At 41.2% G+C, this 144,179-nt stretch overlaps 3 protein-coding genes across 12 annotated transcripts; all 3 read right to left on the reverse strand.

Annotated features, from left to right (window-relative positions):
- Positions 1-18,863: 18,863 nt before the first annotated feature.
- LOC118592119 (THO complex subunit 2-like) lies at positions 18,864-56,314 on the reverse strand. 8 transcript variants are annotated; one of them, XM_036200828.1, is made up of 11 exons: positions 56,111-56,314; positions 39,550-44,885; positions 38,159-38,298; positions 38,002-38,042; positions 35,017-35,155; positions 34,357-34,582; positions 31,048-31,068; positions 26,940-27,097; positions 23,649-23,775; positions 20,895-21,111; positions 18,864-19,209 (listed from the first exon to the last, which is right to left on the reverse strand). In XM_036200828.1, exon 2 carries the CDS (start codon positions 44,653-44,655, stop codon positions 39,889-39,891), a length of 4,767 nt encoding a protein of 1,588 aa, XP_036056721.1. In that variant the 5' UTR covers positions 44,656-44,885; positions 56,111-56,314; the 3' UTR covers positions 18,864-19,209; positions 20,895-21,111; positions 23,649-23,775; positions 26,940-27,097; positions 31,048-31,068; positions 34,357-34,582; positions 35,017-35,155; positions 38,002-38,042; positions 38,159-38,298; positions 39,550-39,888. The 8 variants fall into 8 exon arrangements, with proteins under 8 accessions (XP_036056721.1, XP_036056724.1, XP_036056722.1 ...); XM_036200831.1 differs by having other exon boundaries at positions 37,866-38,042; XM_036200829.1 differs by lacking the exon at positions 31,048-31,068.
- Positions 56,315-62,214: 5,900 nt separating this feature from the next.
- On the reverse strand, positions 62,215-105,569 carry Pkd2 (polycystin 2, transient receptor potential cation channel). Its single transcript, XM_036200515.1, has 15 exons — positions 104,874-105,569; positions 96,097-96,210; positions 85,863-85,996; positions 84,148-84,398; positions 82,913-83,137; positions 80,705-80,933; positions 77,003-77,170; positions 74,712-74,893; positions 73,365-73,485; positions 68,860-68,958; positions 65,849-65,970; positions 65,500-65,617; positions 65,063-65,226; positions 63,241-63,388; positions 62,215-62,720 (listed from the first exon to the last, which is right to left on the reverse strand). Exons 1-15 carry the CDS (start codon positions 105,532-105,534, stop codon positions 62,484-62,486), a joined length of 2,973 nt encoding a protein of 990 aa, XP_036056408.1. The 5' UTR covers positions 105,535-105,569; the 3' UTR covers positions 62,215-62,483.
- An 18,640-nt stretch (positions 105,570-124,209) lies between these two features.
- Spp1 (secreted phosphoprotein 1) lies at positions 124,210-131,460 on the reverse strand. Of its 3 annotated transcripts, none has more exons than XM_036200175.1 (7): positions 131,341-131,460; positions 130,199-130,263; positions 130,065-130,103; positions 127,566-127,646; positions 127,026-127,067; positions 125,720-126,013; positions 124,210-125,033 (listed from the first exon to the last, which is right to left on the reverse strand). In XM_036200175.1, exons 2-7 carry the CDS (start codon positions 130,250-130,252, stop codon positions 124,644-124,646), a joined length of 900 nt encoding a protein of 299 aa, XP_036056068.1. In that variant the 5' UTR covers positions 130,253-130,263; positions 131,341-131,460; the 3' UTR covers positions 124,210-124,643. The 3 variants fall into 3 exon arrangements, with proteins under 3 accessions (XP_036056068.1, XP_036056069.1, XP_036056070.1); XM_036200176.1 differs by having other exon boundaries at positions 131,295-131,342; XM_036200177.1 differs by lacking the exon at positions 127,566-127,646.
- Positions 131,461-144,179: the final 12,719 nt, after the last annotated feature.

Genomic DNA, 144,179 nt, shown 5'->3' on the forward strand with positions numbered 1-144,179 from the left:
CTAGACACTCTCCAAGGCACAGAGACATTGAAAGAATTTTGAATCTTAAAATACATTTTTCTGTCCTGTGTGAAACTTTAGACCATAAAAAAGGAAACTTGCAGCTCTTTGTGGGGCTATGAAGTCAGATTATTCTCTGTAGTCCTGGCCAATTGGAAAATCTTACCCTGAGGTGTAGCTGAACAAAAGCTCATTGTCCCTGTTCCTCTGTATAAATTGCTCTCTGTCACCTGCTTAATCCCAGGACTCAACATAAAAACAGTTAGCTGACTGAACTTCGAGTCTTCAAGTTTTATACCCGTATCAATAAACTGAGATTAGGAGTTTGTGCAGAGAGTCATTCCCTGTCCTAGGTTACCAGCCAGATCTAGCAAGAGAAACTTGCATAGCAATTTGTTGCTTTGCACCTTTAACCTTGGTTCCACACATCAGACAGCTGGCTATCATGTTCTTGTGAACTGGACTGCTTTTCCTCGGAATAGTTTAATCTTGAAAACTATTAGCAAGGCACCTGGTCTAATCTAAAGCTACTCTGAAACTTTGTATTACCTAATAGCATACAACTGTCTTGGCAGCTAGGGAAATTCAACAATTTTCCTATGTCAACCTGAGCTGTGATATAAAACTACAATACAGGCAGTGGGGGATTCCCCATAGCTGCCAGTGAAAATTACGTTAGCACAATTTTCATTTCAGACAGAAGCAAATGATGTTCCCGAGTCTTTAGCCTCATGGCCTTGCCTAAAATGAGGTTTCAGATTAGAGAGTTTGTTTGTTTTTTCCCTTGAAGGCTGACACCTGAACAACAATTGCCATCTGCTGTTCTCATGTCATGGCTCTTGGCAGCTCATTTTATTGGCTGTGTATTTTAGTAAAGCAATGTCTCTAACAGTTCCTGTGGGGCTGGAGAGATGGCTCACTATTAAGAGCACTGCTTGTTCTTCTAGGGGTCCTGAGTTCAATTCCCAGCAATCCCATGATGGCTCACAACCATCTATAATGAGATACAATTCCATCTTCTGGAATGCAGACAGGTACTCATAGATATAAAATACAAGAATAAATAAATAGCTTAAAAACACTTTTTAAAAAAGAGTTTCCGTGAAAACATTTCCCTGAAATAATAGATGTCTCTAATTAGTATGTTACAAAGTATGAGTTTTTCAGAAAACAGTGGCTTTCCTTATTTGTGCACAAATGCAATGTTTATAAAGTTAGAAAGCATCAGAAAGGTTTTACCTAGGGTCACTATGCTAAATTCCTGAGGATCCCAAAGCTCTGATGTCAGAAATAAGATGTCTGAGCTGAATGTCTATGAGCCCATTTGATGATTTGATGGTTTAGCTTAAACCTGAGCCTCCTCCCCAGATTAAAAAAAAAAAATGCAGCCAGTCTCTTATCTTCTACCACTATTACAAAGTAAATAGCTCTTCCCCACAATAAGACATTTCCCTAGACTGGAGAGAGGTCAAGGATACCCTATGTGTAGGACTAATTTGGAAGTCATGTGTCCTTAGAATCAAGCTGCAAATTTGGCTCATGATAGAAGATAGTCATTCTACCACAGCATTCATTGGACACTACTAAAAATTTATCTCAATCAGCACTTGCTTCAGACCCTTCTTTTAAGAGATTCTCCCTTTACAGAACCACTCTTAAAAATGTTTGTCATCTTGTCAACCCTATCTGTACAGCATGTTTTCATTCCCTTTGTTTAAAGGTCCACACTCTAGTTTTTAAAGATTTTTTTGTATGAATGTTTTGCCTGCATGTATGTAGTGCACCATGTGTGTGCAGTAACCACTGAAGTCAGAAGAGGGGGGTCAGATTTCCCCTGGAGCAGAAAGTACAGACAGCTGTGAGCCACCATGCCTATATCATGATAAGAGCTGCTCTCAGGGTGGACACTACAGGACAGACTGAGCATGGCCTCCATCTCCTGTTGTTTAAATTTTACATGACCATTAGAACAGCAAACCAGCCCTTGCTGTGCACTTGAGGGAGAAGCTGGCACAGGTGTCTAGCTCATGAAAAAGTCTGGACAAGGACTCAAGGAGCTTCTATGGGAAGCATTGCTATGAGTGAGGCATCTGAAGAAAAAGTCAAGGCTCCAGTCTCAGTGAATAAATACACTTCCTACCTGTTTCACAAAGAAAACTGAGAAAGAGAGTAGGATCAGGTAGAGTGTGGAGGGGCAGAAGCCAAAGAGACAAGTTTCTAGAATACTAAATGCAATAGAACCAAGGTTCAGAGAGCTGAGAAACCTTGAGAATTTGGCAAAGAAACAATGGCCTTTTAGGAAGCAGGTAGGTGCTGTGGGATAATGCCCTTGTATACGGGTTTAATAAAACACTGATTAGCCAGTAGCCAAGCAAGAAGTATAGGAAAGGCCAGCAGAAGAGAATTCTTGGAAGAGGAAGGCTGAGTCAAGAGATGCCAGCCCACAGTCCAGGGAGCAGCATGTAATGACACACAGGTAAAGGCACAAAATATGTGGCAACATATAGATTAATAGAAATGGGCTGAGTTTAAGAGCTAGTCAGTAGTGAGCCTGAGCTAGTGGCCAAGCAGTTTTATTAACACAAGCCTCTGTGTGTTTCCTTGAGTCTGCGTGCCTGCGGACCGGGTGGGACACAGGAAAACTTTCAGCAGCAAATGGCGCCAAAAGTGTGGGACCTAAAACCGGAGAAAGCTTTAAAAAGAATCTAAAACGGAGCTAAAAATAGCTTCCTAGTTGTGTCTCTCAGGCAAGCCATGAGCTACAATATGGCGGGCCTGCAGTGGTATGTGGCCTTGAGTGCATCATGGCAGATTCCCACCACAGTACACAGAGGCATCTGTAAGCCGTGCAGCATGGTGTGTGGTGGATATAGCTTTTGCAAGTACAGAAAGAAAAAAAAAACATGAAAAAGAAAAGGTTTTCAGGCTACATGCTGCTGGATGGTAGCATAGACCAACAGCTTCCCAGAGTCAGCAATGAGCATGGTTCTCCCAGAGCTGGTGGTAAACGTAGTTCCACCATGTTGGAAAGCTGAGGTGGGTGGAGCCAGCAGCCAAAGCTGCCATTTCAGTCCTAGTCATGCTGCAGTTTAAAGTGATAGATTCACAATAAGGCAGATTCAGATAGAATAAGACTTTAAATGATTTACAATGTGTAAAAAAAATGTATGTAGGCTTGAAAGAGGAAAAGGAATATAGACAGTTATATAAAGAAATAGAAAGCTTTAAAAAATAAAATCTTTAAAGAGACAGTAAAGGTAGTATAAAAAATAAGCCACATAAAGATGGATATTATACAGAAAATCTGGATTGTGTTGTCTTTGAGATTTTTAACTGCAGAGAGACATTTGATTGTAAAAGCTGCTGAATTTATATATATATATAAATTATATATATATATATTTAAAAGATATCTTGAGTTCAAAATTTATGTATAAGGATATGTTGCTTTGGAAAAGGTTCTGCTTTTGTTTCCACAGATGATGAGAACCTGTGGATTGCTTCCAGGCTAATATGGTTTGACCAGCCAAGACCCACTGAAAGGTCTCCAATGACACCATGGCCTAGATCATCCAACATCCAAAATCAACTTCAAGGCTCAGAGAATATAGCCTCACAGACTACTCCAGTCAGGACTTAACCATAATTCTTAATTTTCTCAATATCCCCATTAGATTCAGAGTGCCCTCAACTAGCAGGCAGTAGTATGAGAAGCAATGCCCAAATTCCCAAAATATTGTTTATGAATGTTTATTTTTATTTAAAGCAGGTTGATTATAAATGCAATCTCTTTCTAAAGAAGACAAGGGGAAAGTATAGATATGATAGGATGAAAGAGTAGATTATTGAACCTACTTTCAAAGAACAACAACTTGTTTAAAAATGTTTTACATTGGTATAGATTTGAGTTTATTGATATAAATTAAAGTTAATTTTGTTATACTGTATGTATGCTTCTACTCTTGTTTAAGGTATTATGTTTATGGAACTCATTTAAATTGTAATGGATAATTAAGAAATACAGATTAATAATTAGTTTTCAATGATAGTCAAACTTACAGTCATATTAAGTTTTCTAGATAAACATAGATATATTTCAATTAGGTAGGTAATCTTCAAACACATCAAAGATTTACATAATATAGCATATAAAATGTTTTAAAAACTTAGACTTTACTGAACATTGAAACACATATTTTCCTGACAGCAACAATTGCTTGAAGGAGAATGATGGGCATTGAATAAACTCATTATGGAGTTTGCTTTCTTTGTGGCAAAAGTTAGCCACTGGGCAAAATAGTGCCCTTGTGTCAACTGATTGACAGTATGTTATATAAACTGGACATGCAGGACCCATAGGAAGGTGACCACTGAATTTTGTAAGGTGAGATGGTCCTTCAGGTTCCTGCTTCACAGAAGAAACTGCCAGACATTCTACAGGACACAGAGAGAAGTGACTGAGAAGCTCCAGGCCTTATAGGCAGAAGATGGATGCCCCAACATTGCAGAGGAACTTTGGATGACTGTTCAGTCAGGCAGCTGTCTCTGTCATTTCTAGAATTTTGGAAGTTGCTTACAATGCTCTTCATGTTTACTTAGGTAATATTATATCTTTCTGAGGTCTTTGATGTAATTGAAGACTAAATAGTTATAATTTTCCTTAGTTATGATAAAAGATAAGTTAGATATGAAAACTTAGACTCACAAATATAGAATAAATAGAATATTTTCTTTGAATTTGCCAAATATAGACTAGATATTGTAACTGTAATTCTTGCTTGATAACTGTTTTGTTATATATAATTTCACTATGTTAAAGTTAAAATTTTCCTTTTTAGTTGAATAGAAAAGGTGAAATGCTGTGGGATAATGCTTTTATATACTGGTTTAATAAAATACTGATTGGCCAGTAGCCAGGCAGAAAGTATAGGCAAGGCCAGGAGAAGAGGAGAATTCTGGGAAGAGGAAGGCTGAGTCAGGAGATGCCAGCCCACCATCCAGGGAGCAGCATGTAAAGGCACACAGGTAAAGCCATGGAAAAATGTGGCAACATATAGATTAACAAAAATGGGCTGAGTTTAAGTGTAAGAGCTAGTCAGTGGTAGGCCTGAGCTAAAGGCTAAGCAGTCTTAATTAATATAAGTCTCTGTGTGTTTACTTGGATCTGAGTGGCTGTGGACCAGGCAGGACACAGAAAAACTTGAGCTACAAGAGAGTGATAAGAAATTTGTAGATAGAAAGATAGTGACAAGAAGAAAGACAGAAACACAGGAAAGCTTCAGAAGGACCTGGGTCAATACCCAATGGCCCAGAATTTTATTCAATGTTGTAGCAGAATTTTTAGAAGTTCTTATTAATAAAATAAACTCAAAGCCAAGTATTGGGGTAATGCTGGGAGATCAGAGACACAGAACAATCCACAGCTTCCTCTGGTCTTGTTTCCTCAGACTTCAGGCTTCTGAGTCCTCACCCAAATGAATCTCAGCTGAACTGTGCTGCTCAAAGCCTAAAAACTTAACCAGCCAAATGCTGCTAGTTTCTTATCTTCACACCTTATATGTCTTTCTCTTTCTGCTGTCACTCCCTGGGATTAAAGGCTTGCTTTCTGGGATTAAAGGCATGTGTCTCCATGCTGGCTATATCCTTGAATACACAGAGATCTGCCTAGCTCTGCCTCCCAAGTGCTGGGATTAAAGGTGTGCACCACCACTGCCCAGCTTCTGCTATGGCTTGCTCTGACCCATTTTCTAGCCACCATTTTTGGCTCTGGATCTAGTGGCTGTCTGTTCTCTGACCCCAGATAAATTTATTAGGGTGCACAATATTTGGGGGAACACAATTCCACCACACAATGGGGCTTTTTATAACAATGCCATGGGGTGAGGCAAAAGGCCTCCCTTCCCCTTGCTATATACAGCCAAGTGTAGACCCTTCCAAACACCTAATACCCAGGCCTGTGTTCCAATCATCCTCTTATGCAGTCCTGTTGGGTAAAGCAAGCTCAGATCTTACTAGGCTCTATGGGTTACCACACTTGATACTATACAAGCCTTGTTCTCCAAATGAGCTAAAGTAAGTCTAGTTACTGGATGGATTAAACTTAGTCAGCAGGGCACTTACCACAGGTGCAGAGAGATTACTGCACTCTTAAAATCTTAAAATACACTGGTATTTTTAAGGGATTGGCCAGCCTGTTTGTTGTTACTCTCAGGACATGAAATTTGTGCACATTGTGATTTGCTAGAGTCAATAGCATCCCTGTGGTTGTCATCTGAATAGCTAACTTCTCAAAATGAGCTTACCAGCTTTACCATAATGCCTACTTCAGATACTGTTATAAAATGTTTGACCAGAACAGCAAATCAGAACCCAAAAAGGTAGATTATAAATTTTATCAGTTAAGGCATATCTATAATATTGCTTTATTTTCTTGCTTAATCATGGAAATGGAAAGGCTCATTTCTTTTTCGAAAAACATACAGAGTCATAATAGCAGTTGTCCATGGGACTCTGTGCATTAAATCCAAGGGAATATACTCCCTCTCCTCCCCCGCCATGTGTCAGACCCTCTGTCACTGCTCTCTGAGGCCTGGATTAGCAGACAGCCAAGCCCACCCACCATTTCCTGAGCTCTGGGGCTCTCAGCTCCTGCCCTGGTGGCTACTCTAGCAGAGCCATTCCCCAGTACTTGAAATACACCTTTTTTTGTAGTAACATGGGATAAGATATACATGCAAAATCTGTTTCTGCATTTATCATTATTAAACTCTGAAGACAGAATAAATATGGCAAATTGCCAAAAGAAACAATCTAGAGTGGAAAACTATCATGAGAAGGCTCATTAAAATAGACATGATGGACTGAGGATCTCCTGAATTTAGTGAAGTTGCATCCTGGGTGTCTTAATAAAAAACAATGATCTGTCATGTGGTCAGGGGCAGTAAAAGGGGGGGAAATGTGTTGGTTTTTCAGGCTTTGCTGGCATTTACTATTGATGGAAATGGGTCTTGTGTGTATGTGTGATATAGAACACATAAGGAGACTGAGAAACATCCATGATACAGCATACCTAGTGCTTCCAACTGTGCACATAGTAGCCAAGGTTCTTCTTGAAAGCATTTACTGATGTATTTATTATCTACCATCTGTCTACCTACTATCTGTCTGTCTATCTATCTATCTATCTATCTATCTATCTATCTATCTATCTATCAACCAATCATCTGTCTGTCTGTCTATCTATGTGCATGTGCTTGTGGAGTCCAGTCAAAGGCATTGTATCTCCTGGAATTGCAGAGAAAGACAGTTGTGAGCTGTCAGACTGGATGCTGGGACTTGAACTTAAGTCTCTGGAAGAGCCTTGAGCATCTCTCCAGCCCTAGTGCACACACTCTATGTGTGCTTTCCTAAGAGGGCTTGTCATTGTAATTTCCCTGGCCCTAAAGATTGCTGGGCTCACTGGACATTAAGACCTTGTGTTTCCACATGTTGTTTCCATGTTGGGACTTATTTGCGTAAACCTACTATTTAAGGTTCCTTTCTATTGCTGTGATAAAAAGCATCTTAGTGGAGTCTAGGTGTACTTTAGCTTTCAACTCCAGGTCATATTTGATCATTGAGGGAAGTCAAGGCAGAAACAAGGCAGGCCTGTTTGTATTCCACACAGCATTCCTTCTGAACAAAGAATTCTTCACAGCCAAGGGAATGCTCTGAGAATCCTAGAGAATGCTGCTTAGTGGTTGGCTCACTCACTCTTGTTTAACTAGCTTTACATCTCAGGGTCACCTGCCACAGGATAGTCCTGCCCATGGTGTCCAGGTTCTCCTACATCAATCAACAGACAAGATGGTCCTGCACAGATAGCAATATGATCTATGTGGTTTCTCAGTTGAGGCTATGTCAGATGACTGCAGGCTATGTAAGTTGACAGTTAAAGCTAATCAGGACACCTACACATTGCAGAAGAATAGGTAGGCTGTATGGTTTTAAAACATTGTGAATTTCTAAAAGGTCTTGTTATAAAAAAAACCAGAACCAGATATTGGGGTAAATGCTGAAAGATCAGAGAGACAAAGGAACAAGCCACTGCCATGTCTTACCTCTAAGACTCCTCAGCCTGAAAAGCTCAGCCAATATGTCTCTAGCCAAATGAGCTTCCTTAGCTGAAAAGGCTTCTAGTTCCTGTCTCCTCATGCCTTATATACCTTTCTCCTCCCAGTCATTAAAGGCATGTGTGCTTCCCAAGTACTGGGATTAAAGGTGTGTGCCACCACTTCCTAGCTCTGTTTGTCTCCTAGATTGAGTCAATCTCATGTAGTCCAGGGTAGCTTTGAACTCACAGAGATCCAGACAGCTCTCTGCCTCCCGAATGCTAGGCTTAAAGGTGTGTGCCACCACTACCTGGTTTAACTAGTGGCTTTTTCTGTTCTCTGATCTTTAGGCATATTAGGGTACACAATATATCACCACAAACCTTTTTATTTTGCATATGTGAATATGGTGCCTGTGTAGAGACCAGATGCAAATTCAAGTGTCATTTTTTAGGATATGTAACTGTTCATTTGTTCCTCCCTTCCCCCAAGTGTGTGCTCCATGCACGGGTACCCTTGGAAAAAGATGAGGGTGTCATATCCCCGAGGATTGAAGTTACAGGTGGTTGTGAGCCACCTTATGTGGGTGCCAGGATCTAAACTATGACCTCTGCAAAGGTAATGTCTTGGCTTTTCTTGCTGTGAAGGGCACTATGAGCATGGCAACTATATTTAATTGAATATATTTAATTGGAGTGGCTTACAGTTTCAGAGGTTCAGCCAATTATCATCATGATGTGTAGCTAGAGATTTTTTGGTCCTGCCTGACCCACAGTCAGAGACAAATCTCTCTCACCTGCCAGTCCCAAAGCCGCTCAAACCCAACCAAGTAAACACACAGAGATTTATATTGCTTATAAACTGTATGGCCATAGCAGGCTTCTTGCTATCTGTTCTTATATCTTAAATTAACCCATTTCTATAAATCTATACCTTGCCACATGGCTCGTGGCCTACCAGTATCTTACAAATTGGTACTCTCCCTGTCTCCACCTTCCACTTCCCAGAATTCTCTTCTCTGCTTGTCCTGCCTATACTTCCTGCCTGGTACTGGCCAATCAGCATTTTACTTATACAGAGTGATATACACAACAATGATGGGGAGCATGGTGTCATGCAGGTAGACATGGTGCTAGAGAATCCTACATCTTACAGGCAACAGGAAATGATCGGTGCCAGTGGGAGTAGTTTGAGCATAGAACGTAAAGCCTACTCCCACAGCTACATACTTCTTACAACAAGACCATACACACCACCCCAATAAAGCCACACCTAATAGTGCCACACCCTATGAGATTATGGGGCCAATTACATTCAAACTACTATAGATATCAAGCACTCTTATACCTTGAGCCATCTCTACAGTCCTGTGTGTGTGTGTGTGTATGTGTGTGTGTGTGTGTGTGTGTGTGTGTATGTGTGTGTGTGTGTGTGTGTGTGTACATGAAAGAGACTGACTCTTATTGGGACTTGATCTCACTGGTTAGGCTGGCTAACTGGCCAGTGTGCTCTTTTTACCCAAATCTGTGATCACAAAGGCAATCCACTCTCTGGATTTTATATGGGTCCTAAGGACCCAATTCAGGGCCTTGTTCTAGATGAGCACATACTTTTCGGACAGAGCTGTCTCCTCAATGGTCTAGATAAGTTTTCTCTACATCTTTGTTTTTCTACGCTAGAGTAAAACTGTTAGCCCCTGTCAGTACTGGGTAAAATCCTTTCCCTGTATCTCTTGGGTTACTTTCTTTATCTAGTGGATACAAATCATTCCATTTTGACTCAGAAAATCTTCTCCATTTAAATGATTTCTTCTAAAGGCACCATTGTAGCTCAAATTTTAATTGGTCTTAACAATAAAAACACAGAGTCATTTATTGAGGTAAATGCTGAAAGATCAGAAAGAAAAAGGAGCAAGCCACAGCCACCACTTACCTCTCCAATTCCTCAGCCTGAAAGGGGCTGAGTTCCTGTCTCCTCCTGCCTTATATTCCTCTCTCCACCCAGACATATCACTTCATGTCTCCACCTCCCTAGTGCTGGGATTAAAGGCTTGTGCCTCCCAAGTACTGGGATCAAAACCATGAGATCCCAAGTGCTGAGATCAAAAGCCTGAGTATCCACTACCTGGGTGTTTCTCCTTTAGACTGGATCAATCTTGTGTAGCCCAAGGTGGCCTTGAACTCCTGATCTTCCTGCTTCCCAAGTGCTGGGATTAAAGATGTGTGCCACCACTGCCTGACCTCTATGGTTAACTAGTGGATAGCTCTTCCCTCTGATCTTCAGGCAAGCTTTATTTGTTAGACCACAAACAAAATATCAAAATATACCACTAATTATCATGTTGGTTGGTTTTTATTGTCTCTTGTTTCTAGCTTAAAGTTGTTTGGTGTCATCTGGTCCCAAAAGTGAAAGTGGTAGATACCTAGAAGTTAACATCAGTAAACCCTTTTGATCAATCCCAGTAACTAAGAGGTTTAAGTTTCTATTTGTGGATGTATGTATGCATGCAGGTGTGCATGTGACATAGCCTGTGTGTGGAGCTCAGTGAGCACCTTGCAGAGGTTGGTTCTCTCCTTCAACTTTGTTGAGACAGAGTTTCTCATTTCTATTGCTGCACAGCAACATACTGTAGACAAGCTAGTGTGCACATTCTGGCTAATTCTCTTGTCTCCACTCCCTATCTCACAGTAGGACCATTAAGAGGTTTAGGAAGATGGGGTCTTAGGCATTGCTTACCTGGACTCTACCTTTAAATCAAACCTATCCATCCAGTAGGTGATATCCTAGCATTTCAAAACACAGGGCCAGATTAATTTTTGTAGTTATACTTATGCATTATATTACCAGACAACAGTTGCAAGGTTTTACATATAAGAAAACTGTGAAACCAAACTAGCAAGAGAAAAATTATATAACTGGTCCGTGTGATGATTCTTCACCTAGAAGCAGTGTTATGTTGTCGTTGTGTTGGTATTTCCTGTTTTGATCAAAGATAGTTAAAGAAGAAAACAGTTTGTTTGAAAAATCTAGTTTTGTCAGAAAGAGCATGCTGAGTACTTTTTAGAATCCATTTTTTAAACTTTTAAAAAAGGTTTATTATATTATTCTGGTTATAGGGGGCACCTATACATACATATAGTTACCACACAGACCAGAGCTGCAGTTTCAGGCAGTTGTGAGCTGCCTGACTTGGCTTCAGGGAATCAAACCAGCCCTCTGCTAGAGTAGCACAGGCTCTTGACCGCAGAGTCGGGCCTCCTGCTCTTCTCACAGATCTGAGTCAATGCTTTGGACAAGAACCAAAACTATGGCTGATAAAGATCTGGAAGAGGTGGGGCCATGTTGATCTACATTTAAGGATAATGATTTTGACTAATAAAAATTATATAAAGTGCATCTGGCTCTTTGTACTTCTCAATAATTGATTTAAGTTTCCATTCTAATGTAAAGAGTAACAGCTTTAATCTATGCCTCATCAATAATAGGCTACTTTTATCAAATTAATTATAAAATATTAAATGATATAAATCCCTATGTAGCATTAATTTTTAGAATAAATTACCTGTCTTAAAAGAATATACTTGTCTAATGGTGTCTTCTGTGGTGACTGATGTTTCGTCTAAATCACTGGAATGCTTCTGTTGGAATGCAGAGGCACTTAAGATATCCTGTGATCTTTACTCAAGGATGATAATCATGATAGTAAGTAGTAGGAACACACAAACCTGAAGAAGACTATTATGCTGTTAGAAGTACATGTTTCTAACATGGAGTGGCAAGATAGCACATAAACATCCCAATGCTACAAGAGAAGGGTGGTGGGACAGAAAGGAAGGACCAAAGCAACAGTGAAATATAGCAGGGAAAATGCTAAAAACCTCAAACTTCATGTAGCATCATGGTGACATATTGAGAGCTCCTAGAGGCTCGTGCAGACCTGCCCTGCCACTATTTACAGTGACAGTCATGAGCTGGCTCTGCTCATGCATTCTTTCACTGGCAAACACTCTTTATGTTCTCCGCATCTTTGCTTTCCTGGGGTACAGTTTAGAGGAGAGAGCCTCCACCTCCAAAGCCTGGATGGCTGCCTGAGTGCTTGATGCAGTGCATGGAACAGAGGAATGTCAGCTCCCCAGAGGAGCTGGAGTGAGAACGGCTGAGCCAGTGTTCTTGATGCACTCATAATCCATCTTGCAGTCTGGGAAAGCAGGAGACTAAGGGGGTCCTCCAGACTGCTGAGAAGAAGTTTGGGACAAAGGTTTTGTCACTATTTGGTACTCAAGGACTGAAACTGTAAAAGCTGGAATCAAACCAATCCCGAAGCCACACTGATTCTGGTTACTAGGAGCAAACCAATGCATGGCTCCTTTAAGAGATGGGTTCCTCATTCCTACTAGCTGAGCAGCAAGCTTTTCTAAGAGTTACAGCAAGCAGTATGGTAACTCCATCTTCACTCTAGGGCTCCTCTCCTAGGGAAAGCTAACTGAAAGTGCCTCTGTGGCTGAGAGTGAAGCTTCAGAGACACTTGTTTGAACTAAGTTGGTTGTTGCATCAAGGGGAGCTGCAACAAATTTTGGACTGCTCATATTTGGAACTGTTTGTCTAAAAGTCATTACAACTTGGACTGCTCAAATGGACTTCAGGACAGCTGATGAGCCAGGCCCTGCTCTTGGGCTGTCAGAACTTTAAGATGGTTACTAGAACTGACTTTTTTGAGCTTTTTGCAAACCTCATAAATGAAACAGTTTTGAGTTCACCTGCAATTTTAACTGTGGTGACTCTTGATCCATGTACTCTCTGTCTTGTTGGTGGTTTTGTTTAAAAAAGAAAAAAAAATAATAAGCTGAGAGTCATTCGGATGAGGACACAGAGGCTTCCAGCCCATGTACTCTGCCTTGTTGGAGGTTTTGTTTAAAAAAGACACACACACACACACACACACACACACACACACACACACACACAAAGCTAAGACTCATTTGGATGAGGACACAGAGGCTTCCAACCTGAGGAAACAGGATCAGCTGAGGAACTGGCGAGGTGAGGAAGCTGAAGCTGTGGCTTGTTCTGCTTCTCTGATCTTCCAGCATTCACCCCAATAACTGGCCTCAGGTTTGATTTTATTAATTAGACCTTTTAAGATTCCTGCTACATCTGGCGCCCAATGTTTGTGGTATGAATTCACGAAAAAGCCTCTTGCCTGTGGCCTTGCGGGCCCCAGCTCAGACCTGATCTAACCTCGGCTGGTGTGGAGGAGCATGGTGGTTGGATTTACTGAAGGAGGCAGAGGCAGGAGTTTGAGGCCAGCCTAGGAGACTTGCTAAAGAGAAGCCTCAGCTGGGATCAAGTCACAAACGGTAGTGGTGGAACCATGGAGGCAGCAGCTGCTGCTCGGAGTTGCTGGCTGCTTCTCATCGTGTTGGTGACTGCGGTGATGCTGCTACCTGGGACGAAGGGTTTACTGCTGCTTGTTCAGAGAAGAATTGCCAGGACCATCATGTTACAAGAAAGCATCGGCAAGTTTGAAAGGTCAGGTTGAAAAAGTTTGGCAAGACAAATGATGGGGAGAAATTGCTGTGAAGATTTTCTCTTCAAGGGAAGAATATTCGTGTTTCCGAGAGACAGACATTTATTAGACTGTGATTGCTCCAAACCACAGAGGAGGCACAAACAAAACAAAACACCAAATCTGCAGGGAACCTTGACCACGCCTAACAGCAACTTTGAAATATTCAAAAGGAAGATGGGACCCCACAAAGATGATTCCACATAGACTATGGTAACACCAATAAGCTGATTAACACCACCGGATGATCAACTTTGGACTACAGACTGTTGAGGACAATTTCAAGATGGCTAGCTGAGATGATCCAGACAGACAGACTACTTGAACAAGGACTTGAAACAAGCCCTGCATTTTCTCATTATGCAGCGACTCCACAAATGATACAGGACTTGACGATTAACCCAAAAATTTTCTTTTCAGGATCCCCTAAAAATGTCTTCACCCCCAGAAAGCAGGAAGTAATTTTAAGAAAATGACACCCACATTCCCAAGAGGTGGTATGGGAGGTTTTTGGTCGTTTAATGAGTTTTGGATAGTGTCTTTGTTTACAATGGTTGGTTACAAGTTGTTAATTGTTAATGGTCAGGAAAAAAGCTGAACATGGAGATCACATTCAGAGGTTTTGTTTAAAAAAAAAAAAAAAGAAAAAGAAAGAAGATAACATAGATATGAGATAGATCATTGTCTTTACTCTAAGAAAAAAGATAAAGAAAAAATAGGATAAATGGTAGATCACTGAACCTTTTCTAAAAAGAAAAGGGGGAAGATATAAAAATGACAAAAGGTCGATTGCTATCTATTATGAAAAGGAAAAAAAGAATATGGATAGAAGGTTTAAAAAAAGGAGACTATTGAATCTACTTGTAAAATGGAACTACTTGTTTTACATAGGATAAGTAATGAAAATTTTTTGTCTGAGTTTATCAAATGTTACTGGACTGGGCATTGTTAACACACACACACACACACACACACACACACACACACACACATATAAAATGGAGTTTTTTGTCTGAATCTGTCAAATGTTAGTGGACTAGACATTGATAATGTAACTCTTGACTGTAAATATTGTATATATTTATTGGATAGTTTTTCTTGTATTAGTTATAAGCTTTTTTAAACTTTTAGACAAAAAAAAGGGGAAATGTTGTAGTATTGTGTTCCCCAAAATATTGTGCATGCTAATAAACTTATCTGGGGTCAAAGAATAGAACAGCCACAATATTAATCATAGAGGTTAGGCAGTGGTAGCACACGCCTTTAATCCCAGCACTCGGGAGGCAGTGCCAGGAGGATCTCTGAGTTCAAGGCCACATTGGAAACAGCCAGGCATGGTAACTCATACCTTTAATCCCAGAAAGTGAAACTTTAATCCCAGGTAGTGATGGCAGAACGCAGAAAATTATATAAGACCTGAGGACCAGAAACTAAGCATTTGGCTGGTTAAGCTTTTAGGCTTCTGAGCAACAGTTCAGCCAAGAGTCATTCAGATGAGGACCCAGAGGCTTCCAACCTGAGGAAACAGGATCAGCTGAGGAACTGGCGAAGTGAGGTAGCTGTGGCTTATTCTGCTTCTCTGATCTTCCAGCATTCACCCCAATAACTGGCCTCAGGTTTGATTTTATTAATAAGAACTTTGAAGATTCATGCTACATCAGTTCTGTTAAGAGATCACTTTTGAATGCTTGCTAAAGTTTGCGAAGTGTAAATAGTCCTATAGTTTGTTTTTGAATGTAAGTTTTTAAGAATTGTAAATATGTATAGTAATATTCATGCTATAATTATGTTAATATGTTGATATTAATGAACCATAGTTTGTTGAAGCTAAGGGAGTCTTGTAAGTTTGATGTAGCTGCATCAAGAGTTTATTGATTTGATGCATTTGCATCAAGAGTTTTTTTTTTTTGATTTAAAAAAGGGCTTGGTGCAGCTAAAGCTGTTATAGACATCTTAGACCCATTCAAAAAGGACATTCCATCTTGGTCATCCTCTACTCCTCTACTAGGGGGTGTGGCAGCTATAAGGATTGCTGTGGTTGTTCCAGCTACTTGCAAGCTCTTAGTAGAGACCTGAGTCAGAGTTGAGTTAAACTCTGTACTTTCCCCTGCCAGAGGCTGGTAGTCAGAGACCAGTAAGTCCTTCTTGCTAGCTGCCAACCTAAGACAGAGTATGCTTGATGGAAAGTGTATCTCCATGACGGTTAAGGCTGATTAGTGAAGATGACCTAAGGCAGGCACAGTCTATCTGAAGGGTCTGAGGAGCCCTTTAATTTATTAATAAGGGGAGCTGTAGAGACCCACAGAGGTTTCCTAGTGAGAACTTACTCAGGGTCCAATAATCTGAGCTTGCTTTAACCAGCAGGGCTGCATAGGGAAGTGATTAGATCACAGGCAGGGTTACCAAGTGTTTGGAAGGGTCTACACTTGTCTGTGGAGTGTGCTTTGATCTAGCAAGGGGGAGGTCTTTTGCCCCATTGTGGTGGTATTGTGTTCCCCGAAATATTGTGCACTCTAGTAAACTTATCCGGGGTCAAAGACAGAACAGCCACAATATTAAACATAGAGGATAGGCTGTGGTAGCACACGCCTTTAATTCTAGCATTCCAGGGGCAGAACTCCCTCTGGATATCTATGAGTTCAAGGCCACATTGGAAACAGCCAGGCATGGTGACACTCACTTTTAATCCCAAGAAGTGAGCCTTTAATCCCAGGGAGTGATGACAGAAAGCATCTTTTGGCTGGTTAAGCTTTTAGGCTTCAAGCAGCAGTTCAGCTGAGATCCATTTGGATGAGAACTCAGAAGCTTCTAGTCTGAGGTAACAAGATCAGCTGGAAAACTGGCAAGGTGAGGAAGCTGTGGCTTGTTCTGCTTCTTTGATCTTCCAGCATTCACCCCAATAACTAGCTCCAGGTTTATTTTTATTAATAAGAACCATTTAAGATTCCTGCTAGACCCCACTCCTTGGCATTGTTATAAAAAACACTGTTGAAGAGGCAGAAAGGACTGTTGGGTTTTGATCCAGGTACTCCTGAAGCTATCCTCTTTCTTTCTCCTCTTCGCTATCTTTCTATCTAAAAGTTTCTTATCCTTCTCTCCTCCTAAAAAAAAAAATCTTTAAAAGGTGGGAGCTGGCCTCCCTCAAGCCACACTATTATTACTCTCCCAAAAGAACTACCTACCCTTCAACTGTCTCAGGTATAGCTCTAAGGGATCAGGAGAGTAAAATACCCATATGACAGCCACATGTAGTGCTAACTGGTTACAGCACTAGCTGTCATGAGCAGGCTTGTTTCATTGTGTGTCACCCCCATATACAGACATTTTCACAGTCTAGGCTATTACTAACACTTGATAATAAAAGGAAAACTTACTCAATTACTTTTAGTTAGGAAATAGACAATTTTTCTGTTCATATAATCTAGTCTTTATTAAGTCAAGTGACTAGTATCACATACTCTGAAACTCTTAATTGTGAAGATTTTAACAATTCACTTCCTAATTATACCAATCCCAAGGGCAAGGTACAGTAAAGGGACTAAACTTTATTCTTGACTCAAGAAAAAACACAAACAAACCAAAAAAACAAACAGATGGGGCTCATGGGTAACACGAAAGAATGTTGTATAATCTTATAAGTATAATAAAAACAGTACATAATATGTATCATAAATAACTCTCTAGGGATTGAAATGGATATGTGATGGACAGTCAGTATACACGGATACCGCATAACGGCTGCACTTCAAGTTGAAACTTGTTTTCATTTAACAACAGGGTACACATAATAAATATATAAACTCAATATGCCTGGAACACAAACTTTACCACCTAGGAAGAAAGAACTTGTTCAGCATACTCAAAAAAAGATAGAGATGAAATCATATGAAAAACCTGTTTAAAAATTAGTATATTTTGTTTATTAACTGACTCTGAAAGACTTGTTGGCCCCTGTTTTCATTGGAGACAGCACTGACATACTCTAGTAATGAAGTGAACACAAGAATGTAAGACACAGCACTAAAAACAGGGTTTCTGTACTGGTTCTACAGCTGAGGGTAAACCACCAGCCCCGAACTATACCTTTCGTATCCCTTCAGATCTCAGAGAACCACACTGTGTCATATGTTTGGAAAACAAAACCCTCTTATTGAGAATAGACTTGTTACAAACTAAGATAGTGAAAGCCTCCCTCTTCTAATGAAAACAACTACTACTAATGTTAACTCTACCTGATGCTTTCTGACAATAGATGGGACTTGCAGCAAAAACAAAAACAAAAACAAAAAAAACCCTTTTAATTAAAGCAAATTTTATTTGTATTACAAATTCTATTCTGACATACTGGACCAAGAATATTTGAGACCCTGTCTCTGAAATACTATGAAATGACTTTTGCTTTATGATTCATAATGAATTTCAAAACAGTCAAAGTATTTTTTTTAAACATTTGCTTAACTGAATATTTCACTGCACACTAAAGTAACATTTTAATAAGTTGGTCCTACTAGATAGCTTTTAATACTGAGTTTCAAATAAATTGAGACATGAAAAAGAGATGAAAATATTCACACTAAACAAATTGTTGAATTAGTGTGAATTTAAGGAACCATACAATTCTCCTTGTAGTTAGAGACACTATTTGGAGATTTTCTGGGGCCATTTTATAGAGTTAAAACAATATGAAAACCAAGTAATACAGTTAGTCCCACAAACATTAGCTATGAGAAAGTAGACAAAACAAAAAACAAAGAAACAAACAAACAAAAAACAGTGCAGTAAACATCTTAACTATTCATACAAACTCCAGCACAATGGGGACATGGCCACACTATGGTTTATCAGTATAGTTTAAAGTTTACCAGTAGAGGGCACCTGAAATGAACAACCACATAGTTCCATCAGCATGGGAAGAAATATCCTCCTTTCCTTCTACACGCTGGCTAAAAATGGCAGTGCTGACTTGTGGCTGGAAGTATACTCAGGAGTCCGTTATAGTTCAAGCTTTAACAAGCTACTTCATTGTCACCTGAAAAGAATTAGGCAGGGCAGCAATTGGGCGTACTTCTCAACATACTTTCCAGTTTTGTCTTTTTTTTTCTTGGTTCAATATTTCAAAGTCTAGATCTGTCATATGAGGAAAAGTAGGGGTTTTTTTTTTGTCTTTTTTTTTTTTTTTTTTTTTTAAATCTTCTTTCATCCACAGGTAAAGTTTATGGAAAATAAAATCAAGTGCAGAAGATTAATAATTAGTTATAAAGACCAGCATCATATGATTATCAGGCGTAAATAATATCCTTGTACTTGTTATGGCAAATCCACTCAGGACCACACAGTGGATTACCAGATCTTTATTTCTGCCTCCAACTTCTGGGTCCACTGTAGATTGGAAGGAGGTGAAGGACTTCTGGGGCAAAGTTGACTGCTGAGTCTCACTGTCATCTGAAGATGCTGGCCTGACTGGGACACTGTATCATCAGTTCCAACACTCCAACCGATTGTGCACTGTACCAGCAGTTCATCTGTTCCTGTGACCTCACTGTCACCACCAGTCTGCCATTATTAAAAAAAGAAGAAAAACAAGAACATGTTACCAACCAGGTGATGCATACTCTCCTGTACAGATGTTGCCTTAGGAAATTTGGGACAAATAATGTGTATGGTTAGAAAAGACTGGAGAGGAACAGCAACTCATAGCAGTCCTTGGAGTCACAGGGTGACAAAGTGTGGGGGTGTGAAGAGCCATGCTCTCACATTATCATGTGGTCTGTAGTCAGTAAAGGTTACAGAATGTAATTACAGGGATGTTTTGTAGAATTAAGGTTATCTGTTTCAGGGATGAAAAAATTGTGACAATGCAAATGAATGAAAACAACATTGCAACTGTCTGTAAAAGCATTTTAAAGCTATTTTTCTTTTATTGAAAACAGATTTTTTATACAATATATTCTGATTACTATCCCCCCACTCCCATCTGAATCCACACCCTTTCTGTCTCTCCTTAGAAAAGAAGTGTCTAAAGGATAGTAATAAAAAATAAAGACAAGCAAACTGGAACAGGACAAAATAAGCAGAAGAAAAAAAAAGCCAAAGAAAAAGCACAAGAAACACAAAGACACACGCATTCGTACAAACAGGACTCTCATAAAAATATACAAATGGAAGGCTAATATATTTGCAAAGAACTTGTAAGAAAACAATAAATGGCCATCTACTGTTGTGAGGTATCTACCAGAAAAGACTGCTCAGGCACAAGTTCAAGCCAATAGGTCTTTATTAGCCTGTTAGAGACTGCACTGGGTGTTCAGGACCAGTGTGCAGTCCTGGGTAGTTGGAGTGATCTCCAGTCCCACTCAGACCTGCAGCCACTCAGACCCAAATAAACACACAGAGGCTTATATACAATTCAAACTGTTTGGCCTAATGGCTTAGGCTTCTTGTTATCTAGTTCTTATATCTTAAATTTAACGCATTTCTATTAATCTATAAGTTGCCATGTGGCTTGTGGCTTACTGGTACATCTTGCTTTTCATGGCAGTGTCTCCTCATTCACCCTTCCACTTTGCTCTGTATAAATAAAATGCTGATTGGCCGGTAGCCAGGCAGGAAGTATAGGCTGGACAAGCAAAGAAGTGAATTGTGGGAACAGGAAGGCTGAGAAGGGAATGTTGGCCCGCCGTCCAGGGAGCAACATGTAACAGGCACACAGGTAAAACCACGGAACATGGTGGCAACATATAGATGAACAAAAATGGGCTGAGGTTTTAAGTGTAAGAGCTAGTTAGTGGTAGGTCTGAGCTAACGGCCAAGCAGTTTTAAGTAATATTAGTCTGTGTGTGTTTATTTGGGTCTGAGCAGCTGCAGGGGCTGGATGGACACAGAAAACCTTCAGCTACATTCCTGAGCCTTTCTAAGGGTGAGCTTTTAAGCACAAAACCACGTCCTGAGTTGGCACACCCCAATTAGCCAGAAGCCAAGAAGCACAGTACATCTAGAAATTTTCCCAGCACTATGGACTTAGAGGGACTAAGTCTTTGTTCTCCTTCTGGCAGGTTTTGCTGCCTACGTGCTGGTGCCAAGGTCTTAATGGTATTTCCAACATGGCATCAGTTGTGCTAAGGTCTGGGGTAAGTAACATTACTGATGGGAATGGGGCCTGCCCATCAGTTACTTTTCTTCAGTATTACCAAAGAAAACTGTCACTAGCAAACAGACATGTAACAAAACACTTTCCTTACCAACAGGCAATTTTTAAGGGTATGGCCACAGCGTCTAGCACTCTTTCATGCCTCATGTCTCTTCAGTCTGGCCAGCTCCACAATCTCTAGCTGTATGATCGATCAACACCTATGCTGCCAGTGGAATGCTCCATGTGTCTGTTTGTGTTCTCACCAGGTTGCAGGAAAAGAAAACTCAGAGGACCACACCACTCAGGGTTTGCTGCTATACTACTGTCTTTTGAAACAAACAAAGAAACAAAACCCAGTAATGTTTTTCTGTTTAACAGTATAATCTGAAACACTTTCTAAGTGGCTTCAGCATTGAGATAAAAATTCATGGTCTGGTGGGTGAGAACTAAGGGCTAAATCCCTGCCAGTGAACATGGTATCTGAAGTCTTCAAATGTCCGTACAGTCAGACACTACATTTAAAAAAAAATTTCAAATCAAACTTTTTATGCATCAAGTTTTTGTGGCTACAAAGATTTTCATCTGGAGTGCTAATTTTTAAAGAATAGTGACATTAAAAAATCAACACATATGAAATTGCTTAAATATATTGCTTATCTACACAAATAGAATTCTAAGGTTATACCAGAAATATACTGTAAGAAAATATTTAAGGAAACAGAATCATGTTCACAAGGAATTTAAGTAAACAAAGCAGTGTAACATGAATCTTAAAAGGTCTTATTAATTAAAAAAATCCAGAGGCGGGTATGGGGGTGAATGCTGAAAAGAACAGAGAAACAGAACCAGCTACAGCTAACCTCACCTCACCAATTCCTCAGCTGATCTTATTTTCTCAAACTAGAAGCCTGAGTCCTCATCTGAATGGATCTCAGCTGAACTGCCACTCAAAAGCCTAAAAGCTTAACCAGCTCTAGTTCCTGATCCTTATGCCTTATATACCTTTCTGCTTCCTGCCATCACTTCCTGGGATTAAAGGCATGTGTTACCACAGCTGGCTGTTTCCAGTGTAGCTTTGAACTCACAGAGATATGGATGGATCTCTGCTTCCAAAATGCTAGAATTAAAGGTATGTGTGTGCCACCATTTTCTGGCCTGTACATCTAGCAGCTGTTCTGTTCTCTGACCCCAGATAAGTATTCACAATATATTAGGGAACACAATATCACCACAAAGCAGTATGAAAATAATGTTCTATCTGATTACTTTGTATAAAAATATTACATAAATGCCTTAAAAACATGAAGACTTCTTGACTAGAGCATGAGATGTCTGTTGTCTTCCCATTGAAACAACTACAACTGCCCAAAGTTTTATTTTTTTAAAAAGTTGTGTGTGCTGTGTACATCCATGTGTGTAAATATGTCAGGTGTGACTGACTGCCTGTGCACATGCATTCAGAAGCCACGGGTCACTGTGAAGCACTGTCCTCTACTGCTGTCTGTCTTCTTCCCTGAGAAAAGGTCTCTCACTAACCCTGAATTTGTTATCTGGCTAGATGGGGCTGCCAGTGAGCCCTGGCTTTTGCCCACTGCATCAGGCTGCCTGTACTGGGTTACAGTGCATGCACCACATCCCTGGCTTTTATTTTGTTTCTGGGAATCTGAACTCAGGTTCTTATGCCTGTCTATGCAGGAAGCACTGTACTTACCAAGTCAAGTCTGCAACCGTTAAAGGTGTTCTTTTTTAAATAAAATAAAATAAAATTTATTTATATTTTATATACATTGGTGTTTTGCCTGCATGTGTCTGTGTGAGGGTGCCAGATCCTCTGGAAAAGGAGCTACAGACAATTGTGAGCTGCCATGTGCATTCTGGGAACTGAACCCAGGTCCTTTGGAAGAGCAGCCAGTGGTCTTAACTACCCAGCCATCTCTCAAGCCCCATCTAGTTCTTAAGAACCCATTTTTATAAAATTTTATGAAAACAAAAATTTCAATGCCTTAAAAGTTTTAAGGTCATATAGCAAAACCAAACCAACAAAACCAGGCAAACCCAGCTTAACTCTCTCCTAGCATGTAAGACCTTAGCCTTCCTTCTAGGTCATCTCCATTCCTGTGTGTCAGCTGCCTATCCCTAGAAAAACTTTAACAGGGACCCTCAGTAGCTACACTGGGCTGGGACTCAGGAGATTCTCACTATCCTTCCTGTCCTCCATTAAAGTCTCTCCTGACTTAACTTAGTCCTGGATCAGCCTGCTTTCAGGACCCCTCCTCCTACTCCAACACTACTCACTGGGACCACTTCTTGGTGTGGACCCAGGGCTCCCCTAGCCCTTTATCCCTGTCTTTGTCCTGCTGCAGCCTGATTGCAGAAGCCCACCATCCAACCAAAGCTCCACTCCCTGGGGATTCAGCCTTTTGGTGCAGACCTCATGCCCCAGCTTTAGCCCTAAGCCACTCTCAGCCTTTCCTCCTAGCCCATCTCCATTCCCTTTTGCCACCCACTGACCTGCAGAAGCTCTCTATACTAGGGACAACACAACCACCCAGCCTAGGATTCAGAGAGACAAATGTAATCACCACCAACTAAAAAAGACAAAACCAGTTATCGACACCAAGAAAAACTTCAAACATCATTAACTCCAGAAGTGCAAAGAAACACAAACACGAACAGTCAAGGCAATACACCTCCACCAGAAGCCAGTACTTATATTACAGCAGGCCCTGAGAATTACAATATAGCTGAAGCACTAGGCAAAAAACCCTACTATAACTGAAGTACTGACAATACAAACACTGCAAGCAAAAGGCAGTTTCCTCTGAGGAGCTGAGACAGGAATAGAGGATGGGAAGTGGACTACCAATCATGGTGGGTGTGACATCCGAACGGGCCCTCCGCACTAGACTCCAACTTCATTTTGCTGAAGATCATGCTCAATATCTGGTGTCGAGCCTGGCCATGCTCTGTGATGACTGCCAAGGTCCTTCCTAGAGATGATTAAGACACAGACCAGCTCATTAGTATACCTGATTTAAACCAAACAGTGATGTCCCATGCAAGGGCAAAGGAGAGCAGATGAATACAGGCCAGCTCTCCCCTCACAGCATGTTTCAGAAAGATATCCAACTCCAAACAGAAGTGTCCTAAGAGCACCCAGGTCAGCAACACCCTTGTCACCAAGACTCTATCTTTAGAACTGAGCACTTTCTGGAGCAGAAGGGAGGCCCAGGTTGATAATAGCACTGAAAAGAAGAAAATCGAAAGACTTTACATGGCAGGACTGTACCAGGGACCTTAAAGGACACAATTTGGAAGCATGAACTAAGTAATGATGGCGGGTAAGTTCTTTTTTAAGAAGATACCAGAGACAGTTATGATAACAACTACTCATTACATGCATGCAGCAAATGCTGCTTCCTGTCAGTCCTACTAAGGAGTCTCTAGAGCTTAGTGAATACAACCAATACACCAGGGATACAACTTTGATGACCTAACAATAAACTACTAAAAATACCACTCAATGCTTTGCAAAGGACCTTTCCAAATTTACTGACTGTGGAAACAATGCTGGTACTCTTGAAGGATGACTTCTCACATAAATTAAGTCTCAAATGGGAGATTACACATACACATACACACAAATACTGCCTAAATTAAGCTAAATAGCTTAATAAAAAATCTTACTTAATGTAAAATAGTTAAGTATTAGGATGGGGCTTGGAGTGGTGGCACACGCCTTTAATCCCATCAATTGGGAGGCAGGGGCATGCAGATCTCCACGAGTTTGAGACAAACCTGGTCTATGTAGCAAGTTTCAGGCCAATCAGAAGTATATAGTGAGACTGTCTCAATCATGATGCCACCAAAAAAAAAAAAATGTTAAGTTGGAACAGACCAAGAGAATCAAAGTTTTTTTAATGACTTTGAAAATAATTTCCAGCCAGGCGGTGGTGGCGCACGCCTGTAATCCCAGCACTGGGGAGGCAGAGGCAGGCGGATCTTTTTGAGTTCGGGGCCAGCCTGCTCTACCGAGCGAGATCCAGGAAAGGCGCAAAGCTACACAGAGAAACCCTGTCTCGAAAAACAAAAACAAAAACAAAAAAACCAAACAAAAATTCCATTTATTATGAGATTTAAAGTAGTCATGTATATTCTTTGTAACTTTCACTACACATGTGAAATATGAACTGAATAAGTTAAAATAAAGTACCTTCCTCTTGACAAGCAAATAATCACTACTCCTGATACCCTAGCTCTAGTTTGCCTTGTCACTTCAGAAGCATCAGATACGGCAGGAGAGGGAGAGGAGAATGAAGTCATGCTAGCAAGTGACAACGGCAGCACGAGCAGCACGGCTGCTGCTGGGCCAGCCCCACTGCAGGCTCCTTCACAAATGCACCCGCAGCTCTCTTCTAAAAAGCTCTGAATAAACATAGAATAACTTGGATAAATGAAAAACCTTGGGAGAAGCACAGCATTAAGGCTCAAAATTGTGACTCAATGAAAAATAAATTAGCTCTACATTTTCTGAAATAAACACGTTTCTCCCTACTTTCTTGATTTCTATTTGAAAGATGGAATATGTGCATCAGATAGCGAAGACAGTGATTTATAAGCATGAACTTTAATTGTCTCATAAACAGAAGTGTACCTTCCAAATACAGAAAAATAATGTAGTCCTAAAACTCGATCAACTTCCTTAACGATTACAAAGCTCAGTTCCCAAAAAGATGTGGAACTATACAGAAAATGAAGTGTAAACAAGGTAGCAAGGTAATATTTCTTAAGGATGACTTCCCCACTGTACAAAGCAGCAAGACAGAAGGAAATTATTGACCTTTGAAATTTTCTTGCTGTTTGTATCAATCAATGCCTTCTGGAACAATAAAATGTTTCCAGATTACATTTCATTTTCACCTGGTATAAACAACACACAAAATGTTATTTAAGTGGTTCATGTAGTGATTAGGACTAAGAATCAAATATATACTCTGGATAAAACAGAGTAAACAGATCTTCACAAGGTCTCCTTAGGTTTGAAGTTAAAAATTTCTTAAAAATGAAAGATTTCTGAAGGATGACCAGAATTTTACATATTCAAAGGTGTAATATTCTCATATTCACTCAAAGTGAAGCATAGGAAACAAGGTATTGCCAAAGCTGGGTCTTATGAAATCACTTTCATTCCTAACTTCTATCTAACACAATACTGCTTCTGTATCACAGTAAAGATTCTGTCCCCCTTCTGCCAAGGTCCTACTAACCTAAAGCCATGCAATCTTTCTTAACTGCTAATTCTTTGTAAACGGCACAGAATGTCTCATAGCAGTGTTGCTGTTGGTTTTTGTTTTTTGTATAAGTGGAAACACTGGAAAAAGACTAAAAAATCCCTATACCATTCTATCTTAAAATACTGTAACTTTTTTCTCATTAACTTATCTGAAATTGAAACTTTATTGAAATAACAGTCAACAGGTATAAAAATATAAACTAATGGTCTTCGGCTGTGAAAGGATGAGTCAGGGCCAAGTATTAAACAAACCTCACACCTGCAGTGAAGCAGACAACCCAGGGAGTCAAGGACTTGCTGCCAGTATTGACAACCTGAGCTCTGTGACCAGAACCCACATGGTGCAAGGAGAAAACTGACTCCTGCAAGTTTGTTTTCTGACCTCCATGTTTCTGTACATGTTTGTATGTACACACCCCCAATATATAAAGTAATAAAATAAATAATAAAAATAAAAGTTCTCACCTGCACTGAATGCTAAAAAGATGTTGGCCACTTCAACAGTGCTGGTTTTCTGTATCTATTTCTTTACATCTCACTATTAAGAGTTGCTTCCTGTGTGTGAGAGACAAGTTCCCATGTTTTCAAGGCTGACCTTGAATTTGCTATGTAGAGGAAGGAAGCAACCTTAAACTTCTAATTCTCCTGTCTGCACTTGTTAGTACTGATATTACAGGCATGCTCCATCATGCCTGGTTCATCAGGATTACTTTCCAAGCATCATTATTTCACATTTTCTTCATTTATTTTTATTATAAATAATTGTTTTTAACAGAAGGTGGCCAAATAATAAACACAAACAGTTTTTATTGGGAATGTAATAACACTTAAATTTTTCCATGTGATTTGATAAATACTTACATGTATTCTTGGAAGGCACTTAAGTTATCCAGCTGAGTGCCAATGATGAGCTATGCCAACTGGAGTATGCCAAGGAAAACAGTGAAGAACATAATGGCACATCATGACATGGTTGTCAGAGCTGGCTCATGGTCTTGTAAGAACATGAATTTCAAGAGCTGCAAAAGAGAAGGACAATATTAGCAGATGAGTGGACAATACAATGTCGTCTAAGCACACATCTGAATATAACTCCATCATTAACAGGAACAGATGTGACTTTAATGTATGGTTCTAGATAATGCACTTAGATTTACTCAACTCACAGGAAAGAAGAGTGCAGAGACTGGCACAAGGAGAGGATGAGAAGCTGTGGCTAGCATATATGATTTCACGTTAGTTTTATGGGAAGGTATGGTAATGCACTGGTGATTGTTGACCACCACGATGAACATACTTAACATCACTGAATGGTTTAAAATATGGACAGTGTAAGTTTTGCTATGCATATTTACTATAATAAGAGAAGAGGTACAACATGCTTGTTTCCCTTATTCAACATACCAGCACCTATCCTCTTGCTCAAACAGTATTTTTTGAGTGGCTACCTTGTACGAGGAACTGTTGCCACTTGAATTTCCCTCTGGCCTCTTCCCAGAAAGAAGGATCCTTCCCCTACATTTCCAGGTACAGAACCTATTCCTTTCTTCAACTTCACATTTTCTTTCTCTTTCTCTACATCCTTTTTCCTCACTTGCTTACTTTACTATGAAGTAAAATTCAGATGGTTCCCAGTGTTAGTCTAAGGCTCCAGGTTCAGAGAACATACTAATGGCCTCTTATTGCATGTGTTAAACAAAATGTGTAGGGTTTTATCTAACAAGAATCCAAATAACACAAGTTGCCTCATTCATAGAGAGAGGAATGGTCACAGCATACCTGATGTAAAATATGGAGCAGCTTTGCACTGCCACCTTCTGAGTAACTTAAAAAGAAAAAAATATTGAAGCGTGGATCATATATGTTACCTCAACCCAGAAAAAAAAAATACAGTGGTAGGAACTATATTATATAAGTGCACTCTCAGTATGCCAGACGCACAAAGATGGGTAAAGAACTTCAATTATCCTGAAAAGAAAAAAAAATCCCTCCATCCTCAATGTCTGGTATGTGTGTATATATATATATATATATATATATATATATATATATATATATATATATATATATATATATATATATATATATATATATATATAAAATCACATAGTTACTACTGTAAGTAGAGAATAAAAACATGAACTTTATTGCAATATAAAAGTAGTAGGACTCATTTTTCCCCTCCAATGTATGAACTCTATAGTTGACCATGATACTTATCCAATAGCATTTATGAGAGTTAGTCATTCAAAAGGGAAGTACTAAGCAGTCAGGAAAACAAATCTGCTGGATGTACACAAGGCTGTTTGCATGCATTTGTGCATGTATGCATGTGTGCCTGCATTCACATGCAAGGGAGGTGATTCTATAACAAGTTCAAATGGGAAAGCATGCTGTCTTTGTCACCTTCATGCAGATCAATTTCTACTTATTTCCTTTCTTTTTAAAGATTAGCTTTAGTTTTATGTGTATGAGTGTTTTGTCTGCACATATGTCTGTGTGCAACATGCATTACAGTAGCCAGAGGTCAGCAGAGGCAGAAGAAGAACTGGAGTTACAAATGGTTTTAAGGTGCCATGTCGTACTGGGAATTGAACCTGGTCCTCTGGAAGAGCAGCCAGTGCTCTTAATCTCTGAACCATCTCTCAAGCCCCTTCTATTTGCTAAATATCATCTTCATTTCTGGTTGATTTTCTTTTTTTAAATTCTTATTTTTCTTTATTTTCTGACTTTCACACATCAGTTCTTCTCTTTCTTCGCCAAATAAAGAGACAGTTATGTGTACAACCTAACACAATTTGCTTCTGAAGAGTAAGCTATTAGGATGATTATTGCTGCTAATGCTGACACAATGCAAGACATTTCCACAAAGTTCTATTTCACAGCCTACATGTTCATTTTCTCCCAGGTGAACAGTACATCGTATTTTTAATTATGTGTATGGATAGGCCACAGCATGCGAGGCAGTAAGAGGACAACTTGTGGGAGTCCTTTCTGTCCTTCATCATGTGGGTCTTGAGGACTAGAGACTCAGGCTGTGAAGCTTGGCAGAAAAAGCATCTACCCACTGAGACACCTCACCAACCTCATATTATCCGTGTAAAAAAGATTCAATGGAAAATTATTCACAATCTATTTACAAGGTCACATGAATTTTAGAAAGTGGGCAAAGGCAAGAATCATTTTCAAGAGGACAGCAAATAGAAGAAAAGAATGTCAACAGAGTAATGCAGAATTTTCCCACAATTTCGAGGGGTCCATTTTTAGGATAGGGAGCATGGACACAAAACAATACGTGGCAAGATACACCAACCAAACATTTAAGCAGGTAACAATCAGGCACACTTATACACCCAAATGTATAACATGGTATAACAAAAGGTCTGAAATTATCAAAGAAAAGTTTATAAAAATTAGTCTTTCCACAAGACCTCTGGAGGCAAGTGAGTTAGGACGATGCTTAGTTAAGTGACTTAGCTGAGGGGAAAATAAGATGAACATCTAGCTGAAGCCGGAGATACAACATCTGGAAGATGTCTTTTTCTCCATCATTCTCCCTTATGCTTTCTTGCTTCTCATACAGAAATCCTTGATGGATATAACACTTTTTGTTCCCTGTGACATTCTACACTATGTCTCCTACAAAATTATTCCATGCTGTTTCTTCTTGCTCTAATTTTACACTTTTACATTCAAATATTAATTTTTATTATCAGTTGAAGAAAATTAGCACAAAAATTAATTCTGTCTCATATGTTAAGATAAATATGAGCTCATGAGTTACTCTCATGATCAGTTTGGTTGAGAGGGTACTGTAAACACTATGCATGTCATACTCAGAAAGGTTTCTTACAAAAATGAGAGTACTCACAGAACTTGAAATAACTGAAATTTTAAATGTAAACACTCACAATGATGAACCAGAGACTGTAATAAACATGCTTTTATAATACAGTACAGTTTGAGTAGTGTTCTCCAACCTATCATGATGATCAAAATATCCAGGCAATTACATATATTCCTGATAGTATAGTTTGAGAATCCAAATTTTCAGTATGTCTTCCACCACATAGTGAAGGATAAAGAAACAGAAGAAAATCTCATAGGCTGCCAAGAAGAAATCAAAAGCTGTGATGTAGCAGATCACTTACACCATGCTGCCTGGCAATTCAACCAATAATCTACATTACAATTAAACCATATAACAATGCATAGGCAGAATCAGGAATGCCAGTCCATCTAGTCCTTCCACTACAAGAGAAAATAGATGAGATCTCCATAAGTAAAATAGGTGTGAGGGATGGGCAATGGAGGGTAGGGCATGGGGGATGAAAATATAAGAGAATGGGATGGTCGAGCTGGAACAGGGATGGAGTGGGAAAGCAATGAGAAAGATACCATGATGGAGGGAGATGTCATGGGGATAGAGAGAAACCTGGTGCTAGAGAAGTTGCCAGGAATCCTCAAGGAAGACCCCAGCTTAGACTACTAGCAATAGTGAAGAAGGTGCCTGAACTGAACTGGCTTGCCCCAGTAATCAGATCGGTGAATACCCTGTCATCACAGAGCTTTTCTCCAATGACTGATGGAGGCAGATGCAGAGATCCACAGCCAAACACCAGGCAGAGCTCCAGGAGTCCAGTTGGAGAGAAAAGAGGGATTTTTATGAGCAAGTGCATCAGGATCATGATGAAGAAACCTGCAGAGATGATCAAACCAAACTAGTGGGAACTTATCAAAGTTGATCAATGGCTGTGGAGCCTGCATGGTATGGTGGTATTGTGTTCCCCAAAATATTGTGCACACTAACAAACTTATCTGGGGTCAGAAAACAGGACGGCCACAATATTAAACATAGAGGTTAGGCAGTGGTGGTGCACACCTTTAACCCCAACACTTGGGAGGCAGAGCCAGGAGGATCTCTGAGTTCAAGGTCATATTGGAAATAGCCAGGCATGGTGACTCATACCTTTAATCCCAGAAAGCGAGCCTTTAATCCCAGGGAGCGATGGCAGAAACCAGAAAGATATATAAGGCGTGAAGACCAGAAACTAGCAGCATTTGGCTGGTTAAGCTTTCAGGCTTCTAGCAGCAGTTCAGCTGAGACCCATTCGGATAAGGACACAGAGGCTTCCTGTCTGAGGAAACAGGATCTGCTGAGAAGTTGGCCAGGTCAGGTAGATGTGGCCTGTTCTGTCTCTCTGATCTTCCAGCATTCACCCCAATAACTGGCCTTGGGTTTGTTCTTATTAATAAGACCTGTTAAGATTCCTGCTACAGCATCAGACTGGACTAGGCCTTCTGCATGGTGAGACAATTGTGTAGTTTGATTTGCTTGGGGGGGTCCCCTGGCGGTAGAATCAGAATTCATCCCTGGTGCATGAGCGAGCTTTTTGGAGCCCACTAGCTATGATGGGACATCTCCTGCAGCCTTGAGGCAGGGAGAAGGGCTTGGACTTGCCTCTACTGGATGTGCCTCCCCTTGGGAAGCCTTGCCTCTTGTGAGGGGGAATGTGTGGGTCGGCTGGGGGGAAGGGTGGAGGAGCGGGAGGAAGGAAGAAGGGGGATCTCTGATTGTTGTGTAAAATGAAAACAAAATTTTCTTAACACACACAAAAAAGGGAAAAAAGCAATAACAAAAACCTGCTACCATAAGTTACATCAACCTGTTAGAAAATAATGTTGATCATCATCACTACTAGCTCCATGTAGGAGCATGGGCTATGAAAGAAGTTAAGACTTCATAAGACCATCTACCCCAAAGTATTATTTCCTTCTTAGGATATGCATAGAACCTAAGATATACACATACACACACACGTAAACATATGTATATATCTTAGGTCATAAAATACATGTGTATATATATTTAATATAATTCTCTGACTACTGTATAATTTTTAAATTAAAAAAATCATCAACAAATAAGCCTTCCTAAGAGCTGGATGGCATTCTACACCATGGTCTGAAATACTGTTTACAGCCATACTGATGACACTGATCTTGTGTATTTATTGTAACTGGAAGACTTTTCTTGACAAGTTCCCGATGGAGGGATATTACTGAGAAAGTGAAATGATACACTTAATGGCATCATCTTATTAGCAAAATAAAATGCCAGCTGCATAATTTGAAAGTTTCTAAATTTAACAGTCAATATTACCATTGCCTCCATTTCGGGACAAGTGGCCACACCTGGAGGCTGGCCTTCCAGAATTCATGTAAGCTCTAACATCAGCAATCAAGACAAGAACTGTGGTAAATGAGAATTCCTCTCCTTTGTCAAATCTTCCATTCTTTACTAGTTAACTTTTGAAGTGTATTTTCAACACAGCAATACTGAAAAACCATTACCTTGTGACAGCCTCAGAGTGAACTCAAGAGAAGAAAGTGATCTACGCATCTTAGGTTGTGGCTCTGAATCTGCCTATCACATCCAGAAACAAAGAAAACTGTAAAGTCATGGAGGGACTGCCTTGATTATGTTCAACCTTAAAATCTTGGGAGTGAAAGATATACTTAAGACGTTCTATTGACTTTTAATTGTCACTTACCTGCCTATCATTCTCCTGTCCTGATTTTCACAGGAATCATTAGAAAAAGCGTGGCAGTCATTACAATGCACGCTGATTCATCTTAGTTAAGCTGAGTTTAATGTGAAATTGAAACAGAACTGAGTTTAATGTGAAAAATTATGACAAAGTATACATATATATTATGAGACTATATTGAATGGTAATATATGTGTAATCCATGTGACTGATCTTCCAGTGTTGCAACATGATACTCAGTGTGTACTGTGAATCTTCCTTGCTCTGCTTGACATTTTGTTCTTTGGTAGAAGTACTGTTTATCTAAAGTACCACACAGTTTATTTTGTTTACTGTTCACCATCCATCTCATTCTTGCTTAAAGCAAGCTATGTAGCTAAGGGTCCGTGTTTCCCACTAATATGTCCCAAGAGCCAAGAACAGTACCTGTACAAATATTTTGTCTGAGAAATACAGGATCAATGCATCAGCAAATAAGAGTTCCCAGAGAAGCTAGTGAAGTGTGTCTATTTCCTGTCTCCCAGAGTGGTCATGGTAGCATCATCAAAGTTTATGAAAGAACTTTGTGTCTTGGGAGATTCTTTTTTTTTTTCTTTTTCCTGAGACAGGGTTTCTCTGTGTAGCTTTGCACCTTTCCTGGAACTCACTTGGTAGCCCAAGCTGGCCCCGAATTCACAGAGATTCGCCTGGCTCTGCTTCCCGAGTGCTGGGATTAAAGGCAAGCATCACCACTCCCTGTCTGTCTTGGGAGATTCTTAAGCATGGGCAAGCAACTGGGAATCTACCAGGCCCCTGAATTCTCTGACTGACCTGAAAGTGTGACTGTCAACTGTGAATGGAAAGAGGAGGGAATGAACATACTGATTACCCCAGTAATGGCTAAAGGCAGTTGCAGGGGGTGGGGTGGGGAGGCTTTTTCTAGAAAGCTTACAGAATTGGGATGAATTTAGACTGGATTAAGGTTCTTTTGAGCATCTGTATGTTCATGTGTGTGGGTGCATGCAGAAGTCAGAGGTTACCTGGGATGTCACTCTTCAGTAGAACCTGAAGCTGGCTAAAAAGGCTAAAGTGGCTGGCCAGTAAGCTTCAGAGTTCCTCCTGTGTCTGGCTGCCCTCCCCACCCCCACCCCAGTGCTAGGATTACAAGTGTGTGCTACTATGCCTACCTGTGGGTTCTGAGGCTTGAACTTGGGTCAACATGCTTCCTCAGTAAGCACTTTACCAGCTGAACTAGCTCTCCTCTATTTAAAATGTTGTTTTATTTTGTTTTGATTCATTGACTGGGACTGTTTCATGTAGACTCGGCTGGCCTTAGATATGCTGAGTAGCTGAGGACTGAGGATTATGCTGAACTTCTAACAGGAGATTAGAACTCTTGCCTTCACTTCCCAAGGACAGCATCATAGGCACAGACCACCATAACCCATTTAAGTGGTCCTGGGGAATCAAGCCAGGTTTTGTGCATGCTAGGCAAGCACTCTATCAACTGAGCTACATCTCCAGCACCCTGGAATTAAAGTCCTCTATAAATCATAATATTCTATCCGTTTGCCATATACTCTTATCCCATAAATCCTGCAGCTTCAACTCTTGCTGTCAGCCTGGACCCTTAGTATCCTTTGTCTATGTAGTGGCAGGAAGGGTATTTTTCCCTAGTCCATATTCAGAAAAGGACATGTCTAGACAACTGGTTAGAAATAGGAAGGCCATAAGCCTGTAGTACACACCTGACCCACAGAACAGGTTGATGTTGGTGTTGTACAATGAAGTCATTAAAAGTTGACTAGGTTTCTTGATCCAGCCAGATGTTTTCCAAAGCCAGCAATGTGGGCAGCTGTTTGCTCCCTGCTCCTTGACAAATTCAGGTAACAGCCTGCTCCAGTGCAACTATTCTCCAGTGGTAATTCTGGTCCTCTTCGTCCACTCTACACAACTCCACTTGTGTAGATCCAACTAATGTAAAAGGACAAATAACAAACACAACCCCCAACAAAAACAGCAATAGAAACAGTAAAATCATCAGAACACCTTGTCTTGGTCTTGTGTTAATTACAGGCATTAGTTGCCTGGTAAAATAAGGTATTAAACATAAATTTTTTTCACTCTGGGTAAACACACATGGTGATTCTTACTGAATCCTCAGTTACTTCAGAAATGAAGGTCCTGAGATTTAGTAATGTCAATTTAGTCCCTAAAAGTGTGAAGAACTCACACCAGGGACGTCTGTTCACAGAGCCTGTACCATTGACTCAGTTCCAAGGCTGCCTTCCCTGGTGTGTGACTCCGGGACTAGATGATACAATGTCCCCAGTAGAAATTATAGAGAACAGGGAAAGGAGTTTCGTTTTCAGCCTCTGTACTTTCATTTGAAATATAATGGTGCTTACCTTAGAGGCATTGACTCTTATCTTTGAACAGGGTCTGGCACATAGTAGGAGCTGTACAAATTCCTCTTATCAATGTGAGATGAAGTAGCACATTGGAAAAGGCTCCGCAGATTGAGGACATGTTTATGCTCCGTAGGAACTAGGAAAAGAGTGTTAGAAGAGTCAATACCATCGTTAACATGGAAACAACAGTTTCTGAGATCATTTAGTACCTTTTCTCTAAAACTAACTTAGGCTAAATTTCTGTATAAACAACACTAAGTAGAGTGTATACTGGGTAGTTGACACAATCTGGTCATCAAAAATATTTATACTGTAATGTAATTCAGATAGTTTCCATAAAATAATCTAGATAACCTCACGGAATCAAGACACATGGCTAAAAAGAGGACTTTGGCCACAATAATTGCTTAGGGCCGATATAGCAAGAGGATACCAGGAAGCCCACTCTGAAACAGCCTGAGTATTCAAAATTTCTTTGGATTGTCTTCAATAATTGTAAGAATACATACCTTCATCTAATGCACAAGGTGTTTAAAGCATTGGTATCAAAATGGACAAGCTCCTGAAGATATGCCCATGTACAAATATAAACTCATTATCATTAGCATAAACAAGAGAAGCACAGCTTTGATATCAGACAAGTCCTCACTAGCTCACACTTTAAGTGATTTTAACAGAAACACGTTAGAGAGGGTGGCAGATGAGAGCTACCCAGTGCGGGCCTTCAGACAAAGACTGACAGAAGGAGGCTGGCTACAGAGACAGGAGGGCAGTGCAGAAAGCAAGGGTAGTACACAGTTAAGACAGAACTTGGTAGTGAGAGACACTTTGTATTTGTAAAAGAAAAAAATCCTATTTTGACACCTGGGGACAGGGTAGGTGGGGAAGAAGAATCTTCCTCAATGGAATATTAGGCAAAAAAAGAAAAAAAGAGAGAAAACCCTGACAACACAGCCAGACACAGAATCTGGGGCTGCAAAAACAGTTTATGAGAAGTGTGATCTCCACAGAGAGCAAACACCAAGAAGGCGTTCCCTGTACTTTCTAACTTGTGAGCCAAGGTGGGGAACCACATCCAGAGGATGTTTACCTCATCACATCAAACTCTATGGCTGGAGCAGGGGGAATCAGTGGTCCACCTATTTTTCAATCCTAAGCCCCAAGCCAACTGGGTAAGTGACCACACTGAGAATCATAGGCCCAGGAACCTGGTTGTGATTTGAACTGGGCACAGGTCCATGGGACAGATATAGTGGTATGAATGAAAATGTGGATCAAACTGAGAAACACTGCCAGACCTTTAAGAAGAGGAACATATCTAGCCACGTGTGGATAAGGCTCAGTGTGCATGGAGTACAAATTGCTTTGGGTGATCACCTCACCCACTCTTAGTGCTCAGAGTAATCTGATGGAAACAGAGCACTCTTCAGCCGTTCTCATCCTCACATGTGTAAAGGGAGAGCACCTCTAGCGAGAGGGACACTACTCCAACTGTCTAAGAATTCGGTTGCCTGGAGCAGCTTGGAGGCCACTCCTGCAATCAGTGCATTGTGGATCTGCTGGGGATCAATGCCATACATTCAGCCCATGTTTTGACTCAGGCACTCTAAGTAGGTAAGGCAAGGCTGGACTCAGCCTTCATATAGTTTTGTCTGGGCCTGAGATATAAAATGACCCAGGTCCCTCATTACATTTATTAAAATTTCAAAATGAGAAGACTATGAGGGGAACATCCTAGCTTTTATCTAGGTTTTAAAGGAAACCTTGGAAGAATAGATGATCAGGGTTGGAATCCCTGCAAGCAGCCCCTGAAGAGAGTGGCATGGCACATAAAGCTGCAAGAGTGTAGCTGAGGCTTCAACTGAAGGTCAGAACTTGGACACGCCACAGGTGAGGCCACAAGGGCTAAAGGCCAGGACTATGAAGAAGGCATGCTATGACCTCCTCCACAATCTCACTACCAGTGTACACCATACTCCAGATGGGTTCTGCTCTTACTCTGGTCCAGTCATCTCTGCTATTCTTCCACTATTCTCTTTTGTAATGGGATGCTTACTCTGTGCCATTTTATCAGGGAAGAACGTAACACTTTTTTGAGTTTCACAGAGGTAAGCCTTTGCTTTGAGTCTGAGGCTTTGGACTTTTGAACAGTACTTCAACTGGCACACTGGGAGTTATTTTTGCATTATAAGATTGACATGAGTGTTCTGAGGGCCAGAGGTGGAATGCTGCAATTGGGCTATCAATGGTCTCCCCAAAGGACTTATACAGTTAAGACTTGGTCACACACCTTATGCAGTGTTCAGAGGAGCTTTGGGACTGTGACCCAGTCAAGTGGTCTCTTTGCCTTTATCAATATATTAATCTATTAGATGAAAAAACATAGTCTAAGTACCCCACGTAGCGAAACCTAATATTTGAAAGAGCAGACTTCAAGCCGAAATTATTCAGATGAGATTAAGGTTGGTAAACATGAATAGAGGTATCAATCCTTTCAAGATCTGGTGTACTATGTTAGGTACTTTAATAACTAGGAAAAGGACTGAGTTGAATTTACAACTGAAGATTCTAAAAGCTCTGCCAGGCACTGTTTTGGGAACTGGTGGTACATGCTATAATCGTATGCAAAAATATAGTAATGAACTAACAGAACAATCTGTCATGTTTATATCTTACATAGTAGGAGAGTTTCAGTCAACACTTGCTAAATCATTACATAGAGTGAATAATAAAATAGAATACAGGAGAATGGCCGCCACAAACACACACAAACCCCCTTCTCTCATTCCTATAGTTAAGCACCCTGTATCCACATTGCCTCACTTATAAACAGCATTGGGGCTCACCTTCTAAGTTCGCTATGGAGATCAAATAGCCAGTGAGTCTCTGAAGGACCTAAATAGCTGCAAGGCACCTGCCAGACTTTTTACAGTTGGGACTCCAGCACCCTCTGAAGGTAGAGCAGTAATGTCCACAACTTACCATAGCCCATTTCTTATATACTGGTAAATGCACAGCAGGTCCTAAAGAAACATAGAAATGATACCTAAATTATTCTTAATCTTGTGCACTGAATTTAACACACCAAGTGAACAATTTTCAGGGATAAATGAGTACTTTCAAAGTCATTTTCCAGTACCTCCCAGAAGTCCTCCAGTCTAGAAAAGATGATTTTTTTCCCCCACCAAATAAACAATTTTCAGGGGAAATTGAGTGCTTTCAAAATCATTTTCAAATATCTTCCAGAAGTCCTCCATTGAAGAAAAGAGGATTTTCCCCCTATGAAGATATAATTTTAAGTGGTATTAAAATGCAATATTTGCTGTATTATAAAAATTATTATAAAACATATTGACTCAATTATACTCTATACTTCTTATATGAATGGTGACATAAATTCAATACATAATCATTAATGTATGGTACACAATTTCAATTTGTTTAATGTTCTCATTCAAATTTCAAATTAATATTTAAGGTAGTTAACTTTTATTGATGAAAATACTATACTCACATATTTCTTAAAACCAGAGCTAAATGGCCCTTAGAAAAAAACTCACATTCACATGAAATACTGTGTAATAATTTATGTACCATTTCTACACAGCAGTCATACTACATATAATCTTGGTGTCACCCATTGTAACTATGGCTACACTACTGTTTAAATTACAATTTTCATACTTAAAAATTACTATTTCTGTCCATCAATGAATGGATAAGCAAAGCATACAACCATAAAAAGGAATGGATTATTAGTACACATTAGACATGGAGGTATAAAAGAACCCATACACAAAAGCCATGCTATTTCATGATTCCATTTATGTTATGCCCCAAATTGGCAAACCCACAGGCAGAAAGCAGTTCCTAGAGGCTAAGGAAGAGTCATTTAAAAGTGGACACCAACACACCTGGGGCTTCTTCAGCAGATGAGAGAAATCTGAGACTAGACAGTGATTTCAGAATGTGATGAACATGCTAAAGATCACTGAACTCTGTACTCTAAAAGGGTGAATTAATCTCAATTTCCAATTAAAAAATAATGTTCCACTAAAGATCAGTGTCCATGACTGTGATTAGGAGCATAAGAAGCAAGTTCTCTAAGATGAAGAGGTCATAGCAGGAGAATTTCTGGGTTAAGTGAAATGAAAACATGTTAATTATATTTATTAATTTAGGGTGTGTGTAGGTCAGAGAACAATCTGTGTGAACCAGAGTTTTCTCCCTCCATAATGGGGGTACCAAAGATCCAATTCAGTCTTTGGGCTTAGTGGCAAGTACCTTAACCCACTAAGCCATCATGCAGGCTTGCTGAGGGAAAATGTAATGGCATATTTAAGAGCACATTGAAGGAAAACATTGCTGTTGTGGTTTACATATGTAAGAAAGATCTTTCCCACAAACTGAAATTAAAATTTTTGCAAGAAGCCAAAATTGTCAAGTAACAATCATTCCAATGTTGTATTTTACATACAAATGCAGCCTTCCCTATACTAAAGCATCCAACCTAGGAAACAACCAACTTACCTTTATAAGGGTGATCTAAGACTCAGCTGGTGAAAATTTCATAGATGCTGTTTCTGGGTAGTGTTGTTTCAATAAAAAAATGTACGCACAGGGATCTTGCTGCAAGAAACTGCCCGGAGGTGAAAATAATGGTCTGAAAACCAGTGACTTTGCAATGTCTCAAGAGGATGGTGATGCATATTCATCTTCTGACTTAAAGCAGATTCTCATAAGATGGACAGCACCAAGAGCTCTTAATTAAAGAAGATACTGTTTTGAGAGTGACACAGAGCTCTGGCATCCTCTGCAGGGAAACCTTCATCTCAGAGGCCTGCCCACACTCTTGGCTGAAAGTCTTCATTATCTGTGCTTGTCTGAGGACTTATGATGTTTCTTCTCTTCCTTATCTCCAGAACTGTCCCATTTCTCTTTCTTTTCTACCTTTTCTTTATCATGTCCAGACTCCTTTTTCCCACTGGATATTTTATCCATCTTTTCAGGTTTAAATGAATCACCTTTTTCTTTGCCTGAGGACTTTGACTTATTTTTTTCCTTGTCTTTCTCATTTGGATAAGCAGACTCACAGGGACCTTCACTTTTGTGTTTTGAAAGCGCCAGTACTCCATTCTCATCCTTTCGCCTTTTGATGGAGTCTAGGGGCACTTCCCGGTCACTGTTTGAGTAATCCCTTTTCCGCTCTTTCCTGTCCTTTTCGTCTTTCTTCTCTCTTTCTCTGGATCTTTCCCTTGACCTGTCCAAATCTTTCTTGTCCGTTTCTCTCTCCTTATTCTTGCACAATGGCGGTAGAGTGTGGTTGATGTAGAGCTTTGCTGAAGACTCCTTGAGTTTGACCAGACTGTCCTTTATTGTGGAAGAATGGGATGGAGAAGGGTGGGAATCAAGCTTTCGACGTTTTTCTCTTTCGGGCTCTGCATTATCTGCTCGGGAAACAGGGGATTTCAAGGACCCAGAAACTGGTGTTTTCTCCCCGCCTTTAACAGTCTCTTTTGATTTCATTTCCTTTGCTAAATCTCTTTCTCTTGATGGTTCTTTCTCTTTTTCTCTTTCTTGAGTGGATTTTGATTCTACATTGGGGACAATGATCCTGAACTTCTCATCTTTAGCTTTTTCCTCCTTCTTTAATTTTTCCTTATCTTTGTCAGATTTAGGCATTCTTTCCTTGGTATCTCTTTTCTCATCTTTATTTGGCTGCTCTTCCTTGGGTTTTTCTTTATTGTCTTTACTAAGTACCCTAACCTCTGGAATAACAGCTGGGGTCTTCTCTTTTTTTTCTTTTTCTTTCTCTTTCCCTTTTTCTTTGTCATTTTCCTTAACAGCTTTGGTGTTAGAGCCACTAATCCCATTGTTTGAATTCCCTTTTGGTATGGCACTAGAAGCTTTATTAGCAGCTTTCACACCACACTGAGACCTTTCCCGTGACTTGTCAGCCTCTTCAGTACTGCTCTCATCTGACTTAGATGTACTTCCTATGGACGATGGCAGCCCACTACAAGGCCCATTTTGTACACTTGCTGCAGCATTTCTCGGAGGAGGATCTTTGTGATGAAATTCATTTTCAGGTATCATGTATGACTTTCTGCTTTTCAATTGCCCAGAGTAGACCATTGCTAGTACATATAGGTCTGGCTTCTTTTCTTTCTCTTCTTGGCAGATCTTATGCACTCTTCTTTCCAAAGCCTGACCCAGATTTAAAACTTTGGGGTACCATGGCAGTATTTTTGTTAGCACAATCAAGATATTCCTGATATGAGTATATTCACCTGTCTCAAGGCAATGTACTGATGCCTTGGTTAGTTTATAATGCCATTTATGTACAACATGTCGAAAATTCTCATAATCTAACTGATCAGCTTTATTTCCACCATCAAATCCAGTTGCTCGTAATATAGTAAGGAATCCTGGATAGTTTCCACATTCCTTCTCATAGGTGGATCTGTCACTATGCCAGCGAGTCACAGTCTCTAACATGCAGCAAAGAAATCTCCCATATCGACTAGCTTCATTTTCAGTAAAGCTAGCAACCATGTAAATTATGTCAGAGAAAACTCGGTCATAGCAGAGAAGTGTGGAGAAATTTGGAGTCTTTTGTTGATGGACCAACTCAACAAAATGAGCACAGTAAACAGAATCAATTGCTGAAAAAATACATCGAGGAAATATACACAACTGGAGAAACTTTGTGATGGTCTCATTTTTAGTGGATTTTGCTAAGAGCCAGTTGTCCTTTTCCAATTTCAGTCTCTGTAGCACTCGCTGTACATGTTCCATCTGTTTCTTTTCTTCTTCAAGAAGCTTGTCCTGGAGGGCAGTACAGCGCTCTTTCTCTTTTTTCTTTTTATTCAGAGGCATTTCTTGATTGTCGTCAATTGCTTTCATCTGAATCTTGAGTTTATTGACTTCTCGTTCATAGCTGGTATGTGGAACTGCAAGGTCATACATTGTGAGAGACCAGAACGTGGTATAGAACTGAGGGCTGATGTCTTCCCAGACTTTGGAAATGTGTAAGGAGACCACGGCTTCATGGACAGGAGCCATCACCATCTCACATGATGTAATGTACTTATGAACTTTATGTTGCTGTTTGCTTCCCTTTTCTGATTTCTTAAGTTCATCATACTTTGATGAAATATGGTGTGCATACATTGGCCGAGACAGAAAAAATGCTGCATCGTGGGGTGTATGAAATTCATTACAAAGCACATCAATTGGAGGTACTCTCTTTATGTAGTCATCTGTGCTTAAATTTGATGCTAAAAATCCACCAAACTGTACCAAAGTATCATGACACTGGTCATACAGCTTTCCTACAAGTTTCAAATGTTTCTCTCCGCCTTCCTGAAAGATCACCCCATTCCTCTGCTGAGCCATAAGCAAACAAAGAGGAAGGGCAAGATCATGGTCCAGTAATGCATCCTTCAATCTCTGAGAGGATTTTTTAGTGTTTCTTATCTGGCCAAAATATCCACCCTCAGCTTTCAGCTGCTCCCCACCAGTCATAGCCTCTAGCTGCTCCATTGTCATTTCTTCTGTAACTTCTATCCCAGCCATTTTTTGTACCACTTCTTTCAATATAAGCAGGTCAAAACTTTTGCCTGCCTTTAACTGATTGGCTACATACTGAAGAAGACCAGCAAGATCAATTGGGTATTTACGAAAAACTGCACCACAGAAACTAGCCAGACTCTGAAGCCAGTTTGAAATGGTTGTGTCATCATGTTTCATTCTTTCTTTTTCTGGATTAGCTAATGCCTCGATGATACAGTAGGCCAAAACATCATAATTCAACGCAGTGAGATACTTCAATGAGTCTACCACAGGTGTTATTAAGTTATCATACTTCTGTATTTGTGACAAGACATAATCAAACAAAATGGTTGGATTGCTGTGGCTCAGTTTCCCAATCTGTCTTCCTGAAGGCTTCACGTTTTCCTTGGTCAGACGTTTCATGATGTACTTGGCTCTGTCTACTGTATGGGCCTTAACTTTCACTAAAAGTGGGTGACTGTGGTAAGTCTCATTCTTCCACTGGCCATATAAGCGGTATCTATACTGATAAGGAAATGTTTTAAACATTCCCCATAGTTCCTCTGACATACACGCATTGCAATCCATCAAAGAAAGAGACGGAAGCAGTACCTGATCAGTAACGCTAAGCAAACAACTAAAGATAACTTCCATTTTCTCTTTATTTTCTTGTTTCCCATCAGACTGAAATTCCTTCATAAATGACTTGCCTATGCGCACCACCTTTGCAAATAAGATGGGATCATGGGAAAGGTGAGGACCAAGATAACAGAACATACTGAATACGTCTCTCCTTAAGTCCTCAAAGCTCTCTGCCTGCTTCGGTGACTTCTTGCTTTGTAAAGCATTGACGGGTGAGCCTTTAGCACCTTTAGGAACACCCACTCTTCGGTAAAGAGGCTCAATGGTTACGTGTATAAGATTGCAAATAGCAAGGGCTATTACTTTATGTGATGCTGCATAGTACGGAGGCATCCGGTCCATAATACTCTGTGCATGCTGCCAATCACCAATAGTTAACAAGGCTTCCAACAAACCAAGTTTTTGATTGTCTGGTGCCTTCTCTACTTTATCATCTTTTTTCTTTTCTTTCTCTCGTTCATCACTTTTGTCAGAAGGCAATACAACCATAGTAAGTTTTCTAACAATGTGCTTAGCTTCCACAATTTCTCGTTTGTATTCATTCATAATGCAACTATCAGCTGGAAGAAGATGTACATAAAGATCATCCAAATCAATAAGATTAAACTGCAGAAGTACTGCTGCAACTGTATACAAAGATGATGGAGTCTCACCATTTGGATCCTGGTAAAACTTGAATTTGAATCCAAGAATATGACACAGTGTTTGTGGTTCACACATATTCATGTAGGCTTCTAATAAAGATATAAAGAAATCATGGTGTTCTGGCCTACACTCAAACACTTCTAAAATGATATCCAAAACTCGATTGGGATCCAGATTAAAGCATCCTATTAAAGATTTGAGAATTTCTAAGATTAAATCACTAGTAATATTTCCAGATAAATCTTGCCCCAGTTCAACAATAAGCTTGGCATAACCTTCATTTTCTTCTCTTAACAAATTGAACTTCTGCTGTTTATAAAAGAGTTTTGTCTTGATTTTAACTGACTTTTGATTGAACTGCTGTGATTGCTTAATAAGGCCTAACGATTCCAAGGTTTCTGGATCCAAGCGTTCCTTTAGAACTGTGTCTGAAACTAAATATAAACATGCTAATACCAATTGTGTAAAGTGATCTCTCTTGCTTTTTTCTTCTAAACAATTCGTCTCAATGTCTAATATGCAGAATATATCGGCAAGAATAAGCGGGATATCTTCACGAAATTCACTGATGTCACTAAGAACATTTGATGCCTGTTCAGGCTTTAAAGTTCCTTTAATGACATGGTATGACAATTCATAGAGAGCTTGTTGGAAATCTCTACAAGCCAAAGTGTCGCAGCTTTTACTTTCACTGAGAATCCGGCATAAACGCAAAAACTCGCCTCTCCCAGATTTCTCCCAGTTCTTGATCCACTCAGCAGGAACCACCACAGTTGCCGAGGCCATTGCCATCATCTCTTCCCTAGTAACAGAGCCCCGGATGTGCAGTCCGCACTCACACTTGCTGGAGGTCAAAGGAGAGCCCCGCCCACAGCGAATGCTGGAAGCTGAGCGTTCTGAAGAAAGGGTTTTAGAGTTGAGTTACTTGATTCAGGAACTGGAAGCTGGGAGTGCTGGATGCGCAGTGTCACAGTCTGCTGTCCAGGTGAGTTTGTGCCCACTGGCACACACACACTTGTAGGTCACTGCAACAAAGAAAGAGCCAAATAAACTTCCAAAGGCACGGCTCATAAGTTCCCTGTGCCAAATACCTCCATCCAGGAGCTGTCGTTAGTGAAGGACTGAGTACCCACCCAGGTTTTCTCTCAGCCTTACCTTCTTTCTGCATCATTTTTCTAGGTATCACAATCTCATTGGCTTATTCATAGTCTTATGTGAAACAGCTGACTTCGACAGACTAGTCAGCAGACCCTGTGACTGTCTTCAGAATCCTACCTAAGCCTTGGTATCTCCTCATGCTGAACCTGTGCTTGATCTGCTTACTTGAACTGACCCTTCTCAGTTCCCCCAGGTGGTCTCCGTTCCTCTTGGTTCTGCTCTTTGAGAAATGACCCTTTGGTGACTACCACTTGAGATCCTTTGATTTCTGTGGGTTAGAGGAGGTTGAGGTTGAGTTTTCCCCCTTCTACAGTTTGTTCAACCAATGCTTCAAGTGTTGGCCATGGCTGCTGGAAAATCTTTTCCCTGCATCCCACCATGCTATTCGTTCTGGTCCCCCTAAACGTGGAGGAGGTGACTTCCCCAAGTGCCTCTCCTTCCCTACTGGTTCCCTTAACTCTACCACATCTCTACATAAACTCTACCATATCTCTACATAAAGTGTCTTTCTTCAACTTTCTCTAATTACCACTCTGGTTCATCATCATTTCCCTTTTGGAAGCTGACAAATACCCATTTGCCTCCTGTCTGCTAATCAAATCCTGGGTGGAAATCTCTAACCTAAGCTACAAACACTCAGTTCATACTGAGTGAACCAAGGAGGAAGCAGGAAGATACATAGATAATCTAGAGTTAATCTGTCCCTCCAGAAGAGCTCCTAGTAGATCCAGGTATCTTGCCCATCCAGCTCGCATAAAGGAATGGACACTGTGTCCTCTGTAGAAGCCTTTTATAGATGTAGAGTAGTAGTTACCAATCTGTGGGCCACATAGTAGGTAACCCAACAGGTATATCAGATATTTACATTATGATTTATAACAGTAACAAAATTACAGTTATGAAGTAGCAACAAAATAATTTTATTGTTGGGGGTCAGCACAACATGAGGAGCTGTATTAAAGGGTCACAGTATTGAGAAGGTTGAAAACCACTGCTCTTGAAGGAGTAAGACCCAATGAATCCTCAATGACAACTAAATGATTAAGATTACTTCCAATTAATGTAAAATGATACTGGGGTTTCCAGTGAGTTTATTGCTAAAAATTGTTTTAAAAATAACATTTTTTACTTCTAAATTTGATAGGTGTATGCAAATACACAAGTATATGCATTTTTGTGCAGTGATTTTAAAATGTTTTATTTTCTTATCAACTTAGATTGGCATCTGTTGCTGAAATTCTCAGGCTCATAGGGCCTTTCATGGCTTTCAGAGGGAAGGACAAATCTGCTTGGTGTGCAACACCCTCTGCTGCACAGCCAGAGAAGCCTCTAGCTTTGAAGGATGACTATTTAACAGACCTATGATCACCCTAAGTGACCTTAGACCCTGTCTTGAGCCAGTTTCTGGCAAGTTCCAGATATCTGACTGACAGTTCTACACAAGTCAGAAACAGCTAGACCACAAGTCTACAGTAGACAACAGTTCTATGAGTGCTAGATTGGCATCAAACAATTTCTACACCAGCTGTGCTCCATCTTGAATATCTATCTGTCTCTGGGCTAGTAACTCAATGTGTTGGAACCTTGGGGTCTTTAACAGCTATTATAACTCCTGAGGTTAACTTTTGTTATCTAGAACGTGAGAATAAGATCAAGAGCTTTTATGAAGCCTAAACACAGAAATGCATGTGAATTTATTTGTATAGTGTCAATTGCAATGGAAAAGTATCAGTTCACTTCTTTCATTCTGAATGGAAAAAAAATCCCACCCACTCTAAACAAAATGTATTGTGAAGAACAAAGTGAGAGAGCATGGAATAACTTTAAATGAGGACCAAAAAGAACAATATTAAAATAAAATGTCAGGTAACAGACATAAACATCACATACAACATTACTTTTTTCTTTATTTAACTCTTGTTTTAACAGTTGAATTTTCTTCTTTCCACAACAAAATCCAAAATAAGACACACCAAAGCACAGGTCATTACAACCAGCATGGAAACTAATGGAAGCTACTTTCAAACACAGTCAATCACTTCAAAAGAGCTAGTGTAGACGATCTTGTTACTATTACTGAGAGAATATATGTGCAAATATTTAACAATATACAAGATAGTATAAAATTATATCTACTATAAAAATGGCAAATGATAATAAGAGATTAGTGATTATAATGCATGGAATATGAATGGATTAAATGCTTGTAAGATGACCAAGTTGCAACAACTGGTTAAAAATGTAAAAGGCATCTGTAGAATTTTTGTAACATCATTTAAAATGGACATTAATATAAAAAATAAAGCAATCTTTAAAAAACAGAAAGGACAAAAATTTTTTTAAACAAGTTAACTGATATATTCATCAGACTAAGAAAATGACCTACATTATGAAGAAAATAACCTACTTAATAAAGTATTAAGTTTGATAAAAATTATTTGATATTGGGGCTGGAGAGATGGTTCAGTAGTTAAGAATGCTGGCTGTTACTGAAGAGAACCTGAGTCAGGTCCCATATCCATACCTATATCACAACTACATGTAACTCAAGGTCTTGAGGATCTGACATGCTCTTCTGGCCTCCTCCACACATACACCACATACAGAGACTCAGATCCATGTAAAAAGTAATAAGACATATATATATATAAATTATTTTGTTATATAACAGTAATTTGACTATCATAAATTCTTAATATATTGAACAAAGCATCAAGACATATTTTAAAAAAAAATCAAACTTCATACACGCTGAGGATCCCTAACCCCAAAGTTAGAGATGTGAATTTGATAAAAGTCTGAAAAGTTTTGTCTGATCAATGGACACCACAGATGAAAAAAATTACATAACACAAAACTGTTTCATTCACAAAAACATTACAACATTGCTAAAATGTTATTATATGTTATATTATATACCATATATAAAGGCATATACAAACAGGTCCAATCTGTAAGATATATCAAATATATGCAAATATATCAAAATCTGGGGAAACTCCACAAATATCCAATACATCTGGTTCTAAGTATTACGGATGAGGGATATTCATTCTGTACCATATCAAAAAAGATCACCCATATCTTTCTTCTAGTATTTGTGGAAGATTTACAAAGACTGGTCATATGTTAGGTCACAATGGGAACACCAGAAAATCCCTAAATTGAAAATCAACAGGGTAGACACTTTTATAAGAGATAGTTCTAAGAAACAGAAGGAAAACAGAAGACTAGAAAGATGAAGCTACACAAGGACACCAAGGATTGACCCAATACCAGATACTAGGAAGAGACCAGAGAAGATTCCCCTCTAACCTTAGTAGGTAGCATAGCCCTGCTGGCACCTTAATTTGGACATCTAGGCCCCAGAACTCACACACAATAAATTCCTGATAAGCCAAAACACAAAGCAAATGAACTTCTCAAATACAAACAAAACAATGGAAGAAAATATGCATATGCTGTATGTTCTCGAAAGGATAATCAAGCACATATGTATGTTTTCATAATTATCCATGGTCCAAAGAACACTTCAAATGCCATAAAAATCTGCAAAAACAATAGCTCCAATATAACTTCATCTCAGAGTGTAGATCTCATTTCAAGAAATGAAGAAATTTCTTTAGCAGCTTCGTGTTGTACCATATTCCACAGAAATGTGGGAGAGATACAATAAGGACACATATTTGAAGGCACTCTATATAGCATATATGATCAGTAAGTTCATGCATTAAGTCAAGTAACTGCTAGGCTCAGTAGATTTAGATGTCATCAGCTTTCACTAGATCTGTGTATGAGCAGGTAATAACACTGCTGAGCAGGCAGGGAGAACGGAAATAGGCAATGGTGGCCACAGTAAGTGAGCAGCTCTATAAACCACGGTTGTGACATATGTTGTCATCCCCTTCCCTTCCTGTGAGGATGACAGATAAATGGAGCCACTTGGCAATGCTGTGTTGAGGGCATCTGTATGAGTGGGTGGAGAACAGCAGCACAGCTGAAGGGCTGCTTCAGTCCCTGATCTGACTCCAGCGTGGATCCTGATGGATAAGTATGATGATTTTTGTCTGGCCAGGAGTTAGACACCAAACTTTTTCCTCCTAGGCCACATGTAACCTTCCTTTTAAAATTCAGCTTCAGCAAAGAACTGTATGAATCAGTTTAATAAGAAAGAACCCTGGAACCCATCCTTCGTATTTGATCACAACCACAGTAAGGGCAGATTCCTTATCTTCCACTATTCCCCAAGTGATGTCTAACTACTCTTAGATGTTTTCAGTAAGGATTTTTAGAAGTCAGTTTAGACAGAATCTCCCTTAGGCATTTTCTATTCACTGACCCCCAACTCTAATTCTTAGCTATAAATCCCCTCTTGCCCACCCCAAACTTGGAGTTGAGCCTACTCACTCTACCCTCTCTTCACTGCAGACCCTACTGATATGGCTCCTATGCAATGGTCTTTTAAAAAAAAGTCTACAGTGCTTTCAGCAGATACTGTTTCAACACTGAAGTGGAGAGAACATTTTATCCAGAAGCCTTTTGAGAATTATGAGACTGATGAGGTTGAAGTGTGTGGTAGTATGACACTCTTGTCTCCATCATATAATTTAGTTTTCTGTTTGACCAGTATGTCTAATTTCATTTTTTTCTTGTGAACACCTCAAAGATATTAAACTACAATTAGTAGGGTTATCATATAAAAGGAGCTTTTATTTTTCTTCTGCTGACTCTGGTTATTAAGATAACTTTGTTATTTAAGGTCAACTGGAGTTTGCTATTTCAGGTAGATCTAAGTAGAATGTAAATACTGAACTTGAGAACAAGGGAAAAAAGAAGAGGGTTGGAGGGATAAAACAGGCCATTTAAAAATCACGATGCTAAAAGAACTGCTTTACCTGAAAAAAAAAAAAAGTGATAGAGATAAATTATCTTAGTCAGCTCTAAGTTGAAATACTCAAATATCAATGGCTAAATACATATTCAAGTATTCTTGGTTCCTTAATTTCTATGAAAGGAAAATAATTTTTATTAATAAATGGGCTTTCATAAATTATTGGTATGAGGATAATGTTTTAAATAGCTTTTTTCACAGGTCCTCACTAAAAAGTGAGTTAAAGACTCTAATTAACATTCAATTTAATGGCAAGGACTATACAAAGAAAGTAGCTGCACTTCAATGAGAATTCTAGCAAAAGACATAAAGTGAATTATTTTGGTGACAAAAAAATGTAATTGTGCCTAAATGAACAAAATGTTGGAAGCATTGCTTCAAAATGTAAATTTAATGACATAACTGTTCAGTTGGAACCTCCTTCTTGCTCCTGAACTGTCTGAGAAGCCCCGTTCCTGTCTCTCCAAACCCTGCCCACTCAGAGAATCTCCAAAGGAAAGGCACCAAAAAGCCCAGTTCCACATTCTTGGTGGCTAAGGCTGATTCCTCCCCTGAAACTGCCAGCTGCCCAAGTCCCCACCTAAAGCATTCAGCTTTTACCAAACTTGGGCACAAAACCAGCTTGTGGTGGACATGTCATCACCCCTGGCCTACAACCTATATAATCTCCCTGCTTTAGTTCAGGCATGCAGCTTCTCCAACCAACCTCAATCTCTGGGACTGGAGAACCCGCCCAGGAGTTGCTTTGCTCAAACCTATTGTTATTCCTTTTCAATTAGGATTTCTTACTGTGTCCTCAGAGAAACCTATTTGGGGGGATCTGGGGGGCAGAAAACCTATAAAGAACTAAGAACAAAGGCAGAAAGAAAAATACTCATAAAGAGAATCTACTTTAAAAAAATAAAAGACAAGTTGAACATACAACAGAAGGATTACACAAAATGTTTAAAAGTTTACATATGAATGTTTATTTTATATTTGAGTGGTTTGTCTGCATTCTACGCACAAGAAGCCTACGATAGATGACTGTAAGCCACCAAGTGGTTATTGAAAATTGAACTTAGCACCTCTAGAAGAGCAGAGCAGCCAGTGCTCTTAACCACTAAACCATCTCTTTAGTCCTCACCAAATGTTTTACAGAAGGAAATATATGTATAATTTAGTTGGCTATAATTGTTTTTCTAAAGAGATAAAATTTTGATGTACTAATATACAAGCAGAATTTGATTCTCTATGCTGAAAACTAGCTTTCTTAAAATGGATCTGCTCTTAATAATATTTGCAAGAAATGACATAGGAAACAATGATTTTATGTTGTGTTTTTTGTTGACTTAAGGTTTTGATTGGTTAGAGAAAACTGCACTTTAAAAGAATTAAGATTTTTAAACATTTATTTTTAAAGTCTTTTAAGTGATTATCGCTGTTAAATCTGGTTTATAACTGGTTAAGTAAATGGTTTGATATTATGTTAATGTAAACACTAAAAAATATATAAAATTTACTTTTAAAGTATTATTATTATTTTATGTGCATAGGTTTTGCCTTAATGTATGTCTGGGTACCATTTGTGTGCCTGGTACCTGAGGAGGCCAGAACAGGGTGTCAGATCCTGCAAAAATTGGAGTTACAGGTAGGTGTGATCCTACCACATGGGTGCTGAGGAGAGGACCCCAGGTCCTCTGCAAAATCAACAAGTGCTCTTAACTGTTGAGTCATCTCTCCAGCCCCGTGGTCATATAAAATTTATGAAAACCTCCTGGTGATGGTAACACTGTCAGCCAAGATTGTTATCTTAAAACTCTATATACAATGAAAATATTAAACTGTCTTAACTACTGAACTCATTACAATTCTAACCATGGATATTCTAAGCCTTCTTATCTAGTTTTGTTTCTTCTCTAAAATATGAACAATTAGGTTAATAACAAACAGGTTAACAACTATGTTTAAATGAAATTTTCTAATAAAACTTGTTTACAAATTAATTTTTCTTGCACTGTTTTTGTGTAAGTTAGTATGACAGTAAAAATAATTGATTTGCAGTTCAAACTGAGTATACAAACCAAATTTGTTTGGCACTTGTTGGTTTATTTTATATATACAATAGGTACCTAACAAATTAATGTTGACCCAGTCTGAGATAATATCCATCCCCTAGAGCAGTGGTTCTCAACCTTCCCAATGCTGTGACCCTTCAATACAGTCCCTCATGTCATGGGGACTCCTAATCATAAAATCATTTTCATTACTTGCTACTGTTATGAATCATAATGTAAATAACTGTGTTTTCTGACAGTCTTAGGCGACCCCTGTGAAAGGGTTGTTTAACTCCAAAGGGGTCACAACACACAGATTAAGAACCCCTGCCCTAGAGGCAGATAACACTGAATGCAACAATAGACTCCAGATAAATCCCATTTGAGAACAGTTCCTTCTATACCACATTGGTCTGTACAAAAATGAAAAGTAAAATAATATATAACAAAATACTGTCTCAAAAGAAAAAAGCACAAATATAACAAAGCCTCCTCTTTGTGGCTCAAATATACTATAAGAATTTGGATACTGTCAAGCATTCTTCCTCCAAGGTGGAAATAGATCAGGCTAGTAACAAGGACAGATTTTTTAACTTTACTATAGTTGATTAATACTATTTTCAGAAAAACATATGAATAGCCAAAATGGGGAAACATAAAGGAAACATCAAAGTTGTTGGAGCAAAAGGAAACTGCTATGCTAATTCTATGTAAAAGTCAACAGATCCAACGATCTTCACACAACTGGCAAGAAGAAGCATCACAGAATGGTCTGCCTAGGCTTGAGCAGAACTCTCAGAAGAAACCTTACATTGTGCCATCTGGGCGGAAGGGAAGCTGAGGAGGAAAAATGAAGCGGTGCTTATGCATGGTAAACTTTGTACTGAGTTGAAAACTCCAGACTTGAGACAGTACCTACTGAAAGAACATAACTGGTAAGATAATCAAACTCTATTGCCAACCTTTCTTAAACATAACCCTACCCACCTTCTTAGTCTATACAACAGCCCAATTTTACCAGTGCATAAGCAAGCACAGGAGAATCACTTTATTAAAAATGATTTGGGGCAGGACTTGTTAGCAGTTAAGAGCACTTGTTGCTCTTGCAGAGAGTCTGGCTTGGATTCTCAACATGGAGACTCACAGCCACCTGTAACTCCAGTTCCAGGGAATCTGACTGCTACGCAAATTTCTAAACGGTCTTATTAATTAAAAACCCGGATCCCAGTACTAGGATGAATGCTGAAAGATCAGAGAAGCAGAACAAGCTACAGCTACCTCACCTTAACAACTCCTCATCTGATCCTGTTTCCACGAATCTTCAGACTGAAAGCTTCTGAGTCCTCACACAAATGGATCTCAGCAGTTGCTGCTAAAAGCCTAAAAGCTTAAGTCTCTAGTTCCTGGTCCTCATGCCTTATATATCTTTCTGTTTCCTGCCACCAATTCCTGCCACCTAAAGGTATGTGTCACCATGCCTGGCTGTTTCCAGTCTGTCCTTGAACTCTCAGAGATCTGCATGGATCTCTGTCTCTGGGATGCTAGGATTAAAGACGTGTGTGCCGCCATTTTCTGGCCTCTATGTCTAATCTAGTGGCTGTTCTGTTCTCTGGTCCTCAGATAAGTTTTATTAGGGTACACCATATATCACCACATCTGACACCCTCTTCTAGCCTCTGAGGGCACATGGCATGTATGTGGTGCCCATACATAAATGTAAGCAAATACTCAAACACATAAACTTAAAAAAAAAAAAAAAAATCTTAAGAGCAATTAGCTGGATTGTATAAAACAGTCACCTTGTGGTAACCAACCCTGGTATGTTTCTAATAACTTCATTGTCCAAGAAATGACTAGAATGCTTAATAATTATGTCTTATGGTATCAAATTAGATGTTCTTCAAAACAGCCACCAGGTTCTAGGATGAGTAACTATACAAACTACGAGATGAGACATCAGTGATCTTCTGTGAGAATGTATCCAGAAACTCGGGTTGAAAAAAGGAGCTACTTTTCCAATTTGTGGGTGAAACACTGAAGCACTGAAAGTAAAAGCTGGGCTTTCAAAAATAATTACTTTTGGACCTGGGAGACAGTTCAGTGGATGCTTGCTGCTCAGGCATGAGGTCCTGAGTTTGGATCCCAGAACCCACATAAAAACAGGGAGCTGTGTAACCTCACAGCTGGAGGATGGAGATGGTACAAAACAGGCACACCCAGGAAGTTCACCAGCCGGCCAGCCAGCCTAGCCTAAACTTATTAAGAGACATCCTCTCAAAAATAAAAAACAAACAAAAAGGTGGAAAAGTGATAGACACCTAATGTTGACCTCTGGCTTTGGCAAGGAACATGTGGGTGAGCACACTTACAAATACATGCATTCACATATCACACACTCACCAAATAATGCTAGGGGACCTAATGCCCTCTTTTGATTTCCATGGGCACCAGGCACACATGTGGTGTACATACACACAAGCAGAACACTCATACAATAAAATACACCAATTTTTAAAAAACAGCTTTCAATACGAGAAATTATTAATTTAAAATGATTAGTCTCTTTGACATGCAGTGTATTTATGAAATACGGGCTCTTTCTGAATTTGTCCAATAAAAGGTGACAGTATTATGATGAACTTGAAAAGTATTTGGGTAACATAAGGAATTAATTCAGGAAATAAACTAATCTCTCAATATGAAAAATGACAAACTAAAATGTCTTAAAATTTTGAGCAACAATAAGGCAAAAACTTCTTTGCTATGGTTTGGTCTACTGGTTTTACACCTACTTTGAGTGAGAGGAAAGAAAAGGAAGAAGGGAAACCCTTATACTATTAGCCAATTAACATTTTCCTTATTTCCATCCAGCTGGTTCTGATATATAGGTATTTGGTATGTTTTACACACACACCTCTCTATATTAGCAATAGTGTGAATTTAAATCAGCCTACATGTTTTTTTTTTTCATAATGCCAGAATCTTTCATTCAGCTCACTGCCCTAGTCTGTTTTGCTATGTGCTTTCTTTTCATTAATTTCTTCTGTTTTTTTTTTTTTTGTTTTTTTTTTTAACCTCTCCATCAGTGGTTCTCAACCTTCCTACTGCTGAAACCCTCGGTGTGGTGACCCTCAACTATAAAATTATTTTCGTTGCTACTAAAACTGTAATTCTGCCTACTGTTATCAATCGCAACGTAAACATCTGTGTTTCCTGACAGTCTTAGGTGACTCCTGTCAAAGGGTGGTTTGCTCTCTATGTCCTCTCTTGGAACTACGGAGCTTGTTGGTATCAAAATAATTGTTAAGAGTAGATGAAGCATGTGTGTAATTGTATGAGTTTTTTAAGATTAAGACGTCTTTTAAAAGACACCCAAAAGAATAACTTCTGCCAAATGTTTGAGCACATCATGGAGACATACCTAACGTTTGTTAAAAGCATATAGTGTAGTATTTTCAGCACTCTAAACAATCGGTTCTTGTCTGAACATCTTGGCTATGTTTATTGCACTGAGTGAAGAATTAACAATAACTCCCAGTGTTAATGTAACAGAGCTGATATTCTGATTTTATTTATAAATGTGCTAAATTTCTGAGGGTCAATCCCAGGTAAACCCAGAGACAGCAATACACATTCCTAAACGCCTGGTACCCCGTCCTTTTCTTGAACCTAAACTAATCTAATCGCCCCCACCCCACCCCCGCGCGCGCCACCTCCATTCCCAGCATTTCTACAACCTCAGAATATTACAGAAAAGTACTCCTAACAACAGTGAGAAAAATACTGAAACCGTTCCCGGGAATACTCTCAATCTCTTCACCCCTTTTACTCCCGTTCCTGATTTTACTGCACCTGGGACAGACACAGTTTAACTCTCCGAAGCTCACTGTCCAGACACCACCTATTGCCCGTCAGGTGGGCATTTTGTGTACTGAGTGATGCCAACAGGAGCCGCCAAAAGCCCAGGCTTAGGAAGCGCCTGAGGACACCGAAGTGATGGCCTCCGTCTCATCCGAGAAAGCCCGGGAAAGACTCGGAGTCCGGCTTTTCCCGGGGTGATGCCGGACGGCTGGGCGTCCAGTCGCGGCCCAGCGGGATGGAGGCCGCTGCCCACGCCCGCCCGCCCGCCCGCCCGCCCGCTCGCCCGCTCGCCCTCCGAACTCACCTCCTCGCGCCCGGCCCACGTCGCCGTCCGCGGCCGTGTCGGACCCGCGCCTTCCGGCCCCGGCCGCCGGGAACCGCCTCGAGGCCGCGGCTCGGGAAGGGGCTTCGCCGTTCAGCGTCCACCAGACCCAGCTCGACAGAGACCCAACCAGACCCAGCCGGCCCGACAGAGCGACCCTCGTGGAGAACCGGGCAGGAGCTTCCCGGCACCTGGCTGACGTCACTGCCGAGCGACAGCGGTTCCCCCCGGCGTGCTCTCTGCGCATGCGCGGCTGGACCGCGGTTAAGCGGGGACAGAACTGGGGTAACCGAGGGCGCCCGGCCCTGAGTGCTTTCCTGCTAGAAAACACCTCGCTGATGCTGACTGTGTGGTCGCTCGCAGATTCCTTTGAAAGGGAATGCTACATTTAAACGATTCCGTGAATTTTCGGGAAAACGATGCGGTGATTTAACTGATGGAAGATCTGGAAGTGTGTTAAAGGGAGAATTCGGTTTATTTGTGCAAGTATGCTAATGAGTCTCCAAACTACAAAACAGGCCACAAGCTAGGGAAGCATGACTAAAATTGTTCAGTGCAGACACTGCTGTAAAGATTTGTTCCCAACCAAACTCTTAAAGCTATTTATATATATATATATATATATATATATATATATATATATATATATATATATATATTTTTTTTTTTTTTTTTTTTTTTTTTTTTTTTCCGTTTTTCTCTGTGTAGTTTTGGTGCCTGTTCTGGATCTCGCTCAGTAGACCAGGCTGGCCTCAGACTCACAGAGATCCGCCTGGCTAAGCCTCCCGAGTGCTGGGATTAAAGGTGTGCACCACTAAAACTTTTTTTTTTTTTTTTTTTAATCTGAAGGACACATGCATCTTTACAGAAACATGGAAATATTTTATAAAGCTATTGGAGATTATACTGGAGTTATTGGGATATTGACCAGTTGTGGTTTTCTGTCATGGTCTCCATCAGCTATGAAAAGCAGAAGCTTTGATGAAGAGTGAGGGTTACACCTTTTTTTTTCTTTAGATTAAAATTATTTTTAAGGCTGGGTGGTGGTGATACACAGGAGGCAGAGCCAGGCAGATATCTGTGAGTTCAAGGCCAGCCTGGTCTACGGAGCAAGATCCAAGACAGGCACCAAAACTACACAGAGAAACCCTGTCTCTTAAAAAAAAAATCTTTCTAATGTAAAAAGACATTAGGTTTTAAAGACACATTAAGATTTGAACTCATTTTGAAATTATCTCTGAAAATTACCATTTCTATTCCAATCTGTTAAGTCTGTCACATATATGTATAAAATCATGTCATAAAACAACAGGCAATAATATATAAAATCAAGTAAGATACGCATCTTTTTTCCTGACACTCAGTGTAGTTAGAAGTCTTCCTGTGTCCTGCCTGTCCCGCAGCTGCTAGGACCCCAGTAAACACATAGAGACTTACATTACTTACAGACTGCTTGGCCTTCTCCCTAGCTAGCTCTTACAACTTTACTCAGCCCATTTCTATTAATCTGTGCATTGCCACGTGGATCACTGGTACTTTCACATCTTGCTTCTTTTAGCAGCGGCTTCCAGCATCTGCCCCTCCCCTTCCTTCTCCTCTTTCTCCAGTTAAAATGTCCCACCTAACCTTATTCTGCCTCACCATTGGCCTAACAGCTTTATTTATCAACCAATCAGAGCAACACATATTCACAACCTACAGAAAGACATCCCACTGTGGTGGTATTGTGTTCCCCAAAATATTGTGCAGGCTAAATTAACCTATATGGGGTCAGAGAACAGGACAGCCACAATATTAAACATGAGGATAGGCAGTGTAGCACACGCCTTTAATCCTAGCATTCCAGAGACAGAAATCCATCTGTTCAAGGATACAGACAAGTATGGTGACTCACACCTTTAATCCCAGGGAGTGATGATAGAAAACAGAAAAATCTATAAAGCATGAGGACCAGAAACTAGAAGCATTTGGCTGGTTAAGCTTTTAGGCTTTGGAGCAGCACAGTTCAGATGAGATCCATTCTGGATGAGGACTCAGAGGCTTCCAGTCTGAGGAAATAGGATCAGCTGAGAAACTGGCAAGGCGAGGTAGCTGTGGCTTGTTCTGTCTCTCTGATCTTCCAGCATTCACCCCAATAACTGGCCTTAGGTTTTTGTTGTTGTTGTTGTTTTGGTTTTTTTGTTTTGTTTTGTTTTTGTTTTTTGGGGTTTTTTTTTTTGTTTTTGTTTGTTTGTTTGTTTTGTTTTGTTTTTTTGGTTTTTCGAGACAGGGTTTCTCTGTGTAGCTTTGCACCTTTCCTGGATCTTGCTCCATAGACCAGGCTGGCCTTGAACTCACAGATATCTGCCTGGCTCTGCCTCCCGAGTGCTGGGATTCAAGGCGTGCGCTACCACCGCCCGGCATTATGTCTCTCTTTTGTGTGGCCCACCTGCATTTAATTAAATCTCCCACCATGGGTGGGATATTATTTACTTCTGTTCTTCCAGCAAACATTTAATGCCTACAGCTTGGTGAGAGCTATACTTATCTGCAAACTTCATTGCTGTGGATACCACTCTGTATAAATAAAATGCTGATTGGCCAGTAGCCAGGCAGGAAGTATAGGTGGGACAAACAGAGAAGAGAATTGTGGGAAGGAGAAGGCTGGAGGAGACACTGCCAGCCACTGCCTTGAGAAACAACATGTAAGATACTGGTAAGCCACGAGGCATGTGGCAAATTATAGATTAATAGAATTGGGTTAATTTAAGATAGAAGAAGTAGATAACAAGAAGCCTGCCACAGCCATACAGTTTGTAAACAATGTAAGTTTCTGTGTGTTTATTTGGTTGGGTCTGAGCGTCTACGGGCCTGGCGGGTGTGAGAGATTTGTCCTGACTGTGAGCCAGGCAGGAAAACTCCAACTACACTTCATGATGGTATTTTTCCTTGAAGCTGAATATTATTCCATTGTATATATGTGCCACATCTGTATTATTCATCTATCAGTTGAAGGGTATTTAGGTTGTTTCCATTTATTAGCTATTGTGACTAGAGCAGCAATGGACATTGCTGAGCAAGCATCTGTGCAGAATGATGTCAAGTCCTCTGGCCATACGCAGAGGAGTGGAGCTAGGTCATATGGTAGCTTCTTGAGCAATACTGGCCGTGCTTGGTTTCTTGCATATGGTCCCCAGTTGGTAGAACTATTTGGCAAGGATTAGGAAGTCTTACTTATGTAACTGAGGGGCAAGGAGGGAATTTCAGTAGCACACACGATCACACCATTCCCAGTTAGCTTTCTCTGCATCATGTTTATTAACCAGATGTAAGCTCTGAATTACTCCTCCAGTTCCATGCTTACCCGGCCTGCTGCCATACTCCCTTTGCACCCTGATGGTCAAGGACTCACCCTCTGTAAGCCCCAATAAACTCTTTTCTCTGTAAGTTGCCTTGGTCAAGACATCTATCCTAACACAATAATAGAAAGTAACTAAGGTAAGTGTTATTTTCTCCTCCACTGTATGAGTGATGGATAAAAGCCATGTAAAACAACTCCACTCATTGTCTGCATTGTATTTTAGGGGAATAAAAACCTGTGGAACTGAACCGTGCATGATTATGCCTAGGATGCCATGCAGGCAAATCCTTTGTGGCATATCCCTGTAGAATGTGCCCACTAAGTACTAGCTATCGGGTCTACAAGTTTGTCCTTATCCAGAACTCAAGAAGGGTTGCTTTGTTTACCATTAGTACAAGAGAATCACTACCATTATTGGTGGGTGGAGCTGTGAATTGCCCATGGCACACTATTTCTCAGTGTTCCAGCAGCCAATAATGTTACCAGTGTACCAACATACCCTTTCTGACATTTTCCTCTTCTGTCTTTCTCCCTCAGCCACTCCTGTTACCTTTATGTCCCAAATGTCTACCTGTCCTAGATTATACTTCTGTGAGGAAAAGGAAAAAAGACTGTGCATGATGAGTTTACTGAGAGTCTAAAAATGTATGTTGAGTATAAAAAGCATATAAATGTGTTACTTGTATCCTTACTGGACACAGAAAGGAAGGTACTTTTCCAGGGTTTATGCCATGATAAAAGGCAACTCTTTCTTACCATGTCAAGTCTTTATTAAGTAATATACACATTATTACAGTTAGGAGATTCTTGATTGTCAGAGAACCCTGGATATATAATATCTTAAATTATGCCCATTACAGAGATGAGAATAATAGAAAAGAGATTAGGATTGGCCTTCCCAGGACCAAAGTAGAAAAATATATGAACGTATATGTGAAAAGGAAAAAAAGAAAATTACTTCTGTAAAATTTTACAAGTTAAATGGAAAACAGTATAATAATAAGCATCATAAAAAGATGTTCTAGTGACCATAATAGATATATGGCACATGGTCGATACACATGGATACCACATAATGAATGCACTTCAAATTGAAGCTTGTTTACTTGTAACAACATGGTACACATACATAAATACATACACACAATAACCCTGGAATGCAAACTTCAATACCTAGGAAGAAAAAAATTAGTGTAGCATATCTGAAAGAGAAAAGGATAGACATGGAGCCATTGGTGTTAAGGGAACACAACATGCTTCGTGACTGTAGAAGTTGCTAGAAAGCCTTGTCTGCTCAGCAGTTTGTTGGAGGTTTGATGTAAATAAATGCTTGAGAATTTAAAGAACAACACTAACGCCCAGGACTCTCTTCTACCTGTTCTCTACCTGCTGGCTCTCAAAAGGCCAGGTTATTCAACACTTCCTTTTTTTTTAAGTTTTAAAATTACATTTTATTTATTTTGTGAGCATATTTGTGGGATGGGGGCACATGATGCCAGAGTGCACATCCTTCTACCATGTGGGTTCTGGGGACAAAACTCAGGTTGTCAGGCCTGGTAGAAAGTGCCTTCACCCACTGAGCCACTAGCCCATAGGCCTACAGACTTATTTCTATTCAGCCTTGTGTGGTTACACATGCCTTTAATACCAGCACAGAAGAGGCAGAGAGCAGGTGGGTCTCTGTAGGCCAGTCTAGTTTACAAAGTTAGTTCCAGGACAGCCAGGAGTATACAGTGAGACCATCTTTCAACATATATTGACAACAACAACAACAACAACAACAACACACACACACACACACACAAACATATATATATATATAGAGAGAGAGAGAGAGAGATTTCTCCCAAAAATTTAGTAAGACTCTTGCCTAATGAAAATCATTGCTGATACGCAACTTTCAGCTGATCCCTTCTAATAATGGATAACCCCTTAATACTAGAGGACCCTTACACGAAACTGAACTAAATTTGCATTATACATTTACATTCTGAAATATAAGATTAAGGATATTTGAGAACTAAATTCTAGATACAATGTAAGTCAAACCTTTACTTTTACACAGTTTTTGTGCATTTCAAAACTTCCTTTAAATACTGCTTCACATGTACATATTTGCTGAATTAAAACTTCTGTTGCATACTAAAATATTCAGTAAGTTTGTCTTACTCATTAGTTATTTTAATATTAGATTTAGTTGTAAATGAGACACATGGGAAAGAAAAATGGAGAAATTTCTATTTTAACAAAGAATTGAAAAGTCAAGTTTAGTGACAGATTAAGGCTCTTTCCAATTCTACATTTTGTCCTATAATCTATCTTTTTGGTTTTTCTTACCAAATTTCCAACAAAAGCTAAAGAACACAAAAATAAATGATATTCTTAGTCCCACAAACTCAGGATATAATAGCAAAAAAGGACAGCACTTAACGTCTATCTCAACTGTTCAGACACATTTAACAGTGGCTACATATCCATACTTTGCTTTGGAGTTCTCTCCTACTTCATTTTTGAGAAAAGTTCACCCCAGAAAGGTACCAACCTTTAAGATTCCTCTCTTAGAAGGAAGTTTGCAGTAAGCTCCCAAGTTACTTCCGAGTGGAAAGAAATGCCTGGTTTTCCTTAACACACCATACAGGCCTGCCACTGCTGACTGCGGGGGCTGGACATGAACTCAGAGCAGCTTTTAAAGGCTACTTCCCTGTCAACTGAAGACTTGGGTAGGGCAGCAACTGGGTGTACTTTCTTTTTTTTTTTTTTTTTTTTTTTTTTTTTGTCTTCTGAACTCAGTATTTACATCTAGATTTCTCATATGAGAAAAAGTAAAAACAATCTTCCTTGAATCATGGGTAAAGTTTACGTAAAATAAATTAAAGTGCAGAAAACTGTAACAATCGGTCACAAAGACCAGCATCATACTGTAGCTGGGCATATAAATACTGTAACTGTCATTGTCCTACTTGACAGCAGCCTTGTGGGATCTCGGGAACATACATAAAAAACACTTGTGGATTATTACACATGGGCATTGGAACTTCCATTTCCACCTCCACCTTCCAGGCCCTCTGTAGACTGGGAGGAGGGAGGCCGGGCACTTCTGGAGTGAGGCTGACCATTGAGTCCCATTTGTGTGCCTAGACCATGACCCGTCTGGGATGCTGCATCGTCCGATTCCCAGCGCTCCAACTCTTCCCGCACCAGACGCTCCATCTGCTCCCTGTGGATCTCACTGTCACGACCCAGCCTCTCATCCTAACAAGGAAATCAGAGACATGGTAGAAACTGGGGCACTGCATGCTGTATGTTACACAAGCTACACAGAAACGGAGTCAGGAATTGTAGGTGAAACAAACTGTAGTTATGTAAGACTGCAGATAGAGACAGTATGCAATGACAGTTCTGAGAGTCAGTGCGATAATTCTTCACTTCATTGTATCCCCCACTGCTGGTAGCACTCTCAGAGGGTAGATTATCAAGAGTCATGCCTCCAGATTATGTTTTGATCTAAGGTTACATAAGGAGGAAGACAAGCATCAGGTTAGGAGTTATGAAATGTGATGACTACCTTTATGCTCTACAGAACTAAAGAATGTTTCTGCTTAAGGGGGAAAAAATCTGAAAATAAAAGCAAACAAACAATATTTGTGAATTATGTAAATTTAACTTTAGTTTTTATTCTTCTTCAATAATTCTAAATGAAAGGTGTCATGGGTGCCCATTCCTATCAATAAACACCTTGTCCACCAGTGAGCTTAGGCTCATGACTGCTTACCTCAGCCACCCCGTCCAGCAGCCGTCCTAACACCTCTCGCCTCTTCAGTTTGGCCCGCTCCATGATCTCAAGCTTGACAATGACAGCATCAATCTTGGACACTATGCTGCCTATGGAGTGCTCCATGCGGTCCACGCGTCTCACCAGTCTGCAGGGGACGACATCAGCCACAGCAGGTCACGTCTCCTTGTCCTTTAGCCCACCTGACTCTTTCATAGACACGCCAGGACAGTATGATAATATGAAAAACTTTCTAAGTGTTCTCAAGACTTAGAGACAAACTGTTATAAGCTGCTTGTGGGAATGATAACCTCCATCCTCTGGACAATAAAATTGTGTCTAAATGAAATTTCATATATGTCATTTTATGTTACAAATTTATTCATATATACAGAGTTGCTTTTAATAACATAGCACTGAATAGTGGCTATGCTAAGCAGCCAGTAGAAGATCATGTAAATAAATTACAATTAATCTATACAATAGGTATCTCAGGTAACACCAGGAATTGTACTGTGCCATGTTTCCTGAAACAGAATTACAAGTTAATAAAACGGTTAGAAATAGTGTGCTCTTTTAACATCTATTACTTTACATGAAAATACTTAAATGTCTTAAAACATGTCAAGTGGCAACAATTTGAATTCTCCCTCCCTGGCCCCTGTCCTTGTGATCCTAGTGACTGAAGAGTGTCTCACATACCAGGTCAGTATACAACTACTGACTGTGACCAGGGACAACCTCTCAAATGCTAGTGTAAGAATACCAGCTGGGCGGTGGTGGCGCACACCTTTAATCCCAGCACTCAGAAGGCAGAGCCAGGTGGATCTCTGTGAGTTCGAAGCCAACCTGGTCTGCAGAATGAGATCCAGGACAGGTACCAAAACTATACAGAGAAACCCTGTCTCAAAAAACTGAAAAAAAAAAAAAAAAAAAAAAGAATACTAACAAGGATAGCTGTTGAAAATTATGAAAATTATTTTTAAAAACAATCCTTTTAAAGGTCTAGCATTGAAAAATGCTTGACTAACATATCTTCAAATAATACTTTCCCCAGGCTTGATGAGAAACATTGCAAATTCCAGATACTCAAAACGACAAGTAGGATAAACTCAGCCACACATCTAGACATACACAGTGAAGGTACAGAAAGATAAAAGCAAAGAAAGAATGAAAGCACCAAGAAGAAAAGCTGGTTTATAATATATAAAGAATTTCACTGAGCTACATTCTCATGAGGGACACAACGCATCTCACTGAAGATAAAGAGACAGTGAAAGGAGACCTGATCTACTGAGACTTAATTGTTATGAACATGTATGCACCTAACAGCTTCAAATTACACTGAGTGGAACCTTCTTGAACAAAAGGGATATATGAATAATTTACTAATGACAGAGAGGTGATTACCTCCCTTTCAAAAGCAGATAGATGTAAACATGCAGAGCATCAACAGGAAACAGGAGACAGCAACCGACAGGGATCTATGGAACCCTGAGCAGCAGCAGAATGAAATCCTCAAGAACAGACCCTGTGTTAGGCCGTAAGACATGTAAAACACTGACACACACATGTAAAAAGAAACACAGACTCTAAGATTTGCTAAGATATTTTGGTTGGGAGGAACACAGAGGATATTAATGTTTTCTCTGCTTCCATAATTTCTGATAATGAAGATCTTTTATGAAAAGAACAATATTCTAAAACTTATTTGAAAGAAATGATATTAGTCACAAAGAGAAGTAAATGTCTAACTCCTTGAAAAGCTGCATCATCTGGTTTTGACCCTGGTCAACAAAGCTGGGAAAACATTTGTACTTACACCTGGAACTCTTCATAGGAAACCCCACTGGAGATGCTGCCCCTTCTCCGGGAGCTATGCCCACTGTCTTCATCCTCCTCCTCCTCAGAGTCATCCAGGCTTCTTGGGAAACTTCTGCTGCTCATGGGACGTGGTAAAGAGCTATGTTCCAAATCCAGGTCCTCCTGAAGAATATGGAGTTTTCCAGTGAGGGGCCAACATACCAAGACTTCACAAAAAAAACTTTACCAAGTTCTTGGGCCAGGAGAAAATGGATTGTCCTCCAGACTGGTTTTCTACAGTTATTTCATGGACTGACATTTTAAATCATGACTAAACAAAGTGAATAAGCAAGCTACCAATGTGTAGGCTGAGGGTATAGGGAGAGAGGAAAAGGAAGAGAAAAGAGAAATTAGTATATGGGGACGCTGAATCCAGTCATCCCCTAAATTGCTCACCCTCTCTTTCTCCAAGTCATCTCTCATCTGTTGATGCTCGCGTTCCGTCAGTTCCTGATCACCATCCTGGTCATATTTAGTGAATATGGCCTCAATTTCTGCATCTGTATGGCCTTTCCTGAAAGTTTTGAGAGGATTAAGGTGACTTTCTTCGGTACATGGTCCAGCCCAACCACTGAAACATCAGCATGCAGGAGGAAGGGAGACATACAGCATGTTTCAGAAAAATACCTGCTTCCCCACATGAAAAATATTTCTCTACCAGTACTTGGGGAAGAAACATCTTCTCGTCAGCCAAGGATTAACATGTACAATAGGCACTCCCAGGGTCTAGCCGTGTGGCCCTCACCCTTTCAGGTCCTGTCGAAGCTCATCAAAGTTTAACTTGCCCCCACCTTGCCGTAGACTCTCCGAAATGTCATCTACAGTATTTCTTTTAAGTTTTAGTTTAACCAATGCTTTTTGGTAGCCCTATTAAAAAGAAAGAAAAAAAAAAAAAGACATGATTTTGTTTTTTATTCTCTTTTTGTCTTTCAGTAACAGTGAAATGAAAGTTCAGTACTTGGTAGAAGACAGCAATTCAAGAAAAATGTGTTCGCAAATGAGTAATGAATATAATCTCAGTTTTCTATAAACCTTGTAGAAAACGCAGTATCTTTCAATAAGTCAGGAACTAAGGACTTCTTCCGTGTGTGTGTGTGTGTGTGTGTGTGTATTTGAAGTATAATTGACACTTGAAATATAAAGTTAAATATGTATGTTTATATTTCAAACTTATACCACTCTGAACCCCACAGCTGTTTGCTCCCCAGCATACAGGGAATGAGAAGCCGTTTATTTTTCATACACTAGTAAGGAATTTTCTTATTGGTAAACATACATTTTTTAAAGCCAGTGAAATAAGCCTGAGGATTTCCAGGGAACTTGAGGCAACACTAAAGAAATACTCTAGTGATAAAGTATCTGCCAGTCATTTGTGAGTCCCAGGTTCATACCCAGGACTGCAGAAGTGAAGCAGAGAGAGAATTTGCTTTGTGTGGTGAGAAGGGTGACAGAGCTGAGATTGTGCAAAGTGGACTGAGAAATTGAGAACAAAATTGATTGTTTTATGATCTTTAATTTCTTTATTGAAACATCAACAATTACCTTGGTATGAATTTATTTATAATTCTATATTCAGTTGAATATTTATAGAAACATAAAACCAAGTCCAATATTTACTGAGTGTAAGGAAACATAACTATTAAGAACTCTGAAAACAAAAGTCTTTAACTTCTTTGTAAACATATCCAGGATTCTGAACAGGGCTTGTCTTCTATGCTGCTGTCACCTTCCTTAAAGGTAAGCTGAACACACTTGCTATGTTGGTGAATTATCACACCCTCTCTACAGATAGATCAGCTCCTAACGTTTTTTATTTTTCTCATGTATTATTAAAAAGCATCTCTCTATTTGAATGGTAATGGCTCCCATCATATCATATATTTAAACGCTTGGTCCACAGTTGGTGAAACTATTTGGAAAGAGTTGGGTATGGCCTTGTTGGAACATCACTGGGGGTGGGTGGGCTTTGAGGTTTCAAAAGCTCATACCATTCCCAGTCTCTCTCTCTCTGCCTCCAACTCACAGATAAGATGCAAACGCTTAGCTACTGCTCCAGTACCAGGTCTGCCTGCCTGATGCCATGCTCCCCACAATAACAATCATGGATTCAGCCTCTGAAACTCTAAGCAAGCCGCAACTAGATGCTTTTCTGATAAGCTGCCTTGGTCACACTGTCTCTTCCCTGCAACAGAACAGTGACTGAGACACCCTTCTAAGAGTTACTTTAACATGACGTTATTTGCAAGCATTGACATATTTTCATTATAATGTGTATTATTTATTTTCTGATAAACTGATCTTAGCTAAATTACTTTAGCTGTTTACCTGGATCCTTCAAACAGTGGCTGTGACTACTTTCCCACTGTAAAGTATTTCTTCTGCCAACCATGTTTCTTTATGCCATTGTTTCTCTGCTGTGCTTTTATCTTTGTTGGCCCAGTCTCTTTTCCTCAGCCAGGTTTTTTACTTTTAAAAAATATTTATTTATTTATGTGTGTGCATGCATGTGCGTATTTATGCACAAGTGCATATGGGTTCTCACAGAGGCTAGACGGTGTCAAGATCCCTGAACTGGAGTTATGGTCAGTTTTGAGCTTCCATGAGGGTGCTGGGAGCCAAACGACAATCCTCTGAAAGAGCATCAAGTGCTCTTAACCACCAAGCAACTTCTTCAGCTCTCCTTTTCATTAAAAGATACAGGGGGACAGGAGAGCAGGACATACCTACTTTGTGGTATGTGAACTAAAGCAGAGCTGTGCAGTGGCCAGTCAGCAACAGAATGAAGGGTCATAACCTAGCCACTGAGGAAGATACACATGTTACTTGGGGGGGGGGGTCATCTGTAGACTAAATAGCTAATAGATCTTTGCACTGTCTCCCACAATATTTCGTGACAAAACAAATCTGAATCCTGTTGTTGAAGGCCTGATGTTACACAATAATGTGGTGGTAAGTGAATTTCATAAATATCAAAACTCTGTAATGTAGAGTGCTTATGTTCACACTAAAAAAAAGTAGTAAAATGTCATCAACTGTGGTGTAGAACCCAAAACTACGGGCACTTAGGTTCTGTCCAAAGGACTTTATGAACCTAAGGTTTTCTCTTAAAACAGAATTCACCCACGAGGGGGCTTAAGCTTGAACAGAAAAGCAGTAAGGGAGTGATCCCACCCTACCATGATGGAAGGACATTGTGTGCTCTTATTTTTATGTAAGTTTTAGTCTTTAAGCCCAATGAAGCCACAGTGAGAAGAACAAAGCCCTTCCCTACCATTCCCTTCTAATTACCAATTACGATTACACGCTTGTTGAGAAGGTGTGAAAGAAGTGGGGGGGGGGTGGCCTGATTGAAATCTTTTCTTCCAGTTTTCTACACAGAAAGGCTAGAGGTGAAAGGAGAGTCACTGCCCTCCTGTCTCAGTTCAAATGGTAACAGAGACAAGGGTGGAATTAGATGCATGTGTCCCCACCCGCCATCCCCCTTTTCAGCCTGTTGTGAACTCAGGGCACTGAGTAATTAAGAACCAAACCAATTATTTTTAAATTGAATTCAGACCATAAAAGAATCCTCAGAATTTAAGTCCTAGCCTATCAAGCCTCCCGCCAAAGGAAACATTTAAGTTTTTTTTTCTGAAATAAAGAGATCTACCCTTCACTTCAAATAATTTCAGGGAATCAGTGTTGATTTGGTAAGCTGATTAAAATAATGTTCCTTTTATGTAGGAAAAAGCTGTGGGAATTGGGGGTATAGCCTACCTTTCTGATGAGGTCTGAGAGTTCCATTTCCGCCTTCTGCTGGGCCAGATCCGACTTCACTTCAGAGTACGTATCATTGATGATGGCCAAAAACATGTTCTGTTGGTAAGACAGAGGACGGAACTCAAATGTAATTTGAAAACAGTCTAAACATTGACACATGCCTTTTCGTTCACCTTTTTACCAAATCTGAGTAATCATGAAGTCACTGATCAGTTTTTCTCTCATACTCTTCAAAGCGGTATTTCTCCACTAAGTCACCCCAAAGGAAGTCTCACTCATAAAACCACACTGTGTGGGTTGGCTGCTGTCCAGCTAACACAAACTAAAGTCCCTCGGGAAGAGAAACCTCAGCTGAAAAACTGGCTCCATCGACCGGCCTGCAGGGGGGTTCGTGAGCATTTTCTTGACTGGTGATTGGTGTGAGAGGGCAGTGGCCAGGATTAGCCCTGGGCCAGTGGTACTGGGCTGCATAAGCAAACAAGCTGAAGAAGCCATGGGAACAAGCCAGCGTGCAGCGTAGTCTCTGGTTCAGTCAATTCTTGCCTCGGGTTCCAGCCTTGATCTCCTGCACTGTCTTCAGTGAAGGACTGTATGTAGCATGTAAGGCAAATAAACCTTTTCCTCCTCATGATGCTCTTGGTCAAAATGTTTTATGACAGAAGTTAGAACACATTTTTGACATCTTTTGCAAAGAGACAAGAAAAAGCTACAAAGTATTAATGTATTTATGTACAGATGATAGAATTATTATTGTTTTCTACTTTTAAAACACTTAAGTTATTGTGTAGAACTCTAAAGAGCTCTTCAAGTTTTAACAATTGAATTAATTAAACTTTTCCCAAGTGTTGTCATACACTCAGGTGAGGTACATGGGACGTATTTTAAGAATTAAAACGACTTCAGTAACAGGCCAGTAGACCCAGTATAAAGACCAAGGAAATCTTCATGAAAAGATGAAGACTTCAGAGCCCATCAAACTCAGGTTCTTGTCTTGGTGTGACTGGGAAGAGATCACCATGGGAGTTACCAGGAAATGGGAAGAGATCAAGGGAGAGATCAAACAACAACAACAGCACCCAGGAAGGGATGCAGAAGACAAACAAAACCCCACAGTTTACCTCCCATTGTGTAACACAGCTGGGCTCCACAACAGCCACCATGTCAGACCTTCCAACCCGATCCCTCACTCAACAACCAACGAAAGGAAGCACCCTGACCCTGAGACTCCTGTGTGGGCAACCTGGAACCACAAGCCCCAGAATCATCTAAAACCCAGGAGGGAACTCAGGAAACCTGAGCTCACTCTTCAAGTGGAAACTTTCTGTAGTAAATTTCCACACTGTCCCTCACTTGTAACTCTTCCTTGACAGAGACAAGAACCAGGGACACAGGGCAGTCTAAAATCTAGCTTCCACCTCCAGCAAACATGGCATGGCCCACACATGTTGTCTGACCTGTGTGTATGTGTTGTGATGAATGATGAATGCACGTGAGTGTGTGTGTGTGTGTGTGTGTGTGTGTGTGTGTGTGTGTGTGTGTGTGTGTATACCAATAAGTGCACAGGCAAAGGCCAGAGCAAGCGTCTTTTCTATTGTCTCCATCTTACTGTCTTGAGACTGGATCTCTCACTAACCTGAAGCTCACGCATTGGCTACATTGGCTGAACAGCAAAATGCAGGAATCCACTTGTCAACACCCACTTCCTGGAGCCCAGAAGGTGGAGGGTGTTGTGCGGGCACAGGCAGCCATGTCTGGCATTTTACTTGACTGTTAGAGATGCAAATTCAGGTTCTCACGTTCCCAGAGCAATCACTCTTACCCAATAAGCCATCTCCAAGACCATGTCTGACTTATTTAAAATATAATTATCTCTTTACTGTTTGAGATTATAGTATAATACAAGTGTTTGGTTGTTTTGTTTTGTTTTGTTTTGTTTTGTTTTATTTGCTTTTTTTTTTTTTTTAAACAGCACCCTTACCTGTGTACCAGGCTGGCCTCAAACTCACAAATATCTGCCTGCCACTACCTCCTGAGTGCTAGGATGATTTGGCCCGCTTGTCTTAAGAATTTGTCCTGCATTTCTTCTCTCTTTATGTATGTGTTGGGAGGCAGCCCAGGTGTGCTCACCCACACAGGTGTGTGTGGCAGCCACAGGGATGCCTTCCCCACTCACTTCTTCCTCTACCTGATGTATCCACATGGGGTCTTTCCCTTGAACCAGAGCTCCGTCTTTTGGCTAGTCTATCCAGCCAATTTGTTCAAGGGATCCTGTCTCCATCTCTTTGAGCTCTGGGATTATAGGCTGGCTGCCATATCTGAACCACATTCATGTTGGGGCTGGGGATCTGGACTCGGATCCTTAGGCTTGAGCAGAAAGCACTTTATACACCAAGCCATCTCCCTAGCTCCTTGTTTTGCATTTATAAAATGGAAAAAGTTACAGTACCTCCCTTAAAAACTGCTTGTGTCGGTTACTGAGATAATCGACACAGTGCTCAGGATAGGTCCCAACAGTGACAGTTCTAAGTGCTAATCATTACAGCTGCTGTCACTCACCAATGTCTACTTACTTTTCCTAACATTTCCCCTCCCCGGGGGTAATGAGTATTTCCACGAGTTTGCCACACACTTTCTCAAAGCACCTAGTAAATCAGCTCCGTCTCCTGCATGCTGTTTGTATCTGGCAACTGGTTTATAGGTGCAGAGTTATATTTCACTATGTCTGCTTTCTCCACAAATCCACAGAATCAGAGGAAGTCCTATGTTCCTTTCCATGGCTCCCTCGGCTGTATAACACACTACCGAATGCACAAACACTATAGTTTACACTATATGACACAGACTATCTGTATAAGACTATAGTGGCTCAGGCAATATTCATCCAGTGACTGATGAATGGAAATTAAGACTCTTATTTTAGTGAAGAACTACAAATCTCTATCAATTAAGGAAGACTGTTGATTAATATTGGACACCAGAAATTAAAACAGAACATAAACTATACATAAACCCATGGGTGTGTGCTCCATTCCGGGCACAGGTAATTTCAGTTAAGATAAGGCTTTGATTTTCACTCTCCTAACCCAGATATCTAACATTCTATTTTTGCTTGCAAATGCTTAAGTGATGGCTGCATATATCTTAGTCAAAGTGAATTAAAGTGTGGGTTCTGTGAGATTTTCAATCATTAGACATAGATGGTGGCTAGTGAAGGCTTTGGTGAGGCAGTCTGAGAAGCACTGAGAATTCTTTCATGTTCTGGGGTTTGATTTCATGAGAGGACTGCAGCACCTAGATTGTAGGTGGCACAATTACCAAGTTCTCCTTTGAGCACTTAAGTCACACTGTGTCCTACAGGTGGCAGAGGACAGCTGAAGGGTCTGCCGCAGGATGAACCTCATGGTTATAAAGATCTTAGCAGAGAGCCCGGTGCCCCAGAACCCAAAAGACTATCCACGTTAGAGGGAAACAAAGCCTTGTCAATCCCTACTTTTTCCTTAATCTGTAGCAGGAAGAGGTCAGTTAATGAGGTAAGTTCAAATCTGGCCACAAAACTGGCAAAAAGGCAGGGTGCGAAGGAGTGAATTTCAAGGGACCATGCTATCCCTTTCATCCCATGAGTGCTTATCTAATCCTTAACGAACACCATCTGCTGAAATGGGATACCTGGGGAGACTGCAGAGATGATACCCCAAGTTAGTGAAATTTAATCATTCAAACCTCCAGAAAGGAAAATCTGAAAAGATGATAGTATTGGATGAAATATACCTTCTCCCTCAGCCAAGCTAACTTCATTTTATACTTTTTCACCAGACAAGTAGAATGTAAGAAATGTTCAGAAAACCACAAAACACCTTAAAAAAAATCTTAAAGTAAATGGTAAAGTTGTTATAAATCAAGAGATTCAAAGGTATTTTAAAATGTATTTTGGGAGCAATTCCTAATTACTGTTAGATTTACTTTTAAGTTTAATACATGCAGATTCTTTGTAGGCAGTGTATAGGCCTGTGGGCTATGAGAAGGTTGAAATATTATCTTAGCCTTGACATATGATAATTCACCGAGCTATGACTCTTGATGTCCTATTTCTAAGTTGCTTTGTAAGTTCCTATTGTCTCAAAGAAAAGGCAGGAATGGAAAGTCACACTAGCAAGTGACTAAGAAGGCAGTAGGTGACACTGTGTCGGGTAAGCAGCTAAGCACGTCCTACTGCTCAGGCAAACCACCATTTAGGAAATTGATAAATCTGCACTTGCAATTATTTTTATCGTAGTTAGATACACATTTATAGATTATTGAAAGACCATGGGAAAAACAAATTATTGTCTGAAAACTATAAATCAATGAAAAATGTAAGTTTTCTAGAATCAACATTTCTTTTTCTGCTTTCCACATGTTTATTTGAAATGAGGAGTGATCAAGCATGAGAGAAAAGGGAAGGTGGTGATTTATGAGCACACAGTTTAAATCACCTCACTATAAAAAAAAATACATATACATACCAAAAGAATGAAGAACATAAAGAACACAAATGTAGTGAAATAAAGTGGTCCCAAAACTCGGTTAGCTTCCTCAATCTCTGCGAAGTTGATATCACCCAAAATGATGCGGAACTGAGTGAAGCTAGGAAAACAAAACAGAACACAAGACAAAACCAAACAGTGTCCAGCTGCGGACGTACATGTATTAAAGATGATTGCATATGCTGGGACAGTCTGGGAAGTTCAAGAGAGCTGCCAGGAAACCAAAAACTGTTGGCCTCTTCGGGAAAGCCTTGTTACTCGGACTGTCGATTGATGATGCCTTTTAGTAACATGGTTTCATATGATATGTGTCATTTCTGCTTCATAGCAAACCTGATTATTAGATGATTTATAGAGTAAGAATATCTAATCTGGGTTAAACCTGGTAACTCAAATCTTTACAATAGTCACACTTGGTCTGAAGTTAACGTATCTTTAAATAAAAACAATGATGACAAAACACATATTGAAAAATGGCCAAAGCTGTAGAGTTCAATGATCCAGTGTTCTCACAGTCACTCAAAGTGAGGTCACAGTGGCTAGACATTACCAGTGACATCATTTCCTTTTTTGGCTTTCCTCAACAGTGAGATTAACTAGGGATCCCCATCCACAAGTCACACTAACTCCCAGTTTCATGATCTACTCTTTCCCTAATTACCAAGTAACTTTGTGAATGGCACATAACTGTGATTCAGACTATTGTGGGGTCTTTTTGTTTGGATTTAAATTTTTTTTTTCTAGTATATTTGGGAACACTAGAAAAGGACTGAAGATTTGTGAACTGGTTTTAGTTTCTTCTACAATATTAGAAATATATTTTATCTCTTGGAAGTTGGAATTTAAGATACAAGGCAATGATATGCAAGAGGAACGGAAATGCAGGCAAATGGCCTCCTTATGTGCGGAGAGCGGAAAGGAGGACCGAGCCCTCGGAGGGAGCCCAGGGCTAAGCATGCCACCCATGAGTACCTCCCCTGCACACGGCCACTTGAAACTCCCACCTCTGCTGGGTGTGGAGAAGATCTTGGTCTTTGGCATAGTGCTGTCCTTCTATGGAGGTTGCACTCTATCTCACTACTTGAAGACTGCTTCCCTAAGAACCAACATTTCCAAAAACCGTGTTTTCTTTGGTAGGATAATGTTTGTAGAACAGGAATTCAATCTGTCATCTTTAACATTTGCTAGTCAAATAGTGACAAGAATAATATCTTGCTTTAGGAATGCTGTGAACTAATTAAACTTTATAAATTTTTAAAATATTATTTGACAATTTCATACATTTATAGGGAAAAAAGCCTTTTGTTTCATCTCATAGATACTTACATACATTCTTGGAAAGTACTGAAGTCATCAACTTGAGTGCCAAAGACAAGGTATGCCAGCTGAGCATATGCCAAGAAAATAATGAAGAACATAATGGTGAAACCAAAGAGGTCTTTAGCACATCTGGACATGGTTGTGGAGAGCTGGCTCATGGTCCTGTTAAAGTTGATGAATTTGAAGAGCTGTAAAAGCAGGACATGGTCATTAGATGAGTGGAGGATAAAATGTACTCTTCATATACAAGGAACTATTCTATCATGAGAGGGAATGGAATTTGTTACTGGCTATGACATGAACTTTGAAAGCATGCTAAATGAAATAAGGCAGATGTAAAACCTCAAATGTTGTATGCCTCCATCTATGTGAGGCACTCTGAATAGTCAAATTCACTGGGATAATAAATACAATGGGAAGCTGGGTAATGGTGGCATGTGCCTTTACACCCAGCACTCGGGAGGCAGAGCCAGGCAGATCTCTGTGAGTTCGAGGCCAGACTGGTCTATAGATCAAGATCCATGACAGGCACCAAAACTACAGAGAGAAACCCTGTCTCTCAAAAAAAATCAATAAGAAAAAAAGAAATACAATAGAAAGTTGATGTGTTGGGATATAGCATTTCCTGTTGGGATTACAAAAATGGTAATGTAGAGTAGTAATAGATACAATACTGTGCTGTGTGTATTTTCATGCTTCTGAAGTATGCATATAAAATGGTGAAAATGATATTGTGTAATTTTGTTTATCATAGTAAAGAAACAGGTGAGAAATTATTCACTTTTTGTCTCTTTCAAGTGTAGGAATATCTATCTTGCCATTCAAAAAAGTATTTGTTGAGTAATTAGCTCATGCTAGGTCCTGTCCTCAGGCCTGGGAGTGTAAGTGTAAAGCACTTGTTGAGTACCTAGCCCATGCTAGGCCCTGTCCTCAGAGCTGGAAATGGAATAGCGAGCAGAACAAAGCTTCTGCCTCATGTTGCTCACATCTTAAATCAGTCACAATATAGTAAAAACAAGTTTAAGTATGATCGATGAATAAGTAATAATGTCCCCCAAAGGACTAAACCAGAAAATAGTCTTGTGCATCATTGTAATGTACCAAATACCACAATGTAGGAGTAACTTTGGGTAATGCCTTCCATCTTCAGTGACATAAATACTGGTATTTTTATCCCTAGGCACCAGACCCACTGGGAGCCAGCCAAGCCCAACTGTAAAGCCCAGTGAGCAAGTGCAGCCACAAAGGATCTGAGTGCAGCCACAAAGACTGGAGCTCAGGAGGCGGGACAATACATGCTAAGATGCATGCAGCTCACAGTTGAAGGCTGTGTAGGGAGCACATGGGAGTGAGTGTCAGGAGTCACTGTTCCTGTCTGGAAGAACCCAATGGTCATGTTTAAGAAGCAATTCAATAAATAAGACAGCAACTTGGAATGCACATTAGGAGAGAAATCTCTAGAATTTCACTTAATGGTCTTTTATAAACAGCTTCTGGACACAATAAAAATCTCTATAGGCTGTTATCATCAATATTAATTATTAATGAAATTCCTACTTTTTATTCACTCATTCTTTAGTGCTGGGTTGGAACCCTGGGCCTTCCATGTTCCAGCCAAGGCCTCTGCCACTGAGCAACTCCACCAACTCCAATTCCTACTAATTTTATGACAAAGTTTGGTGTGTTGGAGATGGTGTCTCTTGAACGAGCAATCAATGAATGACAGCATGAGAAACACAAAGTGAGGTCCATGTTTTTGGTTAGCCCCAGGCCTTGCAGTGTCAGGGCTGCTGTTGGTAAGTACCCTCTCTGGAAGCTGCTTCTGAGAACTTGCTGATGGAGGAACTGAAGTTTCAATTATATTAAACACTTCATGTAAGTGCACACTGTCCTTGTGTTCAGGGGCACAGCAGTCCCAGAACCTGGGCAGGTGGCAAGTTGGTAGCTGCCCCAAAACGGCTGAATATTTCTGTATCTCCAGAATTCAGGCTCACTGTTCATGAGACGCCCTGCCATTTACACAGAGAATGAGTGGGAAAGTAACTGTTCAGAAGAGCCTCTGATGCCGTCTCAGCTGGACAGAGCTTCCTCTGACCTGAGAAGGATCCAGACAGCCAACATCATCTCATCCACAGTTACAGGAAGGTTCACAGCAGCCGCCATCTCCATGATGTGAACTATGTAACAACCTTGGCTGGCCATGCCAACCTGGCCAATGCGGCAAATCCGTATCTTCCATGTGTGACTCATGTTAATAGATATATAGACAGTAAAATGAAGAATATGACATAAATTACCTTGATCCAGACCAAAAATACCATGACCGCAGCTATATTGTTGAACTGTATTTGCCAATATGCCACATGCTCGAAGTTGGGGAAAGAAGTCCGATCTTCAAGGAACTGCAGCAGACCCTCTCCATTTGACATTCGGTAAATGTTAACTACCACAGCTACTATAGATAACTGGAAGACAAAAGATTTATATTCATTACATAACTTGAGAAGTAGATTACCCGCTCTAAAATGACTAGTTTTCCACATTGATGTATGGATTGGAGGACTGACCATACTACTCACCCAACAGCACTCGTCAAAGGTAAAACATGGAAACAATATACAGCCTGCATCCCCCTAGGGACAGTAATCAAGTGAAAATGTGTGCAGATGTGTACAAGGGTGTACACAGAAGAAATCATACAAAAACAAGCTCAAATGCAAAAGGGAAGGCCTTCTGCCCAGCGGCCCATCGCAGCTAAGGAACCAGACTCACAATCCTGTTTCTCAGGCAGGAGGCTTCCTACTGAGCCCTATACCTTCTCCTGCTGGTGCCCATATTTTCGTTGCTCTTGCATGCTCTGAAAATGTCAGCTAAAAGGGGGGAAGGGCCCTTTTGTTGTTTGAGCAAATCCAATAATCTTTTATTTAAATCTCAGACAATTTATCATGCAGTCAAGATGTCTTTAATATAAAGAAAACCAGTATCACATTCACACGTTGACTTTCTTTGAGTTTTCTTTCAAACTGGGGAATGAGAAAAGGAAAAGAGATCTTTTTTTATGAGTATGCTTGTTGTTAAATCACCATTTTTTTCCTTTGAAATTCTTATTTCTAGCTACATAAAAACAACAACAACAACAACAAACCTTTCTCCCAAACCAGAACATGCCCTTTAGGCTCTCTTGTATATCTCTAAGAACTGGAACACAACTCAGGACCTGGTAGGTTATCTTTGTTGAATAAATGACTCATTTTCACTCAGTGAAGCTAAGCCATCATCATTATTTGAATTTAGACTTCTAAAGTTTTTTTTTTTTTTTTCAGTAATTCAGAAAGATAATTGGCTAGAACCCACAGCTAGTTGACTGCACCAGCCTGGAGGCTTTGGTGTATTTGCTGGAGAAACAAAACACAGGAACAATCTCCGCGGGATTTTGAGATGGTGGGTTTTTTCATTTTTAGGTGGACTTAAATCTCAGCTGGATAAAGCACAAGCCCTGGCACTCTTGCAGAGCTTCCCTGACCCAGGGAAGCAAGCTGCACCAGCAGGGATGCCTTGACAGAAGCCCACGTGTCTGAATCAAGTCCTAGAAGCACTTGGGTTCAAGTAAAATTAAAAGCTGGAGGAAGGGCAGGGCGGTGGTGACGCACGCCTTTAATCCCAGCACTCAGGAGGCAGAGCCAGGTGGATCTCTGTGAGTTCAAGGCCAGCCTGGTCTACAGAGCGAATTCCAGAACAGGCACCAAAGCTACACAGAGAAACCCTGTCTCGAAAAAACAAAACAAACAAACATACAAAAAGCTGGAGGAAATAAACCTTCAAAGCAATGCTTGCATAATGCTATGGCTGCGGGGAAGGGAGCCACCTTTGACTTCTTCTATATCAGAAACTAACAGCCCAGGGGTCCCCAAAGAAGTGTGTGTGTGTGTGTGTGTGTGTGTGTGTGTGTGTGTGTGTGTGTGTGTATGTGTGTGTGTTGCAGTTCACTGGTGTGGGAGGAGAAAGCCTGACATAAGCTGTGGGTAGACAGGTGGTTACAAAGTGTATTAGTGGTTTGAAGAGGTGATAAGTAAGCCAGTGTGATATGAAATATGAACATGAACCACTGAACTATAATACTATATACTTTTCTTGATAGACTTTAAAAATATTTTTGTAACATGTAACACACATGTTTACAGTCTATATATTAAGTATAAATATAGCCAAATGTTAAAAGCTAGAATTCTACTTATTTGTATCTTTTTAATTCTATGCAGGTCTTTGTTCCCATGGCTATACCTGTTTTACCTATAGACATACCTCAACTGAACACATTCAGTAAATTAGGGTACAGTTAACTTTTTCACTGATCGGCATTTGAGATTTAAAATGTTCAATGTTGACTAGTGTGGGTAATAAGGAAACTACTTGGTTGAAAAAAAATGTAATTAATTACCATATAGCACTTGCTTTTTACAGTTCTATTCCCATCAACCTGAACATAATTATATATAAGCTGAAAAGCAACTTTGTACCTGAAGGTTCCAAACACCATTTCCTAAAATAATTTGAATGTATGTGGTCTGGACTCTGCCATCACCAATACAGAAATATTCTGAAACGTAATTTCCACACTTGTCTCTCTTTTGTTTTCTTTAGCACTAATTTTTTTTGTAACATTGCTCAGTATTAATACTTTAGTAATGTGTGGCTTAAGTAGCTGCCTTGCTATGTGAAACCATGTGATGTTACAAGAACACCATGAAGGGGGAGACACCAGCATCCACTGAGTCACCATGAAGGGGGAGGCTCCAGCATTTGCTGGGTCACCATGAAGGGGGAGGCTCCAGCATTTGCTGGGTCACCATGAAGGGGGAGACAACAGCATCTGCTGGGTCTCAGGCTGTATTTTGAAAGGACGATTCTTTCAAGCAGAAGCACTTTTGGAAGCACACATGTTTGTTAGGAGGGGGCGGAGTAAATGAGACAGCCAGTCTGAGGCTTTAACAAGCATGTCTCTCTGAGAAGTGCTTGGGAATGTGCCAAACACACACTGGTCTTAAGCTCTAAGCCGTTTTCCTACTATTGTTATCAATGGTGCTAAGACCACTGCCGCCATGCAGTACATGTCCACAGGGTGCTTCCTCACGTCTTCAGTATTGGTTCCTTCACACATGAACAGTGTGTTCTGTATTTTATCAACAAACTCTAATGGGCAATACTGGATAAAGACTCCATGCATGGTTTACAAAGGCCTAGTAATTTTAACTTGGGAGTGAGGAAAGACAACTGTCGGGGAGAGGGCTGACGGGAATGCTCACTGGTTAGTGCAGCCCTCCTGAGCGCCATCTGGAACGGTGAGACTGGGAAGCAAGACACACAAGGACACGGGGAACAGCTGTGCCCCAAGACAGCTCAAACTTGTGACAATTAAGCACACTGTTACACACGTCAAAATACAAGAAGACAAAAGCGTCTATGCTGCTGGAAAAGGAAAAGCTCAGAAGAATGATTTTTACACCAAGGGCTCTGGAAGGAGGCCATGGATGTGATTGATGGATACGGTTTAAATTCTGTTCCCTCTAGCTGTGTGATAGGACTCCCAAACAACAGGATGTCTTTGGAATCACACAAAAATTTCCAGGCTTTTTCTTCTTGTCATAATTTGATACTTGCAAAAAAAATTAATTTTCCCTAGCAGAAAAGTATTACAAAAAAACACCCCCATAGTTTTAGTCTACAAATCTTTTATAACATGCCAAAGGCAAATTTAATTACTTATTTGTGTGACTAAGTCAGAGTTCAATAAAAACAACGACATTATAATCAGGAAGGTTTCTCATAAAAAGTATGAGAAAAACTGTAACACAGACGTTAATACGAAAATTTACATTTTTGACTAGAAATATCAAGACTACCAGCACTGAGATTGAAGGCAGCAAACTAACACGCTTTTGGAATACAGACAGGAAATGAGAGAGATACGGCAAGGATGCCGGCATTTCTCTCCAACCTACCACAACAATCACAACATCCAGACAATTCCAGAAACTCCTGAAATAGTGTAGTCTGTGAATCCGTATCTCCAGTATCTCTTCCACCACATAGTAAAGGATAAAGAAACAGAAGATAATCTCGCAGGCTGCCAGGAAGAAATCAAAAGCTGTGACGTAGCGGATCAGTTTCACAGGCTGGAAGTGCCAAGAGGGTACCACACCGCCTGTGGCTGGGAATTCAACCAATAACCTGCAATGCAAAAAGAATAATTAACATAACAATGGATGCTAGACCTAGGAAAGGAAGTACATCTGCTCTGATCCTGTACTACTGAGGTGAAAACCACTGCCATTACAAGCTACCTCAAGCTGGGAAACATGTATGATATGGGTGGAAACAGGGCATGCACGTCATAAGTATAAAGCACGGGGCTACCTCATTTATTCAGTTACTAAGTAACATCTAATCAGTCTTCAGTTTCCTAGTTCCCTTCCCTTGAAGGCTGTATATCCAAGACACTCAATACCCACGTGCTACCTGGAATAGACTGTCCCTCTTTTATATTAACACAGCACTGGTTTCCACTACATCCCTACCTGAACTGTGCAGGCTCATGGTGTAAAAGTTCAGTGATCCAATAAACAGAACTTGTGGAAAGGCTGGAAGGCTGAGTCAGGAGATGCCAGCCCGCCATCCAGGGAGCAGCATGTAAAGGCACACAGGTAAAAAGCCATGGAACACATGGCAACATATAGATTAACGAAAATGGGCTGAGTTTACGTGTAAGAGCTAGTCAGTGGTAGGCCTGAGCTAATGGTCAAGCAGTTTTAATTAATATAAGCCTCTGTGTGTTTACTTGGGTCTGAGTGGACCAGACGGGACACAGGAATTTTATAAGTGGCTGTGGGACCTTGGTGCTGGGTGAGCACAGGAAAATTTCAACCACAAGAACCACCTTCCCATTGGGGCTCTGAGCTTCTAAACCACCTAGGAACTTAAAAAGAAATTGGAGTAATTTCCCTGATGGGACCATCTTTAGATTCTAAGGATGATGCAGGAAAAAAAAAAAATTTAAAAAAAAAAAAAAAGCAAAACAACACACTGAAGACATCCTGAAATTAAACATTTTCTAGTCTGCCAGAGTTGCCTGCCTATTAGAATCCTCTTCAAATCAACACTGGGATCATTATGAAAAGCTTAATGGCAATTATAATCAATTCTCATTCATTTCTAATAAGATCTACTTGATTTAAAGAGGTTATGTTTATGTTCAGCAAAAGCTGATAAATATAAATATCGGCAAAGTCTAACTGCCTGTTAAATCAGAGTTGAATTTAATGTGAAAATTATAACAAAATCCTAATATTATGAGAATATGTCCTGACTTCCCGTGGAAATCTACGTGCAGATGACCAACGTGAGTGATCTGGGGTGTTGCTGATGTGGCATGTTGGGTAAACACTGACAATTCTTACCTGCTCTGTTATTTTATTTAAACTAGCACTCACTATTTATAACACTACACGACTTGTTTCTTCTGTTATCTTCCCTGAATGCAAAGCTTTCCAAGTACAGGGAACTTTGTTTTGTTCTCTGACATATTCAAATAGCTGAAAACAGTAACCGGCACCCATAGGTCCAAGAGCAGCTGACGGAAGGCAGAGTAAGGCCAGGCAACAGGACCTTTGTCACAGTTTCCAACAGTGGCCGGGGCAACAGAAGCACAGCCTATGCCTGGAACCTGGGGTGTCCCACAAAAGTGGGGATGCTCAGGGAAAGGAGATGAGGTTGGGTGGCCAGAGGACTTGGTGACAGAGGCTGGCCATCCTTATAAAGGCCGAAGATAATGGTTTTTAAAAAAAAAAAAGGAAAAAACAACAACAGAAACCTACCTACAGTGCTTTGCCTGGACAGGATCTGGAAATGAGATAAACTTGACCAGATTTAAGGTTCTTTCCAAGTCATAACACCCCAGGATCTTAAATCCCTTATGCAAATATCCATTTTACCGAGTTATCACCCCTCCCCTGGGCTCTATCACCCCTCCCCTGGGCTCTATCACCCCTCCCCTGGGCTCTATCACCCCTCCCCTGGGCTCTATCACTCCTCCCCTGGGCTCAGCCCTGATTCTTGGTACCCTCCCTTTGCCAGCTGCATGAAGCGCCTCTCTAGTGCGTCTCCAGAATGGCTGTGCAGATTACTACCCGGGCATAAGATGGCTTACACACCTGACCACACAGAACAGGTTAATGTTCGCGTTGTACACTGAAAAGTCAATGAAAGTCGCTCGGGTCCCCCGGTCCAGCCAGAAGTTTCTCCTGAGGCCAGCAATCTGAGCAGCCGTTTCCTCCCTGGTTCTGGAAAGATCCAAGTAATAGCCCGCTCCACTGTATGTGGCAATGATTCCCCAGTGGCTGCTCCCATTCAAGTCCTTTTCACTGGTGTAGACCCACCTAATTAAAATAAAAACAACAGGTCAAATTAGGGAAAGACTTGTCACAGCTTGGAAGACAGCTGCTGTCTGCTGGGAGAACGTATATACAAAGACGGCATGCTTGGAAAAACGTTTCTATTTCTTCTCTTAGTCACTTCTCATGGCTACTGGTCTCAGTTTGGTAAGAAGGGCCCCAAGGCTTAGTAAATTCGATTTGTCCCCAATATATTTGAGCTTAAGAGTCTAGAACCCACCCTAGACGGGTCTGTCCACAGACATGTCCTACCGTACCTTTTCTGATGCCTGATTTGAGGCTTACACCCCTCAAAGGCCCCAATGGAAACTGCAGACAAGAGGGACATGTGCACTAAGTCACCCACTGTCTCTCCCTGCTTCCGATGACATCTGTCTTACAGGTGTTCAGTAAGGTGGGGATGAGATATATGACGAACAGGGACTGGCACAGAGTAGCTGTACCGATGTCTCTTACCGATGGTGTGGGACAAAGGAACAGCCCAGAAAAGGAATTGTGAATCTGTACGGTAGCACTCAGGTACCCACAGAGGCCAAAAGAGGGCATGAATTATCCCCTTAAACTGGAGGTGCAGGGGGTTGCAAGCCTCCTGGGAAGAGTGCTGGGTTGCAAACCTGTGTCTTCTGCAAGAACAGTGTGTGTTCTTAACCACTGAACCATTCTTCAGTACCCCTAAGTCTGCACTTTAAATAATTACATTCTAAACAAAAAACAGATTTGTAAGAACTACTAAAATGAATTATTGGATAATCTTGTTTGTCCTAAAAAGATAATACTGAAGCATTTCACAGCCTCTAAAGGTTCAGATCACTCCATTTTCTTGGGCTATATGATTGACAAGTCAGTCTTTTTGAAATATGCAAATAGAAACTAAACAAGGAAGAGAAGGTCAGAGACAAAGGACAACTTGACCCAGGCCTATAAGAGAAATCTTTCTGTCTGAGAAGGAAAAAAGAATGAATGCCACCCACTGGACACACGGCACAGACACTCACGCAGTTCCGTTTCGTGGTCCAAATGGAGCCCTGTCCTCACTGCTGACAGAGTAGACATCATAGCACTCTTTAATTTCATCTCTCAAGTCCTGAGGAATGGAGCAGGATCCATTTCTGACTCTGAGTTGGCGTAGACGAGGCACTCCGAGCAGCAGGTTCTCATAGAAAATGAAGCTCCGGTTGTCCGCTTGCGTGTGGTTCCCTGTCTGCGCCTTCCAGTACAGCCCATCCAGGAAGGCGCCTTCTGTGAACTGAAACAACAGATTCTGGATAGGTTCCAAACTCAGAGGCTGGCTGGCTGGCTTCTGCTTGGAGCATATGTATAACCCAAACGTCACCAAGTCTTTGAGCAAGGAGAGCGATAAGCATAAGGCCAGGTTGTCAGAAAGATCTGGGTCTGGATCTTGCTGTCATTTCCGTTGCATAGGATTTCCTAAGCTGGGCTCCCACATTTGGGAAATTCATCTTTTTCTGGTCAGAACACCTGGCACAATATCAGTATACTCTCACTTCTGTGTTGGGACTAATGACTGAGAGAAGCATGTTTCATAAATACACAAAGACCGTTAACTTTGCTTTCCCTTAGGAAAACGTAACTTGTAATCCCATAACCCCACATAACCATAACTCTGGCATGAAAAGGTAAGAGTGTCAGTTACCTTCTGTACTGGATCTTTTTCTACCTGGATTATTTTGCTACATGTGGAATCCTTCACCCTACCCCTCCTCTTTGTGGCTGGTGTTATTATCATGGAAAGGCACATGTGAGAAGTTTCATGATGGGACAAAAGGCTCTTCCTCAACGGAGAACAGAGGCAGTCATTTCCCCATGCATTACAGGGCATCCACAGAGACCTGTCACACTGAGCAGGGTCAAGGTCAGTTTTGTACAACTCTGGGTTTTAATGACACGTGTTCTTACATGTTAAAAGGCTGCAGTGGCCCGGTTTTCTCTATGCCCAAAACCAAGAGCTCTGACTTCAGGGATTAATAAGAATTTCCCACATTATTTCTCCTGAGAGAAACAATAATTTCCTTTTAAATTTCCTCTCCAATTTTCCAAGGTTCTGAGCAGCACACCATCTGGACTGGCTTAAGCACTGTCCTATGTTACTCAGTGCTTAGTGTCTCCTAGTTGGAGCTTAGAACTGAGGAGAAGGCTAGGTTGAATTTTACAGTAGCAGACCTTTGAAATGGGTCTTATTAGGAGTTGGACACATTCTTGGAGCTGAGGGCACATGCCACTGTCAACAAAGACATGAATCACAAAAAGTAGAGCAGTGTTTGACAGCCAAACTGCCTACTTGGGACTTGTGTCATAGGACATTCTCAGTCATCATACAGAATTATGTACCAAGTGAAGAATAAGCTATAATGAAGCAGCAATCATACTTTAAAAAAATTCCAAGTCTTTTCTTCTCCAGCCATGTGACCATACACAGGTAAGCACCCTGAATTTCACTTACCTCGTTTATAAACTGGGGCATGCATATTAGTATATACCTGATAAGATCACTAAAGGAATTAAATAAAGGTATAAAACATTCAACTCTGTGCAAAATGCTTTCAATGTTCTCAATAAATACCAAAAGGAACAGGAACTCTTCATGACATACTATAACTCATGACTCCTGAAGATACTCATGAGTTGAACTTATGACACCAAATGAGTAATTTTCAGAGACAAGGAAGTACTTTCAGTCATTTGTAAATACCTTCCAGAAGTCCTCCATCGAAGAAAGAGTTTTAAAGTTAGTCTTCTCTGTTTTAGACACTGGGGTGTCTATGAAAAGCTGTGACAATGTCCGCGTGTAGTAGTACACATTGGAGCTCATCATGCCATAGGTCACTGGAACACAGAAAGAATTGAGTGAGCATCAAGAGGGACCCCCCCCACACACACACACACATTTGCACAGCTAGCAGCCTCCTGGAAGGGACTGTTCCTGGTAGGTGGACGTTTTGGATGAATTGGTGTTCACATAAGGTCACCTCTCACCTTTGCCTCCCTCTCCTGCCAATTCCCCAGGTTATCCCCATCTCTCTGCTCACATAAGAAACATGTAGCTTCGATATCAGCCTATGTGAAACAAAACAGGCCCAATGCTGAGTACTGAACTGACTGCCAACGTGTGTATTGTTTGATCTCCTACTGTCTTCTGGCCCAGCTCTGAAGCTGTTGAGACTGCTGTGTTCAGAAGCCGACACAAGCCTTGGCATCTCCTGAGTCTGCATTTGTCTGTCTACTCCCCTGTACCCCTGGCCCCTTCTTAGTTCTCCCAGATCAATTCTTGTAGTGGTATTTGCTCCACCCATGACCTTTGGCTATAGGCCAGAAGGAGACAGTGCTTCCTGCCTCTTAAAAGGAGAAGGAGAAGGTTACATGCCTCTTCTCCCTAACCCTGCCTCCAAGGTAGATTCACTCTGGTCAGATCAGAGGATGACTTCAGCTGTTTACTCCATTTTGTATTCGTGAGTATATTTTCTCAATGTATATTTTTTTCTTTTTTTTAAAATAATTTTTTAATTTATTATGTACACAGTGTTCCACCTGCATGTATGTCTGCACGCCAGAAGAGGGCACCAGATCTCATTGAAGATGGTTGTGAGCCATCATGTGGTTGCTGGGAATTGAACTCAGGACCTCTGGAAGAGCAGTCAGTGCTCTTAACCTCTGAGCCATCTCTCCAGCCCCTCAATTTATGTCTTAATAAATCCTTATTACCCATTAAATAGACTCACTACAACAGGCAGGAAGTATCGCCTCCTTCAGGCCCCATAGCCCAAGATCATGGGCAGAGCAAATACCACTATGAATTATTCCTCCCTGTCCTCTCAAAGCTCCGAGACTAACCTCCACTCGCTTACACACCTGAGACCTCTGTTCCTTTGTGCATCAAGGGAGACAAACCTATTTTGCCGCTGGAGCCCTATGCTCATCTCATCTTGATGCAAGCTGGCAGAGGATCCGCTAGCCTCAGCCACACTGTGGGGAGTCTCCTATCCGACAACCATATTGCTCCCTTCTCTGTGGTCACCTAAGCCTACAGGTGGTAACCTTTCCCAAGGGGCTCTCCTTCTTCACTGGTCCCTTAACCTGTCATGTCCTTACAAACAGCCCCTTTGTTTAACTTGCTTTAATTACTACTTTGGATTGCTATCCGCTTCCCACATGTCACTCAAATCCCGGATGGAATACTGTAATCCAGGTTATGGCCCCACTGTTTAGCACTCATGGATCGTAATGGATGGGCCACGGAGGAGGCAGGAGTAGAGTCTCATTGCTGGTCATGTTTCTTACTTCCTGAGTAGCTGTTTTTACTCTATAAGCTACAGAACGAGAACAGCTTCATTCCTATTCCATAAGGTGTGATAATTAGCTACCCTATAGGACTTATGGGTGCTTTATAAAAATAGCTCAAATCTACTTAGTACAGGGATAACAGTTACAAAATGTCCAGTCATGTTGACTTTTCCTTTCTAGCTCGTGTGCTACAAAGCATCTATTAGAAACTCAGGACTTCCCAGACAGCAAGGTGGCTCAGTAAGTAAAGGTACTTATCACACTTATCCCTGGCAACCCAAGTTTAATTTCTGAAACCCATGTAGAGGTGAGAGGAGAAAGCAGGAGTCCTTTGGCCTCCACATGTACACCACAGCATGCCTGCTTCCATACACACATCACACATACATTTGAAAATGAAAGCTATTAGCACTTTATCAAGTACTGGTTTATGCTAGAATTATTATGACCATGGGTATAATGTGATTCCTATGATTCCTACACTTTGCTAAAGACAAAAAGCTTCAAGAAGAAGAGACTTATTTTCTGTATCTTTTGGCCACGGTGATAAACACACAGATGATTATTTCTTGATCCTGTAATAACTTGTATTAAACTGATTTTTCTTAAATGACTGGTAAACCTGTCACCTTTACCCTTCTATTATCAAGCAGCATATCAAATTAAGATTATTAAAGGAGAAATGTAGTGATAATAATCCAACATGAGTGTGTTTGAGAGTTCATCTCAAGTAATCACTTAAGCAAAAAATTAACAGAAACCCATAATCCGTGCACTTGTATAGAGAGTATATTAAATAATTTCCAGGTCTTCACCTGCCCTTCTATGATCTAATGTATTTAGAATACAAACAATGTTCTTCATATGATACCTGACCAACTTCCCACTCCAACACCAGACTGATCCTAGTTCAGCATTTGAAAGTCTAATCCATTCAATGGGACAGTTATTAGACACAAGTATTAACAAGAAGTGATCTCTCCCTCCAAACAAGGGCCTTGTCAGTTCTCAGAAAGTGTGCCGCCTGGCCAGCTCCCCAACCCCCACAGGGATAGAAAGAGGCGCCCTGGGTGGCAATGCCTGTGAATTCGTCAATATGAGGGACAAAGGAGATACAAAAAGGGATGGTGGAAGAGCCTCACAGTCAAATAAATGATTAGGTTGTTACTTTCAATTAGTGTGAACTTAGGTGTACTGTGGGCTCTGGTTAGTACAGGACATTCTGGGGCATTTTACCCACTGGTCACTTTTGGAAATGATTTGTTGATGGGCTGAAATTGTGGATATCATATGGTATAGACACCACCTTGAAAGGTGTCCCCTTTGTCTTCCATTAGTCTTCAGACCAGATACTGGTGTTTGCTGTTGAAATTCTCAGGATCAGTATTAGCTTTCACAGCTTCACTCAGAGGGAAGCAAACTTCCACTATTTGTGACACACACACACACACACACACACACACACACACACACACCCCGCTGGACATCAGAAATGATGCTTCTAGCACTGAAGGACTAAAACTGTCTGGCCACCATGAACTGTTTCTGAATAGTGTCAAGATATGGCTGACCCAGTTATCTGGGTGCAACATTTCCACATATGCCCAGAGCAGGAACAGTGTGAGTACATGTCAGTGGCAGCTCAGCTCAACATCAGACAGTCTGGGTGAGAATCTCGGCTGGGTTCCACAGAGTACCTGCCTCTGGGCTCACAACAGAGGGTGCTGGTGTCCCCAGATCTTGAACAGCTATAACCAACCTTCCTGAGCGTGAACTTGAAAATGAGCATAATCACGCTCTAAATGAACTGTGACAAGAACACCACTGTGTGAAATATATAAACATAAATGGAGACTGGAAAGGAAGATAAGCACACACTTATACGATACCAGGTAATGGATATGTAGGAGTGTGTGTGTGTGAGAGAGAGAGAGAGAGAGAGAGACAGACAGACAGACAGACAGAGAGCATGTGTGTAGCATGTACACATATTCAACCTGCCATTTTTTCTCTTAATCCCTCATTTTCCATTTTTCCAAAAGAAGACAGATTAAAATACATTAATATACAGGCTACCCTTGAACACACTGGCACAGGAGAAAACTTCCTGAACAGAACACCAGTAGCCCAGGCACTAAGATTGACAATTAATAAATGGGACCTCATGGAAATGAAAAGCTGTAAAACAAAGGACACTGTCAATAAGTCAAAACAGCAGCTTACAGAATGGAAAAAGATCTTCACCAATCCCACATCTGATAGGTATCTGATTTACAAAATATATAAACAACTGAAGAAAGTAGACATCAAAAAACCAAATAATCCAATTAAAAAATGGGGCACAGATTTAACCAGATAATTCTCCATACACAAATCTCAAATGGCCAATAGACTTAAAGAAATGTTTGACATCCTTAGTCATCAAGGAAATGCAAATAAAAATGACTCTGAGATACCATCTTACACCTGTGACAATGGCTAGGATCATAAATACAAGTGACAGCTTATGCTGGAGAGGATGTGGAGCAAGGTGAACACTCCTCCACTGCTGGTGGGAGTGCAAACTTATACAGCCACTACAGAAATCAATCAATCTACCTCAAGACACAGCTATACCAATCTTGGGCATATACCAAAAAGATGCCCAACCATACCACAAGGACACTTGCTCAACTATGTTCATATTAGCTTTATTCATAATACCCAGAAACTGGAAACAACCTAGATGTCCCTCAACCAAAGTATAGATAAAGAAAATGTGGTACATTTTCACAATGGAGTATTATTACTCAGCTGTTAAAAAAAAATAACACCATGAAAATTGCAGGTAAATGTATATAACTAGAAAAAAAATCATTCTGAGTGAGGTGACCCAGACCCAGAAAGACAAACATAGTATGTACTCACTTAAAAGTATATATTCACTACAAAGTAAATGACAACCAAGCTATAATCCATAGAGCCAGAGAAGCTAAGTTAGAGGGAGGGCTCAAGGGAGGACTACTGAATCTCCTTGAGAAGGGGAAATAAAATGGGTACCACAGGTGGAAGTGGGGGGACGGGAACAGGAGGAGTCAGGCTGGGGGAGGATGGAAGGAGAGGGAACTGAAAGAGGCAAGTGGAATCTGGGGGCATCTCTGGGATGAGCTAGAAACCTAGCGCAATGGAAACTCCCAGGAACCCACATGGGTGACCCTAGCTAGGACTTCTAGCAACGAGAGGATCGGAACCTGAACCAGCCATCTCCTGTAACTAGGCCAGACTTCCAGGGGAGGGATTGGGACACAGCCACAAACCTCCGACCTACAATTTATTCTGCCTACAAGAGGTGATCGTTTAGGTGGTGCAGAAATTGTGGAGTGGCCAACCAATGGACTGGCCCAGCTAGAGATCCATGCCACAAGGAAGCCCACCCCTGACACTGCCTAAAGGGCCAGGACCTAGAGGCTAGATAGTCCAGAGACCTAGGGTAGAACTAAACACGAGTGTGTGTGTGTGTGGGGGGGGGGGGGATGACAAAAACCCCACCACAGGCTACCGAACATGCAGCATGTAAACTAAGAGAAGCTGCCTCGAAAACCATGACGAATCAGTTCAAAGCAGCCAATGATACTATTTTATTCATTGTTGAGAATCCATAAGTTTAAACATTAAAATACAAATGTAATACAGCATAGAGTTCCATCTACTGCATTTATTTCAATGGCTAGAAGCAAAAGAAATAAATTCTAATTTCATGAGAGAAAAAGAAAAATGTAAAGTTGACAGGAAAGCATAAGCAAAGGAAAACAAAGGAAATTTGACAAAAACATGAAATCTGAATGTGTTAACCTCTTACTAGATAGAAGAAAGAGGCTTTAAAATTTTAAAAGGCAACTTATGGATTTTTTGTTTGTTTGTTTGTTTTTTGGTTTTTGGTTTTTTGAGACAGGGTTTCTCTATGTAGCATTTGCACCTGTCCTGGATCTTGCTCTGTAGACCAGGCTGGCCTCGAACTCACAAAGACCCTCCTCCCAAGTGCTGGAATTAAAGGCGTGAGCCACCACTGCCCAGCAACTTATGGATTTTTTTTTTTAATATAAGAAACCTACTTGATATAAAGTTAAAGAATGGAGGGACACTTCATGTTTGCTACAAAAGCTTACAGACCTGAGATCAGTCTTGGCCCCATGTGACACTGGTAAGAGAACCAGCTCCACACAGTTGTCCTCTGACCCCCAACATGCAGCCACCACTAACACTGGTGCATGACATCGTGCACACCATAATAGATATTTTCCAAAAGGAGTAAGTATGCTGCTTGCTTCGTTTTTGTCAACTTGGCACAAATTAGAGTCTCCTGGGAAGAAGGACACCCAAGCAAGGGATTTCCTCCACCAGACTGTCCCGTGGGTATCTGTGGGTGACTGATGTGGGAGGGTCCATCCCCCTATGGGTGGTGCCACCCCGGGCAGGCATATGGGAGGCTGCTGAACAAGTCAGAGGAAGCACGTCAGTAAGCATTGCCCTCCACAGCCTCTGCTTCAGTTCCTGCCTCCAGCTCCCGCCCCGGGTCCCCTCGAGGGTGGCCAGAAAGCTGCAATAGGAAGTCAACCCTCTTCTCCCCAGGTTGCTTTGTGGTAATGAAAACACGGCAACAGAAGGTGACAGCAGTTACCTGACAAGGGAGATCAGAGCGTGAGCACTGGCTCTGAAGAGAAGATCAGTCTACACTGATCTACACCATCAACCATGACGTCACTCCCGGAAATGCTTATGGGTTAAGTGACACATTATCAAGATGCATGAAATGATACATGTAGTATGAAAATAAGCAAAATCACATGGGAAACTCTAAAATGACAGACCTCTGTTTAAGCCCAAACACAAAGTAAAACCTCCTAAAACAAAGGTAACAAGCTTAAGCAGATAACATCCTTATGTAATAAACTCTGAAAACTCGCTAACAAAAAGGAAGATAGGTGCGTATTAAATCACTTAGCAATTTTAAAAACTGCTTAGAAAATCGTAACTGTCACAGAAGGTAACTACACACAGCAGGTGCAGACTCCAGTCCCAGAGTCTGCTGCTGCACAGGAAGCTTAATTGTTTTTATATCTGTATCTCACTCCCTATGTTCTCATGGGATACAATATGAAACTTAACTTGAAGGGACTCTTGTCTGTAAATGCACGGTGCTAAGTATAAATCAAAGAGTTACTAGGTTTGAACTGGTGGAGCGGTCTTCAACTGGCAGGAAGTTCTCCAAACTCGTGAATGAGCAAATGAGTAGGAAGTTCTCCGAATCAGTGAAAGGAGCAGGAAGAGGGAGAATGGAAGCAAGTAACGTGCCGGCACTGAGGAGCAGCTCCGCACACAGCACTGTGGAGTTGCAGATATTCCTCTACACTGTGAAGACGTGTCGCTGTGACTGGTGTAATGAAAAGCTAAATGGCCAATAGCTAGGCAGGAAGAGGAAGGGCAGAGTCACCAGACAGATGGGAAAAAGCAGGATGAGCATAATGGAGATGATGAGGTAACCAGCGTGGAAGAACATAGATTTTTTAAAAAAGAGTTAGTTTAAGTTATAAGAGCTAGTTAGAAACAAGCCTAAGCTAAGGCTGAGCTTTCATAATTAATAATAAATCTGTGTCATTTATGTGTGTGTGTGAGCTGACAGCCCAAAGACAAAGTCCCTCTACACTGAGGTGCACAGGACAGCATCCACCCCCCACCCCCCCCCCAGACCCCCACTCCACCCAACCCCCTAACCCCTACGCCGCCAGTCCCCCACCCCACCCCCGCTCCTTCCCTCCCTCCCAACATGACAGATGCAGGGGACCAGTAAGAAAAAAAAAACAACCCAGAGATTTCTAAAATGAACAAGAAAACACGACGGTTGTGTAACTTCAGTCAGGTTCTTAAGCACTCCATCTTGGGTTTGTGTCTTTGGCCTCGTTCACAAACTTACTCCATCTGAAAACTTACTTTTCCCTCATATCAAAGAAGCTCCGCTTTGGTTGACCCGGTACAGCTATATATTTTTTTTAAGTTCTTTTGGCAACTGATGTTCAGTCTGGTTAATTATTCAAATTCTAGGCTTACTTTGCATTAGAAAGATGCTTACATATGTGATATTTGAAAATGCTGAGTAATTCTAATGGACATGTTAATGTGAAAGCCAATATGGTTTAATATTTAAGCACGATCTCTGTGTTGGGAACAAACCCAATCTCAGTGTTCTGTGCTGGATGAGCTAAGAACAGGAAAGTCTGAAACATTCCATCTCCCACTCCCTGAATTTCAGTGTAACAGGCACATGCTTTCCAGCTTTGGCATTTTGGTGTTAGAAGACATGTCTTTAAAAAGGTCACACCATGAATATAAGGAATGCAATATGCTGAGCTCCCAGAAGAAGGATGGTGGCTACCAGGGTTGGAAGGAAAGCAGGTGATGATAGTCAAGAGACACAACCCTCCCAGTCAGCAGAACCCTGCAATGTAAAACCTGAGAGACGGTGATGGGAAAGAGGCTGCCTTCAGCCCACAACTGAAATAAACAGGGCGAATTTTCAGATGATAGAAATGCTCTAAATCTGGACTGTGGTGGTTAAACCTCTGTACATTAGAAAAATAAATGAATCAGATGCTTAAGTGGATGGATCTTAAAGCATGTAAGTTACCTCTCATTGAAGTTGTTCCCTAAATAAAGCTTTCTTCTTCCAAAGGAAAAAGAAATACAAACTCATGTCATTTTAAAGCTTGTTCATGGTTATTTATTTTAAGTTTCTGGATTTTCTCTGCTGGCAGATTGTGCTTTGCTACCCAAGATGATTACATTTCAGAGCTGCGGTCAGACCATTATCTTCATGGTAGGTATTAAACTAAATATTTAATAATTGTGGCATATCTACCAAGCACCAGGAATAAATGATAGGTCATTAAAACAGAAAGTAATAACATGAAACTTAATTTAGATATTTTTTCTCTAAGCAAACGTTCCTGGGTGAGTTACACTCTTGAGAATATTTTTACTTTTTGTTTCAATCTACCAGCTTATTATAGGGAGTGTAAATGAGGGACAGGGATGAAGATGCACACACGGGGAAGCTGCTCTTACCTGGAGCCAGCTCGCTAGTCTCTCACCAAAGAACATTATTAAATGAGTGATTAAATTCTGATTCTCTCCACGTACAAAAAAGACGGACCCTTTTCTGTGTGGCCGCCAACTGTTAAGCACCCTCAGTCTACATTGGAAGGGTAGGTTTCTTCTTAGGAGCTTTGCAAAAAGCCTGGGGAGCAGGATGGCACAAACCGGCTCCCTTGTCCCCATAAAAGGCCTCAGAGAAGATGTAACAAAGCTCTGTGCTTCAGGGCCAGCAAGATGAACAGCAGTTAAGGCACCTAACAAGCAGGCCTAGTGGCCCGAGTTCAAGCTGGAACCCATACAAAAGTAGAAGGAAAGGAATGACTTTGCAAAGTTGTCCTCTGACCTCCACAAGAACACTGTGCACATGCATGCCTGCACACACACACACACACACACACACACACACACACACACACACACACACTTTAAAAACCCATACTCCAACATGCTTTGATTCAGGATACATGATTTGCCTGTAACTTTTCTGGACTTGAAAGCCAAGAGTTCCTGAGATGGGTTTTGAGCTACGGCTTCCCTCCCTTCCCACCCCAGAGAACGCATGAACACACAGAAGTAAGAAGGGAGGGATATAAACTAGGTCAGCTACATTTCCCTGAAAGCCTAGTGATGGCTGAAGACTTGGAAGGAGCAACCCACTTTAAGGAAAGCAGTGACGCAAACTGTCAGGATGGGAAAGGGGACTTTGGAAGCCATGTGCCAACAGGAGCCATGTTGGGGAGCACTGTCTCCTGAGAGTTAAATGTGATCTGATCTGAAAGCTAACATCCAAACCCTTGGCTGGGATTTTTGTATGCAGCAGGTTTCTCGTGCTTCTCACAGTGAAGTTGGTCACAACTAACAATGAACTGGCCAGCAAAGAACGTCCCCAAATTCCAACCTGAACTGGAAACCATACTGAGAAGAAAATTGTTAGCTTGACTCTTGTTGCTCACATGCTTCTCAATTGTAGCAGGAATCTTAAAAAGTTCTTATTAATAAAATCAAACCTGTGGCCAGTTATTGGGGTGACAGCTGGAATATCAGAGAAGCAGAACAAGCCACAGCTACCTCACCTCGCCAGTTCCTCAGCTGATCCTGTTTCCTCAGACTGGAAGCCTCTGTGTCCTCATCCGAATGGATCTCAGCTGAACTGCTGCTCAAAAGCCTAAAAGCTTAACCAGCCAAATGCTTCTAGTTTCTGGCCTTTGTATATCTTTCTCTTTCTGCCATCACTCCCTGGGATTAAAGGCTCCCTTTCTGGGATTAAAGGCGTGAGTCACCATGCTTGGCTGTATCCTTGAACAGATGGATTTCTGCCTTGGAATGCTAGGATTAAAGGCGTGTGCTACCACTGCCTATCCTCAAGTTTAATATTGTGGCTGTTCTGTCTCTGATCCCAGATAAGTGTATTAGGGTGCACAATATTTCCGGGAACACAGTACCACCACAATTATGATTTATGACAGGCTAAAAACCCTCAAAAACATTTCCATTAGAGAGGGAAACAGTGTACTCACAGATGCACAAGACTATGAGAAAAAGGAGGTAAGTGACCAGTTCCCGTAACACACTTTTAAGATATTTCTCTCGGTTAGTGTTGCTCTCTTCCATGAGTCTTGTTCCCCAGAGACCTTTAAAATAATGAAAAACAAACAAAACAAGGTCATCTTTCTTAAGAAATTTCACAAGTGGCAAAAGGAAAAATGAAATTAATCGTAAACCAGTTCTCACATGGAACTATGAATACATAAGAGTACTGCATGTGACTCAGAAGTCACTTAATTTCGTATACACCATGCTCCACCCCCCTCAAAAGTACAAAATCCAAATCAACCCAGTCATTTTTATAACTTCTATTAGTGAGTATCTTTAAAAGTTTAGGAGGATGGAAAAGAAAGGCAATTTAAAAGATTTAGCAATTTGTGTCACATAGCTCTTCCTCCTGCTTGGTACAGGGTACATCTGGTATCCCCCCTGCTAAACTTAGCTAAGTCAACGGTTTGACTACAGGGTAAACCACACTGAGGTCGCAGCAGTACAAAATCCGAGTTGTTACATCATTTCAATTTGGAAACACCTATGGAGCTTCTAGCACAGCGGCAGGAAGGCTGCTCTGGCCCCTCTTTGTCCTGTAAGAAACATAATGGCAACTGACCACGCTTAGTCTGTTTAAGCTGAGCAGGTTTGTAAAGGGCCAGTTAATGTGGCTTTAAACTAACAGCAACAGCTCATGCAGCTCCTCCGGCTTTCGTTTGGGAAAAACTACGATCAGCTGCCATGTTCTGTATTTCAGCAGACGGAAAGTGTCAGGCTGGTGAAGCAAAGATGATGTAACTCTCGGAGAGGTTACTGGAGAGAATGACAAGTTTGGGATTCAGCCAGCAGGCAGTATGGTGACTGTCCGAGCCCCTGTTAATAAACAGTGTAGTCAAGTCACAATGCTGGATCCTTGGGAGAGCCTTAATATCTTCCCTAAAACACTAACTTCTCAATCCTTCCAGTTAGGCTATGGGCAGACATAAACCTGGCTCCCATATGTCACCTGTCATTCTCTCTAGACCTTACCCCCTTCATTAACCCAAATTCAGACCACATTTGAGCCAGAAACAAGCCACAGGGAGAAAGGGGGAACACTGCAAAGTTTTTCACATCAAGGAAATGAGGTCATCATTAAGCTTGACAGACTTTTTATAACATAACAACATAAGAGCTCTACTCTATTAAATCTAGATATTCCATTTTCCTTTTCTTCCTTTAAAAAATTAGCATCTAAATTTCAAGGACAACATGTTACTCATCTCAGGTCTCACCACTCAGAGAGGTGAGCACAGTTTCTGACCAGATCTGCTGCTGCCAAGAGCTAGTATTTGTCAGGGAATTGCTCATGCAGAAGAAATGCAGCAAGTGGAATGTTTATTCATTGAAACTCTATCATATCCGAGGGTTTTTGCAAATGTAGATGACATGGAAAATTACAAGTCAGGCTAACACTGCAGCCAAGGATCAGACTCAGCAGCCCCAGGTACAATCATTCTTCTGTCTTTGGGTAGAGATCTTCTGGAGGCCAGGCCTACAGTATACATGCATGTGATGACTGCTAGTCTCTTTAGCATCTTTACTGCTATGTGGTCAGTGATTTTATTCCTTCCAATGGTTTATAGACAGCCATGCAATAAGGAATAGATATATTTCATGCAAATGGTATTCTCTGACCTTTAAATAGAAACAGACAAAAAACCATGACAGATTTTTCTCAAGCCAAATTTACAATGAATTATGGCAATTTAATTCAAGCCCTTAAAAGGAAATGAAAAGAAACATCCCCTTTTTCTTATCTCTATATGCTATCATGTATTTACTTTTTCTAAATTACCCTATCTACCTCCTAAATATTAACAATCTTTAATTGCTCCCCCCAACTGGGTATATATGGAGGTCTTTCTTAGGAGATTTTCAGAGACCCCTCTGCATCAGTGTCCTGTTGCAGATGACTTCCCCAGTTAGGCTGACAGGCAGGAGTAGTTTAAGGTGCACATTACATGGAGGTTCAGATTCACATGCCCCAAATGAATGCTCTTCTTTTTTCCTCCTCTAGAAAGTTCTTCCTATTTGAGCAAACGGCATCAAATCTGAGGTCCATCTCAAAGGCAGCTCTCCTCTTCTTCTTCACATGGAGTTGGTTCTGTAATTATTTTATTTTATGCATTGAGACAGGGTCTCACTCCTTAGCTTAGTCTGACCTTGAACTTGGAATGCTTCTCCAGCCTCTGCCTCCTGAGTGCTGGGAATGAAGACACGCACCACCACATCAAGCCTGAATCTGTAACTCTGATGGCTTCTGTCTTTAATCTAGGCCTATAGCATCACAGCCTGTATGCTGACTTGCAATTCTGGTCACTTTTTTTTTTTTTTTTTTTTAAAGATTTATTTATTTATGTGTACTGCAGGCCAGAAGAGGGCACCAGATCTCATTATAGACGGTTGTGAGCCACCATGTGGTTGCTGGGAATTGAACTCAGGACCTCTGGAAGAGCAGTCAGTGCTCTTAACCTCTGAGCCATCTTTCCAGCCCTCTGATCACTTTTTTATGTGTCAGCTCTCTCCTGACCATCCATCCACTCACTGTAGCCTCTACACTCTTCAGTCTGGCGTACGCTTATACTAATCCTGTCTGAAGTCTCCATTACTCCAAATGCCTACAGGAAAGTAAGTGTACCAGCTCCCTAATGCAACATTCAGGTCTGCTCAGCCTTGTTCCTGCTACTGTTCCCCTCCAGAATCCATCCCCGCTTCAAGTGTGGCTCACTCTGAACCCCTATAAAGACCTTCACTGACTTCCTCAGGTGAGACAGATTACCTTTTCCTTGAGTTCCTCCCATAACGGCACTGTAACTACTGATTTGCAGCCATTTCCCCTGCTAGACTTGGAATCGGAGCAGCCTGAGATTTGGGGCCGTGTATAATTCATCCACGCATGCCTAGGATCTATTATCACAGCAGCAATTCTCCTCAGGTTTATTAACTACATGATCACGTTACTGGTGCAACTTCATCACACCTCGCAAGCCCTAGAGGGCAAAGAATGAAAATGGAAACTCTTCGTTCAAAGGTTTGGTGCAAATGAGAGAAGGAAACGGAAGAGAGGATGCCAGGTGTGGAGTACAGCTAAAGAGGGAGTCTCTGTGTCCACATGCGGGGTGCACAGGCACACACAGAGGCCAGAGGAGCCTCAGGAGCCTCTCCTCAGTCTCTGTCTGTCTTAGTGAGGGTCTCCATTGCTGCAGTGGAAACACCAAGACCAAAGAGCAAGTTGGGGAGGAAAGGGTTTATGCATCAGCATTGCCGTTCATCACTGAAGGAAGTCAGGACAGGCACTCAAGCAGGGCAGGATCCTGGAGGCAGCAGCTGATGCAGAGGCTGTGGAGAGGTACTGCTTACTGGCTTGCTTCCCATGGCTTGCTCAGCCCACCTTCTTATAGAGCCCAAGACCACTAGCCTAAGGATGGCCCCACCCACCATGGGCTGGCCTTCCCCCATCAATCACTAATTAAGAAAATGCCTTACAGCTGGATCTTATGGAGGCATTTTCTCAGCTGAGGCTCCTTCCTCTGATGACTCTAGCTCTGACAACTCAGCTCTGTCAAGCTGACACAAAACCAGCCAGTACACTGTCCACCTTGGTTTTGAGACAGAGGCCGCCCTCTGCTGGCCAGGAAGTTGCCCAGTGAGCTAGACAGTCGTCTTGGCTTCCCTGCTGGTGGGATTGGAAGCACATGACACCACCACACACTCAGCTTTTTAAACACTGGTTCTGGGGATCAAACTTAGGATCTCCCTAGCCTAAGGGAAAGTTCTAATAGCCAAATGTGAAGGTGGAAAAATAAAAAAAGAAAAGAAAAAAAAAACTAGTGAATAAGCCCCTTTTCCCATTGGGTTGTGTGTGTGGGGGGGGAAAGGGGGTGTCCTTCTACTCATCAGCTGGGGCTGAAGGCCAATATCAGCCCTCAGGTATCCTTGTTTCCTGCCTCAGTCATGACTAGAAGCTGGGTGTCCCTTGGCCTCTACCAGGCAGATTGAGCAGAATCAGGCCAGGACCTTAAGTGGCAGTCATGAGGAGGAAGGCTCTGGCTACCCTTTGGTACCATCAGGCTCTGGAGAGTTACTCCTGCTCTACGTGGCCACCACAGGCATAAAGTATGTCTACCCTCATGAGGCCACAGGCCACAGTGATGCCTGTGAGTGAAGGGGTTGAGCACTCCCCTATATTTCTGGCAAAACCATGGCTCTGTCCTTAGGGAGGGTCCAGGAAGGGAGTATCTGGAGTGGTAACTGAGATAGCAGGCAGACAGAACCCTAGAAAGGATCATGGGAGACTAGTCACATGGGAGGGCAGCCTGCCCATTAGCTCAGCCACATCTCTCAGCAAGATTTCACACAGGATGGCTGAGGGATGGGTCGTGAGGAAGGGCTGAGAGAAGATGCTCGAGACTGGGTGCCACTGACCCCACGGTGAGGAGACCAGACTCCACACTGGCTATAAGCATCAAGTCTGAGAGACGGCCCCCAGCTCCCCACAAGGTCTAGCCTAGGACCCACCTCTGAAACATTTCTATACTGAGGTGCCGCCTTCAAAAACTGATAAGTTGATACTTTGGAAAAGCTCCAAAGATCTCAAAAAAAGTTCCAAGGAGCTGTGTGAGGTATTATTTTAACTGTAATCCTACTAGCCAACTCCTGGAGGGATGAAGCAGGAGAGAGAAAGTCCCAGGCCAGCTTGCACTATGAAACCCTGTCTCAAAAGACCAAAATTTTTTTAAAAACACCCAAAACATGTCCATTAATAGGGAGAAGTTAGGGAAATGGGGTGTGTAAGTGTGAATATGATAAAAATACACTGTATGCATGAAAGGAATTCTCAAATATAATAAAAATACTAAATTTAAATAAAAAAACCATGTCCCTCAACTAAGTAATGGATAAACAAAATGTAATCCACATACACAGTGAAACAGGAGCCTGTCATGTTCAGGAGCAAAGTTCAGGTGCACAATGGGGCAGGCAGGAGCTTGAAACCCGGCTACACAAAATAAGGCAGACACAGCAAGGAAAATTCTGATTTCACTTGTAGTGGATTTATACATGACTATGAAAAAGTCTGGGGAAAAAACAGTTAAGGAAACCATACTGTTAGACATATATCTAATACCCACTGAGCTCTGGCCAAAATGGTAGATGTGATGCTGCATGTACATCAGCACAATTAAAAAAAGAAAGTAGGTTCTTCCCCTTAAGGTAAACTAGGAATTAGGATACACAGAGTCGATGATATGGTTAACTCTAAGTGTCCCGAAGAATCAACATTGAAAAAGTAGGGAAATACAAAAAAACGGCTGACTAAAATTAGGTATCGGCACAGCAGGTATCTGTGATAGCAGGAACAGCTTTGGGCTCCAATGCCTGTAATTAAATCCTAGCTCCAATATTTAATAGTTGTGACCTTAGGGAAGTCATTTAAGATATAAAAGCCTTGGTTCCCTCATCAGGAAGATGGTGTGATGATAGCTTCCACAATACAGGGGACAACCTATGGACCAAACCATAACCATAGAAAAGGTGTCCAGAGTGCTGAGCACAGTGGCCAACTCATTGCCACTTCACAGGTTAGGGCGCAGTGCCTCGGCCTCTCTACCCCTGACATACTGGGTGGGATGGTGCGCTGTAGTGGAGGAAGAGGCCGCCCTGTGCTCTGTAAGATGTCAGTACCATTCTTGCCTTCTACCCAGCAAGTGCATCCCGCCTCCCACCCTGGGTTGTCAAAGCCCGCAACACATTCAGATACTTCCAAATATTCCTGAAGGGGCAGAAGTTCCCCTCCGCACACTTGAAAACTTCCTATCTAGGATAACGCTTTGCTGGTTTAATCTAGAGATTTAAAACAGGCCAGATTAATCAGCCACTGCACACAATGATCATGAGCTGCAACTAAGAATGGAGAACCGTATTGGTTATCACTTTGGTGTGGAACTATTTAGTACAGCCAACTTCAGACCTTTATAAACCTCAATAACCTTTCCAATAACTGGATATGCTCCTCTGTAGACCTCAAAAGGGAAGGCAGAAATGCAAGTTAAATATAAGACAAAACAGTGACGGCCACTTATCAAACAGACACGTCAGTGCCAGGCGCTGCTTAGTTCAGGAAAACTAAGAGTAATCCTCGCGTTCATTTAGGCCCTAGCAATAAGTGACAGAGATTGCTAACTGTGGACAAAAACCCATTTCTCCCCTGCTGAATATTTTTCAGCGATCCTGACAGTATCATTATTTTTGTGGATTAAGAATTTGCCAGTGGATTAAAGAGGTAGATGCTCTTAAATAAATGAATGAATGAATGAATGAATGAATAAATAAATAAATAGATAAATAGATAAAGAAAGAAAGAAAGAAAGAATTTGCCAGTGTAGCAGGAGTCAAAGTAATGAGTGTTATTTCTGAGATGATATCTGGGGCACTGTCATGAAAGCACTCAGATGTCCTTGCCTCCTCTGGCCCAGGCTTCCAGCACCTCTTCCCTGGTGGCCTTGCTGCCACACCTGCCTCCCTGCCACACTTGCCTGGCTATCTACCTCTGGGAACCATCCAGGATGCTAAGCTGCTGAGTCCCGATCCTCCAGCATGCTCTGCTGCGGCTTAGAAGCCTCCAACTGCTTCTTACTGTTTAGAGATACATTTTAATGGCCCAGTTAGATGCAGTGTACCCCAGAACGAGGCTTCAGACAGTCCTACACCCCGACTACTCACTGCTAAGAGGATAAGTGCTTTCACTGTTAGTTATTTTACATTTCTGGGAGATGTCCTTGGGAAAATAGTGATAGGCTACTGTAGCTTAGTTTCTTTTATTGATGTTAGCAGTACCGCATCTTCATGCTAAATATTTAAGACATGTGGCTTACTTAATAAGTCACAAGAATGCCAACTACACTTCTTCATAACAGAAATAAAACTTTCCAAATTTTCTATAATGAACAGTTTCCCAAGTCTGCTCTCCTGTGAGTTACACCTTCGATGGATGCATCATCCCATTTTATTATTATTATTATTATTATTATTATTATTATTATTAAAGTTTACTAGATATGACCGAGGGAACAGATGCAGAGATGCACAAGGCAAGACCCTGGAAAGGAACTCACAGCTACCATGGTCTCTCCAGTGTCCCCCTCTCTCTCAGAATCTCTACAAGGTTCCTACCGATCAAGCCTGTCTGTCTCATTATGAGTTTACTGAAATTCTTCTTTAAAAAAAATAAACACATATATATGTCTAAATATAAAAGCATACATTTTATTTCATTGTCTCCCATTATTGAGTTCAAAGTTAAGTATATGACCAACTGCTCAAGCTGATTTAAAATCATGTGACTTTCCATTATTTATTAGCTTATAAGAAACTTGTATCTCACATCAGTGAATGCTTTTTAAAAGCACTTCTTACATAAAGTAAGAATCTGTTTCATACGGTTCTAGACATTAACAAAGCATTAGTGTTTTCCTATTCTATTAATATTCTATTCATGTTACCTCAACAGGATGCTTTGTTTTTCACAATGCCCCAATCGCATTAACTAGCACACACATGTAAAAGCCGTGTAAAAAGGCACTTTCATCATTTTTAATAAATGTGAAACACAACACAGCCAAGATTTGCTGCCCATTTTAGATACCTTCTCATTTGATTATTTCAACACATCGAGGGTTATGTACTACCCATTTCTTTTCTAAGAGAAAACTTAAGGGTCAGAGTAGTTAAATAACATGTTCAAGGTCAAACAGTAGGAGAACCAGGATTTAAATGTAGGCCTGTCTAAACCACATTGCTTCAACATCTCGATAGTTTCTGTGCTGGACTGGGAACTGCAGACAGAGGAGGCGGGGGACAACAAGAAGTATCAAGATGAAACTCTTAAAGGTGGGGAGTAAGATAACTAAGTGGGTGAGAGTTAGTAAAACCCTTTTCCACGGATGCCTCTGGTGGCAAAAGTTTGAGAACACGGGTTTCAATCTGCTGTTGGAAAATCTGCGTTCTCTCCAGCCTTGTGGAGAGTTGTGTGCACGGAAGGCTGACACATGAATCAGCTGGTATCTGGAGAAGCAATCATCTTGTTGGAATGGCCGAAAACATTATTTTAAAACAGACTTCCAGTCTTTAAACACACACGGGGTAGGGGTAATGTTTTCTTTGCAACTGTTACATCTAGAAAGAGAAATGATCAAAACTGCATTTCACAGGCGTTACTGTATTCATGTCGTCAACAACTCTCCTCTCCACCAATCCTACCCATCTAAAGGCATCTCTCTCAAAACATGGGTAAGCTGTAGTAGCTCCCTTCCTAGACTAGCTGAAGGGATATGGCGCATCGCCGCCAAAAGAAAAGCATGGGAGCTGGAATAAACTTGTTCCTCATTTTGTGACATTTAGCAAACACAAAGTTTCAACTATCATCAGTTGTACTCGAATAGTCTCTTTTCTCCTCCACAAGCCCCAGACACTCCCGAAAACGGCTTTCTCCTATTTTCCCTAGTGTGCTAGCATCCTAAAGAGAGAGGGAGGCGCCCTAGGAATTCGCACCAGCAAGGGCGCAGTGGAATTCCGCGCTGGGTCCCGGAAATCGCGCAGAGTGAGAGGAGGTGGGGAGGGCGCTCGGGAAGGAGGCGGGAACGCAGAGGACGAGGGTTCGGGCCCGCAGGCAGGCAGTTCTCACGCATGCACCGGACACCGCGGATCCTGTTCTTACCTCGCAGCCCGCGCACCAGCCTCTCGGCCCAGGCCACTCGGGGCGGCTGCCCATCCAGGGGGAGGTGGCGATGCAGCGGGTCCCCGCCGCCTGCGGGGCTGGGACACGGCGCGCCCTGGTCCTCTAGCCGGCGCCTCCTCCCGCTCGGGTGCCCGGCGCCCCGGTAACTCCCCAGCGCCCGTCCGCGGGCGCCCGCCGAGCTCACAGCCGAGGAGGAGGCCGACCTGCGGCTGCCCGGGCGCCACTCCACGTCCATCTCCACCACCATCCCTCCTTCCTCCCCTTCCACCTCGTCGTCGTCGTCGTCCTCCTCGGCCTCGAAGCCCGGGTTATCGCGGCTCCACGCCTGTCTGGAGCACGACGAGAGCGGAGGAGAAGGGGAGGCCGAGGCTCCGGCAGGGGGGTCCCGCGCAGCCGCCTGCCGGATGCGTTCCATCTCGATCTCCAGGCCCCGCTGCTCCCGGAGGCCTCCCGGGACGGCCAGGCCGGCGCCCCCAGCCGCGCCTCCTGCAGCCAGCCGGCCTGACCCGGGAGCTCGCGGTGCGGGCGAGCGCTTGGCATCTCCGGGCGGCTGCGGCTGCACGCGGTTGGAGTTCACCATTGCGGTCACTGGCGCCCCGGCGCGCCCCGGAGCGGCGCTGCCCTCTGCCGCAGGAGCCATGTTCTTTTCTTCCCGGGGTCCGCCGCCTGCTCCCCGCCCCCGCCCGCCCCCTCGGCCCGCCTCCGGGGGCCAGGCTTCGCCTCGGCTGGCCTCAGGCGCGGGGAAGTGGCCCTGGCGGCCAGCGCGCGTGGGTCCGGAGCGGCGCCCACGTTCCTATGGGGTAGCTCGCAAAAGGAGGGAGTGCTTGGCCGCCCAGCTTTTCCTCTGGAAAAGGAGTGCTGGATTTATCCATGCCTGCAGGACCTCGAGATAATGCATAGGCCCTGGCCATCCCCTGCCTAGGTTTACCAAGGCCCAAAGAGAAGAGTAAAGACTGATCCTCTTGTTGCATAGTGTGAACTAGTGAAATCTAGCTTGAACTGAAGGCTCCAGGAGGGCATACAAACCTATCCTTCATTTAAAAAACAGAACAGATCACCAAGGCTGTCCCGCCTTGCACTTGGTGGCCCTCATCCCAGATTCTCCTGCTGATTAGGTGATTTCCCCTGTCTCCTCTCTCCAGACATTCTGAGGATGCCAAGGACTGGGTTTTGGGACTGGTGGCTGATGCCTCCACCATTATCTCATTTCCGCTCCTGCCTCAGGCCTTAGGTCTAGATGTTCATTCCTCCCTACGCCCCAGCTGGCACATCCATCTTAATGCTCTGCAGCTGGTTCATGCTGAGTCTCCTCCAAGCTCAATTTTCTATGGTGTCCTCATCTCTTTGAAATCCCATATCCCTGGTTGAGACTTGTGTCTCTCTCACTTCACTTCTAAGGCTTCTCTTAGGATATTCTCCTCCTCCTCTTCGGGTCCCTCACGGGTCTCCCTGTCATTTCTACCCTCACGGGTCTCCCTGATTCCCGCTGCTAGCATGGTCATTCCACACTGGAGGGAGTGATTTCTGTCAGCCTCACCACCTTCTTTAGCTTCGGGGAAAGGACTGGACTAGAAGCCTTCAAGAGTGCTACGCCCCCTGTGTTCTCCCCGCCCCCACTCTTGCCAGATTTGCCAGATTATAGGATCGGCCATGTTGATGCATAAAGGAGTCTATGGGATTCTAGCATAAGTGACAGCATCTAATTTCTGTAGTTTAGCAAATGTGCATGATCTGATCCGATGTTAGTTTGCTAGGCTTGTTAAAACAACCTATCTCATGCTGTGTTCAATAATACAAATATATTTTCTCAGAATAGGTTGGTTGGCCTCCCCTGAGGTCGATCTTGGATTGCAAATGGCTCATTTTGCCTGTGTCTGCCTGCTGTCCTCCCTTGGATATTTTTTCCTCCTCCTCCTCCTCCTCCTCCTCCTCCTCCTCCTCCTCCTCCTCCTCCTCCTCCGCAGCAGCATAGTGGTTACAGACAACTATAATTGTATGATTTAAACTTAGTTGCTTTGAGAAAGACCCAGTGATCAAGTATAGTCATATACTGACAAACTAGAGCTTAGGAATTCAATGTATGAATTTGGGGGCACACAAAATTCAGTCCTAATACTTTTCTAGAATTTCAGTGATGCTCCAGTCTTTGTCTGTGTTCATTATCAGCACCATAGAAACAGACAACTGCAGGACCTGGGGGGACGTTACTTCACTTGTGCCTGTGAAAGTAGAAACAATGGCAATCCCTGCCTCGTAGGTTTGTAATGACTAGGTGAATTGATACGTGTGTCTAAGACCATCCCTTTCAGCTGCTGTAACAAAAATACCATCACCGGGTGGCTTAGAAACATCTACTTCTCACAATCCTAGAAGCCGACATTTCAATGCATGGTGCTAGCAGAGTTGGTATGTGTGGAAAGTCCTTTCTGAGTCACAAGGCACCTCTTAGATGTTTCTTCATGTGGTGAAAGGGACACAAAGCCTGTGTTGGGATTTGGATCTTGAATGTCCTTCGAGGTTTGTCTGTTAAAGGTTCAGTCCCCAGATCGTGATCCTGTTGGGAAGTGGTGAATTCTGTGAGGTGGGACCCAGAGACGTTAGGTCATCAGGGACATGCTTCTTCTTGAGGGGCATTGTTGTCCTCCCATCTCTCCTCCTGACCTCCCCTCTCCTACCCTATCTTCTGGTCACGAGTAGCACTGTCCCACCATTTTGTGTGTGTGTGTGTGTGTGTGTGTGTGTGTGTGTGTGTGTGTAACCTACAATGGTATTCTCATTCAGAAGTCTAAATGTCTAAATGAACAGAGCTAATAAACCATGAACTGAACCTTCTGGAACCATGATCCGAGCCATCTTTTCACCCTTCTGACTTTTCTCGGGCATTTTGTCACAGCCATGGAAAATTAATCCACACAAACTCCTTTGGCCTCATAAGACATCCGTCTCCATGGCTCCCTATAAAGATCCCTCCTCCTTCTATCATCTCTGTGACACTTCAGGATGTCAGCCTATGAATTTGGGAAGCACCAACACTCAGATTACCTCAGCAAGGCATATGGAACATTGCTGTACGCATGGTAATGCCGTGTACTGTTAAAGCTGTATTTGCTCTTCTGTCTTAATTATAATAATTATTTCTGACCCACTATAACTGCTTGTTGGCCATCTTTGCACCAGCTAGACCGTGCATTTGTTGAGAACAGGGGATCCATGGCAAACTCAAGATGGTAGAGCAAATACTTCCTGAGAGTCCAGCGTACAGGAGACACATGCCAGGAGCAGGAGATGATCTCTGAGAAACCTAGTCCTCGTGGGGAAGAGGTCGTGAGTTGAGCAAGTGCTGAAGCTTAGGAATCTCTAGTCACAGAGCTGGAGCTTTGGTTAATGCTGGGGTCTCCTGACCCTTCGGAAGGGTTTTGCTGTTTGCTTGCCTTTGGGATGTTTTTCCCACCAGAAGACTGCAGGTCACTGCTGAGATGTGCTTTTCCCATCTGTCCTCAGCATTTCTTGCCAGTACATGTGGAGTCCGTTGGTTTAAGCAGTAGCACATACATGGGTGGAAAGGTGACTTAGTCAAGGGGGGATAGAGAGACAAATTCTTTATTACTTTATATTTACCTTGAATGTCGAATTCTGTGTTTTTTCCTGTACAACAAATGTATGATTTTAGTGAGGATGGAAAAGGCAGATCCCTCATGGAGTTATAATCGCATTGGAGAGATCTTCACCCTGAGTCTAAATAACAGCAAAAGGGGGGCTTATTTAGTATCTAGCTAAAAGTAGAAGTTTCCAAGTCAAGAGCGGATTCATAAGAGAGACTCCCTGAGCTGAAGAGGGTAGGAAAAGCAGGCCCACGTGATGGAAGGTCTCAGATTCTGATAAACAAATCACAAAGTTAATAAACATAGTAATAGGTCTGTGAGTTTTTAGTGTCAATACTTAAGGTGTGAAACATTCTTACTAAAATGACATCCTCACCATCAAAAGTAATTCAGATTTGGTTGAAAATGTATCTAAAAAAGTAACTTAGAATTGAGAGTGTGTGTTTACCTCAGTTTTACTTATAAGAACAGTAATTTTAAGAGAATCTCTGCAGTTTTAATGCACAATAATAACTCAAGTAGCACCTGGCCCCTTTTGTTCTGAATCTGACTTAACTTTAGTCTTAGCTTTCATGATCTCAGGACCCCTTGGTGAACATGTTTCCTGCTCCTCATTCTTATCTGTTTGCTAATGCTCCCCTTTCTGTCTTTACTTTAATGTGTTTATCCTTTACAGAGCAACTAGCTGTTCTCAAGCAAGGCCTGAGCCTGTCAGTCTTTCTCCCTGGAGATGGAATGACTTCCTTTAAATAGTCAAACACCTACTTCTCATAGATTTTTCCCTTATATAAAGTGGGAGTCACAGAATTATATTTTTCTTCACCTGGCTACCACAATCCAATTGAATTATAGATTTCAATAATCTAATGCTGTGGGGGAATGGATGTTGTTTGGTTTCTTTTCATCTTGGTGGTAGGCTTTTCTGGGGACACACTGTACAGATTCCACATTCAGTCTGTGGACATCAGAGAAACTTGTAAACAGCAGCCTTACGAAGAGTCTAGTTAAATTTAACACACAGCAGTGTCCATCTGATGCCAGCGATATTAATTTTGGAGGTTTGTTTACTGGTTCACTTTAATTTTCCAGTGACAGCCAGTGAGACAGAAACAAGCAAAGCACCCGCTGGTGGGATGTCTCCACCTTAATAGGAAATCCAAAAGGAGTTCCTGGCATGTGTGGTGTTGCTTAGCAACTCACCAAATAGACATTGTTTTCCCTCATTTTCCCCCAAGGACTTATTTATTTAACAACACTCTAAGATAAATTTTTACCACTCAGCATCTGAAATCATTAGCAGAAAATCTGACATTTGGGCCATTATAAGAAGAAATGCTAACTTTTTTTTTTTTTAACTTCAGCTCATTCTCATAAGGCCAGGCACATATTTATGGCATTCTTAGGTCTGGTTTGGATTTAGCGTGGCCTGCCTATGTCTGTAAGGGGTGAATGTGGCATCATCATTAGCTGGCACTGTGGTAGTAGTGACCTAACCCCTCTCTTAGTTTCCTGTTCAGAATAATGAAGTTTAATATCCACTTCCAGATCTTCTTTGGAATTCAGATTGAATGCTAATGAAGGAATATTACCAAATTCACCAAACTTTTAGTGAATGCTCACAAGACATCAGGTCCCATATTGGACTCTAGGGAAACAAAAATAAGGCATACGTTCTGTTTTCAGTGGAAGCAAATTGTGTAAACAGACCACCTGATGCACCTTCAACTAGCTCTCACCTCCTCTTTTTATACTTCACAGAAACTTGTGGGTCTTTCTAGACTCAGACACTCAGTTACCAACTTCTAGCATCTTCCTTAGCTACAACCCTGATCTCCATTGACTTGCTGGTCTACTATGTAAACTTTTGTGTCTTTTGTACCCCTGTCTGTCTGTCATCTTCCTGAGTCAAATGTATGCCCAGGGTAAGTGGGAGCCATGGCTTACTTCACTGGTGTCTAGCTCAGCAGCACGTCTCTTTTTGAGTTGATGGTAATCAGACTTTCTGGGCAGCAATGATTCTCTCCTATTCTGAGTCTGGATGTGACTCAGAGGTGGCTGGCACTACCTTTAGCTTCAAAAAGTGAATCAGGCACTCAAACATGGCCAATCAGAGTGTCTAGTCCCTTTAGCCCTGTGATTTATTTACGAATGGGTACGGTGGCCAAGTTTGATTAGTGTTGCTCAAGCCAGAATGTGGGTTATTTTTCACCAAGTATTAAATATGAACCATTTTTTGCCTGCTGGATTTGTGTTGTAGTTCTAAGCCCAGACAAACTGGCAGCCAAAGTGTTGACACTCAGGGAGAGTGGAGCCAAGAACACATATACAAAAAGTGCTTCAAACAGAATGTGAGGACCAGAAGCAAAACAAAATCAAGTTAATGTTAGGGTGGCCATGTTATTGTACAACACACACACACACACACACACACACACACACGCACACACACACGCACACACACACGCACACACGCACACGCGCGCGCACACACACACCTTATTTCATGCAACCCAGGCTGGCCTCAAACTCAGCGTGTAGCTTGAACTTCTGATATTCCTGTCCCCAACTCCTGAACACTGGAATTACAGGTGTGTGCCACCATACCCTTAATTCCAACACTCTCCCAAACTAGCACTATATGCAGCCTTAAAACATATTTCATCCTGTGCTGTCTCCTTGTTTTGTCAAGTGCAAATATATTTACCATCTGTACCTTTGTTCAAGCTGGGACTAAGAACAGAGCTATTTGAACTACTGTATAAGACTTTCATTTTAGCTAACTGTAATATATAATCATTTATTAATTTTCAATGAAGCAGAGGCCACTGGAGAACACAATTCCCTGGCTTGCTTGCCATGGCTTTCTCAGCTTGTGTTCCTTTTTTAAAAAATTATTTATTTTTATTTAACTTGCATTGGTGTTTTGCCTGCATTTATGTCTGTGTGAGGATGTCAGATCTTGGCATTACAGACAATTGTTAGTTGCCATGTGGGTGCTGGGAATTGAAGCCAGGACCTCTGGAAGAGCAGTCAGTGCTCTTAACTGCTGAGCCATCCCTCCAGCCCCATTTATTAATAATTTATGAGCACTCTATTGGCATGGTTGCTAAAGGACTTTGAACTATACTTTCATCAATACAGACTTTCCCAAAGGGTATGGAATCATTTTTCAAATACCTCTTGAACCCAATAGGAACAAGGACCTCAGCGTTCCAAGACCTACCAGACTTTACACAGTGCTTTTTTCATGTCCATCTAGTATAATTGTAACTGTGAATGAGTCAAAAGGGTTGTCTTTGCCAGCAGTAAGTTTGCTATTAGGTTGCCACAGGAGTGAAATATTTAACCAACATTTAAAGTGTATGACATTCTGCCAGGAAATCATTGTGTTTTAAAATACAGATTCTAGAGTCTAACTCTGAGGATTTCTGATTCACTCTGTCTTTGATAGGTCATAGAAGTCTGCATGATAAGAAAGCAGAGTGAAACATTGAGAAAGAGCATGTTGCGATGCCATTTGAGCCCCTGAGTTAGCACTTATAGGGTTTCTCTGTGTAACAGCCCTAGCTGTCCTGGAGCTCACTCTGTAGACGAGGTTAGCCTCGAACTCACAGAGATCTGCCTGCATCTGCCTCCCCAAGTGCTTGGATTAAAAGTGTGCATCTGCACAACCACCACCCGGCTGCCCAAGTGTTCTTTCTTGACTGTGTGTAAAGTGCACATAAGCATCAAAGGAATGAATTACCAAACTGCTTTTGAGGATGAGTATAGTCTTATATTATATTCCCATCAGTTGTGCATGATCACTGTCTCTACATCCTTCACAATATCAGACATCATTATTTGTAATATTGTATTTGTCATTCTTACAGATGTTTCATCATTGAATACTGCTATAGATTGTTTTACTTGTGTTCTTGGCAGCACTGGAGATCCAACTTAGGGCCTTGCATGTGCTCTTCACATAAATGCTGGGCCTCTGTGTTACAGCCCCAAATATTCACAAATAACATCAAACATCTTTCCATGTGTTTACCATCTGTGTGTCCCCTTTGGTGAAATGTCAGGCCTATCTTTTGCCTATTTTCTGATGGCACTGTTTGATTTGTTTAAAATTTTAATTCTTTAGAGTTCTTTATTATAGTATATTAATAATGAAAAGTCAGTTCCGGCCTGTGATTCATGAAACACAGCTTCTAAAACACTTGTGCTCTTCTCAGTGATAGGAGTGAGCTGGCTGGCTTTGACTTGACACAAGCTAGAGTCATCTGAGAGGAGAGAACCTCAACTGAGAAAACGTCTCCATAAAGATCAGGCTGTAAGCAAGCCTGTAGACATTTTCTTAATTAGTGATTAAGGGGGTGGAGGGCAGCCCATGGTAGGTGGTGCCATCCCTGGACAGGTGGTCCTAAATTCTTTAAGAAAGCAGACTGAGCAAGCCATGGGGAGCAAGCCAATAAGCAACACCCCTCCACGGCCTCTGCATCAGCTCCTGCCTTCAGGTTCCTGCCCTGTTTGAGTTCCTGTCCTGACTTCCTTCAATGATAAACAGTGATGTGGAACTGTGAGTGAAATAAATTTTTTCATTCTTTAGTTGCTTTGGGTTATGGTGTTTTATCACCACAGTAGTAACCCTAACTAGGACAAGGAGTATTATCTGAACACTGGTGAGATGGTGCTTATCTGGGGTTCCTGGATAGATTAGAGATAGGAGCTGGCTGCCAGAGGAGCCAGCCATGATGAGAGGATCAGAACTCTCAGCTGTGCTACTTTGCCTCTAAGGAGGGAAGAGGTGCTGGAGAAAGTTCAAAAGGCATTGATGAATGATTGACTCAATTCGGGCTATGCAATAAGACATTTTGTAGAAACCACAGAGTGTGTGTTCTAACGACACTTTGCATATCCCACCCTCTACACGCTTCTCCTTGTGTCCATGTCATTTAGTTGTCTCTGAGTGTAGGTGGAGTTTTTCATCTGGACCAAGATCAGCTCTGTTCCACCAGCCACTTCCCAAATTCCACCCAGAGACTTATTATTAATTATAAATGTTCGGCCAGTAGATTGAGCTTATTACTAACTAGCTCTCACAACTTAAATTAACCCATTCCTATTCATCTATGTGCTGCCCCCAGGCTTGTGGCTGTTACCTCTCCTGCATGTCCTGCTTCCTTTCCATCTAGTTGGCAACTCCTCTGGCTATGCCCTCCTTCTTCCCAGCATTCTCTTTGCCCCCAAAATCCTGTCTGCCCATCGGCCGGCCAATCAGCTTTTTATTAACAATGAGAGCAATACATATTTACAGTATACGAAGATTGTTCCACAGCATCTGAGTTGTATTTTTAACAGCAAATCAGTAAGCATAGATACTTTCTTGAGTTCTGTAAGTTATTTACTGAACTATTGGGTGTGACTGTGGTGCCAATGGTAATCCTTGACTTTGTAATGAAGTTGGACATGATATAGAGACTTAGAACTTAAGGATGGTGAGTGATTCAAGTGAAGTCCTGTGGGACTGAGTCCGTTGTCCTGTGGGATCTGCAGTGCCGAAGGGTGGTTAGTGTGAGAAGTGGTTGATGGCATGGCCGCTGCACAGCCTAAGGACTGGGTATTTGTGGTCTAGACTCCTTTGTAGGATGTGCAATGGACAGGCTTTCTCCCTGCCTGCAGTTTGTCTTCATCCTTTCATCAGGACAAAATTTTACATTTTGAAGATGCCCAACTTAATAATTCTTTCTTCTTATGAACTATGCATGCTTTTGGCATTGATTCTAAGGTATCTGCTTAGTTTGAGGTCTGAATATTTTCTCCTAATTTATTTTATGGGAGTTTTTTATATAATTTTATAGTTTATATTCCATAATCCACTTTGAGGATTTTTGGTTTTTTGTTGTGGTTTGGCTTGGGTTTTTTGCTTGTTTGTTTATTTGCTTGCTTTGTGTTTTGTGTGAAGTGTGAGACTTAGGATGTGGTCTTTCTTGTTATTGTTGCTTTTTTTCTGTCCAATGGATATTCAGTTGCTCCAATAGTACTGCAAAGACCATTGCTTCTGCATTGGAGTGACCTTACTCCTTTGTCAAAAATAACTGCATTATCTATCAAGACCTACTTCTGCAGCCTCCAGTTTGCTGCATGACCTCTGTCCTTCTGCCAACACCACACGGCCTTGACTGTTGTAGCTGTGGGATAAGCTTAATACCATGAGGAACTATGCTACTGAGTATGTAGCAAGCCAAAATAAAATGCTATTATTTACAATGATATTATATTCTGTTATATAAAATTATAATATTATATTTACTTATATTTATAGTAGACATTGTTAAGGTCTTTATGTTCTCAGTGTATGTCCAAAAATTTTGGCTGAGTTTTGATATGAATTGTGTTAACTTTCAGATAAATTTGGGGAGAATTGGCCTGATATGAAGGTATTGAATCTTCATATCTCTCTGGTTTTCACTAGATCTTACAATGTTCATCATTAAGTTTCTGCACATGCTTCATTGGAGTGATGACACCTAAATACTGACTTTTTTGGGAGCAATTGTAACGTCAAATGGCATCCATTTTTCATTTTGTCTCTACCGGTTCTTTGCCAGAATACAGGAATTCAACTGAGTTGATCTTGGGTCCTGTGCTTTTAAAAGCTGGTTCTCAATGTGTTTGTGTAGATACTGATGCTGGCGGATTTTATGTCAACTTGACACAAGCTGAAATCATCTGAAAGGAGGGAGCCTCAATTGAGAAAATGTCTCTGTAAGATTAGGCTGTAGGCAAGCCTGTAGGTCATTTTCTTAGTTAGTGATTGATGTGGGAGGGCCCAGCCTACCATGGGTGAGGCCATCCCTTGGATGGTAGTCCTAGGTGCTCTAAGAAAGCAGACTGAACAAGTCACGAGGAACAAGCTAGTGAGCAGCACCCCTTCAAGGCCTCTGCAAACCAGGTGCCTGCTTGGTTTGAGTTCCTGAGTTGACTTCCTTCAGTGGATTATGATATCTCAGTATGTAAGCCAGATAAACCCTTCCTTCCACAGATAGGTTTCACTAGTGGTGTTTCATCCCAGGAATTGTAGCCCTAGCTAAGACAGGGATGGCAGTTTGCCTTCTTCTTTTCAAAAGCCCATGGCAGGCCCAGTCTGTGTCTCCCTGCCTGCTGCCTGCCAATCAGAATGTAAGCTCTCAGCCCCAGACCTGCCTGCCACCATGCTCCTGCCCATGATGCCATGGTCTAGCCTTCTGAAACTATAAGTAAACCCTCAATTAAATGCTTTCTTTTATCAGACTTGCCTTGGTCATGGTGTTTCCTTCTCAGCAACAGAACAGTGACTGAGACTGTCTTAGAATTTCTATCCCTTCCTGTACTCTCCCCCACCCCTGTAAGGTCTCACTACTCAGCCAGCCTGGCTTTGTACTCACAGTCCTCCTGTTTTAGCCTCCAGAGTGCTGGGATAAGGGTTTGTACCATGATGGTTAACATTTCCTAAATGTTTTCTACACAGAATATGGTATCATCTATTTCATGTTTTCTAGGCTGCATGATTTTCCTTTCTTTTACCTCATTGCAGAGTATTCAACTTCTGGTTCTACACTAAGAATGAAGAAATGAGACATTCTTCCTTTGTTGCTAAAGGAAAGCACTCATCATGAAGTATTTATCCTTAAAAAAATTAGCGATGTGTAAGATAGATCACTAAACAGTCTTATTAATAAAAAAAAAAAAATCCAGAGCCAGATATTGGGGTGAAAGCTGAAGGATCAGAGAGACAGGACAAGCCACAGCCAACCTCACCTTGCCAGTTCCTCAGCTGATCTTGTTTCCTCAGACTGAAAGCCTTGAGTCCTTGCCCAAATGGATCTCAGCTGAACTGCTGCTAAAAGCCTCTAGTTCCTGGTCCTCATGCCTTGTATACCTTTCTGCTTCCTGCCATCACTTCCTGGGATTAAAGGCATGTGTGTTTCCCCAGCAAAGACATAAGATATCAAGTGCTGGGATTAAAGGAGTGTGCACCACATCTGGCTCTGTTCCCAGTGTGGCCTTGAACTCACAGAGATCCAGATGGATCTCTGCCTCCCAAGTGATAGGATTAAAGGGGTGTGCCATCATTTTCTTGCCTCTATCTAATCTAGTGGATGTTCTGTTCTCTGACCCCAGATAAGTTTATTAGGGTGCGCAATATATTGGGGGACGACACAATGTATCACCACAGCGATATTTTTTCAGAGCTGCTCTCTGAGGCTGAGAACATACTCTGTTCTTTGTGTGTGTGTACACGTGTGTGTGCAGATGCTCAAGCAGGTCAGAGGGTGCTGTAGGGTGCCTGCCCAGGTGCTCCCCACTTTATTGTTCACTGAACCCACTGATCGCCTGACTAGACCAGTTGGCCAGTGAGTTCAAGGAATCTACCATACTCATCCTTCCCGAGTTAAGGTTACAATTGTGTTCATCCACACCGGGCTCTTTATAAATGGGTGTGGAGATCCAAACACAGGCCCTCATGTTTATGCATCAGGCACTAGGCTTCCCCATGTGTTCTTTTTTTTTTTTTTTCCAAGACAAGGTTTCTCTATATAATAGTCCTGGATGTCCTGGTATTCACTCTATAAACCAGGCTGGCCTCAAACTCACAGAGATCCACCTGCCTCTGCCTCCCAAGGGCTGAGATTAAAGGCATGCACCACCACTGCCCAGCTGTGTTCTTATTTTTTTAAACTGCTACTTAGTTATTAGATTCTTTACATCACCGATGCCATCATGTAACTTTTCTTCTCTAACTTACTGATAGCATGGGACACATTGCTTGGTTTTCAAACACTGAACAAGCCTTGCATATCTGTCCTGGATCCTACCTGGTTAAGGGGTACATTTTCATATGTTGTTGGATTTGATTTTCTAACGTTTTGCCTAGGACCTTTGTTCCCGTGTTTATGAGTTATGGGTTTCAGCATCCTTGTGCACGTATGAGTTGCCTTCATCTGCATTTAGTGCTGGGGTAACTCTTTTCTCATGAATGAGCTGGACAGAATGCCCCCTCCTCTTGTGCTTTCTGTAAGTGACAATGGAAAATGTGTGCTAATTCTTGGAATGTTTGGTAAAAATTTCCACTACCATTATCTGGATCAGGAGTTTCTTCTTCAGGAATTTTGAGTTACAAGTTCAGTGTCTTAAGTGGTCGTTAAGGCTGCTCCTGCTGTAATCCTGACCCCTGTCATCCTGACTAAATTTTTTAGAGTTAATAGCCTTGGGAAACATTTGGTTTTTTCTAGGTTGATGAACTTGTGAGCACAAAGTTGTTTAGAATTGCATTTATTTTCCAGGGGGCTGTAACAGAGTTCCACGCACTGAGTGGTGTAGAGCTACAAAGATGTTCTGTATCAAGTTCTGAAAGCCAGGAGTCTAATATCAGCATGACGTCAGTGGGGGCATATTTCCACGGAAATCTGTAGCAGTGAATCCTTTGCTTCTCCCAGGACTCAGGAGTGTCATTCACTGCCGCCATCTTTGTATCCCCTCTTCTGATAAGGTCACCAGCCACTCTGGGTTAGGAATCCACTCTCCTTCACTGTGACTTCATTTTAATGAAACCAATTACATCTTCAGGACTTTGCACCTGAGAGGTTGGACATCAGGATTTCAATACATGGTTCTTTGTGGAAGAGTCATCTCATTGCACTGGCTTTCCCTGGTACTTTTAAGTAGCAGCAGGGCCTGTGTGATTGCCCCTGTTTATTTCCTGATCGTAATGAATTGGATCTTCTCAGGTTTTTTTGTTGTTGTTGTTTTGTTTGTTTGTTTTTTGTTTTTCGAAACAGGGTTTCTTTGTGTAGCTTTGCACCTTTCCTGGAACTCGCTTTGGAGACCAGGCTGACCTCGAACTCACAGAGATCCGCCTGGCTCTGCCTCCCGAGTGCTGGGATTAAAGGCGTGCACCACCACCGCCCGGCCGGATCTTCTCAGTTTTTATCTGTGCTCGTCTTGCTAGAACATTTTTAATTTGTGGCAGGACTGTATTGTACCCCAGGGCCCAGTATATCTAAAGCAAACACTCTACCTCTGTGCTATAGCCCCAGGTAACTAACAGTTTAGAAGAAGCAACATGTTTTATTATGACATATGACTGCCCGTTTTCCTTTTTGTCCATTCTGTTCTTGCTACTGTTTCTTCTATCCACAGTGGTTTTGCTTCTAGTTTTTGCGGGGTTGAGACTTGGATCATTGTTTTACCCACAGAGGGAGACAGTGCGGTTCTGAATCTGGCTGTCTGCTATATGACATCCGTGCTTTATCCCCGTCTTTTCCTCGGTCTGAGATAAGGCAATGCATGGTGAAAGTCAAGTGTCAGGGCGTGTATTAGAGTAAGGCCCCCATGTCCTCACTCGGCAGAATGTGGATGCATCGTCTTCATGCAAAAACTTCAGGAGTTTTACTCAGCGATATCCAGATAATAACTTCAAAGTGTGCCTTGACATGTGTCATTTTGGTAATGCGGCACCATTAGGATCTTACACTCAGGCCTGTCCCTGTAGACCTGCCTTGCATTCTTCTCTCACTGGCACCTAATCTTTCTGTGAGACAGGTCACTAGATTCAGCCACCGCAGCAGCATTTAGGGTCAGTTTATCTGTAAGTGCCTATGTATACATGAATGTGTGTGTGTGTGTGTGTGTGTGTGTGTGTGTGTGTGTGTGTGTGTGTGGAGGGGGGCAGTCTGAAAAGCAAACCTATGACCTTGGGGATGCTGGGCAAGAGAAAAGCTGCAGACGTGTATTTCCTCACAGTCGGAGGAATGGGTTAGTGAAGCTGAATGTAAATGATAGGCAAAACTGAAGACCATCACATTTTTCAGTAAACTCTCCTTCAGAACAGTTGTGTCATATTTAGACAAATCACTTCTTGTGCAATGAGCCTCACATTCATTAGTGATCATTTCCTGAGTCAGTTTTTACAGTGTGACTTATGAAATTTTTTTCTAATTTTATCATTCTGTCTTCATGTTTTATTAGTTGAGGGTTTGCCTATTAAGAAGAGCCTTTCTGGGTTGGGGATTTTGCTCAGTGGTAGAGCGCTTGCCTAGCAAGGGCAAGGCCCTGGGTTCGATCCTCCGCTCAAAAAAAAAAAAAAAGCCTTTCTTTTATTCTCTCCATCTTTCAGTACTGTGGCAAGAGAGTAGAGACAAAAAAAAAATGCCCCCCAAAATCCTGTTTTTTTTTTTGAAGGTGCGAGAGGCAGGAACTGAGTTAACAGTCTGTTAGAGGATCATGAAATTTGTACCCCAGTGCTTTGGGAGCACATGTGTTTCTCAGCTTACTAGCCCACTCCCATTCTGGGGAGTGTTTCCCCCTTCTTACTAAAATGTCAATTTTTATTTCTAACCACCTGTCTCTGGTCCAGTTCTTTGCCCAGGGACACAAGAACCTGAATACTTAAACAGGTGCCTATGGGACTCAAATCCTCATTTGAAACAGTGTTGTTAGATCCAATAAGATTGGATACAGCTTGTTCTAATCACATACCCCTTGCCAGAACCCATTACGGCCACAGTCACGTCCCTGCGTTGCTGCTGGCCTGATGGAGACCCTTCAAGTCTGCTCTTGCATGTGACCTCATCTTGTCTTTGGGTTCTTGTTTTCATCGGAAAAGGCGGTGTCAGATCATGGAGTGAGCCTTTTCCCCGTGATCCTGCTCTGCTGTCCACTCTGCCTCCTTTCTCCACATCCCTTGCCTTTGATCGGTGATCCTGGAAATGGACCAGGCAGCCCGCTTGCTTTGCCAGCTGGCACAATGGCACTTTGTCAGTAGAGGGCACCGGAGGGACACTGCAGAACTGGCTCACTCTGGCTGTCCCTGGTGTCCTTGTCCTTGCTCTTAAAGCAGGCTGCTAATGTCTTTCTCCCTCGGCCACCCTGCCAGCCTCGGTATGTTGGAGGTCTTGTGAAAGTACACTGTTTGGCAATTTCAGCCCACCAGCTGCTGACCAACCCCAACCAGGGGTCACCCAGCAAGCTCGTCTGCTGCTCTGCTGGAGTGCACCTACCACCTTTGTGATGAAGAATTTTAGGGAGGAGCCCCTTCTGTGCAAACTGTCCCTTATATGGGTACTCCCATCCCTGTTATCATTAAAATTGTCTTTTGTCTTCGATTAACACCCTACTTCTGGTAATTAATTTTTTGGTATCGTAGTCTCCCTGTTTGGATTAGTTGTGAGATTTCTGCCCCCTGTGTAAACTCCATTTAACAGAGAAGCAGAATGGTCTTTGAATTGTACCAGAACTCAAAGATGTGATTTGGGGTTTAAGCTGCAGATGCCCTTGGATTTCAGTGTGTGTGCTGACAGGAAAGAGGCTGCTTGAATTCCACAGCATGCGGGGATGACCCAACTAACTTGTGACTATTAGGGCTGATTGTAACGGCATGCCGAGGGAGGCAAGTACACCAGGAAGCTATGAGTCACTTCAATTGATGACTGGTGTCTGCAAGGACAGTGATATGGGGTATCGGACACCATCTCTGCTGTATAGTAGTAATTTTCCATATGCATTTGGGCTTATGCCTGACCTTGCTGTCTTCTTTCCTGGATGTTTATACTACAGTGCTTCTGGTATGTGTGTGTGTGGGGGGGGTGGGGGGGGCGGGTAACTAGGACAAATCCTTCCTTATTGCTGTTATTTCTTTTTAGAATTTTGTCATTATATTCTTATATGTTATTTTCTGTATCAACTTAAAAGTTAGCCTGCATAGCTCTAGGGGAAAAGTTTCATTTTATTTATTACTTATTTATTTTTAGGAATCATTCTTTTTTATTTATGTTGTGTGCATGTGTTTATGTGTACCATGGGTGTGCAGTATTTTCAGAGGCCAAGAGGGAGCAGTCACAGGTGGCTGTGAGCTACCTGGTCTAGTTGCTGGGACCCAAACCCAGGCCCCTAGCTTTACTTTTTATGGAAATTGTATTACGTTTTTATATTACTCAGAGGATCAGCATATTTATGAGGGTTAAAAGTCCTATAAAAATAAACCCTACCTATCTTTTTGTTCAAATACTTTTCTGGTTTCAAGATATTTTAATTTTGAAATTAAAATAGAATTTTTTTTCTTTTTTCTTTTGTGCATGTCCTACTTTATGACATGTGGGTTGGATAATACCCAGCTGACAATGGCAGTTCGTGTCACATGGTAAGGTGGTGGCCAACTGTCAAATATTCAGTTTTTCCCAGTGACTGGGATGAATGAAAGGTGCTCTCATGCTTGGCCATATTTACTTTTGAAAACAAGTCTAAGGGTACCAGTGCCAGACACTTGAAATGACTTTAAGAGGTATTGTATTTTCTGATTTTCTTTTTTTTCATTTTTTAAAAAATAAATAAATAATAAAAATAAAAACAAATAATAACAAATATAATAAAAAATACAATAAAATAAAATTTTATCATTTTCCCTTTCCCTTTCTTCCCTCCAACTTTTCCCTTATACCATCCCCTTATTCCCTCCCTCTCAAATTCATGGCCTCTACTCCTTGCATTTTTGCTACATATGAGTGGTGTGTGTGTGTGTGTGTGTGTGTGCGTGTGTTCCTAAATATAGAAGTATAACCTGCTCAATCCCTATAATGTTACTTGTAATGTACATGTTTCAAGGCTGACCACTTAATAATTGGATAACTAATTTAGAGGCTCCTTCCTGGGGAAGATGATTTCTCTTGCTTTCCGTATTCCTTAGTTCCCTGTAGTTCTTTGTTTAGAGTTTAGGCACCATGCCAGTTCCCCCTTCCATGTTAGAATGTCTATTAGTGTTGTCCTTGTTCAGGTCTTATGTAGGCAGCCATGCTGATGAGGCTTCATAGGTGTAGCTTCTGACATTTCTGGGACACACATTCTCAGAGCAGATTTTCTGGTCCTCTGCTTCTTGCCATTTTCCACCCTCTCTTCCTCTATGATCCCTGAGCCTTGAGTGCAGGAATTACGTTATAGATGTATCCGTTAGCACTGGGTACCTGACACAGTCACTTATTTTTTGCATTTTGATCATTTGTGATTTTCTGTAAGGTCTTCATCTGTACCGAGAAGGTGCTCTTTTGATGAGAAGTGAAATTTATAATAATAATCTCTGGGTATAAGGACAAATATTTAGAATGTAGTTAGGAATTATGTTGGTTTACCAAAGCAGCAGTTGTAGGTTCTCCCACAAGATCTATGTTTTCACTACCCCTGGTAAATTGGCTAAATTTCTAGCACTAGGCATGCTTTCCTTACTGTTGAACAGGTTTTATGCCCAACGAGAGAGCTATTGGTTGCTGCCAAGATACGCATGCTACTATTGCGCCCTAGTTGGTATCATGTCATGTTGATTGTTACTTCAGTTCATAGGCATCACAGCTGGGTGTAACTATTGGTTGCTTCCCTCCCTTGGAAGCTTGCATGGCACCTTTTGGTGGTAAAGCTAGTCCTCAGGAAGGAGGTTTTCAGTTCAGATCCAGTTCTAACCCTCTGGGTCTTGTGCCTGCAGTACAGATATCTTCAACCATAGGGACTTTTATCTTCAACCTCTGGAAGGCAACTAAGGACAACAACAATAGTCTATGAAGTTTTGGTGGTCTCTTGGACAGCCCTAACCAACAGCTCAAGAGAAGGCTTCTCATGGTTGGACTTGTGGCTTTTGATTGACAGTCTACAGCTCTGGTGGGGAGCATTGTCAGCCCAGATGGGAATCTTTCACTTAAACTCTATTTGTATTTGTATGCATAGACATATATGTAGTACATGTAATTTTACATAGGTGGATAATAATATGGTTCCTTATGACCTTTTCAGACATCTCATTGTTATTTTACTTCCTTCTTCCGTATTTGTCTCGCCCCCTCCCTAATCAAAGCCCACCCATTTTCTTCTTCACATCATGGGTACCACTATTCTCATCTCGCTGCTCCCCTGCACCCCACTGTACCTTTTTACTGTCCTGGTTTCTGTAGTCACTCCAGACTATATTCACATCTGAAGATTTGGAGCTAGGAACCATAGGTAGGAAACATAGTGTTTGTTTTTCTTGGTCTGGATGACCCGCTCAGTGTGATCTTTTCTAGTCCCACCCATTTACCTGCAAATTCCATGACTGAATTTTTCTTTAAAGCTGAATAGTATTCATGTATCAGTTGAAGGGTATCTAGGCTGTTTCCATGATTTCTAGAAGGAATATCTAGTCTTAAAGGCTAAAGGCATGTGTACCACTTTAGTCCTTCTGAAATTTCACATTTGAATAAAATTGAGAAGAAATTCGTTTTCAGCTGAAATATATATATATATATATATATATATATATATATATATATATATATATATATATATATATATATATATATATATATATTTCTTACCTAAGAATGACCAGGATAGCTAGAAGACTACATAAGGTCAGGAAAGCCACATGTTTACTGAGCAAATAATAGGTAATGATGGAAAACATAAAAATTGACTTTTGATTACATCCAGGCTCTTGTTAGCTTTTACATTAGCTAGTGAATGTTATAATTAGGTGAGAATATTCCATCGGAGAGCCTTGTGGTTCTGCCTGCTATCAACTTTCAGGTAGCCCTTGTTCCACTGATCACTAAAATCCTAAATGGCTTTAACTAAATTGGGCAAGTTCATTAAAATGGTTACATTTTAGAAATTGCAAAGCAATTGTGAGAAACCAAATAGAAGTAACTGACACCACCAGACTTTCTACATTCAGGATATAAGATTTATTCACACCAACAAAAATAATCACAACAAAATGTACACTAATTATAAAACCAAAAGGTTGTAGTGACATCGACGGTTATAGTTTCTCTTTTAAGCGTGTGAAGGCATTTTGCTTGTGTCTACATACATTTCATTCATGAAAGAATAACAATCATTAAGATGCAGTAGAGGTGTGCTTTCTTCGACAGAAAGAGCAGAGGCAAAGTGCTGACGCTTTTAGGTTACAGGGTGTTTTCATGAAGCAACAAAACTAAGCTAATGGCTCACAATGTTATCTGTTTCCTTCTCCACATGCGTACACCCACTAAACTGAGAAATAAGCGGCTAATGTTCCTGCTTAGCCCTCACTAATATTTTTTTCTTCTTTTCTTTTCTTTTTACTAAAAGCAAAGTAAGGAACTGTGGTTTTGCCTCTTTTTTAATTGACCTCAGAAGATGAACTCTCTATTTCATGAGAAATGAGAATTTTCAGGTTGTTAGTGTCTTCCTTACTCTTAGAGACTGGAACTAGCTTGTCTTCCTGGCTGTGGAACTCATGGCTCTGATGTTCCTGGCTGGCTTTGGAACTTTCCTTGCTGTCAATCACATCAGACAGCTCAGTGCTTTCATGACTGGCCTTCTGTTTATCCTCCTGGGATTGCTCTTGGCTGTGGGTTTCCACACTTGGTTCATCCAGCTGACTTGACTCATGACTGGTCTTGCCAGAGGGCACGTTCAGATGGTGGGCAACAGGGATGACCTTGAAAGCATCATCCAACTCCTTGCTCTTCATATGGGAGGTGAAGTCCTCATCTGTAGCATCAGGATACTAAACCAGAGCAGATTGAAGAGTTATACAAACAGCCAGGAATAAGAGCATTGTAATGCTTTATCTCTAACTTTTAGGTCAAACTGTACTAAATATTTTAAAATTTGACTGAAGAAGAAAATGCACTAGCATGTACTTTGTATTTTCCCAGTCACCATCATATCAGCCATTTCTAGTTTAATATCTATATCATTTATGTCAGTGACAAAAACCTGTAGGGTATTCTCATAGTCTCCTTATCTCTGATTTACATGAAAAGACATTGAAAGTTAAATTGTAAAGTGAATAGTGAATAATAAGGCTGAGTCTAATTCAGACCCTTTCATTAAGCTCATTATACTTGTGATTTTTAGAATTCCTCTCACACACTTAGCTTCCAAATATGACCATTGTATTTCACAAATAACTTCCTGCAGTAGTTATTGAACTAACATAAATGAGTGTTAAATATTGCTGAGAGGCTGAATTTAGAAAGATGAAATTGTGTGTGATAGACAAAATTAAAAAGACATTATGCACATTTTAAACAAGACCATCAAAAGGAAAAAGCTTTGTATTCAAAGGCCATAAGGCAGACTTTTAATAAACGCGCAGTGATTGGTGAACAGCAAGTGAATTTGTAGACTCTAGTTTCCTAGAAGTGAGCTCAAGCCATAGCCATTCCATGTGTCTGACAAGGGATTTACCTGGTCATCAGAAATGTGGAACTTCCTGGACTTTGACCTCATTCCGTAAGCCAAACTGTCACCTCGGCCATCGGGAATGTCCACTGTAGGGACAGCTGGAGTCAAAACTTCTGTTTGTGTGGTAGCGTCAAAGGACTCATCAGACTCATCAGAATGGTGAGAATCATCAGGATGGTCGTCTTCATCAGATTCATCTGAGTCCACAGAATCCTGGCTGTCTGCATGGTCTCTGTCGTCATCATCATCATCATCATCCATGTGGTCATGGCTTTCATTGGAGTTGCTTGGGAGAGTCTACATCAAAATCAAGATGGCTCAGTAAATTACTGCTTGGATTTGATACTGTGCTAGTTTTGTTGAAATATTTTCATTTAATTTCAAGATCTGTACATTTACAGTACATTCCATGACTTTAAGGTGATGAAGTGGGACTCTTACTTGCTTTTTAACACAAGAATAAATGAAATAACATTCTGAGGCACTTCTTTGGCTTCTTAATAAAATGTTATTTTTTCTTAGATATTTTCAAGTCAAACTTATAAATATAATGTTCATATTGATAACACATTTTCCCTCATAAATAGCATACATTATTAATTTACCAAATTCAATGAGGTAATAAGCATAAATGCTAGATTGACTTTTTATCTGAAATATACTTTCCTAAGATATCAAATCATCTGTACCTTAATAAAGAGATTAAAATCTATAATTTCCTCCCTATTATCAAGGATAGTTAAGAGATGACTCTGTAAAGCATGGGTACACAAGCTGTAGCCCAAATCGGTATAGCTAGCTAAAGATTAAAGTCTATTAAACTACAAATCTACAAATCTATAGCACTTTTTACCTAACTTTCCTTATCAGAGATTATCTGTATATTTAAATTGTATATTTCCCTTAAGGGAAAATTTATCTATTTGCCCAGCAAATAGGAAAGAGTACTTATCAAATAAACTTTAATATTAATGACAGAAACATTTTAAAATAAAACATCTTGGCTTTGTTAATCTCTGATGATCTGCTTACCAAATATTAGTTAAAACATCTCTAAACTACCTTTTAAACTACCTTCCAAGAGGCTTAAAGTTTCAAGCAACAGGCATGAATAGACACTTCCTGTAACACTAAACTTATCGGAAGAACCTACGTATTTTGATAATGAATGAATGCACTTCCTTTCTTAGCAAGCTTTTGAGTGGAGATTCATTGGGATGCTTGCTAGTGGACTGACAGTCTGAAGGCAATGATGCCGTGGCTTCCTCTAGATCTCTAACAGTGGATCTCAGGGAATATGAGAACTTACGTCTTGTTTCAAGACATCGATTTCTTCAGAGGACACGACATTCTGAAGAAGGAAGGCCACATATTAGCACACGCCATACATTCCCAACTGCTTAATTCAAAGTTATTCTTCCCAGTCTAGAGCAGGTCACGTTTTTCACCCTGACTGAGGGTTTACAGTGGGACAGACCACCAGGATGCATGCACTGGTCCTCTAGACACTCACTTGCCTATATGTAGGGAGATCCCACTAACTAGCCTGTATGGCTTGATTCATCATTGTTTAGGGGTTTTGTTTGTTTTGTTGTTATTTTATCATTTATTTGTTTTGTTTTGTGTGAAGTGTTTGGCTTGCATTATTAGTGTACTGTGTGAATGCAGTACCCCAGGAGATCAGAAGAGGGCAGCAGATCCCCTGGAACTAGAGTTGCAGAAGGTTGAGTGCTGACATCTAGATGCCAAGAACTGAACCCCGGTCCTCTGCAAGAGTAGCCAGTGCCATTAATGGCTGTGCCATCACTCCATCCCTGTTGCTCAGTTTTGAGAAATTGAAAAACAATACCTGTGGGGCTAGGAGGTTTTGCTTCTGAGATGGGTCGGGCTCCAGCCATGTGGCTACAGTATCTGAGTGTTTGCTGAAAAGCTATTTAAAAAAAAGTGTGCATTTGTCATTATTAAAAAAATAAATAAACAAAGAGATCTGTATTCCATAAGCTTATAAAACAGCTATGTTTCCTACTCCTTAAGAAAAAGCATGGTATATACTCATACTTTCATGCAAAACTTCAGAGATTATAAAAATATAACTTATTTTTTATTATTGATTCATTTAATGGCACTCTAAATAGCATTTACTATGGGGCAAGCCTTCTTTCAAGGGGATTTATCTTTTTTTTTCCCCCCCAGAGCTGAGGATCAAACCCAGGGCCTTTTGCTTGCTAGGCAAGCGCTCTACCACTGAGTTAAATCCCCAACTCCAAAGTGATTTATAAATATTGGTTTAGTCCTTTCAGCCCCTTATGAAGTACACATATTTCCCTGATAATACCAAAGAAGAAGCTCAACCACCGTGTGGCTAGGCAGTAAGAAGTGGCAGAGCCTGCGTTCAAACCCCAGCACACTGACAGTCAGCACCCGTCAATGATTTGCTTTCCTAGTCTATCTTTGCTGGGTGAAGTTTTCTCTCAGATTAACACCCTTGATTACTATTGATCCCACTGTTTTCTCTCCTTAGGACAAAGAGGAATTCTCTAAGGCAGTACTTCCTAAGATGGTGTCCTTAGCCACAGGTAGCTGTTTAAATATAAGTTAAGGTTATATTGAATGTAGTTAATTTCAATATAAATTAAGAAAAAAAAAAAACCCAGAAACTCAGTCTCTCCATTGAACTAGCCACAGTCTGCTTAGTCAACAGCCACTTCAGTCTGGTGGTTAGCCAATAGCCATAGATACAATGTTAAAGCCATTGCTCAAAAATTCTGTTTTGCCAAGCTGCCAATGGTAGAAACAGAATAGGCTGTCCCTTGGGGAAGGTAATCCATCGGGAAAATGATTATGCTAATTCAGGAAGTGCTTATTGTCCTGCATAAGTGCCCACGGTCGGCTGTGTTGGCCACACGCAGTCACTTTACAGACATGTTACAGAGAACAAGCACCCCGAGACTCCACTCATCCCTTGCACAGTCACCTGTGTGGGGTGAGTGGGGAACTGAGCTACTCTGCAGCCTGGATGGTTTTCTCACAGACCGCTCACACAGGACTGCTCTGTTGGGCTGTTAGAGAGTCTCGCTGGAGGAAGGGGCTGCTGCTGTGTCCAGATGCAAAGGCTGCTGAGTGGGATCACCACGTGTTCTCATATATGCATAAGTAGATGGCATTTGCCACATGGCGTGAGTTAAATTTATAATGTAAGGAAAGTAATATGAAGAATACTTATGTAAACAAAATGCATAGGCTCAAAAATATTCAATAATCTTAATGTAAATAACTAGTGTTCATCTTGAGGGGTATAGTCTTAAAGACTTTTGCATATTTTCTTCTGCTTCTATGTTTGTGAGATTCTAGAAAACTGACTTTTGAGCTTTTCAACTACATCCTAAATACCATTTGACGACCTATACTGTTATGTCTTTTAAAAATGCATTCCTGTATTTTAAAATATTTCTTTTATTCTATTTTTAAAGTAGCAATTATTGCCTCTCTCTTGCATGGAAATGCTAATTTTCCCATTTTGTTAAATTGTGATTCCACACCTACGTTCTCAATTCTGTTGGAAAACAGACAGGCCTGCCCACACCATCTTACACACCCCACTTACAAACACCTCCCTGACAGTCATCATAAAGCATGGAAGCTGCAGTGACACCCTCCCCCCCCAGGCAGCTCTCCACTGGCCTTTACTCTGCTCATCTGGAACTGAACTCTGTGTGCCTTTTTCTCCAAACTCCCTGGAACAAGGCCTGTTTGTGTTCGGCTGGCACATGTTCGTCCACCTATTGTGGAGGGACAGGTAACCAACGCTGCTGGTCGAGGAACTGTTAATAAACACAGATGTTGGTTTGGTTTTCTTTCTTGTTTAGGAAAATGTGATCTAAAGTCTGCTGACAAGCACAAGAGATTCAAACAGCACACATAGACTTTCTCTTCACGGTGGGCTTCTTCGCAAGTGTCTTGGGCAGTGTTGTAAATAGTACGGTCTTACAAACACCTCTGGCCAACATCTGAGTGAAGTTCTAAACTCAGCCTCTGGGATTTTCTGCTTCTAGGAAAGCATGTTGACTCAAGGGAAGTAAGTCACTCAGGGTGCTAGGACCTATTTTATATAAGCTGCAATAGCCTGGAACGTGCTTTTGTTATATTAAAAATCTAATTTATAAAGGAATCTGTAAGCAATGCCCTGTTTGGTGCTGCCTCTGTCTACAATAGGGAGTCAGTAAGTACTTTGAAATGAACATGATTATGAAGATAAATAAAATGGTATCAGATAAAACATCGTTGCTATCGACCTCTGCAATGCTGGCGTACATTCTTCCAGTTAAATGATCAACCCCAAGTTGCTTACCAGCTTCTTCTCGGAGCTGCCAGAATCAGCCACTTTCACCTTTGAGACAGGAAAGTGAAGGGGAAAACATGCATGAGAGTGTGCCCACGCTCATTTACTTTCGGGAGTTTTCTCTGGGATTCAGTTGTACTTACCGGGAGAGAGGAGGCAATGCCAAAGAGGCAGAAGCAAACCACTGCGAATCTCATGGCTGGTGGTCCTGCAACAGATTTGTGAGCAATGCATGACACCTTGACAGGTTCAAACACACTTCTCTGCACTTCCACATCACAACCAGGCCACTAATAAATTATGGAATCTTCTCTACATCTCAGAGAAAATGTCGGTGTGTAAGCTTCTGAGTCAATGTTCCTGGGCCTTTTCTTTCTCCCAGTCTCTCAAGGGGTAGGGATGGTTGGTTGGGGGCAATTTCACAGCTTCTATTTATCCAAACTTTACATCTGGAGTCTCAGAGCTAATGTTACCACTATCAGTGTCTCCAGCTCTCCACACCTAAGATCAGTTTCACAGTGCCCTGGTAATTAAAACAGTGAACTATGGTGGGAGTACTCTTTCCGAGGAAGAAGAACAAAAAGAAAACAGAATAATAATAAAAAATAAAGTTGCCTTTCCATTTTTCCAATTTGTATTCCAAATGTGATTTTTTTTTAACTTAAAAAAAGAGAAAGGGATACAAAGCTAAAATAAAGATATCTTTGAAATTGAGTAAGATATTCCATTTGCAATGGAAAACACTGAGAGAAGTCAAGGGCTTTTCTGTGCATGATAATGAGTCCACATGTTATCACATGAGGATCTTAGTTAAAAATATAAAAGCCAAGTGTAGAAGCAAGACATTGAGAATTCCCGTCCCAGATGAGTTAGTTTATTAAAAATAACAAGTATCCTACTTTAATTGTCTCCACAGTCATCCAGCAACTTTAAAATGATATAGATATTTGTTCCAAAGAGACAGAACTTTACAGTGTGTGTGTGTGTGTGTGTGTGTGTGTGTGTGTGTGTGTGTGAGAGAGAGAGAGAGAGAGAGAGAGAGAGAGAGAGAGAGAGAGAGAGAGAGAGAGATTGGTAGCAGTTTTCTCTGTCCTTTAGAGAACCGACTCAATATTTTTAACTTCTGTATTCCACTGACTTTGAAGATACCTGGAAGCCTGCAAGGTATCTTACCTGGTTATTCAAAAAGCAAGTCTGGCTGGCAAGTGCTACAGTTAAAAGTACGTTCTTTGGACTCACCCACAGAGTTCAGCAGGAGAATGTGCAGCCTCACCCGCCAGCTTACCTTGGCTGCCTTCCTCCGAGAATGCCACAAGGAACTGCAAAGCCTACGATGCTGATGCCTAGCTCCTCTGTCCTGCTGCAGACAGCTCGGACCTCCCAGGATTTAAATGCTGCTCCAGACGTCTCCACCAACCCAGGAGGCGGAGTGATGTGTCATGAGGTTTTTGCCACTGCCCGGCCCACCTGCTCCCACACTTCCCCCTCTGGTTTTGTGGTTGAAAAAAAAAAAGGAGGAAAAGGAAACACACAAAACATTACTTACGTACAATGTCATTAGCTACCCTTTTCATTTATGGGATGCATTTAGAATCCTGGAAGAGCACTCAGGTCCACAAGGAAGGGAAGAGCAAATCCTTCTCACAGAGATTTCATTTATAGTTGCTGAATTAGGGGGAAAACATCAATGGGGATGAAAGGGGCCAGGATGGAGTCTCTTTCTTTGGACCTAAGTTACAGGTAAAGGCCACATGGACACACCATTTGTCTCTTTTGGACTTCTGAAGACTGGAAAGCTGCTGTTCCTGCAGGCGGAGGTTTGAGACCCCCCCACCCCCACCCCTTGCCTTTGTATTTGATAGCTCAGGTTGGCTGGGGTACAGAAGCTCAGGCTTGTAATCCCAGCACTCAGGTGGACCATCATGAGTTCCAGGCTAGCCTGAGCTACATACCATGTTCTAGACCAGCTTGGGCTACAGAGTGAGACCCTCTCACAAAAATCAATCAATCAATAAAATAGAATAAACAACAGCAACACAGATAAAATGAAGACAAAACAAGACACACAGCTCAGTTTTGACACTTCAAATATGCAGAAGCATGCCATTTAGACAAACGACACAGTGGCCCTGAAATTCCCCTCGTGCCTGTGAGATCACGCCTCTGGTGACCTTTCAGAGATGCGAGTCTCTGATGCGCTGGGCTGGGAGGGGATGGCTCTGATAGCCCTGTAAACTGTGTAGCCGTGGAAGACACAAGAGGGTGAGTTACTCTAGGCAGCGGCTGCCTAAGCAAGCCCTTATGAGTGAGAGCAGCATGGCTGCTGGGCAGTGAAGCTGCAGGGGCCAGACTTGGGCTGTTAGTTTTTCTGTCACCAATGCCCTGTGTGACCTTGAGTGCGTCACTTAGCCTTTCCACAGAACAAGGGATTTGTTCATGCAGAGCTAACAGTGCCTGAGGTGTTGCAGTCCCCCTTCCCCCCATTTTAAAGAAAGTATACACTAACTATTGCTGAAATTTGCAACAAAGGCAAGCAGCCATGCCTTGTGATGTCTGCACATCGGCATGAGGGCTGATGTAAGAGATCTTTAAGCTGTGCACGTTAAAGGGTAGTCTGGATATCTCTAAAGACAGAACTTCTATTTGTGAATTGTCCTTTTTGAGTTTTATTTCCCAATGTGTATAAAGTTGGCAATGAAATAAGAAAAGCAAATTTTATTATCTGTATTAGCAAGACTGAGAAGTTAAAAGTAGATAAAATTCTGGGTGAAGCAGAACAGCTTTAAATATTTAATATTCTCCTGCAGTTACTTCCTTTCTTCTCTTACCTGAAACAGAGAACACACTGCTTATTACGTTACATCTCCATTGTAAGAGGTACACAGTAACTGAGATTAAAAGATAGGTCAGGCCATTACTGTATTAGTTGTCAACCCTACTTGCCAACTATTGCTTCTGTTATGAATCTAGATTATGTAATCCACACGGTTAGAATAAGAAGTGCAAAGCTGTTTCTTGCATTTGGGTTATTGATGGATGTATTCTAAATGAATTGATAGTGTTAATTTGAAGGTCATTAGAACATGCTTTATTAAGGGGTTACCTAGGACTATAAAATATAAATCACACAGGTTGTAAAGTTGTAAAAACAACTTTAGGCTTCTTATTTCTTATAAGCTTCTTATTTCTGCTTTTAAAAATCTTTTTCCCTTTGAGCACAACACTCGCATGAGTCTGTGGTGTTTTCAGGGTAGTGAAGGGAGATTCCACAAATCCTAAAAGCAACAAGATGTCCACAGAGTTCACTGCAGTTTACCCTGTGCCCACAGGAATGATTCAACACGAATTAGGGAGGTATAGGAATAGATTTTCTGGAACTGCGCCACCTGGAGCTGAACCATATGACCCTTCCCAGGACTCTTCTCTTTGTGACTCCCAAGTGCCACACGATGGCAGCATTTCTGGAAAGGTGACAGCCTGCAAAGGCTTCGAACATTTTCTGAAAGCAGCAGAGGAGAACGTCCTCAGAGGCTAGCTGTATACACCTGACTTCCCAGAACGCCACCAGTAAGGAAGTATTTCCCAACAGTGACCCAGTTCACAACCAAGGCCAGCGACCCTGAGAACCAAAGCACCCCTGTTCTGTTCTGTTGATGCCTCCAGCAATCCCAGCTTGACACAATCCTCTGCTTCCCTCTTCCTACACTCATGCCCCGAGTCCAGCTTTGTGAATTCAAGATTCAAGAATGTCTGTGCCCCTTGCATTGGGAAGCTGAGGCGGTTTGCACAGGGAACAATTCAGCACAGCAGGGAAGGACAACATACCCTTCTGACTAGAGGAGGCTCGTGCCTTTGCCTTCTGAACTCAAATATGCTGCTGACATTTTCCCTGAGTGGGATTTCCCAATCGTTAGAATTCACTCATTAAACAATTTAAACCCAGGAGTGTTCTCTCTTGTACATCCACACCTCATTCTTAGATAACTTTTGATTGATAGGACCAAGGGTTTAAAATACTCAAATTCCCTGTAAATCTTGCCAATGAAAATAAAGAAGTTTTGTTGCAAAGAGTGATTTGTGATCTTAAAATGTAAACACCCTAAAAAGTTAAATAGAAACATAAAAACAACATTGTTATTCTCTTGTTTACATGAAAATTCCCACATCACTGGGAAAGTTAGGTGCTTAATGTCACCTGCATTGAAATGGCATTTTATTATATTGACATCCATCTTATTTGGAGGTTGCTAATTAGATTCTACCTGGTGTATAGCTTTCTCAGCTCTATAGCTGTTCATAAAGGTTCCAACATCTCGGAATTGTCTTGATGGCATGACCAATCTGTCAGAAGCCCAGTCTATGGAAAGGGGACATTATTGATCAGAGGGTGAGATTTTTAGGTTTAGACCTGAAACTAGGTTGGCTTACAAACACCATTAGGAAATAATATATATCCATTTATCCCATTGTTTAATAACATAGACAACAAAATTCACCTCCTGAAAAAGTGGTCTATAAGGGTAAGCATTAGTTTTGAATTAAGACAAATGAAAAAATTTCACCTTCAAGCTCAAGAAATGTTACAGCGTTTAACGAAAAATACTCACTGACTCGATTATTTTAATTCCCATGCTGTTATTAGAACCCGAACAGGCTTGACTGTGAGATATTCCTGCACATACATCGTTGGACTTCGTTCTGCTTCTTTCTCTTTTCATTTCCCTCTCTCATTCTCTTGGCCCCCTTGTTGGTTGTCAGAGTCATGATAAGTAGAGAAAATTCCATCACCCTCCCTTCATCTTATCTCACTGTTTCCTTTAGACTCCTTCTTCTCTTATGGTTCCCTTTCTACTTTCATATGCAACACACACACACACACACACACACACACACACACACACACACACATTCACTCACACACTCTAACATACACAAACACACTTGAACACATACAAACACACTGACACACATACTCTCACATGCATACACTCACATACACACACTCACTCACACATACAAATTAAATCTATATTTGAGTGTTTTTTTATTTTAACATAAATTATCTCTACTCTCATCTATTTTTCTATGACTATCATAATCTCGTTCTTTATAACTAAAATCCCATTGTGTATATGTGCCACGTTTTCTCTCTTCATTATCTATTGATAGACATGTAGGTTGGCTCCATACCTTGGCCTTTGTGAACAGTGCAGCAAGGTACTTGGATATGTAAATGTCTCTGTGGTGTATTAATTTGGAATCTTTATTATATATATGGATTAGGTATCTATAAAAAAAAAACCCAATGATCTACATATGAGTCTGGTTTATTTTGATTAAGACAATTATCTCAAGTTGTATCCACTTTACAGCAAATTACATAATTCCGTTCTTTATTGGTAAAACACCATTCCATACACATAACGCATTTTTTTAACCGTTCATCTGTTGACAGAGAGGTAGACTAAGCCCATAACTTCACCACTCTGATTAGTGCTGCAATAAACACAGGTTTTAGGTACCTCTGTGTTGTGTGAACTTGGTCACAGAGCTAGAAGTAGCATAGCTGTATTATAGGGTCTTTCTATTTTTAGTTTTTGTTTGTTTTGTTTTTCGGGACAAGGTTTCTCTGTGTAACATCCCCTGGCTGTCCTGGAACTTACTCTGTAGACCAGGCTGGCCTGGAACTTAAAGAGATCAGTCTGCCTCTGCCTCCTGAGTGCTGGGATTAAAGGCGTCACCATGACCTGCTAGCTGTTTTTGTTGTTTTCCTTTTTGGAATGTCCTGTGCTGATTTCTATAGTTCAGTGGTTCAACTAATTTACACTCCTCCAGCTGTGTATCAAGGCACCCTCTCCCCCCATCCTTGTCAGCACTTGCTGTTACTTGATTTCTCTCCGAGCTGTTCTAATCAGAGTGAGATGGAGTCTCAGGGTAGGTTTATTTGCATTTTCCTGCAGGCTAAGGATGCTAAACATCTTTATACGTCTATTGGACATTTGGATTCAACCTTCTGAGAACTCTCTACTTCATTATTTTATTTATTGACTGACTTGTGTGGTTTTATGATTTTTAGTTTCTTGGACTCTGTAAGTAGCGCCCAGTGTGCTGTCCCTTGGAGTTCCAGCTCAGAGAACACTACAGTTTTGACTCAGATTTCCCCCTCTATTTAGAAGTATTCTACAGCCAGATCTCAGAATGTCATTCCCAAGTACTCATTCTGGGTTCCCGGAATGAGGTGCCCAGCGAGGGAGGAACCTGGTTCACCTCTAGAGCTACCTTGCTGCTGACTCAGCAGGAATCTATTTAAAAGGACCTTCCAGTAGGCGGTTCCTCTTGAGTGCTGGGAGGAGGGGAACCGGATTTTCCCAGCACTGCTCCTCCACTCCTCCTGACCAGTGCAGGTCTGCAAGTGGCTTTCCTTCATTCTCTGTCTCTGTCTCTCTGTCTCTCCTCCTTCTCTTTCTCCTCCTCCTCCTCACTCTCTCCTCCTCCTCCTCCCCTCACTCCTCACCTTCTCCTCATCCTTCTTCCTAAGGGTGCTTAGGATTGAACCCAAAGAACCAGAGCCAATCAGTCTTGTCTCCTGATTTGCTTCCTATTCTACACTGAAATAGGCACATGCTCTATCACTGTGCTACAGTTTCAGCTCCTAATATTTATTTACTAATATGTCATTCACACTGGGGATACTTTAACATTCTTTAAGTGGTGGGCCCTTTAAGTAGATTTAATTGATTTTGTTCTCAGATGACATCATACTTATCCTGATGGAGCTGGTTACTTACGAAAATAAACTAAGATATTTGAAACTGTGCAGTTACTGGGGCAAGGGGGTGTAGTTAAAAAGGGAATTCCAGAATGTGGACAGAGAGGCTAAAACGAAGAGCACTGTGGGATTGTACTCAAACAAGAAGTCTCCTTTCTCATCCAGCATCCATCACAGGAGCATACAAATCTATGCCTATAGCAATAATGATGCAGGTACTGGTAATCACAGATATTCTGAAGAGGGAAGTTGCTGATTCAGACAATAAGATAAATATTTGGCAGCCATAGGCCCTCATTTGTGCAGAAATCTAATTGTAACAATAAGCAACAATGACAGATGTTTTATAGAATGTATGAAAGGACAGAAATGTTCTATAAAATCAACTTATGAGAATACTTGTTAAAATTTGATGTTTAGGGCTGGAGAGATGGCTCAGAGGTTAAGAACACTGGCTGCTCTTTCGGAGGTCCTGAGTTCAATTCCCAGCACCCATATGGTGGCTCACCACCAACTGTAATAAGATCTGATGACTTCTTCTAAATAAATAAATACATCTTTTTTAAAAAAATTCATATTTAAGTAATTTTGGGTAGATAATCCATGTAGCACGAATTGTCAGAAGATCTTATTAATAAAATCAAACCTGAAGCCAGGTATTGGGGTAAATGCTGGAAGATTAGAGAAGCAGAACAAGCCACAGCTACCTCGCCTCACCAGTTCCTCAGCTGATCCTGTTTCCTCTGAGTCCTCATCCAGAATGAATCTCAGCTGAACTGCTGCTAAAAGCTGAAAAGCTTAACCAGCACTAGTTCCTGGTTTCCACGCCTTATATACCTTTCTGCTTTTTGCCATCACTTCCTGGGATTAAAGGTGTGTGTCAACATGGCTGGCTGTTTCCAGTGTGGCCTTGAACTCACAGAGATCCAGATGGATCTCTGCCTCTGGAATGCTAGGATTAAAGGCATGTGCTACCACTATTTTCTGGCCTCTGTATCTAGTGGCTGTTCTGTTCTCTGACCCCAGATAAGTTTATTAGGGTGCACAATACTTTGGGGAACACAGTACCACCACAAATCCATGATATGTTAATATAAAAATGTGATGATTTCAGTGTAGAAGAGAAAAAGAAAACTAAGAGCAAGAGAAAAAAGCTGAACCCCAGGAAAGAGGATAAGGTGAATATTTTCAAACTCCACTTTGTTGGAGCCCTTTGCCTGCTGTTTACTGTTGAGGAACACTGGCATTAATGTCCCTCTCCTGGACACATACATGACATGAGTAATTTGCAACACAGGTTTCATGTCTTCTTCAGTGTTTGAATCTTTAATAAAATAAAATATAAGTTCTATGATATGTTTCTGCAGCTTATATGTCAATATTTATTCAGTGAAGGAATAAATTAACCTTCTACCATAAAAGTATGTTATTCTTAGGCAGGTTAAATGGCTCCAGACATTTTTTTCTGTTGCTTGCATAAAGCCTTATCTTAAACATCTCCTCCAGATCCCACTAAACATAACTCTCACATTTCCACCCATTTCCTACAGGATACTGTTCTCTGATAGACTTGATATGGATTATTTTAAGGTCAGTTTCAGCTCTAAACTTCTATGATTTATGTTTCTTAAGTTCCTGGAAAATACAATATTAACATTACAACAGGAAGAGCAATCAGGCCGCTGAAGTAGACAGCAGCTAATAGACACAGACCTTTGAGTCACTAACAGAACAGGAGCCAGCAGGAGGCCGAAAAGTTGAGATATTTATCTGTAGTAAAACATCATGCATGCTTTCCTGTACTTTAAATGAAGATAAAAATAAATGAGCATTATTATACTAGCAAAAATCAAGCTATGTTTTTATTTCATTTAATACATACTATGTGTTGTGGTGTGTGTATATATGTGCGTGTGCGTGTGTATGTGCTGTGCACGTGGAGGTCAGAGGCCAACCTTGGGTGTTATTCTTCCAGAGCCATCTACCTTTACTCACTTAGCTGTCTTGCAGGCCCCTAAACCATATTTTTAGAAGCATGAACTCACTCAACAAATGACTTTACTGTCATTTTCTCATGTGCTGGAAATGATTCTCCTGACCTCCACAATATAGATTTTTCCAGAGGCATTTTCTCAATGTGGGTCAGATTCTGTTGCACCATGAGTAGGAGATTGAAACCAAAGAGACTGGTTTGTTTCTTTCCTGGAAAAGGGAGTCTGTGTGGCTTTGGGGCAGTTTTATTGCCAAACAGATCAGGCCTATCAAGCCTGACCATAATCCAAGTTGTTTTTAGATCTTTGTTTTCCACACTTCCATTTCCAAGCATCATGGATGTGATGTTCAAACAACCTTTTAATTTGTCTTTGCATCCAATGAAATTGTTGGAGAGTTATGCAGAATGAATTTTTGTGACCAAATACTATGCTCTTTCTACCCAGGATGCCCTTAAAACCCTTTCTAATGCTTTTCTTTCTATAAATATTTTCCCATAATCATGGGGATTGCAGCATTTACTTCTCTCTGGGGTAAGAGAGAGCAACCCCAAGCCCACCTCTGCTTGTTCAAAACTGAGGTATTCAAAATAATAATCTCAATACTGACAAGTTCACATGTTTTATGGGACTCATCTTTTGTACAGAATTTTTTAAGTGTGCATTATGTAAAATATTGCTAACAACTATCCTGATTTGGCATTTATAACTTGAATGTTTTTCAGATTCTTGTAATAGAAGCCATGTACTATGCCCATCATGTCTATTTATCGATTGACTCACTTCTTGAAAATGCATCACAGGAATTGGCAGATGGCTCAGTCAGTGATTGCCTTTAAAGCACCAAGATCTGAGCTGGATCCACAGAACCCTCCTTGGAAAGAGAGATGAACAAAGAAACAACAAAGAGAAAAAGAGACAAGAACAAAGCTAGCCAGGTGTACTTGCATAGGCTTGTAGGTCTAGCCCTGGGGAGGTGGAAAAAAATTGTATTTTCATGATTCACTGGTTAGCCTAGCATGCTTGATGAGTTCCAACCAGTGAGAGAGGCTATCTCAAAAAAAAAAAAAATTAAAGTTAAAAATATATATAAGTGGGGCGGTGGTGGCATACACCTTTAATCCCTGCACTAGGGAGGCAGAGCCAGGCGGATCTCTGTGAGTTCGAGGCCAGCCTGGTCTCCAAAGCAAGTTCCAGGAAAGGCTCCAAAGCTACACAGAGAAACCCTGTCTTGAAAAAAACATATATATATTACATACATAGACAAAATAATAAAACTTGAAGTTGTCCTCTGGCCTGCACATGTGTGCATACTAACACATGTGTACACTACCACACATGTGCATACTGCATTATATGTGTGTTGATCTGAGAATCTCATAAAGAGAGTGAATAGTTTTGTCTGACAAGCTCGTATCTAATGCAAATGAAAAACTTGTTGGCTTTTCCACATATCACATAGGAAGCTCATGACAAGCGAGGGTCATGAGCCACACAGCACGAGAGAATGTCCTTGTACACCTTCTGGGAATAACCAATGTGAAGCGTACTCTTTCTCGTACATCGTGGGCTGATATTAGCTTCATGCTGAATGCACAGGGCAATGACCTTGAATACTTTTCTTGGCCCTGCAAACTATAAGTGAACAGTTTGTTTTTTAACAGGTGCCATAGAGAAAGACACATTCTGTAGTCAACCTTGCATTGCTACATCTGAACCCCTTCTGGTATCTAACACAGTGACAGTAGCAGGAGCAGCTGCTGTATCAAAGCTGCATTGTCTTCAAGGTCGTGGGTGGAATGTAACTATCAATCGGAGGCCACGCTTTCCAGCCTTCCTGGTATCTAGATGTAATTAGTTCTTGGCCATGGGATGTCTTTCACTCTCAGAAAGAAGTACCTCTAACTGTCTTCCTTGTCTTCCTCATGGTTTGTCCAAATGGGAGGATTTGGAGGTATTATTAGGGAGCCTAGTAGCAAGGACCTGTCTTAGGTTGTTACCTGGCCGTGGACCTTGGTTTGGGTATCACATGACTAAGATCTATGTTTCTCTTGCCTTGGGGATCTGACATCTACTCTGCAGAATGCAATCCTGGGATGCAATAGTGCTCATCTATAGATTTGGGTTTGAAACCTGTGTCACTAGATTCACGAAACTAAGTCATGTGACCAAAATGTCATACTTACATATTTACCACTGTTTTTTTTTTTTCTTCCTAATTTCTAAAGCTTATCCAATGTTACTAATATGCTAACTAGAATCTGGTTACCAGATCAAATATTGTGTGGGTGGTAAATTCTAGGAAACCTGAAGAAGTATTTTAGAACACTCTCCCACCCTAATGTGGGGATAACCATAATTAGAGGAAATGGTAGGTTAGGCGAGAAGCTGTTATGGTTGGGAGCTAGCGTTTGACCCTTTCCTGTGTATTTCATTGATATCCTCTGACCCTTGGGGGATTTTGGTCTGTGGATCAGAAGTTGGCCAGGGGTTAGCCAGAGTTCTCAGCACAGCCCCTGAAGACCTTCTGTGTGCCTCCTGGGCAGAGCTGCTCCACCCACTTGTCTGGGTTGTGGAGGAAGTGGAGGCTGGGCTAGAAAGTGGCTTTTTTTTTTCTGCTTTTAGTCATTTCTGCAGCTCCTTAGACTTGGGTTTCATTTTTATTTTTGTTTACAGGAAACTGGCTGTGGCTCTTTAATCTCCAAGAAGATTTCAAACATGCCTTGTGTCACGTTCTGTCTCTTAGGAATCCACTTCATACCTTAAAGATCTAGCGTTCATGGGGGTTGGGGATTTAGCTCAGTCATAGAGCGCTTGCCTAGGAAGTGCAAGGCCCTGGGTTTGATCCTCAGCTCCACATTTAAAAAAAAAAAAAAAAAGATCTAGCATCCTGAAGTAAGAAGGAGAAAGGTAAAGCTCACTTAACCCTTGTAGTTTTTGGCTAGCATGGAAATAAATGAAAAGCATTTTGCTTTTCCAGTTTTGAAAACAATGAAAATTCTATACAGTACACTTGTTTTTCTAAAACGTACTTTTTTCACAGTGCTTTTATAACTTGAGGCAGCTGTATTTCTTTTGGTCCTGACCTCTATCGTGAGTGTCATCCTCATAGGCAGAAGCCAAAGCCAAGCTCTGATTCCACTACCCAAAGAATGAGGGAACACATGGCTGGCTCTGTTTTAGCTCTACAACTCAAATTCTGGAGGAACAAAAATCATGAGTGTAGACACAGGTAAAAAATTTGATTCAAATATAAAAGACTGTCCTCAGCAGGGTCAATTCAGCAGATTCAGGAAGCCGCGGTGGATTGGTACTGTAAGAGAAGGAGGTTCTTCTCGGCTGCTGGATGTTTTCTAATCTGGGTATACTTTTAATTGGGTGTCAGGTTGAAAGACTCCAGCTTCATAATCCCTTTGTCTGTACCAAATTATGGTGATTCTGGTGTGTGAGCAGAGTCAGCCAGGCCTTGGGACAATTTGTCTACAGAGCAATTTTGTAAATAAAATTTGTGTTCGTCAGGTTTGTCATTGTTATTGTTGTTACCATGAAGAATAACTGAGGAAACCCCAACCTTTAAATAAAAAGCTCAAAAGACTCACAGTTTTGGGGGTGGGTCAAGGGCATAATGCCTATATCAGCATAATTGTGACACAGAGATCTTTCTATGGTGGGGAAGTATGATAGATGATAATAAATTGATGGTATTGTAGTATGGGACATGGCAAGGAAGAAGGTGTGTGTGACAGCAATAAGTTATATCTTGAACCAGTAAGCCAGAGACATAATTCCTTTTAAGGTCACATCCTCAATGACCTACAGACATCCTACTTTAAATAGATCTACCATCTCAACACTTGTACATCGGGGACAAAAATCTCCAACATATTCATTCTTGATGGATAAGTCACGTCTGACTAAAAGTATCCTTTTATTAAAAGATGGCCACATTCTCCAATTACATGTCATCTGTAACAATGGGACTGAATTACCATGAAAGATCTCTCATGGTTTGCAAAGCCATAAATATTCAGTGCCTGGCCCTTTTCAGAAAAAGATTGCATCCTTTTGTTCTGAGTGAAATATACACTTTCTTATATTTATCTGGATTTTGTTTTCACTTTTATGTGTGTATGTGTGGCATGCATGGATAGTAGAAGGCTAACATGTGTGAAGGTTACGTGTGTGTGTGTGTGTGTGTGTGTGTGTGTGTGTGTGTGTGTGTATGTGTGTGTGCTGTGTCTCCAGGTCAGATGTTGGAGTTGGGAATCTTCTTCCATTACTCCCCACTTGACTTATAGAGCTGAGTCTTTCCCTGTGGCTACTCTAGCTGGCCAGCTTTCCCTTTGAATTCTGGAATTGCATGCCAGCCCAATCTTTTTATGAGTTCTGGTATCTGAACTCTGTCTTCATGCCTGAACAGAAAGTGCTTTGCACACTTAGCCGTCTTCCTATCCCTAGTTCATTCTTCCTCTCAAATGTGAGTCAGTCTTTCCCACTAGTTTTGACCCTGTTCTTTCCAGTCACATGAGGTTATTTCTGAGGGGTGAGGAGCAGTATTTTATGTGTAGGGTGGATGCATGGACTTGGTTTTGAATCACGCAACACAATACTTTCTATTTTGTATCTATTCTTTCTGGCAATGAGTGCCTTACAATCTGCAACCAGCATTGGCTATGTCAAAGACATTAGGGATGCACATGTGATGATCTTCAGGTCCATTTTTTATTATAAGCAATAGGTCTCACAATACAAAATCTTATTAATATTAAGGTACTTGAATTTCTGGAAGTTGTAAATACCACTAGATATTGGACACAACTCAACCAAAACTCATGTATAACTTTGTCTTTTCTTCCCAGGTACTCATGAGATAATTCTGTATTTTTTGCCTAACCTAGATACTTTTCTTTGGGGGCATGTTTATATGTGTGTGGTATATATGGGTATTCATATATGTGTGTTCACACATATGTATGGGCTTGCATGGATATATAAGCCATGTGTCCTTAAGCACTCGCTACCTTATATATCTGCAGGGTCTCTCACTTGAATCTAGAGCTTGCTATTTGTTTGGTCTAGCTAGCAAACTTGCTCCAAGCACCTCATGTTTCCACAAGTGCTGGAGTTAAAGGCAGTCACCACACTCACCCAGAATATATGGTGCTAAGCATCTAATTCTGACCCTCAGTTTCCTGTGGTAAGGGCTTTCTTTACCTACTGAGCCATCTCTGTAACCTGACTCTAAGATCTGGACATAATTTGTGAATCAGAGAATTTTGATAAAAATGTCAATATCAAATGTACTTATTACAGATTGTCTTTAAAAGTTTTAAGTACTGTAAGATTCTCTAGATTAATACTCGT

The sequence above is a fragment of the Onychomys torridus genome, chromosome 10 (assembly GCF_903995425.1).
Source record: "Onychomys torridus chromosome 10, mOncTor1.1, whole genome shotgun sequence".
Taxonomy (NCBI): Eukaryota; Metazoa; Chordata; class Mammalia; order Rodentia; family Cricetidae; genus Onychomys; species Onychomys torridus.

Coding starts and splice junctions, on each gene's coding strand:
- Pkd2 (XM_036200515.1), bottom strand. CDS start 105,534: ATGGCTCCTGCGGCAGAGGGCAGCGCCGCTCCGGGGCGCGCCGGGGCG. Junction 84,399..85,862: donor CGATGGAGGACTTCTGGAAG/GTATTTACAAAT, acceptor CTGTTGTTTCAG/TTCACAGAAGGCGCCTTCCT. Junction 62,721..63,240: donor TGCTGGACGGGGTGGCTGAG/GTAAGCAGTCAT, acceptor TTTCCTTGTTAG/GATGAGAGGCTGGGTCGTGA.
- LOC118592119 (XM_036200829.1), bottom strand. CDS start 44,655: ATGATGGCAATGGCCTCGGCAACTGTGGTGGTTCCTGCTGAGTGGATC.
- Spp1 (XM_036200175.1), bottom strand. CDS start 130,252: ATGAGATTCGCAGTGGTTTGCTTCTGCCTCTTTGGCATTGCCTCCTCT. Junction 127,647..130,064: donor GCAGCTCCGAGAAGAAGCTG/GTAAGCAACTTG, acceptor TTTTTTAAATAG/CTTTTCAGCAAACACTCAGA. Junction 126,014..127,025: donor TCGATGTCTTGAAACAAGAC/GTAAGTTCTCAT, acceptor ATTTTGATGTAG/ACTCTCCCAAGCAACTCCAA.